Source organism: Bos mutus, chromosome 1, assembly GCF_027580195.1.
Source record: "Bos mutus isolate GX-2022 chromosome 1, NWIPB_WYAK_1.1, whole genome shotgun sequence".
Classification (NCBI taxonomy): Eukaryota; Metazoa; Chordata; class Mammalia; order Artiodactyla; family Bovidae; genus Bos; species Bos mutus.
Genome location: NC_091617.1, coordinates 133,589,552 through 133,733,730, shown reverse-complemented (window position 1 = coordinate 133,733,730; position 144,179 = coordinate 133,589,552). Strand labels below are relative to the sequence as shown.

Sequence of the window (144,179 nt, the reverse complement as noted above, 5' to 3'; positions counted from 1 at the left end):
TATTTGACACCAAATTTTAAAAGATACAGCACTGATGGCTGGAGGAGGTTCAGGAAAGCGGTACTATCATATGGGGTGGAAATGTGAGTTTGGGGGACTATAATCTATGGACATCTATTAAAATAAAAATACAGTTCCTCTTTGACCAGCAGTCTCACTCCTGAGGGTCTACCCCTTAGTTATTAAACCATGACTGTGTTAAAATACTTATACAAAGATGTTTATAGCGGTATTGTTTATAGCAGTGTTGTTTACAAAAACCATGAATGTGTCAAAATACGTATACGAGGATGTTTATAGCAGTGTTGTTTACGAATCAGTGTGAACGTTCATCAGTGGGCGAGTGATTGGAAGAACTGAGACACATCTGGCTACAGAATATACATGGTACATACAGTTTCTGAAACAATGAATTAGATGGCAGTGGACTTGAAGAAATTTCCAAGAGGTGTTTTTGAATAAGAAAAGCAAAATACAGGCCAGCGTATACAACCGTATTACTTTTATGTGGAGCAAACAGTGACAAAGTCCTTCTATGAATGAAAATTTTTTTAAAAAAGAGAAAAAACTATCATGTTAAATAAAAAAATGAATAAGTAAAAACGGAAAGAAAGAAGACCCCTTTTGTCCCCGCTAATAGTCAGAGGTGTTTATCTGCATCTAGTCTATTTCTGCTGAGAATCTGGATAGATTACAAAGCCGTGTGAGTAAGTAAGAGTTCATTTGCAGGGCATCTGCTTGAACTGATTATCATTAATTCAACATTTGCAACTGGCTTAGATTTTTCCTTGGTCCATTCTAATATTTGGAAAGGTTAATCCTAACAGTTTTGCTTAAAGCACACTCCTGACCCGAACCCCTGCTTTCCACCCTACAATTTAAAAAAAAAAAAAAAAACCTGAAAGGAAGCTATTAATATATTTTCACTATAAGTAGAAAACTGCTGCTAAGTCACTTCAGTTGTGTCCGACTCGGTGCGACCCCATAGACAGCAGCCCACCAGGCTCCCCAGTCCCTGGGATTCTCCAGGCAAGAACACTGGAGTGGGTTGCCATTTCCTTCTCCAATGAATGAAAGTGAAAAGTGAAAGTGAAGTCACTCAGTTGTGTCCGACTCTTCGTGACCCCATGGACTGCAGCCTTCCAGGTTCCTCTGTCCATGGGATTTTCCAGGCAAGAGTACTGGAGTGGGGTGCCATTGCCTTCTCCAAAGTAGAAAACTAGATACAGTTAAATAGAAGGTAGAAGAAAAAGTAAAAATAATAAAATCAAAATAAAGTTATTAAACATCAGCTTCTATTGCCACAAGGCTCAGGCTCAGTCTATAATAAAGGACAATGAAGTCATTACAGAGGTGTAAAGGCTCAGCAGCACTAAACTAAGACTTTCTATGCTCCAGTACTAAAGATTGAAAAGATAATTGCAAAGGATTCTTTCCGTGCTTGCTTTAACGTCGTTTGATACTATGCTCTTGTGCCACCTAAAATCCCTGGTGTCATAGCTCCAGCACGTGGGCAAATGCTGATTTAGTCTAATCTTCACTTCCTCAATTGGAAAATCAACCCCAGGAAAGATGGGTGCCTCATACAAGGTCAACACCTGAAAAGATGTGTGCCTCGTACAAGGTCAAACACCTGGGCAGAGGCATGTCCTTCTATCTCACCAGGCTGGCTCTTCTTGAAGAAGCAGATCCCTCTAGAAATTTCAAAGAAGCAGCAAAATTAAGAGATGACATTCAATTCTATTCCTTGCTGGTTATGGAAAATAACTCCTTACTCCCTTCCTTTCAGTTACTTAGAAAAATAATCTTGTTGCCACAAAAATTAAAATAGATGTTCAAAGGGTAGCATGGAATATGTAAGGGTTCTTGGAGGAGAAAAATGTTCGTCAAGAAACTATTTAAAATGCTTTGTCTTGTTTCTCAGGGCGGGGAAGGAATTTAAGAATAGAACTCACGGAAGCAAGGGTTCCAAATGGAATAGAGCAGTCGGTAATTACAATGTGATGGGTAATTACGTCTTTCCAGGAAGTGCCTAAATTACAGGGCAAGTGTCAGGTCCCTGCTGCTTCCTCCTGAGAAGAATAATTCAGGCCAGAAAAATAAAGTTCTGGCCGGTAGGCATTTGAAACCTGGGCACACCTAGACCATGGCAAGGCAGCTTTGTGTCAGGGGCTCACTGCTGCCCCCTCCTTCCTTTAGCCCCTTGTCTGGGGGGTTGAGGGGACCCTGTCTCTGATGTCCACTCCCTTCCCTGACCAATCCCAATAGTGAGGGTGGCGCCCTGCACCCCCTTCCTCTCAGCCTTCTCTTTAGCACTAAGAGATGAAAATGGTGGAAAGTCAACACTGGTGAGGTCATGGAGAAGGGGCAGCCGTAAAATAGCAGCAGATCCTGGTTCCCCTCTCCTCTGCACAAAGGCACCTTTCATTTCCTTGGAAAAATCCACCATGGGCCCTGGTGAAGAAATGGTCTTCCCCAGGACTTCTGTTTACTCAGCTCTTGCCTGGGAGGCCAGGCCTGGCTGACACAAATGCCATCTTTTTTAAGCCATACTGACCTCAAACTGGCAGAGTGGAGAAATAAGTGTTTGTATGAGGGGATCCCACAGGGAAGGTCCATGGAATTTTCCTGCAGCCATTTTGACTACAACTGTAGCAGCTGTTAAACACACAGTTGCTTTGACACACAGGGCTGTTTTGACTCAGCCTAAAAGCCAACCATTAAACTTTAGGCTTTAAAAAAAAGGCCAAGTCCACAGACACCCCATCCAGCTCCTAAGCCTCACCCCTTGGGTGGGTGAATCAGGAATGGAGTGAGGATTATAAGTCTGTTGGACACATTGATTGATGATTTTAAGAAAGCGTTCTACACTTAGACATAACCTATCAAAGTGTAAAGAAAGGAGTATAAGAATGGTCCCTCAAAGCATCTCACTTCTCATCCAGCTCCACTCTTGCCCTTCCCCTTTCTCACATTGCCCCCTGTGTTGATTTTTGTCCCTGCCCCCATTTAAACTCCTCAGAAGCAGGCACCACTTCTTCTGAACAGCAAATGGTAACAGCTGCTTGGTACATGCTTATTTGACTAATGGAATAAAATATGCTGACATTCAGTTGGGTCTTTACCCACATCTCCAGAAGAAAAGATAATAAGTGAAGTAAGGTCTCTAGACCAGTGGTTTCTTCAAACTCTTTGACCATAGTCTATGATCAAAAAATCTAAAGCATTCTCTACTACAATCCAGTGTAGTACAACCTCTCTCTCTCCCTCACACACACACACTCACACTTAATATTAAAAGTTTGATATGATAAAACTTAATCTCACTTTGCTATTTTCTATTCTGTGCCATTTTGTTCTCCTTGGTTTCATTTTCAAAAATGCTTGACCGCTCTTCGTTCAGTTGATTCACCTGATAGGTGGTGACCCACAATATGAAAACACCAGTCTTGACCCTAGCTGGACCTGGCTGGACCCACTCCTGGTGGGTCCTGCTCAGCAGGGTACCAGCCTCGTGTGTCATTGCTCAGGGCTCACTCACCTCCCTGGAGGTGCAGAAGAAGGAGTTGCACCGTGTGCTTCTGAGCATATGTTGGCTTCGCATCCTCACTGGCCCCTCTACCTGTGTAGGTAACTGGTGCTCAGTGGACTTTGTGGGATAGGTGGGTAGGCTGAATGTTCTATGCCAATGTAAAGTTCGGGCCTGCTATGCCAGTCAGGGTACAGCTGGGAAATGGGAAACTGCATTGGGTATTTCAACAGATGGGAATTAACATAGGAAATTGCTAATATAGCTATTGAAGGGGCTGACAAAAAGGTGCCATGAGGTAACTCAGAGATAAAGTCAAGCAGTTAAGTGGTTCCTAAGCTGACTCCTTTTCTTGGGCTCCAAAATCACTGTGGACAGTGACTACGGCCATGAAATTATATCAATCCTTGGAGAAAAGCTATGACAAGCCTATTGCTATTGCTAAGTCACTTCAATCGTGTCCGACTCTGTGTGACCCCATAGACGGCAGCCCACCAGGCTTCCCTGTCCCTGGGATTCTCCAGGCAAGAACACAGGAGTGGGTTGTCATTTCCTTCTCCAATGCATAAAAGTGAAAAGTGAAAGTGAAGTTGCTCAGTTGTGTCGGACCCTCAGCGACCCCATGGACTGCAGCCTTCCAGGCTCCTCAATCCGTGGGATTTTCTATGCAAGAGTACTGGAGTGGGGTGCCGTTGCCTTCTCCGATGACAAGCCTAGACAGTGCATTAAAAAGCAGAGACATCATTTTGCCAACAAAGTTCCACATCATCAAACCTATGGTTTTTCCAGTAGTTATGTATGGATGTGAGAGTTGGACCATAAAGAAGGCTGAGTGCCATAGAATTGATGCTTTTGAATTGTGGTGCTGGAGAAGACTCTTAAGAGTCTTGGACTGCAAGGGGATCAAACAAGTCAACCCTAAATAAAATCAACCCTGAATATTCCTCAGAAGAACTGATGCTGGAGCTGAAGTTCTAATACTTTGGCCACCTGATGCAAAGAACCACCTCATTGGAAAAGACCCTGATTCTGGAAAAGATAGAGGGCAGGAGGAGAAGGGTGTGACAGGGGATGAGGTGGTTGAATGGCATCATCAACTCAATGGACATGAGTTTGAGCAGATTCTGAGAGATAGTGAAAGACAGGGAAGTTTGTGTGCTACAGCTCATGGGGTGGCAAAGAGTTGAACAAGACTGAATGACTGAACAAGAAAGTTGGCTGAGTGGTTCTTAAGCTGGCTGGTTTGCTGCATGTCCATTGATTTTCCTGGCAAGGAGACAATGAGATTTAGACAAGTGGATTTAGACAGTTTACTTCTCACAGCACAGCAGGTCTCATGAGCTTCATAATTTCATCCATTTCCCTTGTCTTGTAGTCCACATTCTGTCCATTGCTATAATAAAGAGAGAGTGACCAAAAAAAGGAAAGGAAGGGGAGAGCTTCCTGCAGGGAGAAGGGCAGGGAGAGGACAGGAAGCCATGCTCAGCCACCCAAGGCCCCTTTTCGGTGGCCCCTTCCTTCCTGCTAGGATCCCTACCTGCCCTCTCTTCAGTGCTCATCCTCACTCCCTCCATGGTCCTACTTCTCAGTCCTTGATTTTTTAAGCTACTTTATTGAGGTATGATTGACATGTAAAAAGCTGTACGTATTTCAAGTATACACCTCGATGAGTTTGGGAATATGTGTACACCCGTGAAACCATCACCACCATCAGGGAATAATTATATCTATCACCTTCCAAGCATTCGTCCTGCCCCCTTTATCATGATTTTTATGTGTATGGTAAGTAGACTTAACATAAGATCTATTTCCTTACAAAATTCTAAATATACAATGTATATTGTTAGCTATGGTGTTATGCTATCTAGTAGATTTCCAGAATTTATTTATTTTGCATACCTGAAACTTTATACCCTTTGACCATAACCTTCCCATTGCCCCATCCCCTCAACCTCTGACAACCACCATTTTACTCTCTGTTTCTATGAATTTTACTATTTTAGATCCTACCTGTAAATGAGCTCATACAGTGTTTGTCTTTCTATATCCAGCTTATTTCACTTAACATGATGACCTCAGAGTACATTGTATTAGTCAGGGTTCTTCAGAGAAACAGAACCAACAGGATACACACACACACACACACACACACATATTGGAGAAGGCAATGGCACCCCACTCCAGTACTCTTGCCTGGAAAATCCCATGGACGGAGGAGCCTGGTAGGCTGCAGTCCATGGGGTCGCTAGGAGTCAGACACGACTGAGCGACTTCACTTTCACTTTTCACTTTCATGCATTGGAGGAAATGGCAACCCACTCCAGTGCTCTTGCCTGGAGAATCCCATGGACAGAGGAGCCTGGTGGGCTGCTGTCTATGGGGTCGGACACAGAGTCGGACACGACTGAAGCGACTTAGCAGCAGTAGCATACACACATATACGTGAGATATATAGATACATATAACAGGAGATGTACATACATATAAGATACATTTCATAGATACGTATAAGAGGACGTTTCAATGGGAATTGGTGCATGTAGTTATGCAGGCCAAGAAGTCCCACAATCTACCATCTTCAAGGTAGAGAACTAAGAAGGCCTGTGGTGTAATTCAGTCCAAGTCTGTCTGAAGGGCTGAGAACCCAGAGGCCACAAAGACCCAAGAACCAGGACTCTGATGAGCAAGGGCAGGAGAAGCTGAATGATGTCTCAGCTCAAGAAGAGACAGCATGTGAGCCCTCCCTTCACCTTTTTTGTTCCAGTTGGGCCTTTAGGAGATTAAAATATGACTGCCAACATTGCTGAGGGCATATCTCTTTACTCAGTCTACTCAGTCAAATGCTGATCTCTCTTGGAAATACCCTCATGGACATATCCAGAAATAATGTCTTACCAGTTATCTGGGCATTCCTTTAGCCTAACCAAGTTGACACGTAAAGTTAACCATTATATCTTCTATATCCTTGTTGCAAATAGGAGAGTTCTTTCTTTTTTAAGGCTAAATAAGATTCCGTTGTATGGATATACCACATTTTCTCTATCTGTCCATTTGTTGGTGAATACCTAGGTTGTTTCCATATCTTGGCTATTGGGAATCTCAGCCCGACCACCATGATGCTCCTCATGACCTGGACTTTGGACTAGAAAACTCCTGCCATTACATGTGAAAAATAGAGGAAGAGGGAATTTGGTACCCAAGACCTCTGGATAAGGTCCAAGTGTTACAAAGAAGACATTGTTTAGCACGTCAGAGCTAGAAGGGATCTTAATCACCACCTAATTAAAGCCTTCATTTCACGGAGAAGGAGGCTGGACTCAGCTGCTCAGGGACACCCTTAGATCTTCAGGTTTCCCTGGCATACCCTTGCCCACCGTTGCAGAGCTTTCCTTCCCAATCTGGGCTGGCCAGCCCTCTGGCACCGGGCCCTGTCTAGGGCAGTTGTGCCACTGATGTCATCTGCTCTTGCTTCCCACAGTCCTTGTACCGTGCTCTCTCTCCTTGCGGGGAAGGATGGTGGCAAGCCCTGGGTTCAAATCTCTGACAGTTCCTTGCTGAGTGACCTTGAGCATCATTTCACTTCTCTGAGACCAAACTTCCTTGCTCTGAAAATGAGGATCTATTTTTTTTAATGGTGTGGTACAGACTAGATGAAATAATGTTTATGCCTAAGACAGCTATGGCACCATGGAAAGAAGTTAGAAGACTTGGGTTCAATTTCCTGATTTGCTAGTTGTCTGAACTTGGGCAAAGTTGTAGCTTCCCTGACCTCAGCATATTGATCTCTAAAATGGGAATAATAATCCCTCTCAAAAACAATTGTTATGATGATGATTTTATTCATCCACTCATTGAGCAAATATTTATTAAACTATGAACTACTATGTGCCAAATTCCATTCTAGATGCTAGGAAAGAAGCCGTGATTAAGACCTACAGAACTTGTCATGGAATTTGTATTCTATTGGGAGACACAAATAATAAGCAAGTGAATAGATGCACACATAATCTAATATTCTGAAGTGAAAAGTACTATGAAAAATGAGTGTGAGAGAGAGATTGTAGGAAGGCAGTTGGTAAATTGTTGTTTTTTAGTCACTGAGTCATGTCCAACTTTTTGTGACCCCATGACTGTAGCCCATCAGGTCCCTCTGACCATGGGATTTCCCAGGAAAAAACACTGGAGTGGGTTGCCATTTCCTTCTCCAGGGGATCTTCCCAACCCAGAGATTGAACCCAGGTCTCCTGCATTAGCAGGCATATTCTTTACCACTGAGCCACCAGAGAAGCCCTACTTGGTAAATTACAGAACACCAAATAATTGCCTGGCATTTAGTAAGTGCTCAATAAATGCTAAATTCCCTCTTGTCTTCATTTCTGATTTCTACCTTCCGTAGTCATTTCCACACCCACTGTTTTTCTCAGGATGCCCACAATCCCACTTTGAGCATCCTCACCATTTCTATCAACCATCCACCCAGCCACATTATGTTTCTTCTCACACTCCACCCCTTGCAGCCCCTGGACCAGGTACTGGGCACTCAGTGACTGCAGGGCATCAGTGACGTAGGAAGTCTGGTGCACAGCCGCAGAAAGGCAAGGAATCAGAGGCACAGGATGTAGCCCGGAGCATCCTCCTCTGTGCTGCACAGCTGCTTATGCCCTGGGGACTTGCCCTTTTAGGACTGGGAGATCTTTATGAACAAATTTTCAGTTTAGTAATGAAGAGATTCTCTGAAAATACCACAGTGATTATCAAGGATCAAGACTGTCTCTTTTAAATTTATTTGTAATAGTGAAGTTTAACATCATTAATTAATTGATCTTATTCACTAAAGAGTATAAAAAGCAATTCCAAAATATAGAGCAAAAACAAGGGAAAAAACTTAAAATAATTTTTTATGTGAAAAAAGGCAAGGCAAGGAAATTCAAGAAGTCCATCATGTTTTTTTTTTTTTTTTTGTAAATACATACTCTGTCCCCTTTCACTCTCTGCCTTTGTTATGATTAGCTCCAGGTGTGAAGTGCTTGTCTATTCTGCGGAGAGTTCAAGGTCAGGAAGGTTCTTGATTAATTCTGTTCGGGGTTTCAGAGGGACAGTTCACCTTTTTTGGGAGAGAAGAGTTTAAAATAATCTTCCTTCAGTGGCAAAGCCTCCCTTTTGCCCTTATCTTCCTCCTAGAGCCCCCATCTGAAGCCCCTTCTCTGAGGCAGGCACCTACATTTCATCTCTGAGCAAGGCTAGGTGTCAGCACTGGAGGCCATGTAGGAGTGAGGACCCAGAGATCCTCTCTCAGGGAGACATATTCTTAGATCCAGCTCAGGCTTTCACCACTAATATGACTGGTATGACCAGGCCTCAGTTTCCCCACATATAAAATGAGGGAGCAGGCATATATCAGCCTCCCCCAACTGTTATCCACTAACAGCAGGCTCATGAGATGCTCTGGGGACAGCAGCACATTGGACCACAAGCTCTTGAGCCACTCCCGCCTGCGGGAGCCCCTGGGGAGGCCTGCAGCTGAAGGTCAGCTCTCATTGCAACCAGCCCAGCCACCCACACACTTGGCTGGGACCAGAGCCCTTTCCTGCCAGGTGCCTGTGGGCTGCTCTCTGGGAAGAGCCGGCAGTGGGTTTCTAGAGGCCTTTCCCAGTCAGAGCACAGGGCTGTGAGGCTCTGGGTCCCCTCCCTGACCTGTGGCCTGTGGTCATGTCCTGCCTCCCGGAGCTGCTTCGGCTGCAGCGGGCCTGATTCTCTGCAGGCTGGTGGTTATGGGCAGGACCCACTGGGTGCACAGCCGCAGCCGTGAGCAAGCGGGGCTTCATTGCTGCAGCCCCAGACAGGCTGCCTCATCCTGCCCCTCCTCACACCCTCCCTCAGCTTTTCCCAGATTCCCTGGGGCAAGTGAGACTCATGGTGATGCTCAGGATAAACCGTGGAAGGGCAGGTCAGCTTTGCCGGGTGGAGCCCACATCAGGGTCACCAGCAGGCTTCGAGAAATGGAAGGGAGGCATGGCCGGCAGAGCAGCTGAGTTAGTTTGGTTCCCTTCCCATTCTTCTTGGCTCCAGAAAGAGGTGACAAATGAACCATCCTTGGTGAAGGAGAGGAAAGGCAGTGCACAAAGACCCTGGGATTGAGGCCGAGGTGGCCAAGGTCAGGCAGGGGGAGCTGGTGACCTCAGTGCTGTGCGGGGTCGACCAGGAGTCCAGCTGGCACAGCCGCAGGAGCTGGTTGGGAGGTCTGGCTGGAGTGTAAGCCTGAGTCATCCTGGGATGGCGGAATCCAGGGGAGTCACCCCTGTGAGTGATGATCACCTTGAGGAAGGATGTCATGGATGTATGTGTCTGGAAGGTGAGTCAGGGACCCACAGAACAGAGGTCTCAGCAGTCCTGGGAATGGCTTCCTCTGTTGCCTTGTTCTGATGTGTTTTCTCTCCTGAGTGACTTCAAAGGAATGAAAGCTTCACAAATGATGTTTCTACAGCAAAATGAGCGGGTGTGCATCAGCGCTCGGAGATTGTGCAATTAGAGGTTGATAACGCTCCTCTCCCTCCCTCCCTCCCTCCTGGCTTCCATCGTATCTGTATGCATCTTTCAGATATTTACTAAACAACTACCACATGCAGGCATGTGACTGGGAACAGAGAGATGATCAAGACACGAATGCTCCCTGCTCTCACATCCCCTGTGCCTAGCGCAGGAGAAGGACACGAAACAATCCTAGATAATCACCAACAACCTGGACCTAGTCTGGGGGGCTCTGAATGCCTCTAACAGGGGCCTTGGCAGAACTGGAGGGCCGGGGAGGACAGCACACTGAAGAGGAGACAGAAAGGGAGGAACGTTCCTGGGAAGTGTGCTCCAAGCAGAGGGGCAGAGGAAGTGGAGACTTTGAGAAACAGTGTGGTCAGTGGACCTGAGAAAGGGGAGTGACGGCAGGGGCAGGAGTCAGGCCAGGCAGGGCCTGGGGCTGCGCTGAGGATGCTGGGATTTATCCTAAGAGCAATTCTCAGGCAGGGGAGGGCAGAGGATGGCTCTGTAGGGTGGCTGTGAGATCCTGCTGGTGGACTCTTCTGACCCCACCATCAGTCACACCCGTGGAAGGGTGCGAGCTCATGATCAGGGAGAGGCTCAGGACTGGGTGTTCTGCTCCAGGAGGCTGGCTTCCAGGTGTCATCCTGCCCAGACCCACGGTGGGTGACTGTGGGCAGATGCTTCAGTCCCCCTTACTGTAAAGTGGCTTGAGTATGACTTGGATCAGTGTGTTGAATTTCCATGGATAAATGATTGTAGGAGGCAGGGGGAAGCCTTCTGCTGTTTCAGTGGAGAGTCTAGGCCCAAACAGAGGATACTGACAGCCCTGCTCCAGCCAGCAAACTCTGGGGTCATAGAACATAGCTGTCTCTTCCTTGTGAGGTGGTACCTTACTCCAGGAATTGGAGAAATCCCAAGGAAGAACCAAGTAGTTCCCAGATACTTTGATATAGGAAGGACTCCAAGCTTTGGAGTCAGAAAGGACTTGGACTTGCTTTCTGGATCTGCCTCTAGCCGTGTGGCCTTGAGCAGATCACTTAATGTCTCTGAGCCACACGTCCTCATCTGTGACATGGGGACAGTTGCAACAAGTTGCAACGCTTACCAGTTGTTTCAAGGCTTATAGATGGTGTTTGTAAGTAGTGGAGGTGGGGAATATTCTGAGAGAGGGGGCTTCTCACCTGCACTCCTAGAAAGGAGATGCTTCCTCTGTCATCAGAGCCCTGCAACAGTCCTTCATCCATCAGCCATCACTGCCAGGAAGTCCCGCCCTGTCTCTCTCTGCATGGTAGCTGGAGCTCATCTCCCTTGATGTATCCTAAGTCGAGCCTGGCAGAATCTGGGCTCCATCCCCAGAGAGAGGCACCTAGACTGCCGGCCACCTACAGGACCATTCTCCTCCTTGCCCCCTCAGAGTTCATGGAGACAGAAAGTGCTGGTCCCACTGAATCCAGTGCAGGAGAGCTGCCTGGATTGAACCCTGTCAATGCAGGCACAGAAACTAACCCCTCATCCCTATCTTTGGGCCACACGCCAACACCTACGCCTGCAGCTCTAAGCCTTCCCAGGACCAGCACAGGAGAGACCCACCCTGAGATGAGCAGGGGGCCAGGATGAGGATATGGGGTTTCTGGGGCTGCAAACACACACAGACATATGCACCAACATGGACACACATAATTGTGGAACACATACAAAGATGTGTCAGGGGACCCAGAACCTAGAGACCTCCCAGATGATTCAGTCCATGAACTGAACACATAATTGTGTAACACACACAAAGATGTGTTAGGGGACCCAGAACCTAGAGACCCCCCAAATAATTCAGTCCATGAAAATGTTACCTAACTTTTCCAGATTTCAGATCTCCTGTCTGTGAACAGGGATGGTAGTAAGAGGGTAATGTGGTTAAGGTCACACATAAGGTATATAGAACCTGGCAGGGCTCAGAGTGGATGCTCAAATGTTCCTTAGCTGTGATTCATTACAGCTAGAAACCCTCCTAGGACACAGACAGATATGGGAACACCAGGACACCAGATCCGTGGGATCAGATCACAGTTCAGTTCAGTCGCTCAGTCATGTCCGACTCTTTGCGACCCCATGAATTGCAGCACGCCAGGCCTCCCTGTCCATCACCAGCTCCCAGAGTTCACTCAGACTCACGTCCATCGAGTCAGTGATGCCATCCAGCCATCTCATCCTCTGTCGTCCCCTTCTCCTCCTGCCCTCAATCTTTCCCAGCATCAGGGTCTTTTCCAATGAGTCAACTCTTCTCATGAGGTGGCCAAAGTATTGGAGTTTCAGCTTCAGCATCAGTCCTTCCAATGAACACCCAGGACTGATCTCCTTTAGGATGGACTGGTTGGATCTCCTTGCAGTCCAAGGGACTCTCAAGAGTCTTCTCCAACACCACAGTTCAAAAGCATCAATTCTTCGGTGCTCAGCTTTCTTCACAGACAAAATCTCACATCCATACATGACTACTGGAAAAACCATAGCCTTGACTAGACAGACCTTTGTTGACAAAGTAATGTCTCTGCTTTTTAATATGCTATCTAGGTTGGTCATAACTTTCCTTCCAAGGAGTAAGCGTCTTTTAATTTCATGGCTGCAATCACCATCTGCAGTGATTTTGGAGCCCCCCAAAATAAAGTCAGCCACTGTTTCCCCATCTATTTCCCATGAAGTGATGGGACCAGTTGCCATGATCTTAGTTTTCTGAATGTTGAGCTTTAAGCCAACTTTTTCACTCTCCTTCTTCACTTTCATCAAGAGGCTTTTTAGTTCCTCTTCACTTTCTGCCATAAGGGTGGTGTCATCTGTATATCTGAAGATATTGATATTTCTCCCAGCAATCTTGATTCCAGCTTGTGTTTCTTCCAGCCGATCACAGGTATACACATTTCCCAGGTCTGGCCACAGACACAGGTGCAGGGGCCCATCCGAGAGAAGCCCACTGGTGGCCAGTGTGGTGGGGCCCATCTGGTTTGGCCTTGGCCCAGTGAGGCCCGCTCTGTCTCAGTCAGACTGCAGTAAGAAAATAGAATGAGAAAAGAATTTGCCTGGCAACTTCTAATGAGCAGAATTTTGAGACAGAGTGTGGAGGGAGACCAGGGAGAGAATGGTGTGAGGAGGGTCCGAGGGCTGGGCCTGAGACATCAAAACTTCTTTCAAGAGGTCAGTTAGTCAGTTAGGTTGCTTTTAGCTCACAGCTGGGCCTGCTGTGTAGCCCCCACCCCACCCTCTGCCCCTTCAGCGGAAGGTGTATTGCCAGCAGCGTCTGACATGACAGGTGTTTCGAGATGATCCAAGAGAGTGGGTTGTGTCCCCATCTGAGTTACTGCAGGGTAGGTCACTCTTCAAGACTGAGATGAGGAAATTAGAACCTGATGACCAGTACAAAGGGAAGGGGCCTGAGGCCACTTGAAGATGGGGATTGGAGTCGTTTCTATGGCTGGAGGGCTATTCAGGTGACCAACTTTTGAATCATAAACACAGCAGAAATGTAAGCACATAGGTCCAACTCTTGCAAAAACAATATCCCCAGCTGCTAAGGGTGGAGGCGGGGTGTGGGGATTGTGAGGGTTTAGTAAGAGGAAGCTCTGTGAAAGGTGAGTGTGGAACAGAGGGGACACTGCATTGAGGGCAGTCGACCTGAAAGAGGGTTAGACATGAAGGGCTCCTCTAGGAACCTTCTCTCAGTTCACTAAAAGATTTACCATGATCCCACACTACTTACATTTAAAAGGAGTCTGTGAGTGAATAATTAGTCCCTATCATTTTTTTCTTTCAAGGATGAAGTCCTCCCCTCTCCCCCTCCCCTGTAATCTGTGATTAACACGCACTGACTCTGGATGTCAGGGGGGATTAAAGGAGCGGTTAGGCACTTTTGAACAAAAGGTGGCCATCTGGCTGCTGCAGGTTCAAGGGCTGGGGTGGAAGGTGGCAGATGGTTTGGTTTTCTGAAGACAAATTAGGGAATATGGAAGATGACAGATGGGCAGGTGTTGTGAAAGAGTTTTGCCCAGGTGAAACAAAGATTTTTTTTTTCTATTTAAATTTGGGCTAAGCACAAGGATTTCATCACTCTTTATCAACTGCCTTTCAAACTTTGCCCACAAATGCAGGAGGAATCTCTCTATGGCAAATTAATTTTGGAAAGAAACAATAAAAAGAAGAGAAAGGAGAAATTAGGCAGGCCTAGCATCCCTTATCTGCAATTTCAAAATGTACAACAGTTCTGAAAACTGTAAGTTTTTTAAAAACTCATTTGGCAGCACGACCTGACCTAAATTGATCTGCAGCTCTTCATTGTCTTTATCCCATGTAGTACGAACGTTTGGTGCTGAAATACTGATGCATTTGACTACTGAGTCCTGCCGAGCTTCCACTGGGGTTTTACGTAATACAAGTAAAGTATACTATATTAACTTTCTAAAATTCCCAAAGTTCTGGATTCTGAAACACATTTGGACCCAGGGGTTTGTGGATGGGTCCCAGCCACTTCCAGGGACAGCTGAGAATGAGTACTGGGTGGTCTGCCTAGTGGTGGGTCTCAGCCTGGGATGCCCAGGTGAAAGACAGTGGAGGAAAGGCTTCAAGAAAAGGCTGCAACTCTTTGTATGGGTGCACTTGTGAGGGGGTGGGGGACACTTGGGGAGGGGATAGGGACACTTGAGGAGGGGTTGGGGGACACTTATGAGGGGGTAGGGGAGAGGGAAGGGTGGGGGACACTAGGGGAGGGGCTATGGGACACTTGGGGAGAGGGTGAGGACATGGGGAAGAGGTGGGGGACACTAGGGGAGGGGTGGGGGACACTTGGGGAGGGGTGGGGGACACTTGGGAGGGGGTGGAGGGATACCTGGGAAGGGGGAGCAGGGATATACTTGGGGTGGGAAATGGGCATACATTTGGGTTGGGGAAACTGGGGGTTGGTGCATGCCCAGGCTGGTTCTGCTGATTCAAGGATGTGACATTAAGAAAGGAGAGAAGCCCTTAGGAAAGCTGTCTTCCTGTCTGAAGTGATAGTACACTTTGAAATAGTACTAGCAAAGTATTTTGATGGCAGTTTTCTTTTTAACAGACTCTTTAACAAATGTCCACCTGCCAAGCCATTCCCACTCCTTTTACAACACCTTTCGGCAGACTAGGGTGTGGTTTTGCTATTCCCTGACTTGCCTTTTTGTCTCCATCAGGTGGGTCCCAGTCCTGTGTTCCTGCAGTGTCCCTTCCAGGGCAGTGAGGAGGAAGGTAGAGGTGGGAGGGAGCAAGCGGAGCCAAGGGATCATAAATAGATTCCACCTTTCCCATTCTTCTCACTGAGGCATCCCGAGCCACCCCAACAAGAGCAGAAGCTGCAGCCACGGCTACGGAAGTATTGTGTTACCCAGGACCCAGAATCAGGTAAGAGCAGGTGGCTGCAGAGTCAGAGGGGTCCTGATGGCTGGAAGCTCCAGAGCAACTGATGAGAAAGGCTAAACAAGTAAACACCTGGAGAGCTCTCATAATAAAGGAGAAAGCTTGGAGTGTAACTCAAAAAGGAATATCCTGTGTGGTGTTTCTGCAGAGAACCCTGAGTGACTTGCATCTTTAAGAGCAGTTCTGCCATTGATACAAAGGTAAATTCTTAATGGTTTCTTGTTGACATGATCAGCAATGGAAGACCTGAATGAGGCTCCAGACCAGTGATTCTTCGGGGGTCACTGTAAACATGCAGCATAAACAGTCCTGTTACAAAGGATGCAGGGCAGCCTCTGGGAGGTCCCCTGCGCAGGGCACAGGAAGAGATGCTCTTGGGCAGGGCTTATCGCCAGGAGAGGCTAAGGCTCTGGGTGGGAACCTGGAGTCCTCTTCACAGACTGAAGAACTTCCTAAAGGAGGAAGAATCAGGGAACCAGGACCAATGGAAGGAGTCTCCATAGTCACCTTCTGTCTGCCTCTGTCGAAGGAAGAGTCCTTTGATGGGGTGGGCTCTGTGGAGAAGAGATGGGCTCCTCATCATCGGAGGTGGTGAAGCAGAGGTTGGCAACTCCTGGACAGATGGGCTGCAGAGGGGATTCACGTGTCAGATCGGGGATTAAAATATACAAGTTATTGAAAGAGGATTTCTGAATCCATAGGTGTTATCTCTGGAGCCACTGATCGGCCCCTCCTCAAATCTCAGATTGTGAGTTTCTGAAGCTAGTGGGTAGGCATTGTGTCCCTCAAGCTGCTGAGGAGGAGAGGTTGAGGACCTCTGGGCTGCTGATCTCCCCTGAGGGACTTGGAACAACAAGTACCTGGATAACTAAAGACAAATACTGAGTAAGAGCTTCCTAGGAGGCAATGGCACCCCACTCCAGTACTCTTGCCTGGAAAATCTCATGGATGGAGGAGCCTGGTAGGGTGCAGTCCATGGGGTCGCTAAGAGTCAGACACGACTGAACGACTTCACTTTGACTTTTCACTTTCATGCATTGGAGGAGGAAATGGCAACCCACTCCATTGCTCTTGCCTGGAGAATCCCAGGGATGGGGGACCTGGTGGGCTGCCGTCTATGGGGTCGCACAGAGTCGGACACGACTGAAGTGACTTAGTAGTAGTAGGAGGAGGAGGAGTATTTCAGTCCAGGAAGGGAAGCTCATCTCACATTTGACAACAAGCAGACTTTCTAGGGAGTGGCTTCTTCCCCATGTAAGCAGGGACCCCCAAACCCCACTGCACCCATTGGCCTGGCAAGGGGCTGCTTCTGGTTTGTGGGTGATTGAATAAAAAAGATGGGTATCTGCTAATACTTAAAAGCAGGGGAAATGTGGAGCTATCTAATTTATGTCTAGTACCCACTGCCTGTCCCCACTCTAAGCACCATCCAGTGGAACTCTTCGAAATAATGGAAATGTTTTCTGATCCAGTATGACAGCCACCACCACAGGTGGCCACTGAGCACTTGGAATGTGGCTAGTGTGAATGAGGAACTGAAATTTTAGTTTCCTTAATCTTCACAGATGTAATTTAAATGCTGCCAAGTCATTCAGATGGTAAAGAATATGCCTGCAATGCAGCAGACCCAGGTTCAATCCCTGGGTCAAGAAGATTCCCTGGAGAAGGAAACGGCTACCTACTCCAGTAGGCGGGCAACAGTCCATGGGGTTGCAAAGAGTTGGACATGACTGAGCAATTAATACTTTCACTTTCATTGTCTATTATACCAGACAGCACACTGCTAGACTATCTTATCTGCGGGTTCTTTGTCCATAGATTCAACCAACCTCAGATCAAAAATATTCAGAAAAAAAATTCCAGAAAGTTCCCAAAAGCAGAACTTGAAATTGCAACTATTCATATACATTTACACTGTGTTAGGCATTAAGATAATTTAAAGTATATGGGAGGATGTGCATAGGTTACATGCAATTAGCATGCCATTTTATATAAGAGACTTGAGTATCCTTGGATTTTAGTATCCCAGGAGGTCCTTGAACCAGGATGGATATCAAGGGACAATTATATTTATTCTCTGAGAGCAGAATTTCTGTTTTAAAAAAATCTTCCTATCTCCAACTCCTTGGATAATACCAGTAAGTAAGTATTCAATAAACAGATAGTAAATTAAAATTAGGACCTTCTGGGAATTTTCTGGAGAGGGCATGGTTAAAATCTGAAAGCCCAAGAACTGCATTTAGTAGATTAATGTAGAAAGAAAATCAATGGAGATTGTTGGCTGGTTTGTCTGCAGTTTTGTTCTCATCACTGGCTTTGGAAATTGTTGCCATTTAAACCCTAGTTCAGTATGCTTTGACATATGTACACAAATGTATCAGTTCAGTTCAGTCACTCAGTCACATCTGACTCTTTTCGACTCCATGGACTGCAGCACGCCAGGCCTCCCTGTCCATCATCAACTCCCGGAGTTTACTCAAACTCATGTCCATTGAGTCAGTGATGCCATCCAACCATCTTTTCCTTTGTTGTCTCCTTCTCCTCCTGCCTTCATTCTTTCCCAGCATCAGGGTCTTTTCAAATGAGTCAGTTCTTCGTATCGGGTGGCCAAAGTATTGGAGTTTCAGCTTCAGCATCAGTCCTTCCAATGAATATTCAGGACTGAGTTCCTTTAGGATGAACTGGCTGGATCTCCTTGCAGTCCAAGGGACTCTCAAGAGTCTTCTCTGACACCACAGTTCTAAAGCATCAATTCTTTGGTGCTCAGCTTTCTTTATAGTCCAACTCTCACATCCATACATGTATGACTACTGAAAAAACCATAGCTTTGACTAGACGAACCTTTGTTGGCAAAGTAATGTCTCTGCTTTTTAATATGCTGTCCAGGTTGGTCACAACTTTTCTTCCAAGGAGCAAACGTCTTTTAATTTCATGGCTGCAATCACCATCTGCAGTGATTTTGGAGCCCCTCAAAATAAAGTCTGTCTCTGTTTCCATTGTTTCCCCATCTATTTGCCATGAAGTGATAGGACTGGATGCCATGATCTTAGTTTTCTGAATGTTGAACTTTAAGCCAACTTTTTCACTCTCCTCTTTCACTTTCATCAAGAGGCTCTTTAGTTCTTGTTTGCTTTCTGCTATAAGGGTTGTGTCATCTGCATTTCTGAGGTTATTGATATTTCTCCCAGCAATCTTGATTCCATCTTGTGCTTCATCCAGCCCAGCATTTCTCATGGTGTACTCTGCATATAAGTTAAATAAGCAGGGTGACAATATATAGCCTTGACGTACTCCTTTCCTGATTTGGAACCAGTCTGTTGTTCCATGTCCAGTTCTAACTGTTGGTTCTTGACCTGCATACAGATTTCTCAAGAGGCAGGTCAGATGGTCTGGTATTCCCATCTCTTGAAGAATTTTCCAGCTTGTTGTGATCCACACAGTCAAAGGCTTTGTAGTCAATAAAGCAGAAATAGATGCTTTTCTGAAACTCTCTTGCTTTTTTGATGATCCAGCAGATGTTAGCAATATGATCTCTGGTTCCTCTGCCTTTTCTAAATCCAGCCTGAATATCTGGAAGTTCATGGTTCATGTACTGTTGAAGCCTGTCTTGGAGGATTTTGAGCATTACTTTGCTAGTGTGTGAGATGAGTGCAATTGTGTGGTAGTTTTAGCATTCTTTGACATTGCCTTTCTTTGGGATTGGAATGAAAACTGACCTTTTCCAGTCCTGTGGCCACTACTGAGTTTTCCAAATTTGCTGGCATATTGAGTGTAGCACTTTCAAAGCATCATCTTTCAGGATTTGAAATAGCTCAACTGGAATTCCAGTTGTGTCAGGATTCTTTTACTCAAAGCTCTTGAGGTTTATCCTTTTTGTGATTAGCAGTAGTTTGTTCCTTTTTTATTGTTGGCTCTTGTGTCCTATTTTATGGATATGCCATAATGAGCCTATCCTTTCACTTGTAGGGTGTTTACAGTTTGCATATTATGAATAAAGCCTTTATGTGGACGTAGGTTTTAATTTCTCTTGAGCAAATACCTGGGCATGGGACTGCTGTTGTAGGATGAGTGAGCCCCTTCATGGATCGTCAGCCTCGTCATGACGAAGGGGCTTTAGTAACTCAGGAAAGCTATAAGCCATTCTGTGCAGGGCCACCCAAGACAGTTGGGTCATAGTGGAGAGTTCTGACAAAATGTGGTCCACTGGAGGAGGGAATGGCAAACCTGATTCTGGGAAAGACTGAAGGCAAAAGGAGAAGAGGGCAGCAGAGGATAAGAGGGTTTATAGCATCACCAACTCAGTGGATGTGAACTTGAGCAAACTCCAGGAGATAGAGGAGGTCAGGGAAGCCCAGCATGCTGCAGTCCACAGGGTTGCAAAGAGTCAGACACAACTTGGGAACTCAACAACTACAACAACAAGGATAAGTGTATGACTAACTTTTCAAAAAGTGCCAAATTATTCTCCAAAGTGTTCGTACCATTTGGTAAGCTCACCAGAGATATGTGAGAGTTCTGGTTGCTCCACATTTTTGCTGGTACTTTGCCCATCTTTTTAATTTTAGCCATTCTAAGGGTAAGTTATACCTCTTATTATGGTTTTACTTTGTATCTACTTGGCAATTAATGATGTTAAGCATCATTTCACCTGCCTTTGGTAATTTGTACATCTCCTTTTGTGGTTTCTGTCCAAATCTTTTGTCCTTATTTGTTTTCTTATTATTGAGTTCTTTATATATTTTAGATCTACACTTTTTGTCAAATGTGTGTATTTATCAGATATATTTTCTGCCATGTTGTATATTACCTTGTTGTATTCTTAATAGTGTCTTTTAAGGGTAGAAGTATTTTTAACTTTGATGGACTCCAATTTAATAATCTTATCTTTTATGGTTTGTGCTTTTTGGTATCCTAAGATTTGCCTACCCTAAGATTACACAAATTTGCTCTAAGTTTTCTCTTAGAAATTTTATAGTTTATTCTTTATCTTTATGTCAATGATGCTTTTTTTTTTTTAGTAAATTTTTGTGTATGCTATGAAATAAGAGTAAAGGCTCTTATACTTTTTCTTCTTTTTTTAAAAATATTCTATATTCAGTTGTTCCAGCACCATTTTCCCAAAAACTTCTCTCTCATCATTAAATTACCTTTGCACTTGGTTCAAAAAAACAATGGCCACACATGGATCCATTTCTGGATTCCCTGTTTGGTGCCACTGATTGATATGTATCCTTAATATATGTTAATACCATATTGTCTTGATAATTATAGTATTTAGCAAGTCTTGAAATCAGGTAGGTAAATACTCCAAATTTGTTGTTCATAAAAATATTTTTAACTAGTTTGGATCCTTTGTACTTCCTTATAAATTTTAGATTCAACCCATGAACATCACATTGAATCTGTAGGTCAGCTTGGGAAGATTTTATTTCTTAATCATATTAAGTCTTCCAATTCATGTACTCTCCATTCATTTAGTTCTTCTTTAACTTGCTTTAGTGATGTTTTATAGTTTTGAATACATGTCTGCACATTTTTTGTTAAATTTATTCTTAAACACATCATGCTTTTTCATGGTATTTTATAAATGGAATTATAACATTTCTTTTCTAATTTGTATTGATACTATATAGAAATACTTTTGATTGATTTTTGTATATTGACTTCGTATTCTGAGATCTAGAACTTATTAATTCTAGTAACATTTTTGTAGACTCATTAGATTTTTCTATGTATGCATGCATGCTTAGTCACTCAGTTGTGTCTGTCTCTTTTCAACCCTATAGACTGTAGCCAGGCTTCTCTGTCCATGGGATTTTCCATCAGTGATGCTATCTAGGACTGCAGTTTTCCTTATGGAAAGATATTTATTTACAAACTAACATTTTTTTAGTAAGCATATAATTATTTAGACTCTTTACTTCTTTTTCTGTTTGGTAAATTGTATTTTTCAAATAATTTGTCTCTTTAAGTTGTCAGATTTATTGGCATAGGGTTGTTCTTAATATTTCCTTTCATCCTTTAATATCTATAGCATCTGTAATGATGTGTCCTCTTTCATTCCTGATATTAGCAATTTTTGTCTTCTCTCTTCTTGGTCAATCTAGCTTGTCAATTTTATTGATGTATATATTTTTTTAAACTAAAGGTTAAAAATTGATGTTCTTATTGTTTGTCCATTTTCTTTGATTTTCACTCTTTTGACTTTGGGTTTAATTTGATCTTCATTTTTTAGCTTCTCAAAGTGGAAGCTTAGATAATTGATTTTAGACTTTTTCAAATATAAAGCTATGAATTTTTCTCCAACTACTGCTCCAGCTACACTGTGCTAATTTTGGTATGTTGTATATTCATTTTCATTCACTCTAAAATATTTTCATGGTTTCTTCTTTGACCCATAGTGTATTAAAAAGTTTATTTTTTAATTTCCAAATATTTGGGGAATTTTTCTCCTAGATATATTTGTTACTGATTTCTAATTTAATTCTGAGTGGGCAGAGAATACAGACTTCAATATATTTATATTTACTGAGACTTGTTTTGTGGCCCAGAATATGGTCTATCCGAGTGAACACTTCATGTGCACTTGAAAAGAATATGTGTTCTGTTGTTTTTGGTGTGAGTGTTCTACAAATGTTATTACATCAAATTGGTTAATTACCGTTCAAATCTTCTAAATACTAGCTGATTTTCTGTCTACTTGTTCTATAAATTAATAGAGAAATGTTGAAATATCCAACTGTAATTAAAGATAAAGTCTAGTTCTCTTTTCAGTTTTGTTAGTTTTTGCTTCAAGCTGCTTGAAGTTTTATTTTTGGGTACATAAATATTTAGGATTGTTATGTCTTCTTGGGAAACTGACCGTTTTATCATTGTGAAGTGTCCATTTTTATCTTTGATAATATTCTTTGAACTAAAGCCTACTTCATTTAGTATTAATATAGTATTGTTAGCTTTCTTATAGTTAGTATTTGCATTTTATATCTTTTTCTCTAAACTATCTTTTTGCCTTTGACTTTTATATATCTTTATGATTAAGGTAGGATTCTTACAGACAACATATAATTGGGACTTTAAAAAAAAACAGTTGGTATTTCACTTTATCTCCATTTTTAATTTTTAGCTATATGTCTTTGTTTTATTTTTAATAATTACAACAGGATTTACAATGTATTGCTCTGTCTTTAACTTATCACAGTTTACATTTAAATAATATTAATCACTTTGGGTATAAAATAGAACTTTACAACAATATATATATTTTAGACCTTAATCCTTTGTACTGTTGTTATCATATATTTCACTTCTGTTACAATATATTATTCTTCCTTTGAACAGCTAACTATCTTTTAAATAAAATTTTTAATGTGGAAGAAGTATTTTATATTTACCCACTTATTTGCTATTTTGGGAACTTTCATTCATTTGTGTAGGTACAAGTTTCCATCAGAGTCATTTTCCTTCCATCTAAAAAGGTTCTATTTATATTTATAAAAAAATTCTATTTCTATTTATAAAAATATTATTTTGCAAGGCAGGTCTGTGGACAATGAAGTCCCCTAATTTTTGTTTGAAAATATCTTTATTTCACTTAAAGGTTTTTTTAAATTTATTTTGGCTATACTGTGTCTTCGTTGCTGCACACGGGCTTCCTTTAGTTGCAGAGAGCCGAGCCACCCCTCAGTCGCAGTGCAGTCTTCCGCTGCAGCATCATCTTCTGTTGCAAAGCACAGGTTCTGGAGTACAGGCTCCGTAGCTGAAGCGCACAGGCTTAGTGGCTCTGTCGCATGTGGGATCTTTCCCAACCAAGGATCAAATCCATGCCCCCTGTATTGGCAGGCGGATTCTCAACCACTGAATCACCAGGGAAGTCCTCCACTTTTAGTTTTGAAGTATATTTTCACATCTTATAGAATTCTGATTGATTTGTTTTTTAATTTCAGCAGTTAAAAAATGCCATTTCATTGTCTTCTGGTTCGCATTTTTCCTGAAGATAAATTTATGGGAATTCTCTCTCTCTTTTTTTTAATGTTGTACGTGATTTTTTTCCCCTGTCTGCCTTTAAGATTTACTCCTTATCTTTCGTTTTAGCAATATGCCTTTGGGTTGTTTTATTTGTGTATGCCCTTCTTGGAGATTACTTGAGCTAATTAGACCTATGATTTGAAAAAATGTATCAAATTTGGAAATGTTTCAGGTATTATTTCTATATATGAAGAAATACGTTCAACCACTTGACATGTTTTCATGGCTCACAGGCTCTGCTGATTTTTTTTTCAGTTTTTTTTTGTGTTAATGTGTTAGTTTTAGAATTTCTGTTCCATCTTAGAATTCACTTGCATTTTCTTCTGCAGTATTTTATCTGATAATCATTCCATCCACTAAACTTTCATTTCAGATATTATATTTTTATCCCTAGAATTTCTATTTGTTTTTTTTTTAAATCTTGTATCTTTTTCATGATGCCTATTTATTTTAACATTTATAATATCCATTTTAATATAACTATTTGCTTATTCCAAAATTTCTTTTCTAGAAATGCTTCTATTATTGATTTTTTTCTAGTTATGGGTCACATTTTCCTGCATCTTGTATGTCTAGTACATTTTTAGGGGATGCTAGGTAGGCTGCAGCCCATGGGATCGTGAAGAGTCGGACATGACTGAGTGACTTCACTTTCACTTTTCACTTTCATGCATTGGAGAAGGAAATGGCAACCCACTACAGTGTTCTTGGCTGGAGAATCCCAGAGACGGCGGAGCCTGGTGGGCTGCCGTCTATGGGGTCGCACAGAGTCGGACACGACTGAAATGACCTAGCAGCAGCAGCAGCAGGCACTGTTTTGGGCTTCCCTGGTGACTCAGCTGGCAAAGAAACCATCTGCAATGTGGGAGACTTGGGTTCAATCCCTGGGTTGGGAAGATTCCCCTGGAGAAAGGAGTGGCTACCCACTCCAGTATTGTTATAGGGCTTCCCAGGTGGCACTAGTGGTAAAGAACCTGCCTGTCAATGCAAGAGATACAAGAGATGCAGGTTTGAGTCCTGGGTTGGCAAGATTCCCTGGAGGAGGACATAGCAACCCACTCCAGTATTCTTGCCTGCAGGATCCCATGGACAGCGCAGCCTGGTGGGCTAAAATCCATAGCATCGCCAAGTCGGACATTACTGAAGCAACTTAGCACAACACAGCACATAGACATTGTCATAGTTGCTTCTTTGAGAGGATTTTTTTTGTTTGTTTTTCTCTTTAAAGAATATTGAATTTTGTTTCAGTATCCACGTGGGGAACTCAATTTTTTGAAGGTTTGCTTTTAAATTTGTTGAGGCAGGTCTAAAGTAGTCTTTACTTTAGGTCTGTTTACTAAGATAAAACCCTTCTAGGGTATCTACTAAAGTGCGCTGGGTGTCGGGTGAAATCAATTCCCTGGCTGGATCAGTACTATCTCATATCTCTGTGTAAGCTCTGGGACTGTTCACCACTGATTCCCGGTACTTCTTTGCATAGCCTCTTGGTGTTTCACCCGAAGTATTCATAGCTTGGTTTTCAGCAATAGACTCAAGGAGCCATTCTGTAAATCCAGGAGCTCCTTCTTCACATAGTTCTTTCCTCTCTCAGCCCCATAAATTCCAGTCATTTCTGCCTCTCTGAACTCTGATCTCTGTTTGCTTGACTTGGCAAAACTGTAAAGCTATTCTGTACCACCATCTGGAAAAGCGGCTCCTGGCAGAAAGCCAGGGCAATCATAAGGCTCATGAGTTTCCTAGCCCTCCTTGACCATTGTCCTGCACTGCCCATTGTCTGGTATTTGGAAACAGCAGTTTCATATATTTTGTCCAATTTTACAGTTTTTTTAATAGTGGGAGGACAAGCCTGGTACTCTGTCATGCCTAGAAAAGAAAGATGGAGGTTTTTAAAAGACCACATCCACAGCAGTGGTGACTCTAAACATTTTTTTTTTTTTTTTTTTATAGAGTTACATACCAAGGGACTTTGGGAACTGGAAAGGACTTTGGAGAATCTGAGATACGGAGATTTGACAATCAGAGCAGAGGTCAGGATGCCAGGAGAAGGATCTCAGCAGAAAACCTGACAGTTTAGGCTAGAACAATTATAATTCCTGGTGTGCAGCCTAAGGACATGATAGGAAAAATATTTGAGTATTTTTTATCTGAATATTATTTACTTCTTCTTGAAGCAGGGAACCCAATATGAGATGGACTGAAGCCTTTTCTTCTAAGAACTGGATCTCAACATTGGGTACATATTAGAATCATCAGGGGAGCATTTATAAATCCTGCTGCTCAGAAGCACTGAAAAAAACAATTCAGTCTCTAGGTGGGTCCAGTTATCTGCGTTTTTAAAAGTGTCTTAGTTAATTCCAGTGTGTTGCCAAGGTTGAGGCAACTGCCCTAAGATGCTCCACAGCCAGCATTAGGGCTGTAGATCTTTCTCCTCAAAGAGCTGTGTCAAATGCTGTCTCTGTATTACTGTATCAGATGTGCATTTCACCTACTTAACACCCCCTTCCTTTACTTTCCTGAACATCTTGTCCCTTCCCCTTCTCCTGCTCTCACACTTCTCTGGTCCAGGCCCAAATGAGTTCAGAGCTGGGCAGCTCCATTGGCGATTGTCCAAGGTCTTCTGCCCACATTCCCTGGCCACAATTCTCCTTTTGGAGTGATGAAAGAGCCCTGGAAGTCCCTTCCTATTTACTGAAGAAGTGTGGGCTCGTTTCCTGGGAACAAAGTCCACATACTTCTGTGATGAAAACAGCCCTAGGTCAGAGCTCCTGCTATTGTTGACTCCACAGTGACCTGGCTCATTCACTTCTCCTCCATGCCCCTGTTTCTCACCTGTAAAATTAGGGGATCATGCTGCCTGTCTTCCATCTCTGACAGTTTGGACACGTGCAGGCGGCCTCTGTTCCATTAGGAAGGCTCCAGAACTTCTCATGAGATGTGTGGTGTCCGGTGGGTGTGGTTCTGATCTCCCCTCCTGAACATGCCCAGCTCTGAGAAACAGGTTGAAATGGAAATCTTTGGCAGTTGAGAAGCTGTCAGGTGGATTATTGGATGTGTGACAAAGTATGCAGTAAAACTGGATCAGAGCATGGTCTTTTCTGTTCTTTTTTTTAACTGAGAAAAATGATTACTTTGAAAGGGTCATATTGGAGACAGACTAAATATTTATTTTTAAAAGAACCACACAGTACTGTCACATGGTTCAGGGAGAGAGAGACCTGCTCTCTCGTGGCTGAGCATGTGCAATGGAGATGCCTCGGGATTAGGTGGGCAAGGGTGGAGGGCCATATGGCACATGCCACAAGAGGTCCTCAGAGGATGTCTGGGAGCTGGGAGAAGCCAGCCAGCCATATAAGGGACTGGCGCTCTCTGAGGAGATGCATGGAGCATCAGGGGAGGAGGGATTTCTGTTCCTGGGAGAGTTGGGTCTCCAGGCTGGCCCCGCAGTAAGGCTCTGGCGGGGCTTAGCCCAGCCACCAGCAGAGACACACCTTCACACGGACATTAGGCAGAAGCAGCAGCAGTGCTGGGGCTGAGGACGAGTGGGGAGACTGGAAGCAAGTCTCCAGAGCGCCTCCCGGCATCAGAATTCAGACAGCCTGGATTCCCTGACCGGGAGGTGAGGGCTGACGTAGAACAAGAAGTTGTCTTTCCTGTACAAGCTAGGGTGTGAGGGATGCTCCTCATAACACTTAGGCTAAATACCCAGAGATCCTCTCAGAACAGGGCAAACAGCTGATTAGGAGACCAGAGAGTGTAGGACCCAGGGCCTTTAGGCGAGTTTACAGACCTGCGGCTGTGGTTGTCATCACAAATGATCTGTCAAGGGAAAGTTTTCATGAACTGTGGCCCAATTCATGTGGACCTTTTTGTTGACTTCTGCTCGATGACCAGGGTACCACTGTCCAGGTCTGTTTCTCACATTTGCAGGGCCCAGGCCAAGAGTGTGAATGGAGGTTTATGTACTGAAACATCACAGATTCCACTGATGGCCAAATTTAATAGCAATGGGAATGATGTAATAAAATTGCAAAACGTTCCTTAGCTGCCATACATACACAACTGCTGTGAATGTGGCACTAATTAATGGAGAACATCTAGAAGCAAACACTGGAACAGGAAGAGAGCAGGAAATGAAGTGCTCGGTACAACTGAGAAATTATATTCTGTTATACAAGGATCTATTGTGTTCATACTCTCAGGGGAAGGATCAGTTCAGTTCAGTTCAGTCACTCACTCATGTCCGACTCTTTTTTGACCCCAAGGGCTGCAGCTCCATCACCAACCCCTGGAGCTTGCTCAAACTCATGTCCATGGAGTCAGTGATGCCATCCAACCATCTCATCCTCTGTTGTCCCCTTCTTCTCCCACCTTCATTCTTTCCCAGCATCAGGGTCTTTTCCAATGAGGTAGTTCTTCAATCAGGTGGCCAAAGTATTAGCACTTCAGCTTCAGCATCAATTCTTCCAATGAACATTCAGGACTGATTTCCTTTAGGATTGACTGGTTGGATTTCCTTGTAGTCCGAGGGACTCTCAAGAGTCTTCTCCAACAGCACAGTTCAAAAGCATCAATTCTTCTATGCTCAGCTTTCCTTATGGTCCAGCTCTCACATCCATGCATGACCACTGGAAAAACCGTAGCTTTGACGAGCCAGACCTTTGTCGGCAAAATGATGTCTCTGCATTTTAATATGCGGTCTAGATTGGTCACAACTTTTCTTCCAAGGAGCAAGCATCTTTTAATTTCATGGCTGCAGTCAGCATCTGCAATGATTTTGGAGCCTAAGAAAATAAAGTGTGTCACTGTTTCCATTGTTTCCCCATCTATTTGCCATGAAGAGATGGACTGGATGTCATGATCTTAGTTTTTTGAATGTTGAGTTTTAAGCCAGTTTTTTCACTCTCCTCTTTCACTTTCATCAAGAGGCTTTTTAGTTCTTCTTTGCTTTCTGCCATAAGGGTGGTGTCATCTGCATATTTGAGGTTATTGATATTTTGATATATCTTGATTCCATCTTGTTCTTCATCTAGCCCGGCATTTTACATGATGTACTCTGCAGGGGTACATCTGCAGGGTGACATAATAATAATAAGCAGGGTGACAATATACAGCCTTGACGTACTCCTTTCCCAATTTGGAACCAGTCTGTTGTTCCATGTCCGGTTCTAACTGTTGCTTTCTGACCTGCATACAGATTTCTCAGGAGGCAGGTAATGTGGTCAGGTATTCCTATCTCTTTAAGAACTTTTCACAGTTTGTTGTGATCCACACAGTCAAAGGCTTTAGTGTAGTCAATGAGGCAGAAGTAGATGTTTTTCAGGAATTCTCTTGCTTTTTCTGTGATCCAATGGATGTTGGCAGTTTGATCTCTGGCTCCTCTGCCTTTTCTAAATCCAATTTGAACATCTGGAAGTTCTCGGTTCATGTACTGTTGAAGCCTGGCTAGGAGAATTTTCAGCATTACTTTGCTAGCGTGTGAGATGAGTGCAATTGTGCAGTAGTTTAAACATTCTTTGGCATTGCCTTTCTTTGGGATTGGAATGAAAAATGATCTTTTCCAGGGGAGGATCAGGCAGGTTAACTTGTCTTTCTTGATCTGAGCACCCCATCTCCACTTAAGTGCACTGTATCTCTCTGAGGCTGCACGTTCACAACGATCAGTCACTTTGTTTTGAGGATTGAGGACAAAAGGGTTTCTCGGGATCTCGGTGGTGCTCATTGTGAGGGTGGATGTTTAGGTTTTGTGTTTGTAATATGTGGGGTGCTCAAACGCACGGGGCCCCTCTTACTGGATCAACACTGTTTTATTTCAGCCAGTTTTTTCACTCTCTTCTTTCACTTTCATCAAGAGGCTCTTTAGTTCTTCTTTGCTTTCTGCCATAAGGGTGGTGTCATCTGCATATTTGAGGTTATTGATATTTTGATATATCTTGATTCCATCTTGTTCTTCATCTAGCCCGGCATTTTACATGATGTACTCTGCAGGGGTACATCTGCAGGGTGACATAATAATAATAAGCAGGGTGACAATATACAGCCTTGACGTACTCCTTTCCCAATTTGGAACCAGTCCATTGTTCCATGTCCGGTTGGGTGTAGATGGATGTTTACAGAGGTGGATGTTTAGATTTGCCCTGAGGAGAATATAGGGAACCAAGGAAGAGGTGCTAAACTTGGGACTGGGCTGCCTGCCTGTGAGGGTCGTGTCCTGCATCCCCATTACTGGTTAGTCCATCTTAGTCCACTCCTGGTGATCAGCCACTTCCTGTTGCCCTGGCTATCACTGGCTGGCTTTCCCATTCTTGTGACCATCCGCAACTATCATTCAGCCATTTCAGCCAGCACTGTTGGAGCCTTGGCAATACTTCTGGTGTCTCCTTTAATCCCAGGAACTGTGCCCTCTGTGCCCACCACCCCCATCTTACTGCTATTGTCTGCCCTGGAGGACAAAGGCTCTGCTATGGAAAGACTTCCTTGGTATCCATGACGGCAGTGGAGACCGGAACTGTGGTGAGGCAGCTACAGGAGTGAGCCACGCTGCTCTCCCTTCAAGAGAGAACCTGTCCAGAGGAGCTCACAGGCTCCACTACCATGCCTCCAGGATCCGTTGCCGTGTTAGAGCCGAGGCCACACTCTCCTGGGCAGCGACAGGAGATGACCACATACAGCAGGGGTGTCAGGTCCTGACAGGACCCCTCTCACAGGCAATCCTTGCTCCAGGGCTCCCAGCTGGGCTGACCAAGATTTTCCCGGGGCTGTACTTTTGTGTACTGTAGTGACAGGGAAGCCTGGCGTGCTGCAGTCCATGGGGTCGCAAAGAGTTGGACACGACTGAGCAACTGAACTGAACTGTACTGCTCTGAGGTTCTTCCTACTTAATTCTATTTCCTTCCCTCTCTCCTTTCATGGGATTAGAACGGTGTTGTGATCTGAAGGCTCTCCCTGCCTCCCATTGCTTCTTCCTCTCCGCCTTCTTCTCAGTCATCTCTTAAGGAAATCCCTCACTCTCCTAATTCCATCTTGGTTTCTGCCACCTGGAGGACCTGATGCAACTTGTGAGGAAGTCTGTGTGAGAAATACCACATGTGACTGTGTAGAGAGGGGAATATGGTTGGCAGAGAGGGGAATATGGTTGAGGGCAGGGCAGGTCAACAACGCCCTGCCCAGAGCCACTTGCCCCTGAGAGCATAGCTTGAGCAGCAAGTGAAGTGGGGAAAGCTACGGGCTCTTGGTTTCTGTGCCTCCCGACATCTCCCCTTTCCTAGGGTCCAGGGCTGCTGCTCACCGTCTGCTGCTGACTGTTATTTGCTCCTATTCCTCCCCCAACTCTTGCGGGTTTTTTTTTTTTTTAACAGTTGGAATGTGACAGGGAAGAAACTGGTTGCAAATCATCTTTTCATCTGGCAAACTTACTTCCATATGAAGTCCTATCTGTATTAATTACTGGTGCAAATATCTCTTAAATGTCCATCTTCCCCTCTACTGTGTCAGCACTATTAGCAAAGGGGCCCTGTCTGTCCTGTTCAGAGCTGATTTCTTAGAACCAAAAGTGGTCTCTGAAATGTACCAGTGACTCAATAATGACTGATGGATATAAATGGGTGAATGCAGGATGGACAATATTGCACTTCCAGCAGCTACAAAAGTGAATCAAGGAATAAAAGGCTTCCCAATGGTTTAGTATTCTAGCCAAAAATAATGCACCCCATGGCCACCTTTCTAATGGGCATGGTCCCTGTGGTATGTCTAGTTTCCCTCTCACACCATCATGGAGCAATCCTTCCCTCCGGAACATCTGCACCTGCCCTAGAGATGCCATTCCTGTATTTCAGATATTGTTTTTTAAAAAAATTCCTTGTGGGAAGCCTGTTCCCCCACCTCCTGTGCCCAGACTTTCCTGAGAGGCTAAAGTCAGCTCTGTGTTGGCCAAAGTGTTTAGGGTGCCCAGAAATTACTCCTAACTCAGGAAAGCCTGTGAGACTACATTCCAAAGAGTACTCCTCCCACCTTCTTTGATTTTAATAATTACAAGTCTCTTCCTCCCAAGGTCCTGGAAGAAGTTCCCTGTGGGGTGAAATCCTAGGAAGGTGATCCAAGCGGCTTTGTTGATGTGTACCCATGCTTACAGGCCATCCGCTGTCAACCATCTCGGGCGCTGGGCAACATTACCTGTCTCTACTGAGAGGAAAAACAATGGCCACACTTGAGAGTTGAACTCAAGACTCTGGGCTTTCACAGCAGAGGAGAGAGGGCTCTGTTCATGTTTCTCTTCACGGAGAACCAGAGGAGACCTGATGGGTGGAAAAGACAGCACCTGTCCCTTGGGCTGGGTGTTGCTGAGCCATAGCTCCTTTAACAAATAAGGCCAGCTTGCTCCGGCAGACTATGTTAGATGTGCTCTTGTGGAGTATCTTAGATATGCTCACATCCGAGTGTGCTCTGGATAAAGTCTTCTGTTACCTTCCTCCCTGCTCACCTCAGGACATGAAGCCAATTAAAGGGCAAGTTGCTGTACCAGGGATGAGTCCTTTCAACAAATGAGTCTCTTTTATCTGAATCTCAGTCACTTCTCTGTCTTCCAGAAAACATTATATCGTATAGAAGGAAATTTCTCTAAGATCAGGGTGGGAAAGAGTAGGTTCATTTAATCATTTACTCATTCAACAAATGTTCATGACATGGGTACCATGGGCCGGGAATTGTTCTAAGAGCTGCGGATGTTGCAGTGACCAAGCAGGGTTCCTGCTCCCAGACCTTATGCTTTCATGGAGAGGTAAGACTGAAACAGGCAGAAAATAAGTGGGCAAGACAATTTCCAATAGTAATGAGTTCTTGGGAGACAATGAAATGGATGAAGTGAAGAAGAGAATGGTGCTGTTTGGGCACATGTTGAGGACAGACTTGCTAATTCAAGTTGGTAGTCAGGAAAGAACTCATTAAGGAGGTGCTATTTGAGCTAACATATACACATTCCCCAAAAGCCAGCCATTCAAAGACCTAGAGTAGGGCTGGGCACATGGGAAGAGCATGGATGAAGGCTCTAAGATGGGATTGAGCCTGATGTAACCTGAGGAATCAATATAAAGACCAAGTGACTCAGTGCAATGGACTTGGGGAAAAGGAAGAGGTCAGAGATGTGGATTATGGGGAAAATAGCCAACCTGCCATGCTAAGGAAAACATGAACTGTTCCATGCTCATCTCAGTCTCCAGGTGCCAGTGGTATAGGGAGCTGACTTTGGTTACTACCACAGTCACGTATATATGCAGGGGTATGTAGAATCCTTTGCTCCTACCAAGCTTCTGGCTGGTCTCTTCCATATTTCACTCTCATTTTGATCAAGTCAACAGAAGTGGCTTTGCAAACAAGCATTATAAATTTAAACAATTTGTGTTCTGTGAGAAGGAAGTGGTTAGTACTCTATGCTTTCTGGTGATGCCTCTGACTTCCACCTTAACTCTCTTACTATGAAGCATCAGGTCACAGACCAAAGCTAATTCAAAGAACTTACACCAAAGCTTCTCAGTGATCATGCCTAGACATTGCAGAGTTTTGAGCACCTTCCCTAGAGATTATATCTTCTACTTTGTGTTGACTGCTAGGGTCAGAAGAGTCATTTAAAATTCACTTTTCCCACCCAGTGAAGGGATCTCAGTGCCAACATCTTTGTCAGGAGGCTATCTATCCTTGACTGGATTGTTCCTCTGATAAGGAGGTCACCTTCATCTGAAGGAGCTGGTTGTACAACTTTAAATATTAAGAAACTGAGTGGACACAGTAACATCCCTTGATATGGTATCTGAAGAGTTATTGTGTGGTCTTGGAATCTTATCTTCTCTGGATTATATCACCAGTCCTTCAGCTACTCTCCTTGGTGAAATTTCCAGATCCATCTAAGTACTCAGATACACTTATATCAGTTAGGACACAAGTTTGTTACCCTTTTGGTAACAAATGACTGAAACTCCAAATCAAAAAGATTTAAACTCCAAAGATAAATTATTGGCTCAAGTAACTGAAAAGTCTAGGAAATGCTTCAGGACTGTCAACATCCAGGGCCTGGTTTCTCCCTGTCTAACTGACAGACAGCCTTCCTTTGTGTTTGGTTCATTCTAGCACCCAATGTGATGGCCCTCAGAGCTCCAGACTCCAGAGTTTACCAGTGATACTCTGACTGGCTGGTCCTGATCACATTCTAGTGGGTAGAGAAAGGGTAGGAATCCATGGCACCAGGAATAGATACATTGACCATGAAGGAGAGGTGGTTCCCACAGAAAGGAAGTAAGGTACAGATACCTGGAGAAAAGAGTGAATAGATGATTTGGACCACTGATTTAAAAGTAACCAATATGTTCACTTTATCTGTTTGGGATACAATTGAGGTCGTCTCTCTTTGCAATATTCCAATTAAAGATCTCAAGGTCCCAATCTGAACTCACCTTCCCTTTCTTCCTGGGGTCTACCCTGCCAGATAAACCAAGAAGCATGCAAGTTGTTAACTTGTATTTACTTGTTTTATCCTGCCTCATGGTGTAGAAGAACTCATACTTATCCCAGAAGCCAAGAAGCAAGCATGACAGTGGATGTCTCTAGTGTCCCTGGAGACTCTGCTGCCACTGGGGTCCTCCTGAGAGAAGGATGTCACACCACTGGTCACAGGTGAAAATCAGTGGTCAGCTGGGACTGAGTCTTCTCGTCAGGGGAAGCTTCAGCAGAGGGTCTGAAGGTTAGGATGGAGGCTGACTTCCCACTTCTCCCCTTCCCAAATCCTCATGCTGAGGCTCATACTTTGGGGTCCTCAACAAAGAATGGCCCAAGCTTTAAGCATGCACATAAACAATTCTTGAGAGTTTTTGAGGATGGAGAAGGATTACTACTCCTGCACTTTGTTTAATGGTTCACTCACTGATGTTTCAAGTTTAATCAAATGATAAGCATTCCATTAATTTTAAATGTTCCATATTTCTCTACATATTCACACAATACTTACACAGTTGTAAATCAAAACTCATTGTCTTACAAATTAAATTTTCCCAGTCATTTCCCCACTGATGGGAAAATAATTGTCTAAGTATTTATCATACTCTAAATCATATTCTAAAATTATAAATCCATTATATTAGACTTTCTAAATGCTTCAAATACCTTAAGAAATAAACAAACTTCAAATATCACAGTCATTATAAAACTGATTATTAGATTTCTATTAAAACCATTTACTAAAATGCTAGTACCTGAATTTATTTATTTTGCTAGTGTTTACCCTAATTCTTTATTCTAATATCTCACTGAAACTTTCTTCCTAGGATTTGCAATGATTGCAAAGGTTTACTTTTTTTTTTTCATAAAAACCATCTGTGTTTCTAGTTTTCTCAGTGTAGACTGCTTGTAACAAAAGATGCTTCTAGCAAATTCAGCTTCAAACTTGGTAAAGTCTCATTTACTTCACAGTGTTAATATAGGTTATGTCTGGGTAGTGTCAGTGAGAAGAAAAAGAGGAGAAACTTTAAATTTTACTGTATATATTTATGTATTGTTGGAGTTTTTAATCAAGCATTTACTACCTTTGTAGTAATAAATATGATTTTACCCATTGGAGTTTATTTGACAGAGAACTGGCTAAAAGGAATGGACTATTGAGCTTTTATTCAATTAATAAATACAATTTTAAGTGCTCTGAATAGTAAAAACTAAAGCACCCATGGTAAACAATGTTAATTTTTTGTGTGTGGTTCCTTCTAGTCTTTTATTTCTCTGTAGTATCTATTCCATTTTGCTCAATTAGAACTATAATCTATATTTAATTTTCTCATCCTACTTTTAATTTTAGCTTACCATCATGTCACAAGCACTTTCTCACTTTAAATATTCTTGGGAAACAAAGGGCTTGTAACAGCTGCACGATTCCCTATCATGAAGACACACCATTATTCTCTGAGTCATCTTCCTTTTGTTGGCAAAGAATTGATTCAAATCTGGGAAGTACAGGAAAGATCACCCCATTGAATTTCTTGTTTTCCAGATAGGAAAACTGCATTCCCTGAAGCTAGTAACTTGTCCAAGGATGGCCAGCTGGTCCAGGGCTCGGCTGGGACACGGCACTCCCAGGCCCAGGCCTCTGCTCTTGCTCTCACCACACGCTGCCTTCCTGGGCCTCTGCAAGGCACTTTCTGCAACCTAACTGCCGGGGACTGCCTACATTCTTTCTAAATGACATTTTGTCATTTGGGGCCCATTATTCCTGCCTGTCAAGCTCATTTTTTATCTTCTGTCATATAAACCATTAGCTAATGAGGGACACTGTGAGCCAACATCGAAATTGTGGTTTTTCCCTCTATTGAGATGTGCTTCCCGAATCATCTCTGTGCCAACGAAAAGGAAATATTGTCATAACTTTTATCAGATAATTCCGACAGTCACCAGCAATTAGAGGGTAGGGTGCTAGTTACCATTTTTCTTGGGGGTCCTGTGGGTTATGACCTTCTGTGATCAACATGCAAGCGCTGGGCTTTGCCCAAGGGCCAATGCTCACAAGATGAAGAAGAGTAATAACTGGGTGAAGAGCAGAGGAAGAAGAGAGGAGGAGGGAACTATCATCCGTGACCAACTCTGTGCCCATGCCCAGCTCCGGGCACCAGAGTGTGAACGACAGAGCATTACACGAGGGTATCCTGGAGGATAGGATTGGTGGTTTGTGGGGAAAGCAGGTGGACCAGAGGTGGCTCCTTGTACTCAAACAGTCTCATCTTGAGGCTGTATTTGTTCAGTTCTGTGGAGGAACTCAGCATAACAGAGGAGACTGTTCTAGGGGGGTTTGGGCTTATTCTGCTTGTTCCTTCACATTTTATAAAATGCACTTTATCCAAACTTTACAAATGAGTCTTTGACATCAGTGTCTGTCATCACTATAGTCACTTTTTGAGTCATCTAATATAGCTTTATTCTGAATTCCATGTTCTTTCCCACCTAAGTAAGAGATACAGTCCCTTTAAAAATCTGTCTTTGGAAATGTTGTGGCTTGGATTTATCCTGCATTAACATTTTTTGTGTGTATTGCTTTTCAGAAAATGCTTAATTCATATGAATGTAATTGGCAGGCACCACAGAATGTGATGGTTTCTATTTATGACTGATGTTAATCCATTGACCATATGGTAGTTTAAATTTCTGGTACAAATTCCTTTTCCATGATGTTGTAGCTCATTCCTGGACTGCTATAATTATGTAATTTATCAATGTGAAAAATGGACTTTGAAATGTAATAGTCCAGAGCTAATACGGAGAGCAGCAAAGGAATTTAGTATGCTTTGAGAAGAGCTGTTTCCATAGAAACTAATTCCTCTGAGCAAGGTCCCTGGTTCCCTTGGCTGCCCTGTGATTTGTGCATCCAGGTGATACAATCTGGATTCCAGGCTCAGCTCTGACATGAATCACCAAGTGATGGGCAAGTCCCTTAACTTCTTTGGGATTTAATGTGCTTATCTCTGACTTGAAGAAGTCAGACAAGTGCAGTGTTTACTAGACTTTGGAGTATTAGCGACTGGTAATATATATTTCTAAAGCTTTTATTTTGGAAGAATTCTAGATATTTCTAGATAGAGAAGTTGTAAAGCTAATAGAAAGAGATTCCACATACCTTTTACTCAGCTTCCCCTAATGTTAACGCATACCACAGCACATTTGTGAAAACTAAGAAATTAACATAGACGCAATATAATGGACTAAGCTACAGACTTTACTTGGATTTTCCTAGTTTCTTTCACTAATATCCTTTCTCTGGTCCAGGATCCAATCCAGGATCCCACTTTGTATTTAGTTTTCACACTTCCTTAGTCTCCTGCAATCTGAGACCATTGCTCAGTCTTTGTTTATTATGTCTCGTCAGTTTTATTGAGTACTGGCCAGCTATATGTAAGACACCTCAATGTTTTCAGGAAGCAAAACAAAATTGGAGGACCAGTGTAGGGCTGGAAAAGCTACATAAATGAGGTCTCTGAGTTGCAAGTGACAGAAAACCAACCCTGAACCATCCTGTCAAACAAGGAATTTATTGACTCAAGAAGCTAAAAGGCCAAGGGCATACGTGGCTTCAGAATGGCATTTGTATCCATTTCTGCCTCTTGGCTTGATTCTTCTCTGAACAGTCAGATAGATCATTCTCAGATGTGCACTTACCACATAGTTATAAGACAGCTGCCAGCAGTGCATACGGCTGTATCCATCCAGTGCGTGTGTGTGATACTCACCTCTGTTCCACCTTCCCAGCTATGCTCTTATTGGCTCTGATTCTGCCATCTGCCTATCCTTGAACCAGGTGGGAAATATAGATGGTTTTCTGCTTCTGGAGTGAGGATATATTGCCCAGAGTTGTGACCACCATCTTGTGACCATGACAGGTGAGGAAGACACAAGAACCTTAAAAATGGACAGGAACTTGAGTTCTGGATGATGTCATTTGGCTGCAGAATTAACCAACCCTGGATCTGGCCTGGTTATATGAAATAATAAACCCCTTGCTTTAGCTTCTGTTAGTTGAGTCTCATATTACTTGCAACCAAAAGCATCCTAATTGACACATACATAGTGCTTGTTTCCTTGTTGGATATAGGATATTACCTTGTTTGATACAGGTTTGTTTCAGGGCTTACATTTGACAGCACAATACAAACTGGAGTTCAAAATATTCTGATTCATGGTTTTTTTTTAATCAAAGTTATTGTTGAAAAATCCAGTTTCACATCGATGTTTTGGCGAAAACAGAAGTGATGCTCCTCAACTTCACACAACGTAGAAAGAACATCTAAGTAATAGCTCCAATGTTCCTGGTTACTTCTTCCCGTGAAGGCCAGGAGCACATATTGATAATAGGCCAAGGGGAGGGGACAGGAAAGGGTCTGCTGGGTGTCCTCAGTCAGAGCACATCTACTACTTAGGCTTCTGCTCATCCAATGGGTACAGTCTGGAGTTGGTCAGAAAGAGCCAACTTGCCTGGAGAACATGTTCTCGTGACAAATAACTGAGCACCCTGGGCTCAGATGATCTCGTCTAAGGCCCCTTCAAATCTAGTGCTGCATGCTATAATGGTGTGGAGGCCACCATGCCAACAGCAGTGGGGTCCTTTCAGTGTAAATATAACTGAGATAATGAAAAGTTGGGTGATCAAGATTTTTTAATAAGATTTTTATGAAAGGATCAAAGGCTTTTTATAAAAGAATAAAACAAGTGATTGTTTAAATCCTATTTAAACTCCCTTCTTAGAGTCACTGAGATTAAAACACAACAACAACAGTGCAATTATCACTGAGAAAATAAACACTAGTTCATGGTTTCCCAATAAGGAGTCATCTTTTCAAGGGCTAAAGGGATGACAATTTGGAAACGCATTGGCTTCTCCCATCTTTATGTCCTATACACTCACTTCCTTAATGATGTATATAAATAGGTTTTGCTTGCCCCTCTAGCTTTTCAAAATTAAAACAGTTTCTACCCCTTCCCTCCCTCCCACACACACTTTCTCATGAGCAGACACATACTTACATGAATACACTCAGACCTCTTGTGGATCCACATATTTTGGGCATGTACATGAAGCAATTTATGGGGGTTTAATCCATGAATCATAAACAGAAGTTTCTCATTAAGAATGGGCAGTGGCTTCTTTAAACTTGCATAGTGCTTACAGTATTATGTACTCTCAACACTTTGTGGGAGGCTCAGAGATTCACAACAGACACTGCATTTTAATATTAAAAACTCAGATATGGTGTGAAACCCAAGAGGCAATAATCTGATACCATAGCCCCACTTTATTCAGAGCCTGGCATAGAGTGTGTTGTTAAAAATATTTGCTGAGGGACTTCCCTGATGGTCCATTGGTTGGGACTTCGCCCTCCCCTTAAAGGGGTGTGGGTTCCATCCTTGGTGGGGGAACTAGGATCCCGCATGTCCTACGGCCAAAAACACAAACCATAAACAACAGAAGCAATGTTGTAGCAAATTCAATGATGACTTTGAAAATGGTCGACATCAAAAAAAAAAACTTCAAAAAAAGACTTGCTGAGAAAATGAATGACACGTTCCCCATTTTTAACAACAAAATAAAGGAAATGGGGGTTTCAGGATTAAAAAGTATAGGGCAGAGCTTTCGGGAAAAACCAGTGACTTCAGGATAAATAGCAGCTATTCCTGAATTACGAACTAAAACAATTTTTAAGTTTCTGTATAAATTTCAACATGGCCGCAGACACTCTCAGGCAGATTTGTTATTTTTCTGTGAATGAAATTTCACCTTTAGTGTAACTGGCTCTGTTCTGGAGCCTTTTTTTCGGGGAAAGCTGATGCTCTCCACAGCCCACACAGACCTGCTATGGCCTGGGCACTCACACTGCTAAGCGGCCAACACTTTCCCTCTTGGGCTCAAATTAGTTTCACTGAAACCCTATCTTTATGTGGGTCAGGGCTTCCTTTTTCCTTAAAAACTTTTCCCCCCACTTCGAAAACAAACAAAAGAAAACATCCTCTTATTTCCAAAAATTCCTTGCAATTCTTTATTTCCTGTTGGCTTCTTCGGGAGCATTTTTTTACTAATGAAGTTTCAAGATGATTTCTTGAAACTGTTATAAAGTTATGTAACTCTAGTGATTTAAAGCTATCTTCTTTCCTAAAGAATTTAGCAAAGAATTGAGTCTCTTTTTTTCAGAACAGACACACCTTCTTAACTATCGATGGTCATAACAGTGAAACTAGGAAGGATTGTACCCATATTGATCTCAGTTGTAAAGAATGTAAAGCTAAGCATTTTTTCCATCTTCTCTGTAACCATCGTCTGCTTTGTAATGGCTCTATGACCTCCTATTTTAACCCTGCTGATTCATCTGCTTCATCAAAACCCATTTTGGACTCCAAGGTCAACTATGGGCTTCTTTCCAGAGGTTCTGGGGACATGCTGTCCAGAAGAGAACCTTGGACCTGGACCTAGGACGTGGGGCCCAGCCTGATTCTACATTGGTTTCCCCATGTGCAAAGCACCAAACCCCCAGTGATTGCCTAAAATTAATGGTTCCTTCAGTCCTAGGCCTGCTTCTGTCCAGGTACTCTGCCAGGCATTCTATTTCTAAAGGTTTCAAGAGAAGAAAATTCTAGGGTCCATAGGTTGTTTTTTGTTTTGTTTTTGAAGTATAGTTGATTTACAATGTTTCAGGTGCACAGCAAAATCATTCAGGTAAATATATATATGTATATATTTATATATACATCTTTTCCAGATTCTTTTCCATTGTAGGTAATTACAGGGACTATAGTCCCTGTGCTATACAGTAGGACCTTGTTGTTTATCTATTTCATGAGTTCTTTTTCTGCCTATTAACTCTAAAAATTTCTTCCTTCTATTACATAGATCTTTTCCCATTCAATCAAGACCCACATCTTTAGCCACAAGGATAGCTGGCATATGTATGCTGATCCAAGCAATATAGCCTCTCTCCTTCTTGAATGTTGACTACCATAATTATTCATTCATTTCAGAATAAAGATTACGGGTGGGATAGTCTGGTGCCAAGAGGATGGGCCTGGGTTGGGCAGACCACCCTCGACTTTTGGCTTTCTGAATTTCCTTCGCCCACGTGTAAAGTGGGGACCTGGCCACCCTGGTCATTGTGGGTTATTGTGAGGCTGAATTGAGACGACATGTTCTTGCCTGGAGAATCCCAGGGACGGGGGACCCGGTGGGCTGCCGTCTATGGGGTCGTACAGAGTCGGACAAGACTGAAGCGACTTAGGAGCAGCAGCAGCAGCAGCAGCAGCAGAGGGGGGCGTCCTCGGGATCTGTGATTTTCCTGCTGCTGGGCAAGGACAGGGATCCGACTGTGCACCGACACCGCTCAGGAGCGGCTTTAGACCTGGTGGAATGCTTGGTGGAATGCGGCGGGCTATAAATAAAGAAAATAAGGTGAAAATGGAGACTTCGACGGGAGTCTGGCTCCCTGTGATTCCGCTGCGGTGCCGGCAGGGAGCGTTTATTCGGAGCACTGTGGCTGGAGTGCTTCCCTCCCTGCCCCCTCCCCATCCTCGGATTAAAAACAAACAGAAAAACTTTCCCGAATTTTCCCATTCCACTGTGGCCTGGCTGCGAATGCTGAAATTCCAGCCCGTGTTTGTTGTCACCCGCGGGCCCGTTTCCACGGTTACCCAGATTCCAGATTCCTGCGCTGGCCCCGGGCCCGCCACAATGCATCCCTCAAAGTCTCCTTGGCAGAGGAGAGACATTCCTCCTCTCTGCCGCACGCCAGGGCCAAGAGAGGCGCTCTCCTCCTCCCCTCAGCTCTGCCTCACCCCCATCGTGTGTGATGTGCGTGTTCTAGGTGATTCTGTTCAGAGTCAGTTTTGGGGGGTAAGCACCATGTAATAGTTTCCTCCACTTCTCTTTTCCTCATTTAAACTAGGAATTACTTTCTTAGACCAAACATTACACCCTTGGCAAGCACTCCAGATGGTTCTCATTAAAATTCCAATTCCTTTTTTTATTTTTGCAATTCCTTTACCCCCATTCTCCTCACCCTTCTATCCCAAAAATAAACACCAGGTGGAGAACAGATGAAGGGTCCTGTGACAAGGAAGGAGTCCTCAGGTCCTCTTCCTACCAGTGGCCACCTCTGCCCTTCCTGGGGTTGACTGGCATAAATAGGCACTGGGGTGGGATATATTTTAAGTTAAATAGAGGCTCTCTAGGGCTTCCCTGGGAGAAGGCAATGGCACCCCACTCCAGGACTCTTGCCTGGAAAATCTCATGGATGGAGGAGCCTGGTAGGCTGCAGTCCATGGGGTTGCTGAGAGTCAGACATGACTGAGCAACTCCACTTTCACTTTTCACTTTCATGCATTGGAAAAGGAAATGGCAGCCCACTCCAGTGTTCTTGCCTGGAGAATCCCAGGGACGGGGGAGCCTGGTAGGCTGCCGTCCATGGGGTCACACAGAGTCGGACATTACTGAAGTGACTTAGCAGCAGCGGCAGGGCTTCTCTGGTAGCTCAGCTGGTAAAGAATCTGCCTGCAATGCAAGAGACCCCAGTTTCATTCCTGGGTGGGGAAGATCCCCTGGAGAAGGGATAGGCTACCCACTCCAGTATTCTTAGGCTTTCCTGTTGGCTCAGACAGTAAAGAATCTGCCTACAATGCAGGAGACCTGGGTTTGATTCCTGGGTTGAGAGGATCCCTTGGAGGAGGACATGGCAACCCACACCAGTATTCTTGCCTGGAGAATCCCCATGGACAGAGGAACCTGGCAGGCTACAGTCCACAGGGTCGCAGAGAGTCGGACACGACTGAAGCGGCTAAACAGAACACCGCACGTGGACTCTGCTCTCTAGGAATGGGGACAGAGACTCAGCTAGGTCTCTGCTCCCCAGAAGGGAGTGACCTGGATTCTGCCTGCAGGGAGACTGGGGAAGGGGCTTCTGACCTCTCCATTAGCGCACACTGAGGTCTCTGCAGGCTACTCAGGACACAGGAGTGAGATGCACTGGCTCTAAGAAGCCAGAGGGAAGGATGGCCAATGCTTTTTGGCCCTAATTGCATCTGGGCGAGCCACAGGCTTTGCTTCCACATCTGGAAAAATTTGCTTGCACAGGAAAAGTGTGTGTGTGTTTTGGATGTGTTTTGGATGTGTTTTTATTTCCGACTTTATGAGACAAATTTTAAAATACAGAAAAATTGAAAAAATAATACAATGAAAACCCATATCCCTCCACCTAGGTTCAACAAATTTTGACATATTTGCTTTCTCTCTCCTTGTCCTTCTAGATAGATGAAGGGATGATAGATAGATCCATCTCTGCATCTAATGTCTAGGCATTTGGAAGTTGGGATCTTGCCCCTGTAGTATTTTATAAACTTTCAGTTCATGTATTATAATAATGTAATATATATGAGTGCATTCTTATTGTAAAATATTCATATGTTCAAATAATACAGAAGATTAGAGAGTGAAAGCAAAACCCTGCACTGGTCCCTCCTCAGCCTTCAGGGTAGTTTGATTTGTGTTCTTCTTGACCTTTGTCTAAAGGAAATCAATCCTGAATATTCATTGGAAGAACTGATGCTGAAGCTAAAGCTCCAATACTTTGGCCACCTGATGCGAAGAACTGACTCATTGGAAAAGACCCTGATGCTGGGAAAGATTGAAGGCAGGAGGAGGAGGGGATGACAAAGGATAAGATGGTTGGATGGCATCACCGACTCAATGGACATGGGTTTGAACTGAGCAAGATCCGGGAGTTGGTGATGGACAGGGAAGCCTGGGTGCTGTAGTCCATGGGGTTGCAAAGAGTCGGACACGACTAAGTGACTGAACTGAACTGACCTTTGTCTGATTTTTTGCAGACATGAGCATATTCAAATAGAAACTTACACTTCTGTTATATGTATTTTTAAACATAGATGAGATTATACTACACATGCTCTTTTGCAATTTGTTCTTCATTTGAAAATATGTCTAAGACTTTCTATATCAGTACTTGGAACTCTGTCTCATTCTTTAACTACTGTGGAGAAGGTCCAAAGTATAGTTGTACATTAATTTTCTTAACTATTTCCTCTTGATAGATGTTTCAGCTATTGTTATTTTTCCATTTCTCACAATGCTGCAATTAATATCCTTGGAAGATGTTTCCTTCAGGATAGGTGGTAGTATTTCTCTTTGGCAGATGCTTAGAGGTGGAATGCTGGGTTGAATGTGATGCATATTTTACATTTGGATAAATACTGCTTTTCAAAAGGCTGCTCCAACAGCCACCAAGAGAGTGCCCATTTCTTCTCACCCTTACCAATGATGAATTTTACCCATGTTTTTAAGTGTTCATGGGCTTCCCTTGTGGCTCAGCTGGTAAAAAATCTGCCTGCCATGTGGGAGACCAGAGTTCGATCCCTGGGTTGGGAAGATCCCCTGGAGAAAGGAAAGGCCACCCACTCCAGTATTCTGGCCTGGAGAATTCCATGGATTGTATATAGTCCATGGGGGCAAAAAGAGATGGACACAACTGAGTGACTTTCACTTTCACTTTAAGTGTTCACATTCTGATGAATGAGAAATTATTTCATTTTTGGTGTAATTTGCGTTTCTTTGATTATTTGTAAGGTTGATCATTGTATCAAAGTTCAACTACAGATATCAGAAACCACTCTACCAGTTTATGTAGAAAGATAGTGGGATAGGGTAACGACTTGAATTAAAATAGGGAATTGGGTGCTTATAGTTTTGTCAGATTAGCTGGAAAAGCAGGTTCTAGTTTGGTCTTAGAGGACTGATTCCCGGAACTCCAGCTCAAAACAGATCTAGCAAAGGAGTCTTTCCTTCTGCCATGACCAGGAAACTTGGGGGTTGGGAAAGCTGTGTACAAACTGCTGACTCAGCAATCTGGAAACCAGGAAACCTCAGCCACGCCTGGTTTCCAGGACCACACTGCCTCAGCTGCCTAATAAATGCCCTGCACCCTGTCCACAACACCCATGAAGCTGGAGATTGCATCTAGACACAGATCTCTACTATATTGATGAACGAAAAAAAAAAAAATCAAACTAGTCACGAAAAATAAGAAACTCTGTGTATCCTTAACTCTGTTAAGGGAAGGGAAAAAAAAAAAAAAAATCCTTAACTCTGTGTACCTGTAGAGTCAGTAGATCTTCTGGAGGGTGCATCTGCCCAGGGAAAGCCAGGTCACATGCAGAAGCTTAGCTCTAAAGAAACTGGAAAATTGTCGGCATTAACTTTTCAAGCTCCAGCATGTGGCAAGGCAAGCTACAGAGTGGTAAGCACAGAGCTGAGTGACTCAATCTGAAGAGTTTGCCATAATCGTATTTTCATGTTTTGTACCTTTTTTTTTCTTTTTTTCTGTGAATAGCCTGACTAGACCTATTGCCTATTTTTCTATTTGTGTTATTTTTTTCTTATTAATTTATAGAAGCCTTATGGGTTATCTGGATAATGATCTTTGTTATATATATTAAAACCAAGTTCCATTCTTCAGTGTTATACCTTTTGCATGTAGAAATCTTAAGCTCACCTATTTTTGTACTTTCTGGGTCCTGGGGTTTGTAGATTTAAAAAGGCCTCTCCTATTTTAAGTTTCCTAAAGTATTCAACTACATTTTCTCCCAACATCTTTAAAATATTTTATGCTGAATTCTTTAAACCATCTTGAATATGTGGTGTGAGGTAGGGATCTAACCTAGGCTTTGTTTTCCTTGTTGAATGAATTTACTTTATTATACTTCAAAGTTGCAGAAGTTTAAAAAATATAGGAAGACTGCTTAGCATAGGCTGATGCAGATCCAAGGTAACGCTGAAAAAAAAATTAACTTATCATTTCATATTCTGGTTCTCTTTAAGGTAGAGATTTGGCATTTCTTAAAGTGGAGGTATGACAAGATCATTTCTCTAATCAAAGACCTTGATTGTGCCCCCTTTTCTTCAAGACCTAGTCCAAGACCTGTGGACTAGCCATCTGCCTGCTCAACACCCACCATGGTACTTTCCAATCTTATTTCCTTCTCCTTTGCCTGGAAGAAAGGTCACAACATTTGATTTGGCTTACGAAAGCAGAAAATGTGTATGTATCTGTCAGCACTTTCTTTATGACACTGTAAAAATCTATTTATGATGCTTCTCTCACTAACTGGTATTTCTCAGTGTGGTCACCATTAATATTTTAGAACAATTCTTTACTGTAGTATATTTAACAACTCTGGCCAACATACCACTAAATGTAGTAGTAACTTTTGACATCTCCCTTCCCCACCATCACAGTTACTAACAACCAAAATAGCTTATGCTTCCAAACACACTAGCTCTGTCTCTTAATTGGAAGGAAGTGAGAGAGGGAAGGAAAAGCTGGGATTGAATCAGAAATGACAGGATATCATCACTAAGGGACCTTCCCATCTTCCTAACTCCCCTTCTAATCTCTAGATGTCCAAATCTAGCCTGTGTTTCAAAGGCTATCTTTCCTACAAAGCTTTTCTAAATTCTCTCAACTCCAGATCTATTTCTCTTCTGATTTCCTTCTTTCATGGCACTATCTTCATCTATTCATCCATCCACTCATCCATCCATTTATCCACCCATCCATCCACCTCTGTGTCCATCTATCCAGTAAGTATTTACAGTACCCCAGGCACACTGACCACTTTATTCTTAGATTATGACCCTTTGCCTGTGTCTTATCTGATCTAACATGTTGTAATCTCAGGTAAAATCCTACATCTGATCTACTTTTGCATCCCTCAGAGTGCTTCACACCAAGCTGGTGTTCTGCTGAATGTCAGTAGAGTGAGTTATCAAAAGCTGACACAAGTTTTAATGTACTTTCCAAATCTTTATTTAAAGGCAGTAGGAACACTTTTTAAAAAGCAATGCCATCCTGACTTTCACAATATCTATATTCTTATTTTCAAAAGTTACCCATAACCTCAGCACTATTCTTTTCTAGAAGGAGCTAGAGTTAAGAGGTACCAATTTCTTTCTTGGCTGGTCTAACTTTGTCCCTAGAGGCAACAATTACCAAGAATTTGTTGTCTTTCCTTCCAGATCTATTAAAGCATATTTACCTATGTACATAATTTGTATATAGATTTGCCTACATGTACATTTTCTATGTTTAAATTAGCACATACGTTAAGAGCTATATGAAATATGAATTTTAGAATAAATTTCAACTTATGAAGCAAATAAATTATGTTTAAAACAAGTGTATACAGTTCTTTATAACTACAAAACAGTTTTGAATTTATTGTACACATTTTATTCACTAAGTCGGTGATGTAGGCTCAGAGAGGTTGACAGGCAGGTTCCTGGTCACACAGCTGCCAAGTGGTGGTCTAGGATTTGAACCCAGATGTTTTGCCTTCTAATTCATTGCTGTTTCTACTATATAAAATAGTCCCCAAGGATTATTTAGAAATGATTATTTATGTAAGAAAATTAATTATCCTTTGTTTGACTTCAGATGATCAGTGTAGAAAGTTTTTGGAAGTGCTTATTTGATTATAGTGAAAACAAATAAGAGCTAATATTTATCAAGTGCTTCCCATGTGCCAGAAACAGTTCTAAGTGCTTCACTTGCATTGTCTCATTCAATCTTCCAGTAAGCCATCATGTAAGCAGTATTGTCAACTCAATTATCAATGTGGAAACTCAGGCTCAGAAAGGTAAATAACTTGTTTGGGGATGGGCACCTGATGTGCTGGAAGTGGAAGTGGAAGTGAAGTAGCTCAGTTGTGTCCGACTCTTTGCGACCCCATGGACTGTAGCCTACCAGGCTCCTCCCTCCATGGGATTCTCCAGGCAAGAATACTGGAGTGGGTTGCCATTTCCTTGTGCTACACTGGCTTTTTTTTTTTCTGCGCTGGGTTTTAAACCTAGGTCTTTCTGCCTCCAAAGTCTGTACTTTTAGCCGCTATATTTTGCGGCAGCCTATATATGTTTTGCATGTGTGCATGCTAAATCACTTCAGTGGTGTCCGACTTTGCGACCCTGTGGAATGTAGCCTGCCAGGCTCCTTTGTCTACGGGATTCTCCAGACGAAAATAGTGGAGTGGGTTGTATATACTTTACTTATATGTAATTTCACATAAGTAAATTTTATGTGAAATAAAACAAGATGTAAAGGTGATGTGAGTTCTATTAAAGGAATTTACAACATGAGAGAAGAAAGATAAGTCTAAGGTATAAAGATATTTAGGTAAATAAGTGAAAGGGAGATAAGCAAGAAACAGAAATAGGAACATACACAGAGAAAGACTGATTCCTTGATTGATTTTAGAGAAAGTAATTGGGTGAAAGAGGCAGGAAGCAGTCAATAGGAGGAGGGGGACCAGAGGCACAACCCTTCCACTCCTGTCTTGAGTCCAGTCTACCTGGAATCCTCCAGCTTGGCCTGGGGCTCATTTCTCTTATACTCCTGGAGCCACTACTGCCTGTTCTCCAGGGCTAAGAACTTGGACTTGTGAGCACTGAATCTCCTAGAGGGCAGCCCTGGGTGAGCAGGAGCTGTGAGTGGAGCAGAAAGAGTATCTTTCAACACCCACAGACCCGTGAGAGTTGAGAGCCTGGGCTGGGAGGAGAGCAGCTGGAAAAGCAAAGCCAGGAAGATGGGCACGTGTACAATATGTATCTTTCTCTTTCTGACTTATATGGAATCTAGAAAGATGGTACTGATGAAATTATTTGCAGGGCAGCAATGGAGACACTGGAGAAGGCAATGGCACCCCACTCCAGTACTCTTGCCTGGAAAATTCCATGGGCAGAGAAGCCTGGTGGGCTGCTGTCCATGGGGTCGAGAAGAGTCGGATACGACTGAGCGACTTCACTTCACTTTTCACTTTCATGCATTGGAGAAGGAAATGGCAACCCACTCCAGTGTTCTTGCCTGGAGAATCCCAGGGACGGGGGAGCCTGGTGGGCTGCCGTCCATTGGGTTACACAGAGTCGGACACGACTGAAGCAACTTAGCAGCAATGGAGACACAGACATAGAGAACAGAATTATGGACGTTGGTAGCAGAGAGGTAGGAGAGGGTGGAATGCAAGGAAAGGGAGTAACAGGGAAACTTACATTACCATATGTAAAACAGATAGCCAAAGGGAATTTGCTGTGTGACTCAGGGAACTGAAGTCTGACAATCTGAAGGGGAGGGATGGGGTGGGAGATGGGAGGGAGTTTTAAAAGGGAGGGGATATATGTATGAGATGGCTGGATGGCATCACTGACTCGATGGATGTGAGTCTGAGTGAACTCCGGGAGTTGGTGATGGACAGGGAGGCCTGGCGTGCTGCGATTCATAGGGTCTCGAAGAGTCGGACACGACTGAGCGACTGATCTGACCTGATCTGATGATGGTTGTTGATTCTTGTTGCTGTTTGGCAGAAACCAACAAAATTCTGTAAAGCAATTATCTTCAATTAAAAAAATAAAAGATGGGCCAGGAGAGAAGGGCCTCACAGGCAGGTCCATTCCCATCTGTCTGGGCTGCGCTGAGGGAGGCTGGGGTGGGGGGTCTTATTGGATGACAGATACAAGGGTGTTCCCACTGGCAATCTCCCTCTTTCTCAAGAAGTTCGGACAGTTAGACTGCCTGCCAGTTAAAGTGGACACCAATCTGTGAGCATGGCAAGGGGGCCGGAGGGAGGGCTTGAGACTGAGCTGACAGATGAGGAGGCGGCACAGGGAGAGGCGCCTGGAGAGTGGCGGCAAGACCATGGCATGGGCGGAGGAAAACCCCCTTGTCCTTGGGTGGTGGCCACGATAAAGGGGAGCTGAGTCACAGGCTAGGCGTGGAATCATGGGGATGGGTTTACACATCAACCTCCCTCACTTCCTTTCCAGTCATTTGGCTGTTTTCAAATTCTCCACCCTTTGCCAGATCCTTGCCTCCCCCATCAAGTCTGGTTTGTGTGCCTTATGTGTCTTTGGGTGTGGGTGTATTCATGTACAGTTGGCTCTAGGAAAGAATAATATTAGCTAAAAACAGAGGAAACGGTGACTATTTTGACCTATAAAAATAGTTTTTTCCTATGGCCCAGTACAGAAGGTAAACTAAAGAAAAACCTAGGTAGAACCCATCCTGAAGGAATGCATGGACTGAAGTTCCCAGCTCTGCAGCTGTGCCTCTCCTCCTAGTCAGAGGCCCTTTTCTGAGCCAGCTGCACTGCTGAACTCAGGGCCACAGGGTACACATCCATGTAGCAGTTGGCTGAGCTCCAGATGAAATTTGGGCAAAAACATACCTAGGACTGGGTGAACACCTCTCTTGAGGTTTGCTTAGCCATCCACAAAACCGCCTTGTTGCACTTCCAGCGTTTCTCCACATGCCCCTCACCCCAGGGGCTGCTTTCAGGCAACAAGAATGACATAGGACCTCAGGAAACACTTTGAGTATCTGCATTGTACCATTTTGTGAGGAACTGGAATAACTTTCAGGACTCCATAGGAAGCCTGAAGCTTGGCCTCAGGTTTTCTCTTGCCTTTCCTGCCTGCTTGTCTATCACCCCTAAGGCCAAGGCTCGTGGTGTCTTAAATTGTCACTCCCAAGGTGAGGGCACCGTCCATCATGGAACCCCATAGACGGGTGCCAAGAACCAGCTACATAATTTGGGGAACCTAGAACAAAATGAAAACATGAGACACTTGTTCAAAAATGATTAAAGTTTTCAAGACAGCCATAGTGGGGGCCTTCTGCATGTGGGGCCTGTGCGTCTGCATAGGCGGTGTGCCCATAAAGCCAGTCCTGGTTGGTACAGATGCAGAGGTCAAGGCCAGGAAGGCCACAGATGGGTGTCTTCTCAAGTGACCATGCAGTTGCCCTCGCCTGCCAGTCCCTAACTGCCCACCCCCCGCCACTTTCCAGAGGAGCCCACAGATGGGGTGAAGCGTGGCAAGGGACTGGGGGATGAATTTAACTGTGGGGGAAGCAGGGTTAAATCAAGAAAGGAAACTTTGGGAAATAGTCTTTCTAGAGCCTAATGGTTCTTTCATGATGGTGAATAACATCTCCAAATAACACAAAGAGCTGGAGAACAGTATAGTAAGGAGTCTCCAGGCCTGACTGTATGAGCTTGAGTTTCAGGTGGGCAAAACCCTGATTCTGGCTCTCTTTCACTGTAACCCAAGTTCTGAACTGCCCACAATTTCCATGTACCTTCTCGGATCCTTACAAAACAGGAGTGAGGAGCCCACTAGGTGAGCTGCCCAGGCCGCCTGTGGCTGGCAGAAATTCCAGGGATTCACAGAAACCCATACCCAGCACACTGGAACCCAGATATGCAGAATCACTCCCAAGCAAAACACCACATTTATTCAGGACCTTGAGTTTAGAGTTTAAAGGTCCAGCAATTCAGACTTTCTTAAAGAAACTGAGTGCCCCCTGCTGGGTACCAGGTAGCATTACATGAAGCTGTCAAAGCACCAAAATCTAACACATCTGAGGGGTCTGAACCAGTGAAGTTGCTCAGTCGTGTCTGACTCTTTGGGACCCCATGGACTGTAGCTCGTCAGGTTCCTCCATCCATGGAATTTTCCAGGCAAGAGTACTGGAGTGGGTTGCCATCTCCTTCTCCAAGGGATTTGACCTTGTATACAAAACGGTGATAACAATATAAGTCATAATGGTAAAATTAAGAGTTACATGAATTATATATGGGTTTGGTAATATGTTGTATTTATAGATGTTTCATGACTCCTGTGCTTAGTCGCTCACTTGTGTCCAACCCTTTGCAACCTCATAAACTGTAGCCTGCCAGGCTCCTCTGTCCATGGGGATTCTCCAGACAAGAATACTGGAGTGGGTCGTCATGCTCTCCTCCAGGGGATCCACCCAGCCCAGGGATTGAACCCAGGTCTCCCACACTGCAGGTGGATTCTTAACCAGCTGAGCCACCAGGGAAGCCCATGAATACTGAAGTAGGTAGCCTATCCCTTCTCCAGGGGATCGTCCCAACCCAGGGGTCAACCCGGGGTCTCCTGCTTCATGACTCCTAGGATCTTAATAAAAATTATTTTTTCAGTTCTTTCTCTCAATTATAAAAGAAGGCAAACATTTGGAAGTTCTAAATGATTGGATTGGATTTTCTTCCCAGTTCAGAACAGAGCGGTCAAAAGTTTTTCAGGGGACATAACATGGTCCAGGGAGAGGATGTGGGTTTTAGGATCAGTAAACTTAGGTTGGAACCCCTTTACTATTTAAGTGACTTTATCTTGGAAGAAGCTGTTCAATGTTAAGCCTCCATCTCTTGGTTATGTGTCTAGAACATGAATAAGTGCTCAGTTAACAGTATTATTTTTACTATATTATTAAGAATTGGACTTCAAAGGATGGGTAACTCCTGGACTAGAGCCTCCATTTCTAGAGGACAGAGGCTGCATCCGGAGCCCTGGGTCTGGCTCAGAGAATTGCCTCTTGAGCACAGGTTAGTGCTCACACTGGACACCCAGGTCTCTTTTGAACCACACAGCCACCACCTAGGGTGCTGGCTGCCTGACACACACCTCTCACTCGGCATGTGAGGACAAGCCCCTCTACGGCCACCCTCCATCTTGCTGCTTCAAGCCATCACCATTCCTCATTTGAGCCAAGGCAAAACCTCTTGTCTTTCTGCTTCTGTTCTTACCAACTTAAACCCAGAGTGGTCTATGTTAAAAAAAAACCAAAAAACCTGATCAGGCCCTCCCCCACCTCCTCCTGCCTCCCTGCCCACCTTGCTTGTGATGCCAGTTTCACCTCTGCGCTTTACGCAATTTGCTCCCGGCCATCAACCCTCACCCTTCAATTCTTCCCGTCTACTCCTACCCATCCGTCAGGTGTTGGCTCACAAACTCAAGGAGGGTACAAGAAATACCACGTTTTCTAATTTTTTCAGAGCAAATTAAGTATTTTTGGCTCCATTCTGTGCTGCAGCAGAAATTAGATCTCTGGTCACTGAGGCATCCTTTCCTCTTTGAGGGTCTCACAAGCATTTAGGATGCTCAAAAATGGGCAAGGACCTCCAGTCCATCTGCATGCCTGCTGCTATCCTCACTGCCAACTCTGAGGGGCCTTGAAGGAGGTGGTTCCAGTGCTTAGGGGTCTTTGCTCAGGCTGGGAGACTCAGGTTGACTTCAGATTTCCTTTGGAGGACCCCCAAACCTCAAGCCTCTGAAGATCACCATCTCACCGGGTACCACCAGCCACTGCGGCACAGACTTCCACTGCTCCTAAGAGCCTCCTCCTCTCCATTCCTTCCCTGCTCCTCAAACAAGGATTAGGGTTGGTTTTGAGCATGTGCTCTCTGCTGTGAACAGGAAGCACTAAGGACCTGGCCACTTCACTGGAGAATGGGAAAAATTCAGAAACAAAATATGTGCTATAAAAGCTACTTACCAAAAGGGTTTCACTGTGATCATCTAATCTAAATCAGGTCCGCAGTCATACTACTTTCTATCCCCTGCAATTGTCACTGTGGGGGCCCAGATCCCCTCTGCCTGGTCTGTCTGGGCACCCACTCCCTCGCTGTTGACTGCCAAGAGTACACTGTTCCTTGGAGAGTCCTGTCCCCTAGCAATGCCTGGTTATGCCCTCCTTGGTTAGTCCCTCAGTCGTGTTGGACTCTTTGCGACCCCACGGACTGCAGCCTGACAGGCTCCTCTGTCCATGAAATTCTCCAGGCAAGGATACTGGAGTGAGTTGCCATTCCCTTTTCCAGGGGATCTTCCCTACCCAGGGATCGAACCTGGGTCTCCTGCATCGCAGGCAGATTCTTTACCATCTGAGCCGCCAGGGAGGCCCAAGAGGGCAGAGCCGATGACTGACCACCAGATACTGGGCACAAAGGCCCAGGACCCTGCCTCAAGGTGGGGAGACTCTCATGACATCACGCTCTGTAGCTCCAAGGAATGAGGCAGAGGCCAGACTCCAGCTGAAGCCCTTCTTTGCTCAGGTTCTTCTCTGACCCTACCCTGCTTCCCTCACAGGCTTCTCCAGGGAGCTTAATCTCAATAAACTCCTTGCAGAAGAAACTGCTTCTGATTTTGCTTCTAGGAACCTAAGGGACATCCTTTTTCTTCCTAGTATGTGTCACAATTTAAAACCATAGATTCGTATGCCTACTGGTTTAATACTGTTCCCCCATTAAATGAAGGCAGAAGCCATACTTTTTGTTCACTGACATCACCAGTACTTGGTGAGGTGCCCCCCACAGAGAGCAGCACACATGCGCTGAACTGGAAAGCACAGCAGCCAAGGCACAGGAACCACGGAAGAGCTACATGGACACAGCCCTTCAGCCCCTCTGCAGACACCTTCCTCCATGGGTATTTCAGCTCCTATGGTTAGGGAGGCACCCTACAAGGGCAGCCCAGCATCTCTTGTGCCCATCATCCAGCCAGGCCTAGGTGGGCAGATTCTAAAGCTGCGGCTGACAATTTGGCCCAGAATTGGTCACCTAACTCCTTACAGTGAGCTACTGTTCTGCCACCCTATCATGGGTCACAAATGTGTTGTGGGAGCAGTTCTCAGAAGAGGGTCACAGCCAAGCAGATAAACCAGCAACGGTCTAGCTTACAAGTCTCATACTGTGAGACTGGTCTACCAATACTCCGGGGAAAGGTGGGGCCCTCAAGCAAGGCTGGATTTCCAGATGTCAGTATCTTGGGTATTATATACCACAAGTAAAGGTGTAGGAAAGCTCTCAGTTAACTAAAATGTGGAAGAACTGTGGAATTTTAGGTAATTTTTTGAAAAACTTTGTTTTCTCTTGGTATGTTTTTTCTGAACACCGTAATTTTCTTTTTTACTGAGCTGTCTTTGGTTATTGAGGGACTGGTGAATTGAGGCCTTTATTCTGAGATGAATGACTTCTAGGCAAGTCACTGATACCCAGGGACCCCATCAGCCTGGGTGTGTCTGGATGACAGATGAGTTGTTATAACCATGTTTCTGATCGAAACCCTAAAGTCAGCTCATTTGTTTTGTGGTACACTTCTTATTTCTAAAAGGTAATGTAAATAAAATGACCCGTTAAAAATGATGAGAAGAGAGATTTCAATTATTCAGTGTTTCCAGTTTTATGAGGAGGGGTACAGATGTTAAAACCAGGGCCTCTCCCCGCAGAGTTTACAATCTGGGTAGAGAACAAGAGTGATACCACATAACAGAGGCAAATAATTCTGGGAAATTAATGTCCATCAATGTGTTATTCAAAATACAAGTTCTTACTCAAATGTGTAACCAAATACTGACTCCACGGTGCTTCAGTTATACCTTAAAGGGCTTTGAGCAAATAAAGAATCCTGTTACTGGGTAAAATTAGTGGTCCATCTCACCTTTCCTGAGGCACCAGAGAAAGCTGTAGTGAGAAGAGAAGTTAATTGTCAAGATAGCTTTTAATTTGTAAATTTATCCGAAGTTTTGAAAATTTCATGGGCAATTTTAGGAATCCCAGTAGTCGGTGACCAGGCTATGTATCCACAACATCTACAGACCACACAAACCCACTCAGATGATTCTCAGAATGGGAGTTCATTCTCAGGTCTGACTTCGTCTTTCTTCACCTTTCCCTCTCATATCCCCAATCACATGTGTCACAGGACACATGTAAGTAGTTGGGAGGTGATAAACTCTGACAGTAAAGCAAAATCAGAATTAAAGGCAAACGTTTAATGAATCATGTTCAAACACAAGCTAGTCAGTGAAGAACTTTAGGTTCAAAGGGCCAGATGTTCTACATTCCTAAGAAACCGCAATCAGCTTCTCAACCTGATTGAGTATTTTCACACTGTATCTTGCTGCCACAAAATTAGTTGTACATTTTTGAGTGTTGATCTATCACTAAAAGATTTAAGTTAGGAGACAGGAAGAAAATGTTTTGTATCTGTATTTTTTAAAAAAAATCTGTTGATGAACAAGGAGCCAAGTGTCAGTTTCCTATGGGGGGAACGTTCTCGTGGAGGTATTGTAAGGCCAAGTCGGTCCACTTCATCTCTTGTTCTTTAACAGATTCTGTGGTGCCTCCGTTGTCCTGTTCAGGCTCAGGAAGCTCATTCTGAAAAGGTACAAAGGACATTCAGAACGATGGCTTCCTTTGCATTAACAAACCCCTTAAAACTCAAGAACACTTAGAAGGAAAACCTGTGAGTTCCTGAAACAGGTAGTAGAGATATCCTACAGAAAGAGCGAGAATCAAAAAAAAGTGAGGAAAAAAAATCACAAGTTTTGATCAAACGTGCCCCATCCGCCTCCAGCCAGAACAACAGCATCATGACTCTGGGGCGTGTATGGGAGGCACTGTGGCAGAAGGCTAAAGACACAGGATTCCTGGAGCCACTGGGATCCTAGCCCATGACTCCACCATCTCCTGGGGTACTCAGGCGAGGTATTCAGACCTTCGGAGGCTCTGATTCCGTTTCAGCAATGAGAGAAAAAAGTAGTCATCGCCTGTCAGGACTGCCGTGAGGGCTAAGTGAGGTAACGCAGGTCAGCACCGCATGGGGTGTCCAGGGCATGAACTACTTGCCATCCTCACCAGTGGCTAGGAACAATGAAATCAGCCAGCACTTAATCATTTGGAGGGGGTGGAGGGGGGAGGCTGCTTTATAGAATGCCACATCTGCTGGCATATTCCTTACGCACGAGAAAGGTATTCAAAACAATCCAATTCAAAACAATTCAAAGGTATCCAAAGTGCCTCTGTTACATAATGGAGGTAAGTGGGGAGCACGGAAACATAAGACAATAGAAGAGACTTCCCTTTAGTGGTGGAGCAGGGCAGCAGACAGCAACACACCTTACCCACAATTGTCTGAAAATGGTAAGCTATGGGCCACACTTAGTGTAGAATCTGGGGTAGTGTCCTTATGTATTTCCAGGTTTACTGACATTTAATTTACATATAACATTGTGTAAGTTTAAGGTGTATAACATGATGATACATGTATATACTGTGACATGATTATTGCAGTAAGGCTAGGTAACATGTTCATCACCTCGCATAGTTCACCAGTTTTTTGTGGTGTGGTGAGAATTTTTTGATAGTTTCCTTGTATTTAAATTTGTTACTATCAGAACTCTGCTTAGTACTAGAATTCTCTGATACCAATATATTTCTTTTCATTTATCTTAATTTAGACTTTATTTTTAAGGGCAGCAAACTGTTACTCAATATCCAGACTTAGGATTTTCCACTGGACTCCAACTTGCAGTATATGAATATAATAACTTTTTCCTTCAAAATGACGTTCAATATGAATAAAATGATTTAATTGTAAGATGTACAAGTATATCTGAATCATATACATTTTGCTCTACAAAGGTAAAACTCAGATTCAAACATACTTGTACAAATTGAAAGGAACTATCATTTACTGTAAAGCAATAATGCACTCAAAGAGAAAATTTGGCTTCAATAACTACTTATAGCTGACAAAGCATAAACAAGTCCTTGGTTAATCAGTTATTTAACTTCATCTCATTCTAAAATAAGCATGTCTTTAATTTGGTCACTATTGTCTCTTGCAACAAAGGCCAACATATAAAATTGCCTATATGCCTGGAAAACAAACACAAAGTCTCAAAAAATGGCCACAATTCTTTGCAGCTACTCCTATGAAAAGTCAGAGTTTATTTCCCCAACCCTTGGTTGGGGTTGGTCATGTGACTTCTGGGTCTAGGCTCCAGGAAGCCTTGCAGTTTCCTCTCACCCTGCTCTTAGAATCTGAAAATGACTATGTGAAGTCTGGGCTAATTTGCTGGATAATGAGACTGTGCCCTAGTTAGCTCATCATTCCAGCAGACAGCCTGCTAACTGTGAGACATGTCAAAGCCTTCAGAATTACTTAGCCACCAGCAAGTCTGCTGGCCCACTGTAAAACACCACGAAGTCCAGCAGGGATCAACCATGCTAGCAAAGACAAGAAGACTCAGCTGAGTGACAAAATCATGACATAAATAGCTATTGTTTTAAGCCACCATATTTTGGGGATATTTGTTAGGCAGCAGCAAAAGCTAACTGACACAAACATTGCCTTAGGATCACAAGCCCTGGGGAAAAGACATGGATTAGCAACGGGGCCAGGCTACAGCTTGGAAGTCAGCATAGAAATTTCCCTCTCCCTCAACCCCACCCACACAAGTGGTCCCCAGATCCTGCTGTCAGCACGTCCAGAATTCAGCGATTCCTCTGTACTTTCTTGCCTTTGTTTAGGCCCTCCTCCTTTGTCTAGGCACTGCATTAGCTTCCTAACTGGCCTCTCTGCTCTGTCACTGGCTCCTTTCTCCTTGGCAGACATTCTCTAATACTGCTGCTGAACTGATCTTCTAGTATTTTTGAACATAGCAGATCTCTACTTTGAGGATCCTCACTCCTCAGGATGACGGGTAAGCTTGGTATCAAATGCTCCTCTCAAAATAAGGTCCAAGACCAACTTTTCTTCTTACTTACAACAGTTATATTCTCCATCCACACTGAATACCTTACCATCTCCCAAAGCCATTCAAAACTTTTGCACATCTATTCCCACTGCTTGTCCACCCTCACTAACCCTCTGTTCCTCCCCTATGACCAGCTTAAATGTGATTTTCCTCCTGAAGCCCTTTCTAATGCCCACCAGGCAAGCAGTCACTTTTTAGACTACACAGCTGTTCATGACCTCCACTCAGAACACTTACTATTACAATTATTTTTTGATATATGCTGCCTTTCTAGACTCAGAGGGGCAGGAAACGTCCTTATGTTTACCTAGTACTAAGGCACATAATAGGCTTCAAAGAACTGCTTGCGGAATGAAAGAACCAACAGAAGTCCACAGGACAGGATCTGGAGCCTCACAGACCTCAGTGTGAAGTCCAGCTTATTAGCTACCAACCTTTGGGCAAGATTCCCTCTTTGATCCTATTTTCTTCCTGTACAGTGGGGACATCATCAGCACCCCCGAAGGTTCTTTTAAGGATATAGATAAAATATGTTAGGTTTCAACCTCAGTCCATGGCACAAAACAGGTATTCAATGAAAGTGGAGCTATAATTCTTATTATGCTCTTTTGATTATTTTTCTAAACTTGAACTAAGCTGTCATTTATTACCTGTTATGTGTATTATTCCTTGAACACATTACCTCTTATTCTTAAATGAAAACATATACAGCTGCTGCAGACCACCTGCTCGCAAGCTCTATTTAATCAACAACTCTTGGCAGGCTCTAAAGAAAAACAGTCCTGGTTCTTCTTGTTAGGCTTCTATGACATAAACAGAATTTTTAGTAAGCATTTATTCGAGTAAAACATTTAGATCTTATGACATGAGGCTTAACAAACTCCCTGCAGAAGAATTTTCCAGAGATTAGGAAAGAAAAAAGCCTGATGATCTAAATGTAAAAGAAGAAAAGCCAGGTCTCTTCTGAATATTTTCCAGGGAACCTAGAATAGATATGTGCTCCAAAACTTTTGAGTTTCTAAAAATGACAGGCCACAGGTAGAGAAATTAAGTGCATATACCACTGCTTCTTGTTCCTCCTTATGGTATGCATTAAGTTCTTTACTACCTTTGGTGTGGTGGACATAACATGGCTCAGAGGACCTCAGTTCTAGTTCTTATATGACCTCTAATTGAGCTGGTCACCTCAGCAATCTGAACCACATTTCTCTTCAAATACAAAGTTGAGCTAAGTACTCTCCAGAGGTTTCTAGAGTCAGAGGACTCCATAGTTTTGATTTCTTTGACTTCAGTTTATTTGTCCATTGATAACCTACAGCTACTAGGGTCTACCAGATCAGACCTTTAACCCATCACCCTCAGCACACATTACAGCCTACCAGTGGTATTGCAACATCCTCATAAGGCAGCTTGTCTTCTCGCCAAGCATCGTCAATCAAATCCAAGATCCTTCCATCTCTTTGTACCTCACTGTCCATTCTCTTGCAGCTTTGATCTTGTCGGATGGGACCTGTAAACCAAACAGGTTATTTCTTAAACATGAAGAATGAAAAGATGATGTAATCCAGCACTAGGGTTCTCTAGGCTTTCTAGTGTGGATGTTTTGGCATTGGCTCATCCCGGGAAAGACTCATCTCACCTGGATTAGATTACAGTTTCTTTATAACATCACAGTACCTCCCAGCTGATCTTCCTAGTCACACATAGACTCCATCTTTTGGTAAAGTTTTCTCGGATCACTCAGCGTCAGCATGCATTCTGCCCTTGAATGGTTTCCTTGTTTTTATGATTCACTAGGCAAGTTAAGTTGGCTTTATGACTGATTGTTCAAGCATTATTGTTTCCAATTGCTGTGCGTACATTTCTTATTAATGATTCAGCATGTTTTCCCCCAATTTGGCCTCAAATTGTTTTTCACCTATTCTTCTTTAGAATACATCTAACTTGTCACACTTTCCAGCTTTTGCACCTAAAAAGGTCTCTTTGCCCCATCATGAACACCTATTTTTCCTTCCAAACTCAAAGTTGGGTGTCAGCTCACCAGGGCTAACGTCTCATTTCCAGAGTTAGGCGCTAAGGTGCCTTCACTCTTCAGGGGCTGGAAGCGTGGAAAGTACAAGGCGGGCACTGACCAGGCCACAGCCACCGTCCCAGGCACATGCCAGTCCCCATAATGAACTGTTACCACTTTCCTGAACAAAATCTTTCTTACACACGTGACTGTCCCAAAGCTTGGATGCTCTGTCTTCTTCCTTTTTTCCTCAGCTAACCCCCAGTCACTCTAAACAACTTAGCTCCCAGGTTGCCTCCTGCAGGAAGCTTTCTCTAAGCCCCAAGAAGAACGCGGTACCCGCCCCTCCGCAGGTTCCCTATTTCCCTGGGCGCCGTGAATGGGCCCCATCAGGAGCTTGTTACATTGCCCGTTACAGGGTCTTCCCAGACAAGCGGTGCGTGCGTTTCTCCAGGACAGGGGCAGTTTAATTCACCTCTGTTTTAGAGCTCCGTAAGCTTGTAGTTAAAAGAGCAAACCTGGAATGCCTTTTCCCCGCTAAATATGACCCTCTGGGGCCACCACCGTCCGTACAGGCGTGGGATCCCGCCCCACAGCCTCGGCTTCCGGCCCGAGGCGGGCTATACCAAATGCGGAAGCGGGGGACGTCCAGGACCGCCGTGTAAGCCCTTTCTACCCTCCCGACGTGCGGTAAGGGAGGTAGTTATGAGGATGAGGTGAGGACAACGACCTCGGCCGATAGGATCGGCCGAAACCCGAACGTGCTCCTCTCCTACACTACCTAAGCTAGGGCGCGGGAAACCTTTGCCAGCCCTGGCCCAGCGCGGCCAGAACCACGCCCCCAGCGGTCATGTGACAGACGCGCCCTGCTCGCCGATCCCCGGATGTCGGTGAGCCCATTTGGCGAGGCGGAGGGGGAGTCAAGGAGGACGTTGCTTCAATCAAAAGTGAGGGAGCAGTAGGCGGAACGAACGTTCCCAAGACCGTGACTGGACGTCAGGTTGGCGGTGACGCGCGTGCGCGCCCCCGTCCGGAGGTAACGGCGGGAAGACTCGGGGGCGCGCTCGTGGCAGGCCTGTAACCGCATGTGTGAAAATCCAACAGGCGACGGGTGCCCGTGTCCGGAACCGGAGGCAACCCTGGCTGCAGTGGGGCCGCAGACTGAGCGGCCGAATGGCCGGGGGCCGACTTCCTCAGCCACCCGCTGGCCTCCAGGCTTGCCTCCGCCGGCCCGGTTCCGCCCCGGCGCCCCGCCCCTCCTCGCCGCAAACGCTTCGCAGACCCGCGAAGCAAGATATGGCCTCTCACGGCGCGCAGTTCGGGCCAGCCAGGTGGTCAGCCCTTCCCCTGAGGCCGGCCGGCGGGAGGGCGGCGGGGTGGGCGAGCTGTTCCCCTTCTCCCAGCGGAGTCGGCAGCGAGTCAGTCTGCCACTTCTAGGGAGGTACCCCCGGCCCAGCCCTCCCGCCTGGGTTGCCTCATCTGGCTATCTTCCTAGTCTTGTTGCGACTTAGGTTACTGAGGACAGGTGATAGCGGTTCATTTATGGGTGGGAATTTTAGCAAGTTTTTAAAAATAATTGACTTAAAAACCTTAATGTTCCAGAGGTACTAGGTAATGTGGCAGAAATCATGAAGGACAGAATTTGGGGAACCCTGAACTTATTGCTCCATAGAAATCATGGATGCGAAATAAATAGAAAAAAAGGGATGGGTCCATAGAACACTATAATCATGAACATATTTGAAAGCAGTAAACTTTAGGCTCATAATGTAGTTTTTACAACATCAGAGAGTAAAAGTGAGCTTGCTGTCAGCGACTCGTGTTCATTTACAGCGACTAAAGCACACGTATTGCGCAGAGTAGTTTTCCTTAAGCATTACAAACGGTTCCTTAAACCAGTGTTAACATTTTTTTTCTTCCTTTAATAAAACAGTACTGTAGGATTTGTGCCCTGTAGTTATACAGTTCCCCACATGCTTGCATTTAACTATTTTCTAGATACGAAGAGGAAACCGTAAGGATCATTACACCTTACCTTCAAATATTTCTATACTGATCATAGCTGTAGCTTAATGATATAATAAAGGGTATATATTTTCTTATTTGAAATGCAGTATCATTAGGTTTTTATCTTGAGCTTCTTGCCTCTTGACTATATCATCAGTGATCAGTATAGTAAAAACGACTGAAATTAAAATGGGCTAAATGTTTAGAAACATTCAGTTACACTACTCTTTAAAATGGATGTAGATTCAGGTTTTAACAATTATTGCAGTTGTTGTATGTATTAACTGTATTGATGCCACTTGTCTCCCGTTAAAAGGTAGAACGACTTTGCTTGGCCTTTCCCGTTGTCAGTTAAGGTAGTAGTGGTATTAGATGGTAACAGCATCAGAAGTCAACTTTATTAGAGCTTCCTACTTTTAAACGTATGTCAGCTTGTTTGAAATTCAGCTAAAACCGACACTGACCTGGGTTTCAGGAAATGAATTTTTGGTTTCTGTGTTACTTTAAATTTTTTTCTCTAAGAACTCAGATTGTGTTTTCAGCTTTACAAAACCACAGTTTTGTCATCACATCTATGAAAATTAGTAAAAATCCTATAGACCCTGATGCTGGGAAAGATTGAGGGCAGAAAGAGAAGGGGTCAATGGAAGAGGATGAGATGGTTGGATGGCATCACTGACTCACTGGATGTAAGTTTGAGCAAACTCCAGGAGATAGTGAAGGATAGGGAAGCCTAGCGTGCTGTAGTCCATGAGGTTGGAAAGAGTTGGACATGACTTAGCGACTGAACAACATTGTCAGTATTCAGTCTGGGTTCAGATTTTCCCACCTGTCCCATATATGTGTTTTTAAAATCAGCTTGTTTGGATTAAAATCCCATAGAGATCCATGTGTTGCATTGAGTTGATATACTTTTTCAATCTTTTTCTGTTTTTTTTTTTTTTTTTTTTAAGATTTTTTTGCTTTGTTTTGATGAAGATCATTTTTAAAGTCTTTTATTGAATTTATTACAACATTGCTTCTGTTTTATGTTTTGTTTTTTGGGGCACTTGGCATGTGGGATTTTAGCTTTCTGACCAGGGATGGAACCAGCAACCTCCTGCACTAGAAGGTCCTGTATTAGAAGGACCTCCAGGGAAGTCCTTCAATCTTTTTTAATGTTACAATTTTGTTGCCTCCCTTTTTTCCCTTAACTTCTAGATTTAGTTGATTGCATCCAGATGCCATCTTTTAACTTGTACACCTATTCCCTTTATTTCCTTTAAAGGGAATAAACTGGTAGTGAGATCTAGACTTGCACAGCCCATATAGTAGGTGTCAACCACCTGTGGCTATTTAAATGAATTAAATAAAACTAAAAATTTCAGTTTTCTAGTTGCACTGGGCACATTTCAAGTGTCTAATCCGTCTATGGGGTCGCACAGAGTTGGACACGACTGAAGTGACTTAGCAGCAGCAGCAGCAGTAGCAGCAGCAGCAGCAATACACATATGCCAAATAGCTACTCTTCAAATGCTGTATATACAAAGTGTCTTCATAGTTGCATAAAATTCTGTTGAACAGCACTGATCTAGAAGCTTGATCAGATTCAACCTTGACTCTTTTGGGGGAGGAGGCAGAAGAAGATTTCATTGTTGGTGCAAAATCCTTCAGTGAGGCACGTTATTTCTGAGTTTCTCTGTTTCTTAATGTTAAGATTGAGCAGCATGGGTTCAGGTATTGTCAGCCCAATCCATTCATCATGAAATTATCCATGAACCATTCACTTAATGGTGAGATCCTTTCATGGATTTAAGTTGCTTATATCCATTATTGCATTAGGGGCTGCAATATAGTGATTTTCTGATTCCATCATTCCTTAGTATTATTAGCTGGAAATTTTTTATGAAGAACTTTTTAACTCACCAGCTGTTTGATTACACCACCAGCTATTTGAAATACAGTTTGTACAAGAAAAGCAAGAAAAATGCTTAATTCTTTCCCTCTATTTTCAGAGCACAGTAATGAGTTGGTGGCCTAGCAACCTTCAAAGGTAACCATGAGGATTTTCTTTTTTTTTTAATCATCATGAACTTGTAGATTTGAATATATTTAAAGTTTCTCAACCTATTGCAGTCTTTTTTTTTTTTTTTTTTTGCATACTCAAGTTGTTGGCAAGTGGCAGCCTGTTTAAGTTGGCTCCTGTCCACTTTGATATGACCAGTGGTAGTCTTTGAGAGTTCCTTTATTTTCTTTTAAAACATGTTCCTGGCTCACTTATACATTTTGGCCACCAAGCAGCCCTGGTTCGTTGAGGTGATTGGAGAGACAAGTCTGGGTGCTAGAGGTGCTCTTGCTACTAGGTTGGTCATTGGTTTTAGGATTTGCAGTAGCCAAAGTTAGGAAATAGGTACATTTTAAAAACAAGAAACATCCAGAATTCACATTGATATTGCCAGTTTAATTTCATAGCTTTTTAAAAACACTTGATTTTATATTTTTTATATCTTTTTCTCTTTTGCTTATTAACAGTTTCTTTTTTCCTATATGTAATTCTTTCAAATTAAGAATACCAAATTTACTGTTAACTGTTTCCTGAATTTAGTTTAGGATTTCTTTGTAGTACTTTTTTGTCCTTAGTACCTACGCCACCTGAAATATATACAGTAAAGTTGTTGTGTTTTCAAAGCGTATGAAGCAATTTGTTACATGGTAAGGCTGCCAACTTGGTATCTAGTTGATAGTTTATTTCGTTTCCAGTAATTTTCAATACTGCTTTTTTTTCCCTTCATTTGGATTTGTTTCATTATAAGTAAAACATTGGCATAGTGTCTATAAAACAAGTACCCGTTAAGGTCCATCCTGACAAGTTTAGCTTCCTGTTTTCTCTACCCTGACTATTTCCCTTTCTTATAGGTATCATATTTTCCAGTTTGGGGCTTGTCCTTATGTAAGAACAAATGCACTATATATTATATATCTATATACAATTTTATATGCTTAATGTATTTTGACAATTATGCATAACATGTAGTTTATATTTCTCTACTGTGAACAGGGTTAAACATCTTTTCATATGTTTATTTGGATTTCTCTTTCTGTGAACTCTTTGTTCTTATCTTCTGCCCATTTTTCTATAGATTTCTTTTTTCCCTTCAGTTTTTAGTAGTTTTAGTCTTTATGCATTTGGATAATTAACCCCTTGTGATAAAACTTTAAGTATTGTTGTCAGTTATCTTTCAGCTTTGCTTACAGCATTTTTACCATCTAAGATTCTATTTTTGTCTACTAAAGATTTCTTAGTCTTTGCCCTTATTCTTTCTGAATTTGGAGTCATAATTTAGACCATGTTTTAAAATTTCACTTTTATTTTGGGAGGTTTCTTTGATCTTTTATCTGATAATTTTGTCCCTTAAGTTTAAGTAGGAACCCTTCTGGGCATTTGTAAATGATACTGATTATTTATTGGAGCAGGTACAGTTTTTCAGTCATAGTATATCTGACACAGCCATAGATCTTTGTAATCACAGTAACACCAAGGTAGGTGAGGGACAAAACATTGTAATCCTCCTTTAAAATGAGACTTGATGAATAGACATATTCTTTTTTTTTTTTCCTTTTATTGCTTTCTTTTTTTTTTTTTTGACATATTCTTTCTCTTAGGATTAATTCATAATTCCAACTAGATTTATTTTCTTTCTGTGTCCCATTTTGTGAATAATTTGATCTCAGGCACATACTTCTGGATATTTTTCCTGATCTATAAAGTGAAAAAGCTAAATTGGAGGCCTTCTGGTCCTTTCTAGCTCTTAAATTCCAATATGTTAATGAATTTCAAAGATTTGTCCATTATTAGATACCTTCTTTGGATTCTTTTTCTCTAAGATTTAAAGTATGTTTTCCCAGCTTTCCAGACTTGATGAAAAAGCCTGTATTTCCTTTAAGCACCTTATTCTAGATTTCACTGATTTAAAACAGTCTTCATTCCAGTGGAGATTTTTAATTATAACTTTTGATTGTTGATGTCTTGGTCTAAATGCTGAAATGACTAAGCTTGTCCTGTGCCAATTATAGAGCTGCAAAGTTTCCATTTAACTACTTTAACATTTTATGTTAATGGCAAGGAATAACAGATTATGACACTAATTATTAGATTGGTGCAAACATAATTGTGGTTTCAGACTAAATTTTAAATCATTATAACTAGGCTCAAGTGCATCTTTAGTAATCAAAATAGTGTGTTAAGTTGCTCAGTCATGTTTGAGTCTTTGCGACCCCATGGACTGCAGCCTGCCACGCTCCTCTGTCCTTGGGATTCTCCAGTCCATTGGAGTGGATTGCCATTCCCTTCTCCAGAGGATCTTCCCCACCCTAGGATCAAACCCATGTCTCTTATGTCTCCTCCATTGGTGGGCGGTTTCTTTACCACTAGCGCCACCTGGGAAGTCCAATCAAAATAGGAACTATTACAGTCAATATATTTTTGCCAACAACAAATAAGTTTGTTTATTCCTGTAGCATAAAAATTCATGCCTTGGGATTCCATGAATTCATGGAAAGCATTTTCTGCCACTGCGCTGGTTGTGGAAGCATTTTCCCTGCAAAAAGTTTTTAGGATGCTTGAAGATGTGGTAGTTGGTTGAGTCAGGTGAATATGGCGGATGAGGCAAAACTTTGTAGCCCAATTAGTTAAACTTTTGAAGTGTTGGTTGTGTGACACGTGGTCAGGTGTTGTCGTGGAGAGGAATTGGGCCCTTTCTGCTGACTAATGCCAGCTGCAGGCATTGCAGTTTTTGGTGCATCTCATCAATTTGCTGAGCATTCTTCTCACACGTAATGGTTTCACTGGGATTCAGAAAGCTGTAGTGGATCAGACAGGCAGCAGACCACCGAACAGTGATCATGACCTGTTTTTGGTGCACATTTGGCTTTGGGAAGTGCTTTGGAGCTTCTTTGCAGTACAACCGCTGAGGTGGTGGTTGCCATTTATCCTATAACATCCACTTTTCATCGCACGTCACAGTCCGATTGAGAAATGATTCATTGTTGTTGTGTACAATAAGGGAAGATGACATTTCAGGATGACAAAATTTTTTTTTTTTTTTTTGCAGTCAGCTCATGTGGCACCCACTTACTGAGGTTTTTCACCTTTCCAATTTGCTTCAAATGCCAAACGACTATAGAATGATTGATGCTGAGTTCTTCAGCAGCTTCTTCTGTAGCTGTAAGAGGATCAGCTTCAGTGATCCTTTCACTTGATTGTTGTCAACTTCCGATGGCTGGCCACTATGCTTCTCATTTTCAGGCCTCTCGTCTCCTTTGGAAAACTTCTTGAACCACCATTGCACTGTACATTCATTAGCAGTTCCTGGGCCAAATGCATTGTTGATATCGTGAGTTGTCTCTGCTACTTTATGACCCATTTTGAACTCAAGAAAATTGTTCAAATTTACTTTTTGTCTAACATCATTTCCCTAGTCTAAAATAAATATAAAATAAATAGCAAGTAATAAGTCATTAGCAAAAAAATATAAAGCTAGAAATGTGCATTAAAATGATATATAACATAACCACATTTATATAAAAATGTATTCCAACATCAAACGGCAAAGTTTGACAATGCAAACCCATAATTACTTTTGCACCAACATAATACTTAAAATTGTATTTATTTTGGACAAAGAATAAACTTTATATAATTATTGCATGGAACAGGCCAAAAAGGAAAGCAGAGTAATGTACTGCATGCAGCTGAATGAGGGTCAGATTGTTAGGAAAGGAGTCTGTGATATAGCTGCGAGAGAAACTCAGAAAAGTACATAGAAATGAGTTCTTGCTTTTTACCTGATCCTCAGGAAGGAGAAGGGATGGTGTTTGTTAGCTGCTCAAGAAGATGGTGAAAGTATTTTTTAAAAAACATCATATATTAGATTATTTTCTGTAGCAAATGTTACTTATCTTCCCTATATCACCCCCACCTTTTGTTTAAAACAGATCTCATTGTCTTAGACCATGATTTTACTTTCTGAAATGGGCTATGTTCACTGTTGTGCTGCTGCCCTCTGGTGTCCGTGGTGGTGGTGTCACAGTTCAGTCTGTATTTCTTCCTGTGTCCAGACTTTTCAGTTTGGTTTCATTTTGTTTATATCAGGAAGATATTATTAAATCAGAAGATATGCTGATGTATTTTAAGACCTGGAATACTGTAAAATATATAAAGATCACATATTGGCTGGAGCTTAGGAGTCACACTGCCTAGGTTGGAGTCCTGGGACTGTGGTTTGTAGTTTACCATAGTCAAGTTAACCTTTCAAGCCTCGGTTTCCTCAAAATGATAGTATGTATCTTTTATGATTGTTATGAAGATTGAATTAGACAGTATAGACAAGGCAGAACAGTTGAGCATTCAGTGACTTTTAGCTTCTCACTGGACATGAATTTGAGTAACTCCTGAAACTAACGGAGGACAGAGGAGCTTGGCATGCTATAGTCCATGGTGTCAGACACAACTTAGCGACTGAACAACAACAAAATAAATATTGCTAATTATTAAATAATGTCATCCAGAAAATATATTGTGTATTATGTTACTAAATCTAAATATCCACATAGAGTTGTCAAGAGCATGGTACTTACAGTATATATGTGTTTGACCATTAGAATCCCTTTAAAAACTGGAAAAAATTTTGGAGACTATATAGGTCATGCCCCTTCATAAAGAAAGAAAGTGAAGTCCAAGGACACAAAGCTAGTTAGTTGCAGAGTAAGACTCTGTCCTGGATCTTCATCTGCCTAGTACTGTCTGAACTGTGTACTGCCTTTCAGTTCCCTGCAGTGGAGCAAAGCAGAATCTTTGTCTTGTTGTAATTGACTGTATCATTGTTTGAAAGACAGTGGAATAGAACATGAAAACCTTTAACTTTTTATTTTGTCTAATTTTGGTATAATAAAAATGATAAACCAACTAGAAAGAAATCCTCTCTGCCATATTTATGCGTGAATAGTTATTTAATACTCCTGATAGTAACTTTAGAAATAAGTGCAGATAATGTGCCGTGGTTGTATTTTCCAGTCTTCTTCTTCTCCTGTGTTTGCAGGATACCCTATGCATGTCTGTATCACTGTATTTATCACTTTAGGGGAACATTTTAGTAAATTTTTTTCTTTCCCATACTGGACTATTAATTCCTTGAAAAGGGCTATTTCAGTTTCAATACTGTATATCTAGTGGTTAGTTCAGTTCCATTCAGTTCAGTTGCTCAGTCGTATCCGACTCTTTGCGACCCCGTGAACCGCAGCACACCAGGCCTCCCTGTCCATCACCAACTCATGGAGTCTACCCAAACCCATGTCCATTGTGTAAGTGATGCCATCCAACCATATCATCCTCTGTCATCCCCTTCTCCTCCTGCCCTCAATCTTTCCCAGCATCAGGGTCTTTTCTGATGAGTCAGCTTTCCGCATCAGGTGGCCAAAGTATTGGAGTTTCAGCTTCAACATCAGTCCCTCCAATGAACACCCAGGACTAATCTTCTTTAGGATGGACTGGATGGATCTCCTTGCAGTCCAAGGGACTCTCAAGAGTCTTCTCCAACACCACATTTCAAAAGCATCAATTCTGCACTCAGCTTTCTTTATAAGTCCAACTCTCACATCCATAACATGACTACTGGAAAAACCATAGCCTTGACTAGATGGACCTTTGTTGGCAAAGTAATGTCTCTGCTTTTTAATATGCTGTCTAGGTTGGTCATAACTTTCCTTCCAAGGAGCAAGCGTCTTTTAATTTCATGGCTGCAATCACCATCCGCAGTGATTTTGGAGCCCAGAAAAATAAAAGTCAGCCGCTGTTTGCACTGTTTTCCCATCTATTTGCCATGAAGTGATGGGACCAGATGCCATACTCTTAGTTTTCTGAATGTTGAGCTTTAAGCCAACTTTTTCACTCTCTTCTTTCACTTTCATCAAGAGCCTCTTTAGTTCTTCACTTTCTGCCATAAGGGTGGTGTCATCTGCATATCTGAGGTTATTGATATTTCTCCCAGCAATCTTGATTCCAGCTTGTGCTTCTTCCAGCCCAGCGTTTCTCATGATGTACTCTGCATATAAGTTAAATAAGCAGGGTGACAATATACAGCCTTGACGTACTCCTTTTCCTATTTGGAACCAGTCTGTTGTTCCATGTCCAGTTCTAACCGTTGCTTCCTGACCTGCATACAGGTTTCTCAAGAGGCAGGTCAAGTCCTCTTAGAGCAATATAATTTGAAGAGGATTCAGAGTTGAGCCTCTGAATGTTGAAGGAAGAAAGCAGTTCTTCAGGAATGAGTAGTGGTTTGACACATGAACATTCTGAAGATTTGTGATAAGTGAGAAACTTACAGCAGTTACTGTTCTTTGGCATATCCAGATTTAAGGGCGGTCTTTCTCGTCTCATCTGCCTTTCTTTATGGTGTGTCTTTCTCTTTCTGTGATAGTCTGTTCTGTCTCCCTTCCCTTCTTTCTTTGCTAGATTCTTTTCAGTTCTCCACCTACAGACCAGTTTGTACGGGGGGCTAGGTAAAAAAGGGAGGGGAATTGAGATAAGCCAGCCGAGAGCATTCAGCGCAGATCAGGTTGAAATGCCACACTAAGCCCTGGAGCTGCGGGTGTAAATAAAACTGATTTTCTGCCCTTGAGGGTGGAATAGTAAGGGAAAAGGGTGGGAAAAAAGACATTTCCAGTGTGATGTAACTCCAGTGAAATGACCTGTTAAGGACTAAGAACAATGAAGTGCAGAGGAAGGAGGTCAGTAGTCGCCTCTTAGGGGATGGAAGCTGTTCTAGGAGCTTCATGGGCCTGTCATCTAGAGTTGAATAGGAGCTCCCATGATGGACCAGTAAGTTCAAGCACAGAACATTTACCTTTTAACACTGTCTCTTTAAAGAAGCTCACTTTTCCTCTGACCTCTGGATTTGTTAGTGTCTGTGTCCCTCTGCTGCTAGCACCCACTTCCACCCAGACCTGCTCTTACGTGAGAAAGTAGGGGTGCCACAATAAGGCATTTGATTTTAGTCCTGCGGGGAAGTGTCAGTGGCAGCGCAGATCATTGGAAGTTATTTTGAAGTGTGTTTGTTTCTGCTATTTCTTGAAGGGATATTCCTTGACTCTTCTACAGTTATCCTAAGGAGTGCTACATTTTCTCATTGTTAATTTGTATGCTTTCATTCACATTCTTAAGTTTGTAAGTTGGAATGTTGCAACATAAAAAATGAGTTTTCTCCTGACTGATTTTTTTGCTTTCCCAGTTGCCAAAACAAAGGAGATTTGGCGATGGAGGCTTTGTTGGAAGGAATACAAAATCGGGGGCATGATGGGTAAGTTTGCTTTTGACCCTAAGTTTCTCACTGAGTTTAAAAAGCATGTCTGAGTTACGCCTCTGACCATTTTGTGCTTTGGGCACAGAAGCAGAAATGTGAACAAAATCTAGGCTGATCGTGTCATGTTTGTGGACAGCATGTCTCCTTGGGGTGTTTCCCTCATCTCAGCAGTGTGAAGCTGGATATTTTCTGTCAACCCACTTTACATTTTCGACTTTTAAAAAACAAAAGGATTTTGTGACACTAAGAGCAAATGATTTTTTTTTTTTTTTAAATATTTAAGCCTTAGTAGTTATTTCTCTGTGGCCATTCCTAGAAACCTCTTTGAATCCAATACATTTGTGTCCACTTGTGTTTTTACCTTTGTAATATCTGACATCTCCTGAAATATTGAAGGACATCAGTAAGTTTACAGGAAGATAGATTGTAGTAAGTTGCTTATAATAAGTTGGAAAGAAGTAGTTGAAATAAATTTGGCTCAAGGAAGAATTTCTTAAGACAGTTCTTAAAGTTGTATTGTCATTTTTCTACTTGTTTCCAAAGATTTTTATTTGCTTGGCTAGCTGAGAATATGACGTATGCTTGCCTGGATTCTTCGGAAAGCTTCCCTGAAATGTTAAAGATGAGATAGTTGTTGGTTGTGGAAGTCTCACTCCCAAACCAGACTTCCATCAGTCTGTGTTTGGCCACATGATGTAGGCTTTAGGTTGGCTGCTGGAGGAAGACTGTTCTGTGGAATAGCTGATCACCTTATGTGCCTTAAAGGGAAAAGCTCAGAGATCCTGTTTTTTACTTCTGATTATTTGTTGACATTGTTCCACCTTAGGTAGGTTTACATTTGCTCTGTTTTTACCTGTGAAAGATGAAAAGCCACTTGGAGATATGTTCTGTGTTCTTAAGGGTCTGTTCTTATTTATAGGGGATTTTTGACATCCTGTGAAGCAGAACTGCAGGAGCTCATGAAACAGATTGACATAATGGTAGCTCATAAAAAATCTGAATGGGAAGGACAGACACACGCTCTAGAAACTTGCTTGGACATCCGTGAACGGGAACTTAAGGCTCTCAGGAGTCAGTTGGATTTGAAACACAAAGAGGTAATGCAGACGATTTGCTGCTCTTATTGATATTTTCACTTTGCCTTTTATTAGGTTGGTGCAAACGTAACTGTGGTTTCAGACCGTGAATTTTAAATCATTATTCAGTTCAGTTCAGTCACTCAGTCGTGTTTGACTCTTCGCGACCCCATGAACCGTGGCACGCCAGGCCTCCCTGTCCATCACCAACTCCTGGAGTTCACCCAAACCCATGTCCGTCGAGTCAGTGATGCCATCCAACCGTCTCATCCTCTGTCGTCCCCTTCTCCTCCTGCCCTCAATCTTTCCCAGCATCGGGGTCTTTTCAAATGAGTCAGCTCTTCGCATCGGTGGCCAAAGTATTGGAGTTTCAGCTTCAACATCAGTCCCTCCAATGAACACCCAGGACTGATCTCCTTTAGGATGGACTGGTTGGATCTCCTTGTAGTTCAAGGGACTTTCAAGAGTCTTCTCCAACACCACAGTTCAAAAGTATCAATTCTTCTGCATTCAGCTTTCTTTATAGTCCAACTCTCACATCCATAACATGACCACTGGAAAAACCATAACCTTAGCTAGATGGACCTTTGTTGGCAAAGTAATGTCTCTGCTTTTTATTATAATTATGCTCAAACACATCTTTATTAATCAAAATGGGAACCATTATATTCAGCACATTTTTGCCAATAAGAAAGAAGTTTGTTCCTGTAGCATAAAGATCCCTGCCTTGGGATTCCATGGACTCTTGGAAAGCATTTCTGCCTCCTGCTAGTTGTGAAAGTGTGTTCACTGAAAAAAGTTGTTAAGGTGCTTGAAAAAGTGGTAGTTGGCGAGAGGTTGGCTAAATACCGCAGATGAAACAAGACTTCGTAGCCCAAGTCATTCAACTTTTGAAGTGTTGGTTGTGTGATGTGCGGTGGGGCATTGTCGTGGAGAAAAATTGGGACCTTTCTGTTGACCAATGTTGGCTGCAGATGTGGCAGTTTTTGGTGCATCTCCTCAATTTGCAGAGCATACTTGTAGATGGAATGGTTTTGCCAGGATTCAGAAAGCTGTAGTGGATCAGATGGGCCGCAGACGAACATACAGTGACCACAACCCTTTTTTTTGGTGTGTTTGGCCTTGGAAAGTGCTTTGGGGCTTCTTTGTGGTCCAGTCACTCAGCTGGTTGTCTCTGGTTGTCATGTGAAATCCACTTTTTGTTCCATGTCACAATCAGGTCAAGAAATAGTTCATTGTTGTTGGGATTTTTTTGATTTGTGGTCAGCTCATGAGGTACCTACTTATCAAACTTTTTCACCTTTCCAATTTGCTTCAAATGTCAGATGACTGTAGAATGGTCAACACTGGGTTCTTTGGCAGCTTCTCATCTAGTTCTAAGAGGATCAGCTTCGACAATCCTCTCGGTTGTTGTTAGCTTCTTACTGCTGGTCACTGTGCTCCTCATCTTTAAAGTTCTTATCTTCTTTGCAAAACTTCTTGAACCGCCACTTCATTGTAAGTACATTAGCAATTACTGGACCAAATGTGTTGTTGATGTTGCAAATTGTCTCCACGGCTTTATAACCCATTTGGAACTCAAATAAGAAAATTGTTCAAATTTGCTTTTTGTCTAGCATTATTTCCATAGACTAAAGATAAAATAAATAGCAAGTAATAAGTCATTAGCAAAGAAATATAAAGTGAAAAATGTGCATTAAAATGATGTATAACAATCACACTTAAGAATGCATTCCAATATCAAATGGCAGAGTTCAACAATGCAAAACTGCAATTACTTTTGCGCCAGCCTAGTATGTTTCTTATATATTTGTTGAAGAAAGCATTTAAGTTTTTTTAAACTCAGTTTATTAAAACAAAACACCGATCACTCATTTTTTCCACCCTCTGATCCAAGTTTTGCCTCTTGTAGCCACCAATGTGTTTTCTTTATCTATGAGCTCATTTTTTGTTTGTTTTTGTAGATTCTACATGTAAGAGAGATCAGACAGTATTTGAGTATCTGTCTTTCTTTGTCTGAATTACTTCATTTAGTGTAATGCCCTCAAGGTCCACCCATGCTGTGGCAAGTGGCAACTTTTTTGTTTTTTATGGCTGAATAATATTCTTTATATATACACATATCCCATGATTTCTTTATCTATTCATTCATCAGTAAATACTGAGGTTGTTTCCACATCTTTGTATTATAAATAATTCTACAGTGAACACGAGGATGCATGTATCTTTTTGAATTAGTGTTTTTTAATTTTCTTCAGATAAATACTCAGAAGTGAAATTACTAGATTGTATGGAAGAGTTGACTCATTGGAAAAGACTCTGATGCTGGGAGGGATTGGGGGCAGGTGGAGAAGGGGACGACAGAGGATGAGATGGCTGGATGGCATCACTGACTCGATGGACGTGAGTCTGAGTGAACTCTGGGAGTTGGTGATGGACAGGGAGGCCTGGCGTGCTTCGATTCATGGGGTTGCAAAGAGTTGGACACGACTGAGCGACTGATCTGATGGTAGTTCTATTTTTAATTTTTTGAGGAATCTCTGTATTATTTTCCATAATGGTTGCGTGAGCGTAAGTGTTTGCAAACAGTGCACAAGGTTTCCCTTTTTGTCTGCGTCCTTGCCAATACTTGTTATTTGTTGTCTTTTTGATACTAGCCATTCTGCAAGGTTTGAGTTGCTCTCTCATTGTGGTTTTGATTTTCATTTCCCTGATGATTAGTGATGTTGACCATCTTTTCATGTCCCTGTTAGTTATCTGTATGTCTCCTTTGGAAAAATGTCTATTTGGATCTTTTGCCCATTTTTTCATTGGATGTTTTTTTTTTGTTTTTGAATTTTTTCATTGGATGTGTTTTTTTGCTTTTGAATTGTGTAAGTTCATTGTGTGTTTTGGGTGTCAACCCTCTGTCAGTTACTAATGTGCAAATATTTTCTCCCATTCAGTAGGTTGCCTTTTTCATGTTGTTGATGGTTTCCTTTGCTGTGCAGAAGCTTTTTAGTTTGATGCAGTCACACTTGTGTATTTTCCCTTTTGCTGCTTTTACTTTTTTTACTTTTGCTTTTGGTACAGATTCAAAATATTATCACTAAGACCTATATCAAGGAGCTTACTGCCTATGTTTTCTTCTAGGAGTTTTATGGTTTCAGGTCTTAATGTTCAAGTCTTTAATCCATCTTGAGTTAACTTTGTGAATGGTGTAAGATAGTGGTTTAGCTTCATTCTCTTGCATGTGACTGTCCAGTTTACCTAACATTATTTATTGAAACTGTCTTTCCCCATTGTATATTCTTGGTTTGTTTGTCATAAATTAATTGACCATATATATGTGGGTTTATTTCTGGGCTCTCTTTTCTGTTCTATGGATCTAAGTCTCTGATTTTATGCCCATAAAACTTTACTGTTTGCATGTAATAATAGCCTTATAATATACTTGGAAGTTAGGGACCATGGTGCCTCCAGCTTTGTTCTTTCTCAAGATTGCTTTGACTGTTCAGTTCCATACAAATGTTAGGATTTTTTTGTTTGTTTTATTTATGTGAGAAATGCCATTAGAATTTTGATATCTACTGCACTGAAGTTGTAGATTGCTTTGGATAGTAGTGCCATTTTAACAATAGTGATTCTTTCAGTCTTTCATCTTTCCATTTATTTGTGTCTTTTTCAATTTCTTTTGCTAACATTTTGTAGTTTTCAGTATACACGTATTTCACCTTGTTGGTTAAATTTACTCCTAGGTGGTTTACTATTTTTATGCAGTTGTAAATGGGATTATTGTCTTCAATTTCTCTTTCTGATAGCTTGTTATTAAACACAATAGATTTTTAAATTGATTTTGTATCCTGTAGTATTACTGAAATCATTTATTAGTTCTGTTGGTTTGTGATGGAGTCTGCGGTTTCCTAGCTACGTTCATGTCATCTGCAAACAGTGACAGTATTGCTTCTTCCTTTCCAATTTGAATGCCTCTTCTTTCTTTTTCTTGCCTAACTAGTCTGGCTGCAGCTTCCAATACTCGGTTGAAGAAAAGTGGTGAAGTGAGCATCCTTGTATTATACCTGATCTTAGAGGAAAAGCTTCAGGATTTTCAACATTGAGTATGTTAGCTGCATGTTTGTCATGTGTGCCATTATGTTAAGGTATGTTTCCTCCGTACTAGCTTTGTTGAGAGATTTGAGATTTTTATCGTAAATGAGCGTATTTGAGTTTTGTCAAATATTTTTTATGCATCTATTGAGATGATCATAGCATTTTTGTCTTCATTTTGTTATATAGTGTATCACATTGACTGATTTACAGTTGTTGGACCATTCCTGCATCTCTGAAATAAATCTCACTTGATAATGGTATGTGATCCTTTTAATGTATTGCTGAATATTTTGTTGAGAATTTTTGTATCTATGTTCCTCAGGGATATTAGTCTGTAAAAAAAAATTTTTTTTTTTGTAGTACTTTTGTCTGGTTTTGGTGCAGGGTAATACCACCCTCATAAATTGTGTTTCATCCCCCTCTTATATTTTTTGGAAGAATTTGAAGAAGATTGATATTGATTCTTCTTTGAATGTTTCATAGAATTCACCAGTGAAGCCATTTGGTCCTGGACTTTCATTTGTTGAGAGTTTTTGATTACTGATTCAATCTGATTGCTAGTGATTGGTCTATTCAGACTTTCTGTTTCATCGTCATTTAGTCTTTGAGCATATACGTTTGTAGGAGTTTATCCATTTCTTCTGGTTTGTCTAATTTGTATGCATATTATTGTTCATAGTAGTCTGTATGATCCTTTGCATTTCTGTGGTATCACTTGTAATATCTCCTCTTTCATTTTTGACTTATTTGAGTCATTTCTCTTATTTTTCTTAGTCTAGCTAAGGTTTTGTCAATTTTATTTGCCTTCTAAAAACTAGCTCTTAAAGTTTCACTGATCTTTGTTGTCTTTTTAGTCTCTATTTCATTTATTTCTATTCTAAAGGACGACAGAGGATGAGGTGGTTGAATGGCATTACCACCTCAATGGACATAAGTTTGAGTAAACTCCTGGAGTTGGTGATGGACAGGGAGGCCTGGCGTGCTGCAGTCCATGGGGTCGCAAAGAGTCGGACACAACTGAATGACTGAACTGAACTGAATCTTTATTTCCTCTCTTGTACTAACTTTGGGCTTTGTATTGTCTTTTTCCAATTCATTAAGGTGAAGTTAGATTGTGTGTGAGATTTTTCTTGCTTCTTGAAGTAGGTATTTATCACTGTAAACTTCCCTCAGAGAACTGTTTTTACTGTATTTTATAAATTTTAGCATGTTAATGTTTACGTGTTTGTTTTTCTTAAGGTATTTTTGATTTCTCTTTTGATTTCTTCTTTGGCCAGTTGGTTATTCAGTAACATGTTGTTTAATCTCCACATAGTTGTATATTTTCCGTTTTTCGTCATGTAATTTCTCATTTCATGCCATTGTGATTGGAAAAGATGCTTGATGCGATTTAAATATTCTTAAATTTATTAGGACTTGGTCTCTGGCCTAACATATGATTTATCTATCTATTAAAGATGTTCAATATATACTTGAGAAGAATGTGTATTCTGTTGTTTTTGGATGGAATGTTCTGTAAATATCTGTTAAGTCCATATAGTATAATATGTTGTTTAAGGCTGGTATCTCCTTACTGACTTTCTGTCTGGGTAATCTTTTCATTGATGTAAGTGGGGTATGAAAGTCCCCTATTATTATTGTATTGCTGCCTATGTCTCCATTTAGGTCTGTTAATAAATGTGAGACATATTTAGGTGCTCCTATTTTGGGTACATAAATATTTATAAATGTTTAATGCCCTTCTTTGTATCTTATTAAAAAGTATGTTTTAAAGGTTTGTTTTTTGTTTGTTTTTAATATAAATATAGCTAATCCATCTTTATCTTTTGGTTTTCATTTGCATGGAATCTTTTTCCACCCCTTTACTTTCAGTGTGTCCTTATATCTAAAGTGTATCTCTTGTAGGCAGCATATATAGGAGTGTGTTGCTTTTTATTTCTTTAGCCTTTCTGTGGCTTTTGGTTGGATAATTTAGTCCATTTACAGATAAGGTAATTATTGATAAGTACGTGCTTATTGCCATTGTGTTAATTGTCTCCTAGCAGCTTTTGTAGTTTTTCTCTGTTCCTTTCTTTTGCTCTCTTCCTTTGTGGTTTGATGACTTTCTTTGGTGGTATTCTTATATCCGTTTCTCTTTCTCTTTTGTTTATTTATGGTAGGTTTTTGCTTTGTGGTTACCATGAGACTTACATTTAACAACTTATATCTATAACAGTCTATTTTAAGTTGATAACATCTGAAGTTTGATCCCATTCTGAAACTCAACATTTATTCTCATGTTGTATGTCTTAATGTCACATTTTATATATTTATATCTTGTGCATTTTTTAGCTAATTATCGTAATCATAGTTTTTTAATTTAACCTTTATATTAGCTTTATTAGTAATTAACCCACTACCTTCACTATTCACTTTTCCAATGATAATTATCCTTTCATTTGTGTTCTTGTTACTAATTATAATTAATATCCTTTCTGTCAGCTTAAAGGAGTCCCTTTAAAATTTCTTATAAGGCCAATTTAGTGGTGGTGATCTCCTTTTGCTTGTCTGAAAACCTTTATCTCTCCTTTGATTCTGAATGAAAACTTTGCTGGGCAGAGTATTCTTGAGTGGACGTTTTCTTCTTCCGGTACTTGGAATGAATCACGCTTTCTGGCTTACAATGTTTGTGCTGAAAGATCAGCTGATAGCTTTATGAGAGTTCCCTTGTACAGAGCTAGCTTTTAAGATTATTTCCTTGTCTTTAACTTTTGACATTTTAGTTACAATGTGTCTTGGTGTGGGTCTCTTGGATAGCTTCTTCTTAAATACAATTTGATTTATTTATCATTTTTGGCTGTGCTGGGTCTTTGTTGCTGCGTGAGCTTTTCTCTAGTTGTGGCGAGCAGGGGCTGCTCTCTAGTTGTGGTGTGCGGGCTTCTCGTCACAGTGGGTTCTCTTGTTGCCGAGCGCAGGCTCTAGGGCATGCAGGCTTCAGTAGTGCAGCACCAGGGCTCAGCAGTTGCGGCTCCTGGGCTCTAGAGCACAGGCTAAATAGAACAGTTGTGGCCCACGGGCTTAGTTGCTCTGAGGCATGTGGGATCTTCCCAGATCAGGGATTGAACCCATGTTTCCTGCATTGGCAGGCAGATTCTTTACCACTGAGCCACCAGGGAAACCCTGGTAGCATCTTGTTTGCAATTCTCAGGACTTCCTGGATTTGGATGCTTGTTTTCTTGCCCAAGTTAGGGAAGTTTTCAGCCATAATTTTTTCAAATAAGATTTCTACTCCTTTCTCTCTTCCTCTTTTAGGAGCCCTATAAAGTGAAAGTCTGTTTGGTGTTGTCCCATAAGCTCCTGAAGCCATCTTCACAGTATTCATTCTTTTTTTCATTTTGCTGCTCTAACTGGGCGTATTCCATTGCCTTGTCTGTGAGTTGACTGCATCTAGTTTGCCGTTGCAGAGAAGGCAGTGGCACCCCACTCCAGTACTCTTGCCTGGAAAATCCCATGGATGGAGGAGCCTGCTGGGCTGCCATCTGTGGGGTCGCATAGAGTTGGACACGACTGAAGTGACTTAGTAGCAGCAGCAGCATTAAGGTTTCTTCTGAGGTTTACTTTATGTTCATTTGGAACATATTCCTCTGTTCCTTGACTCTCCATTTGTTTCTGCACAGTAAATGAAATAACCACCTCTTCTAGTGTTGAAGGAGTGGCCTTGTGTAAGAGATGAACCTTGTAATTCAACCCTGCCTCAGCTTCTGGGTGTTTCTCAAACGTCTGTACTTGTCTAGGCAGCCTGTTGTATTTTTAGTAGCACCTAGTAGTTGAGGATGTGCCAAGATCTGTCATTGTCCCAAAGTGGAGAATCTCAGCACCTAGATTCAGACTGACTGGAAGCTGGGGCAGCAGCGTTTATAGTATGCAAGTATATACAGTTCTGAAGGGCTGCAGGAGTAAGCCACATTGGTCCTCAGAGCCAGGTGATTTGGAGGTCACCACGTGGGCTCCATGTGAGCTGTTTTCTGGGTAATACTTCTGGGCTGGAGCAAGGCAGAGGGAGAATGCCAAGCAGGTATCCACAGCCTACGTTCTTTGAGAGCAACTCCATAGGCCACTAAATGTGAGCCAAACCTGAAGCCTACTCCTTAGGACAAAGGTTCAAGACAAGTAAAGGGGACTCTTTCACAGAAAGCCTGGGGAGTGTGCCTCATTCTACTTTCTGTACAGTGCCGTAAGGGTGGTAGCCTGCTAAGAACTATCCCTCTGATTGCCATAGTCCTGTGGGATCCAGGAATGCAAGTCCTTCCAGTCACCTAGAGCTAGATAATCAAAGGGAGACCCCTGGGCACAAGCCATGTGTACAGCTGTGCCATCTGTGCACTGGAGGCAGCAGAGTGTGAAAGCAAAGGTAGTGCCCTCCAAGGTCTCTGGAAAGGACTGCAGTCAATGCCAAGATGCATGCCTAATCAGAAGCTTGTCCCTTAGCAGTCATGATGATCCGTTAGTAATCTCCTTTCACAGAAAGAATGCAACTCAGGGTCTGTTGCCTTTTGCTGTGCCTTTGTGATAGTAGCTGTTTAAGAACTCTTTCTCCTTGGGTTGCAGTCCTGTAGGACCCACGAGTATAAGCCCCACTGACCACCTTTGCTTAGTCGCTCAGTCATGTCTGACTCTTTGTGACCCCATGGACTGTAGCCCACCAGTGGGGATTCTCTGGGGATACTGGAATGGGTAGCCATGCCCTCCTCCAGGGGATCTTACCAACCCAGGGATTGAACTTAGGTCTTTCCCGCGTTGCAGGCAGATTCTTTACCGTCTGAACTACCAGGGAAGCCCAAGAATACTGGAGAGGGTAACCTATCCCTTCTCCAGGGGATCTTCCCAACCCAGGAATTGAACCAGGGTCTCCCGCATTGCAGGTGGATTCTTGCAAATCCACCAGGGAAGCCCCCACTTACCGCTAGAGCCAGTTAATGTAGAGGTGTTCTCTAGCAGTAGTCACAAAAATCCAGGCACCTGACTAGGGCATGAGCTCCTTTCTGGGTGACACTGATTATAACAGTTCCTTAGGACCCAGAACACGAAGCTCCCTTGGTCTCTAGAGCCAGGTAATCTAGAATCATATCCTGGGCAGGAGCTGTAAAGATCAGGACATCAGAGAAAGTTTCTCTTCCAGGAGATAGTGGTGCTCTGGAGCATGAAAAAGGTGATACCTTTCAGTCTTTGTTTCCAGAGTGTTCCAACAGGATCCTAGCTGTGTGTGTTGAATAAGACCCCTGTCCCTTTAGCTGAGGTTTTAATGGTGGGCCTTACTCACTTTAAGTCTAGCCCCAATTGGCTACCTCTGAGCTGGACTCTGGAATGGGTGAGTCCAAGCACATGAGCCCTCTAAGAGGTGTTTCTCAGGTTGCTATCATTTTGTGGATCTTGGGACACAAGACCCATTGGTTTTCAAAAATTAGATGTTTGGGGGCTCACCTCTCAAGTGCATGTCTTAAAAGTTGGGGTGCCCAAGGTGAGGTTTGAACCCTTTGCTCCTCAAGGAGAAGCTCTGAGTTTTGAGTTCCCTTCTGGTTATCCTTGCTACACTAGGGGTGAGATTTATGGTGAGATTGTGTCTCCATCTCCTCTACAGGTTTTTGTATGGTTTTCTTTTCTTTTGTCCAACATGTAGTTGTCCCTCAACCAAGCTTTCAGTTTTTTTCCAAGAAGAAATTGTTCCATGTTTAGCTGTAGATCCAGTGAATCTGAGGAGGGAGGTGAGTTTAGAATCTTCCTACATCGCTATCTTGAATTGTTAATGCTCTCTTTTTATAATGCATAGAAAGTATTTGTATGTCAAATTCTGTTTTTTTTTTTTTTTTCAGAAGAAAAATTCATTGGTGAAAGTGCATAAGAATGTTAATGTTTTTAATATTTCAAGGATCATGTTACCTTGGTCACATGTAGTACATATGTAACTTCTTTAAGAAAATGTAAAGGGAGTCACACGATCATTCTATTACATGCCCATGTTGATAATCACTGAGTTTAATGAATGTTGTTTTTGGCCACATTGTATGATTAGTGTAAAAAGTTAAGCTCAGATTCAACAATTTGCTTCTTTTGGTTAGGTTTAAAATAAAACTCAGAAAACTTAAAAAAAATGTATATTTATACTTGTTGAAAAGGGGAAAAGAGAGAAAAGAAGAAAATAAATATTATTTATGATCTTACCACCCAGTGTTATTGATGATTTTTGGGAAAAGTTTAATAACATTTGCTAATTGATTTCTCTTAATTTAGCTGATACAATAAAAAGAACATTGAATATTGGAAGAGAAGCAGAAGGCATATATAAGTGCAAAAACATCCCCTAAATTTCTGGCATAAATACTAATCTCAGAAGGATTGGAAGGACTGTAGGTAAACACTGGTCCCAAGTCCCACTTGGATGGGCTTTCCTACCAGTAGGATCACCACTCATTAGTGCTGTTGTTCTGCTTCTTAAGGATACTTCTGTGAGTGATACATTGAGATTTTGATTCTGTTGATGGTAGTGCACTTATCAAGAATATCTTAGAAATGTTTCATGTCACAAGGAAAGTGTTAGGCTTCATGAAGTGTTTTTCTCCTTGTCAAGAGAATCTGTCAATGGTTGACCTTTTGCAATTTGGGTCATAGCAGTACAGTTGACTCTTGTACAATGTGGGGGTTAGATGCAGTGACTCCAGTGCACTCAGAGATCCACATAGAACTTTATAGTCAGCCTTCTTTATCTGGTGGCTCAAATGATAATGAATCTGGCTGCAGTGCAGTAGATCTGGGTCCGATCCCTGGGTTGGGAAGATCCCCTGGAGAAGGGAAAGGCTACCCACTCCAGTATTATGGCCTAGAGAATTCCAGCCCATGGGGTTGCAAAGAGTCCCACACAATTGAGCTACTTTCACTTTCACTTTCTTTCTCTTTATCTGAGAGTCCACATTCATGAATTCATGTCGCTCTGTAGTATTTATTGAAAAAAAATCTATATATAAGTGGACCCATGAAGTTCAACCATGTTGTTTAAGGGTCAACTGTACATAGTTACATTGGCTATGTTAGATTGTGTTCTGAGATGCCACTTGCTAAACTGGAATTTATTTTAAAATTTGGGTAGACTTTTGAGAATGTACTTTAAAGTTATATCTCATGAAAAGATACTGAAGTTACTGAAAAAGTGCAAGGAATGATAATCATATATATATTTTTTTTTATTTGTAATTTAGGTAGAGTCAGTGCTCCTTGGTAAGTTACTTTAGTTACCACTTCTTTATTTCTCCTGGGGCAAAACACAAGTAGTTCCATTTAGTAAGTTAAGATGATAGTGGTTTCCTAGTTAAACACTGTACCGTTGACCCTTGAGCAACCTGGGAGTCAGGGGGCACCAATCCCCCATGCAGTTGCAGAGATCTGTGTACAATTTTACAGTTGACTCTTTTATCTGGGGGCTTTCCTGGTGCCTCAGACAGTAAAGAATCTGCCTGCAGTGCAGGAGACCCGAGTTCAGTCCCTGGGTCAGGACGATTTTCTGGAGAAGGGAATGGCAACCCACTCCAGTATTCTTACATGGAAAATCCCATGGACACAGGAACCTGTCAGGCTACAGTCCATGGGGTCACAAGGAGTCAGGCATGATTGAGTGACTAACATTGTCGCTTGTATCTGTAGTTCTGAATCTGTGGATTCAACCAGCTTTGGATAGTGCACTATGTAACACGTGTTTATTGAAAAAAATTCCCGTATAGGTGGATCTGTGCAGCTCAGACCTATGTTGTTAAGGGTCCTATCTATATATGTAGATATCTAGGTTGTTTATTTTGTTAGAAACTCCCATGTATGTTTCTGTGAATTAAAGAAATTCCCTTGTGTGTAATCGTGAGACTATTTTGTCACTCCAGGGCTGTTTAAATTTACTCCTGTAGCTTAGTTTTGATGTCACAGGCACTACCGCACTACAGGCAGACTTCATTTTATTGTGCTTCACTTTATTGCACTTTGGAGATACTGTATTTTTTACAGATTGAAGGTTTGTGGCCACCTTGAGTTGAACTCAAGTGTGTAGGCATCTTTTTTCTAACAGCATTTGCTCATTTCATGTCTCTGTGTCTACTTTTGGTAATTCTTAAATATTGCTTTTTTTAAACAGATTACTTATTTACTTTCGGCTGTGCTAGGTCTTTGTTGCTGCGGAGGCTTTCCTCTAGTTACAGGGAGCAAGGGCTACTCTAGTTGCAGGGCATGGGCTTCTCTTTGTTGTGACTTCTCTTGTTGTAGAGCATGGGCTCTAGAGCACGTGGGCTTCAGGAGTTGTGGCACATGGGCTCAGTAGCTGTGGCTCCTGGTCTCTGGTGGTGGTGGTTGTTCAGTTGCTCAGTCATATCTGAGTCTTTGCAACATTGTGGTCTGCAGCACGCCAGGCTTCCCTGTCCTTCACTATTTCCCTGAGTTTGTTCAAACTCATATCCATTGAGTCAGTGATGCCATCCAGCCATTTCATCCTCTGTCGCCTCCTTCTCCTCCTGTCTTCAGTCTTTCCCAGCATCAGAGTCTTTTCCAGTGAGTCAGTTGCATCAGGTAGCCAAAGTGTTGGAGCTTCAGCTTCAGCATCAGTCCTTCCAGTGAATATTTATGGTTGATTTCCTGTAGGACTGACTGGTTGGATCTCCTTGCTCTCCAAGGGACCCTCAAGACAAGACACCCTGGTGTCTTGTCCAGCACCACAGTACAAAAGCATCAATTCTTTAGTTGGACCATCTTTATGGTCCAACTCTCACAACTATACATGACTACTGGAAAAGCCATAGCTTTGTTAGCAAAGTGATGTCTCTGCTTTTTATTTGTTGTCTGGGTTTGTCATAGCTTTTCTTCCAAGGAGCAAGCATCTTTTAACTTCATGGCTGCAGTTACCATCTGCAGTAATTTTTGAGCCCAAGAGAATGAAATCTGTCACTGTTTCCACTTTTTCTTCATCTATTTATGAAGTGATGGGACAAGATGCCATGATCTTAGTTTTTTTAATGTTGAGTTTTAAGCCAGGTTTTTCACTATTTTCTTTCACTTTCATTAAGAGGCTCTTTAATTCTTCTTTGCTTTCTGCCATAAGGGTGGTGTAATCTGCGTATCTGAGGTTGTTGATATTTGTCCCGGCAATCTTGATTCCAGCTTGTGATTTATTTCTTATGAATCACCCAGCATTTCTCATGATGTACTCTGCATATAAGTTAAATAAAGCAGGGTGACAATATACAGCCTTGACGTACTCCTTTCCCAATTTTGAACCCTCTCTTGTTCCATGTCCAGTTTTAACTGTTACTTCTTGACCTGTACACAGGTTTCTTAGGGGACAGGTCAGGTGGTCTGGTATTCTCATCTCTTTAAGAATTTTCCAGTTTGTTGTGATCCACACAGTCAAAGGCTTCAGCATAGTCAATGAAGCAGAAGTAGATGTTTTTTGAAATTCCCTTGCTTTTTCTATAATCCAGCATATGTTGGCAGTTTTATCTCTGGTTCTGCCTTTTCTAAATCCAGCTTGAACATCTGGAAGTTCTTGGTTCACGTACTGCTGAAGTCTAACTTGAAGAATTTTGAGTGTAATCTTGCTAGCGTGTGAAATAAGTGCAGTTGTACAGTAATTTGAACATTCTTTGGCATTGCCTTTCTTTGGGATTGGAATGAAAACTAATGTTTTCCAGTCCTGTGGCCACTGCTGAGTTTTCTAAATTTGCTGACATATTGAGTGCAGCACTTAAGAGTATCATCTTTTAGGATTTGAAATAGCTTTGCTGTAATTCCATCACCTCCACTAACTCTGTAGTGATTCTTCCTAAGGCCCACTTGACTTCACACTCCGGGATGTCTGGCTCTCAGTGAGTGACCACACCATTGTGGTTATCTGGGTCATTAAGACCTTTTTTGGTACAGTTCTTATGTATAGTCTTAATAGTTGTGGCCCATGGGCTTACTTGTACCGTGCACAGGATCTGGTATCTTCCCAGATCAGGGATTAAACCTGTGTTTCCTACATTGGCAGGAGGATTCTTTACCACTGAGGCCCCAGGGAGACTCGATTCTTGGAATATTTTAAATCCTCTACCAGCACAAAGATTATGACTTATTGAAGGTTCTGATGATGGTTAGCATTTTTTTTAGCAATACAATGTTTTTAAATTAAGATAGATATATGCATCGCTTTTTAGACATAATGTTCTTGCACATTTAGTTGACTATAGGATAGTGCAAACATAACATTTATTTGTGCTGGGAAACCGAAAATATTTGTATGACTCATTTTATCACAAAATTTGCTTTATTGTGGTGATCTGGTAGGAATCTGCAGTATTTCTGAGGTATTCCCATACTTAACACTTGAAAAGAAATTGATGGGATTGAGCAGATGAGCTCCTTTATAAGGATTTGAAGATTACAAGTTTGGGCATCAAGACGTAAAAGATATTTAGAAATGTAGCTGTCAGTGATTTGCTGCTTCATTGATTGGGTTGCTGGAAGTTGATTAAGTTTGTAGAGGTAAAGTGCATTTGCTAAATACTAATGATAAGAATCTGTTCCATAGAGTTGATCTGTGAAATTGTAATTTCACTGTTATTGGTAGTAATATATTTATTAATCTACTTGAACAGCATATGATAGAAGAACTAGAATATAGGCCTTTAAGTTTTTGTCATTTTTGTTTGTAAGTTTCAGGCCTAGTAGCAGTTAGTCCCATGGTATAAATCAATGCTACTCAAATGACAGGTTCACGGTGAGGTAACACTTGCATCAGAATGTAAATCAGTGTATTGCATCCTTCACATCACAGAAAGTTTTGCTGTATAAAAATGTCAGTTGCACCAAGCAGTGTTTTTTGTAACATAATTGATTTACATTCTGCTTCAAGGTTCTTGGCTCCTGTTGGATTGCTGTTGTGACCAGGTCCAGCCCATCTGTAGCTCATACTTGGAGGAGTACTAGTATAAACAACTCATTTCATAAGTGAATGCTTTATATGTTTTCTGATTACACTGTTTGGATTGGATTGGTTTTAATGGACCTTGCTGCTGCTGTTACCTTCTAATGCCCTACAGAGCAGGTAGACCTAATGAAACAAGTAAGGGATTTGGAGTCCTGGCTGTGCATTTTTTCACCTGAATGGTGGTGGACAAAATAACATCTCTGAATCTGTTTCATCCTGTGCAAAATGAGGATATAATTCCTATGTTCCCATGTTGTGAAGATTGAGTTACAGTTTAAGAAACCACTTTAAAAATTCTAAATTGTAGTTAAAATGATATCATCTATACTGACAGTTTTCAAAATTTGACCTCTTTTTCTCTGCCTAATGCCTATTGCTGAGAGTGAGGGAGTTGTTTGTACTAGTAAGAAATATACTTTCTTTAAGAAATTTAAATATTGTTGCTTGACTATTATGAACCAGACCCTGGTAAATAAATAAAATTTAACAATTGTTTCTTCACATTTTATACTAATGCTTGACTCTTATAATAAATGAAAAGAAAAATAGTTCTATAAGTCTCATAAGAAAAAACAATGATCATCTGCCCTATTCCTCTGAACCTAGGATTCTTGCTTCTCTAAGACCGTTCTTTCAGTATCTTTAACTCCTTTTTTTTTTTTCTTTTGGCATTCTCCTCTTATTTCTAAATAACATTTTATGGCATATTCTAAAGTTTTAGTCTTAGCTATTTATCTAATAGGGCTTCCCAGGTGGCTCAGTGGTAAAGAATCCACCTGCTAATGCAGGAGATATGGGTTTAATACCTGAGTGGGGAAGATCCCCTGAATTAGGAAATGGCAACCCACTTGCCTGGAGAATCCCATGCACAGAGGAGCTTGATGGGCTACAGTCCATAGAGTCGCAGAGAGTCAGACACGACTGAAAGACTTAGCACAACACTAAATTTGTGGGTAAATCTAAATGAATGTTGACTGTATATAACAAGAGCTTTCAGCCTCCTGGTGTCTTTCTGTCTAAAGTTAGTATTCTGTGCTTTGCTTTATAGAATTTATTCTTGAACTCGCATAGATTTTTGTTCAATATTTTTAGATTCCAAGGTTCTTGTAACTTGTTAATTTTTTGTGAGGTTTTTTTTTTTTTTCCTGGTAAAAAGGGTTAGGAAGAATAAGTGAGATAGAGCAAATTTTCATCTAAACCCAGAAATTTTAGAACAATTGCTTATTTTTATTTTTTTGGAAGTGTTATAAATTATTAAATGATTAGGTATTTGACTTCCTGAGAAGTTGTATAGTTGAGAACGTGTCTTTACAGATAAGTACAAAGGTTATTTTCTATTTTTATGTTTCAGGGTAATTGTTTCAATGCTAATAATGAAACATACTACCACCTCTCTGCTTTTAGATTGGAATGTTGCGTCAGCAGGTAGAAAAACATGAAAAAGTCAAGCAAGAGATGGCCATGGAGTATAAGCAAGAGTTAAAGAAACTACATGAAGAAGTAAGATTTTAATTCTATTATATATTGTATAATTCTGTCTCTTCAGCCTTGAGAATTTTGTTAATGAGCTGGTTTCTACTTTATAAAGTGGATGTATATATTCCATGGAAGATATTGGGGTAGAAATCTTTCTCTATTCTTAAACCCAGAATTTTGCCTTTTATATATTTGATATTACCTACAACAGTGATTCTAAAATATGTTTCTTGGTTGAGTATCTGAAAGAAATAGAGCTATTTTTGTATAATACCATGAAATGCTGATACCAAAAGCTTACGTTAAGTGTTTTATTTTTGAGTTGAGTCAGTAGATTTTAAATAATGGAAGATTGAAAGGTTTCAGAAGCATTTTGGGATAGATTAGAAAGGTAAGAAAATTCTACCAGTTAACTGAGTTGTTTTCTTCAGATTGGCAAAAAATACTTTTTATTCAATTCCGAAGCATTCCTTTCCTGCATAGTGAATATCAGTGTTCCACTGGGAATGCTTCAAGAACCACAGGCCTGGAGAAAAGAAAAAGAGTGTTTATTTGCTGCTTTTATTGTGAGGATGGGTTGTGGGGTCCCTAATTGCAGGGCTATTGTATATTATAATAAAAAATTAGACCTTTGTTTTATTTATTAAACTTTTTCTTTATTTTTTATTTGACTTTTTTTTTTCTGGTGTTTACTTTATGTAGTTTTGAGTTTTGTATTTTATCTAACGTGCTCTCTATTTTCTGGGATGGTAGTTAGCTCTACTTGTGCTTTCATAATGCCAGTTTGTTTTATCAGCACTGTTTACACATTCTTAAATTTTAAGTCTAGAAATAACTGTGTTTACAGTTAAGCAGACTGAAGAGAAGCTATGAAAAGCTACAGAAAAAACATGTAAGAGACTTCAGAGGAAATGCCAAAAATCACAGGGAAGATCGGTCTGAAATTGAGAGGTTAACTGGAAAAATAGAGGTATGTTCATAGTCCTGATTGGCTTGTAGTGATTGTCAGCCTTCATGTAGGAAAACTCTGTTTCTAATAGTGCTATTTCATGAAGCCAATTTTCTCTCACCTGCAGGACTACCACTGAGCTATTTCAAAGGTGGGAGGCTGTCCTGTCATCATCTGGTTCCCTGTGGTTACTAGCTGTCAGTAGTTCTCAAGAGGGTGGTGCCATCCTTTGAGGGCATTGGAAATATTTGAGGCATTATTTTGGTTGTCAGATGACTGGGAGTGAAACTGGAGAGTGGGGCACAGGAACCAGGGACACCAAACATGACTGGGCCTATCCCACACAGGAGAGACCTATTGTACCCCGAACGCCAGCACTGAGGAACACTGATAGCAGCTCCTGGCTGTCCTCTGTGGGTGTTGTCTTTGTTTTATTTATCACCTAACAGAGGGGCTTAGTAAGTGTTGAAGGTATGTGGCTTTTTTATACACAGTACTTTGCATATCAGATTATTTATTCTTAGTTCCCATTTAGATATAATAAATCACTAGCCTCCCTCTTTGCTGACTAAGTTTTTGTTAAGTTTGAGTAACTCCATGATTATTGTATATCTTGATTCCCCAGAGGAGTTAAGGAAGTTGAGACAACACCACCAACAACAGCATGGGGCTGTTACTTTTTCCCCGTTGAATCCACCACTCCTCTCCTCTGTCTATGCTCTTGGTTCTCAAATGTACCTAAGTGTTAACCAGGGTCCTCTTTAGTCTCCCAGAGATTCTGATCCAGTAGCGTAGCATGTGAGCTAGGACTCTGCATTTTATCTAGCTTCCCCAGCTGATGTTAATTTGAGAAACATTGTTTAGCATCTTTGTATGATTATTTACAATGTTTCTACTCAGAGTGACCTGTCACCCACTAATACTGTTATATTATTACTACCTAGAATTTTAATTTCTATTTTTAATATTTTTTTACATCTCAATATTTTTCTATGTTTAAAGAGCTTAGAATCAGATTTTGCTTTCTCTCCAGCCTTCTTCACTGGTACCTGGGTTTTTGTACAAAACCCCTCATGTTCTTATTCCCCGTTACCACTTCCAGACCATTCTGTTTTCTTTGTACCTCAGAGTCTCCATCTTTGATTTTCATGTCATCAGCATATACCACCATCCCTGGTGGCTCAGTGGTAAAGAATCTGCCAGTCAACATAGGAGACTCAGGTTCCATCCCTGGGTTGGGAAGATCCTTTGGAGAAGGAAATGGCAATCCATTCCAGTATTCTTGCCTGGGAAGTCCCATGGACAGACGATACTGGCGGGCTGCAGTCCATGGGGTCTCAAGAGTCAGACACAACATAGTGACTGAACGACAACAACAGCAATGTACATACCGGCAAATTAGTCATCTTCTGATCCCTGACTGCTCCCCTGGTTGACTGTCATTCTCTCCAACATTGCTCTTACCATAATTCTTGAGGATTTCGGTATCCACAAGGATGATCCTTATAATACTGTGGTCTTTGGTTCATTGGTGTTCTTTCCTCCAGAGATATTTTGACCTCCTGTCTGTCTCTTTTCCCTTTTCCCATTGCGGTTCCTTAAGTGTTGTCACTAGCAATACTTGCAACCCTCCAAGAATCACATTTTTAAGCATCTCGTTCTTTCTGACTACCATCCCCGTCTTTTCAGCTTGCTCCCTCTTATTCCTAATGCTTGATAATCACCTGATTCCCCATTCCTTAAAGTGCTTGGATCCGGCCACTTGTCCCTGCTCCATACCTACCTCATGTCCGCACTCACCACTCCTTATCCAGCTTCTATCCCATGGTTACACTCCTTATATTCCCCTTCCATTCCTGTGCCCTCTCTTTTTTTGTTGTTGTTCAGTAGCTCAGTTGTGTCCAACTCTATGTGACCCTATGCACTGCAGGGCTTCCCTGTCCTTCACCATCTCGCTGAGTTTGCTCAACCTCATGTCCACTGAGTCAGTGATACCATCCAACCATCTCATCCTCTGTCGTCCCCTTCTCCTCCTGCCCCCAATCCCTCCCAGCATCAGAGTCTTTTCCACTGAGTCAACTCTTCACATGAGGTGGCCAAAGTACTGGAGTTTGAGCTTTAGCATCATTCCTTCCAGAGAAATCCCAGGGCTGATCTCCTTCAGAATGGACTGGTTGGATCTCCTTGCAGTCCAAGGGACTCTCAAGAGTCTTCTCCAACACCACAGTTCAAAAGCACCAATTCTTTGGCGCTCAGCCTTCTTCACAGTCCAACTCTCACAGCCATACATGACCACAGGAAAAACCATAGCCTCGACTAGACGAACCTTTTTTGGCAAAGTAATGTCTCTGCTTTTGAATATGCTATCTAGGTTGGTCATAACTTTCCTTCCAAGGAGTAAGCGTCTTTTAATTTCATGGCTGCAGTCACCATCTGCAGTGGTTTTGGAGCCCAAAAAAATAAAGTCTGACACTGTTTCCACTGTTTCCCCATCTATTTGCCATGAAGTGATGGGACCAGATGCCATGATCTTAGTTTTCTGAATGTTGAGTTTTAAGCCAACTTTTTCCTTTCCTCTTTCACCTTCATCAAGAGGCTTTTTAGCTCCTCTTTACTTTCTGCCATAAGGGTGGTGTCATCTGCATATCTGAGGTTATTGATATTTATCCCGGCAATCTTGATTCCAGCTTGTGCTTCTTCCAGCCCAGCGTTTCTCATGATGTACTCTGCATATAAGTTAAATAAGCAGGGTGACAATCTATAGCCTTGACGTACTCCTTTTCCTATTGGGAACCAGTCTGTTGTTCCATGTCCAGTTCTAACTGTTGCTTCCTGACCTGCATACAGGTTTCTCAAGAGTCAGGTCAGGTGGTCTGGTATTCCCATCTCTTTCAGAATTTTCCACAGTTGATTGTGATCCACACAGTCAAAGGCTTTGGCATAGTCAATAAAGCAGAAATAGATGTTTTCCTGGAACTCTCTTGCTTTTTCCATGATCCAGTGGATGTTGGCAATTTGATCTCTGGTTCCTCTGCCTTTTCTAAAACCAGCTTGAACATCTGGAAGTTCATGGTTCACGTATTGCTGAAGCCTGGCTTGGAGAATTTTGAGCATTACTTGACTAGTGTGTGAGATGAGTGCAATTGTGTGGTAGTTTGAGCATTCTTTGGCATTGCCTTTCTTTGGGATTGGAATGAAAACTGATCTTTTCCAGTCCTGTGGCCACTGCTGAGTTTTCCAAATTTGCTGGCATATTAAGTGCAGCACTTGCACAGCATCATCTTTCAGGATTTGAAATAGCTCAACTGGAATTCCATCACCTCCACTAGCTTTGTTTGTAATGATGCTTTCTAAGGCCCACTATTTTGTCTCTAGTTCCTTTCCTTCCATTTTTCTTACACTCACTCAGTAAGCCTTTCTCTCCTCTGCAGAAGCTATTGGCATGGAGGTCACCAGTGAATTTGCATTACTGAAGCCTGTGTTCACCCTCATCTTCCATATCCTGTCTGCAGCATTGGACTCAGCTGGGTTTGGCTTTCTGGATTTGGCTTGGAGAACAATTGTACTTTCCTGGGTTTTCTCCTACCTTGTTTGCCACTCCTTCTCAATTATTTTTTCTCCCCAACCTTTTATCATTGGAACACCCTACAGCTGTGTTGTTGTACCTCTTCTTTTTTCTGTCGAGGCCACTCCCTTGGTGATACCATTCAGTCTCATAGTTTTAAGCACTGTGTTGCTGCTGCTGCTGCTAAGTCGCCTCAGTCGTGTCCAACTCTGTGCAGCCCCATAGACGGCAGCCTACCAGGCTCCCCTGTCCCTGCGATTCTCCAGGGAAGAACACTGGAGTGGGTTGCCATTTCCTTCTCCAATGCATGAGAGTGAAAAGTGAAAGTGAAGTCACCCAGTCGTGTCCAATTCAGTGACCCCATGGACTGCATCCTACCAGACTCCTCCATCTATGGGATTTTCCAGGCAGGAGTACTGGAGTGGGGTGCCATTGCCTCCTCTGTAAGCACTGTGTATATGTTGATAATTCCTATATTCCTATATCTAGTCTTGACTTTTGGCTACAGAACAATTTCCAACTTCCCATTTCACATCTCCATACGGTATCTAAAGCTGTCTCAAACTTGACATGTCTGAAATAAAGGCCCTGACTTTTTTCTATCTCATCTTCCAGCACCATTTCTGTTTTAGTTAATGTAATTCCATTCCTCAGATTGCTGAAGCCTAAAAGCCTTGGAGTCACCCATGATTTCTCTTTTCTCAGCACAACATCCAGAATGATTCTGTTTGGTTTAAGTTAAATCATGTTCTCTCCTGTACATAAAGTTAAAGTAGTTTCTCCTAAAAGATGAAGTTATCATAATGACCTACAGAGTCTCACTGCCTGTTAACTCTGACCTTTCCCTTTCTTTTTTTTCCCTTTTACTCACTCCCCCCCAGCCACACCAAGCTTCTTGCTCATCCTTGAACATGACAAGATGCTTCCACATCAAGGCCTTGTACTTCTCAGAATAGTATAACTTTATCTCCATCTCCCTCGTGTTTACTTTCATGTTACTCAATCTAACTACTCCTTTTGCAAACTGCAACCACCAACTCTGAGTACTGCATGCTCGATTTTCTCCAGAATGGGTACAGTTGGCTCTCTGTATCTATGGTTTTGCATCCGTGGATTTAACCAACTATGGATCTAAAATATTCTGGGAAAAGCAAAGTCCAGAAAGTTCCAAAAAGCAGACCTTGAATTTGTTATGCACAAGCATTTACATTGTATTTATAGTTACTTACACAGTGTTTACATTGTGTTAGGCATTATAAGTAACTTAGAAATGATTTCAAGTCTGTGGGAGGATGCACATTAGTTACATGTGAATAACATACCATTTCTTATAAGGGACGTGATCATCTGTGGATTTAGTAACCACAGAGGTCTGGAACCAGTCCTCCACAGATACTGACAGATGACCGTATTGCTATCTAATTACTGTACAATAATGTGTTGCCTGTCTCCCTCCAAGTGAGTGGGGCTAGAATTTTTGTTTTTTTTTGTTAAATATTGTATCCCTAGCACTAGAACAGTACCTGGAATATATGTGATAGAAACAATGAGTAAGTGAACAGTAATTACCTTAAGCTTCAAGTTGCACAATCAAGAAAATGAGCCCAATATTCATGAAAACGAGGCAAATCAAAGGCAAAGGAAACTCTGGGATTGAGACTCTTGGAGGACAGTGATAGAAAGACTGAGTTTCCTTTCCCTTTGATTTGCCTCGTTTTCATGAATATTGGCCTCATTTTCTTGATTGTGCAACTTGAAGTTATTATTGATCCATCATTAATTTTGAACTCTTTGGCTTTGGGTTATAGATATCTGTTAAAATTTAATACAGATATTTTTTATTATTCATGTCTTTATAGTTCTGTTGAAATAATAAAAATTTGGATATCAAAGGATACTGTGTTAACTGAATCTGTCTGGTTCCTGAATTTTAGACTCTGATGAGAATTGGACTCCCCAGGGATTTATCTGACCATTTGTTTGAATCTGTTCAATTCCCGGGTTTGAATATCAAGAATTTGGGTAGTGAGTGATAAGTATAATCATATTTTGAAATTTTCATTATCTTAACATCAGTTTTCTGAAAAATCACTAAAAAATTATAACAACCCTTAGGTGGCAGCAGATCTTTGAAAATCATCTTGAATCCAGTGTTTAGTATCTGTGTTTCGTACTCTTCACCATTAGTGTGTTAAATTTAGAAAGACAGATATCCAGAGGCACAGTATGTAAGGAATTTAGTATTACTCTACAGTTCTATCAGTTAAGTGAGTAATGGGGCTCCTGCTGTGGAAAAAGGTGCATGTGTACCCAGGGACCTGGGGAAAAATTAAAGTAAAAGTGAATCTGGAAGGTGGTGACAGCGAGGGGAAGCACTTAGAAGTTAAGTACCTTAATTGCCTCTTCAGGAATTTCGTCAGAAATCACTGGACTGGGAGAAGCAGCGCTTGATTTATCAGCAACAGGTGTCTTCTCTGGAGGCACAAAGAAAGGCTCTAGCTGAACAATCAGAGATAATTCAGGTAAGTTTAAGACATTTTTTGGAATAATGAGAGGCAGAGAGGTTTCTATTAAATTTGAACCAGCTTGAAAAATGCAGCATTGTGTGCTCACCGTGCTCACCCTGTCCTCACACCCACTGCTCTTTGCTTGCTGCTTTCCTTCACTGGTTCCTTCCTCCCTCACTCGGGCTCTTTCTTGTTCTCTCAGTCTGTCACTGACTTGCTTTCTCCTGCTCACTCCACACTTTGATTTTACTCTCCCTTCCTTTCTCTTTCTACCTCTGCTCTCTGTCTCCTTTTCCATTTCTTTCTGGCTCTGACTTACTTATTCAGGCTGTTTCTGGCTCTTGCCTTGGCCCCACTTCTGTCTGTGTCTTGTTCCATCTCTGATAGTTGGGGGTGCCTTAGCTGAGGTCCTCAGCCAGGGAGCTTCGGCCAGTCAGCCTGTTTGAACACAAATACTGAAAGATTCACGCTAACAAAAAGCAGTATCTTTGTGGGAACAGAAACACTTTTTACAACATTACTAGAAACGTTTTAAATGAAGAACTGATGGCTTAAGCAAAACAAAAAATTAGCTACCTAATTTAGGAGTTTTCTTCATGGAACATATTCAGTTTGTTTGCTTTTTCAATTAAAAACCAAGATCAAAAGGGAAGTGAACATAGAATGTAATGAATATTTATGACCTTGGGGTTAGAGAGAGTCAGATAGGACTTAGTGACTGAACAACAACAACTGCAATGTGCTAGACACTGTCTCAACGCTTCTTCTGAATGTAGTTATCCAGAATATGTAATTATATGTTGTCTGTTTAATATCATGATAATTTGTCAAGGTTGGTAGAAATCTCAGTTTTATAGAAGAGGGAATTACCAGAGAAATTAAGAAGAGCTAGAGGGACGAATTAAAAAAGGTAAAAAACAATCTGCATTATTTGCTGCTCCAAATCTTAGTAATATATTGGCTTTTAATCATCTACCCTCAAATATCAGTGGGCTAGTAAACTACCATGAATGGCTCTGCTGTTAGTGACTCCACTCAGAATGGTACAAGAGGCCCACAGCAATCTAAAGGATCAAAATTATTTACTAGGCTGCAGCAAGCTATGCAGCCAGAGTGGGCCAATAAAATCCTGAAAGTGTAGACCAGAGGTTTTTTTATTTTTACCTGAATGCTAAAGCACTGTACAAACATAAATAGCTATAAGATATTATAGGCTTCAGGTTGGCAAAAAAGAAAATTGAGTCCTAGTTTTTAAGTTCTCACTTATTCTTCTGTGTAGTATGCTTATTGTTGATCGTAGATCCTTTTTTTTAATTTGCTATTGTGATTACTCAACATAATTAAAGCTTCATTGTTAGAAAAAATGAGATTTTTATTTACCATAATTCAGCTAGAGCTAGAGTAAGAAGGCTTTAAAAAGCCAACATTTGTTTTCCGTATTTGAACTCTTCTGATAGTTTTGTTTAAACTAAAACTGCTCTGATTAAGGAAAAACTGTTACTTTTATGTCTTTCTCCCTTAGCAGTACTCGCTGGTCCTCATTTAAAAAAAAAGTTCTTAAAAGAAATTTCTATATACCCATTACCCAGCATTAATAGTTATCATTTTGCCAATCTTAAATATTAGTGGTAAAAAATATTAAAACATATAGTTTTAACCATTTTAAAGAGTACAGTAGAGTATTAACTGTATGTCCATTTTTGTGTAACAAATCTCTAAAACTTTTCAACTTACAGGAGTAAGGCTCTATATTCATTGAACAGCAACTCATTTTGCCAATTTTATTTCATTCTTCTCTACTTTTTTTTGCCTGAAATATTGCAAAGCAAATTATAGATATTATCTTATTTCCCAGCAGGTTAGGACTTAAAAAAATTAAACATACCACTGCTATGTTAACAGACTAAAACACTTCTTAAATAATTTAATATCTAATCTTTTCAAATTTCCCAAGTTGTGTGAAATAATGTTTTGAACTCCACTTAAGGTTGAAACATTGTATTTTGTTGATAAGTGAATCATCATTGAACAATAAGAGTAGAAAACTTTGTAGATTGGATAAATGGATATCAATAGCCAAATGCATGCTAAGTGGCTTTAGTCATGTCTGACTCATTGCGACTCTATGGACTGTAGCCCACCAGGCTGCTCTGCTCATGGGATTCTCCAGGCAAGAATACTGGAGTGGATTGCCATGCGCTTCTCCAGGGGATCTTCCTGACCTAGGGATTAAACCCGTGTTTCTAATGTCTCCTGTGTTGGCAGGCAGGTTCTTTACCACTAGCGCCACCTGGGAAGCCCTTAACAGCCACTGCTGCTGCTAAGTCGCTTCAGTCGTGTCCGACTCTGTGCGATTCCATAGATGGTAGCTCACCAGGCTCCCCCATCCCTGGGATTCTCCAGGCAAGAACACCGGAGTGGGTTGCAATTTCCTTCTCCAGTGCATGAAAGTGAAAAGTGAAAGGGAAGTCTCTCAGTCGTGTACGACTCTTCGCGACCCCATGGGCTACAGCCCACCAGGCTCCTCCGTCCATGGGATTTTCCAGGCAAGAGTACTGGAGTGGGGTGCCATGCCTTCTCTGTTAACAGCCACACTTATACCCCAAATTTTAAAAAAAATGATAAATTTTTTCTTTTATATTTTTTAACATCTAAAAATGGAGTTCAGGGAATTCCCTGGCAGTCCAATGGCTAGTACTCAGTATTTTCACTGCTGTGGGCCTGGGTTCAACCCTGGTTCGATAACTAAGATCCCACAAGCTGCATGGTGAAAAAAAGAAAAGTGGAGTTCCGACTAACTTTTCACCCTTTGAGTCATATATTTGCTTGAGTTTTTTTGTTTTGGTCAGCTATTAAAATGACATAAAACATGTTCATTTTAGAAAACTGAGAAAATGAGAATTAAATAAAATAACTCATAATTTCATCCTTTAGATATTTACCATAATTAGCATTTGCATGTAAATTTCTTCTGACTTTTTCTGTGCTTGCGTGCAGTGTACATTGCATTCATGTACATTTGATAGGAAAAACTATATATGTGTGTATGGGAATGGAGGAATAGTTGTGAACTTAAAAAATTACTGAAAATAGCAAAAAGTTGATAATTGTTGAAGCTAGGTGATGAATGTTTAAGGGTTCATCATCTTATTTTTTCCATATTTATATACATTTGAAATTTTCCATGAAACATTATGTAAAAGTGCAAATTATTTGCTTACAATGTGACAGGCAGTATGCTAAGCATTTTACAATATTTTATTTAATTTTCACCAGTTAAAAATTTTCCTCTTTAAATAAGACATGTCAGCAAATATGAGTCATAATGATTGTATAGAAGCTTAGTTTACCATTAAATGCCTTAATTCATATAACCAATATTTTATTGTAGAATTTTTAGGTTTTTATTTTTTTCACTCTTAAGTAGAGCTTGGGTGAACATCCTTATTTAAATATTTAGGTGTTTATGTCCATTTATTTTCTTAGGAAATGGCCCTAGAAATAAGATTACTGCATCAAAGTAGTCATACATTCTTAAAGATTCTAATGCATATTGTCAAAGTACTCTTCAAAGATGTACTGATGCACACTTTCACCAGCGGTGTTTGAGAATGTATGTTTCCTCACACTTTCTCATTATTGAGCACTATTATTTATTTAAATATTTCTTTTAATTTCCCCTACTTTTAGGCTTGTCTTTGCCAATCTGATAGGTGGAAAAAAATGGTATCTGATTATTTAATTTGCATCTTTAATTATGAATGAGGCTGAGCATTTTTTATCTACTTATGACTTTCCATTCTTCTGTAAATTATTTCTGTCCCTTGCTTATTTTTAAAGAATATTTATATTATACTATGAAAGAGCTCTTAATATATACATTGAATAGATTAACTCTTTGCTGTTTTGTTGCAATTGTGTGTGTTTTCCCAGTTTACCTTAATTTTGCCTAGTAATTTTTATGAAAATACAGTTGTTTTACAGACAATTTTTAGAATGGCTTAAGTCTGTTAATTTTTCTTTAAGGTTTTTATCTTTGCTGTCATACCATAAAGACTTACATAAGCCAAGATTTCTTCTAATGCTTTATAACTTCTTGTTAATAAATTTGATATGAAAATTCTTTTGGTACAAGGAATTTGATAGAGATCTATATTTTTTTCCAAATGGTTATCCACATAATTTGTTGTCTGTTACATTTTGAAAACTTTGCAGAATGATTCTGAAATTCATGTGGAAGGATAAATGAATGGTATCAGGCAACATTTTTTATGAGGGTGATGTTTGTTCTGTCAAATATTAAAATATATTAAATTTTAAAGTACAGTTGTTAAACAGTTGTAAGTACTTTATTAGATGCAAAGACAGAGTGATGGTTGTATAAGCATAGGAAAACATCAGAATAATCACTAAAACATAAGGTCATTTCTGTTTAGAGGGCAAATAATCACTTGCTACTTTCCCTCCTGTCCAAATAATACAGTGAGCGAAAAGGAAACATTCAGGGAAGTCTTAGAGAACATTAAGACCATTTGAAAAAAATTAAAATTTTAAGCCAGCTCAGAATATAGAATATTTAGCTTATACATTGTATGTGAGAAAAGTAAAGCCTGCATTGTATATGTTTTCCTTTTGAAGTATTTAGATGGGCTGTGTGATATTGTTCAGATTTGAATATATATATTTTTAAAATTTTATTTTATTTTTAAACTTTACATAATTGTATTAGTTTTGCCAAATATCAAAATGAATCCACCACAGGTATACATGTGTTCCCCATCCTGAACCCTCCTCCCTCCTCCCTCCCCATACCATCCCTCTGGGTCGTCCCAGTGCACTAGCCTCAAGCATCCAGTATCGTGCATCGAACCTGGACTGGCATCTTGTTTCATACATGATATTTTACATGTTTCAATGCCATTCTCCCAAATCTTCTCACCCTCTCCCTCTCCCACAGAGTCCGTAAGACTGTTCTATACATCAATGTCTCTTTTGCTGTCTCGTACACAGGATTATTGTTATCATCTTTCTAAATTCCATATATATGCGTTAGTATACTGTATTGGTGTTTTTCCTTCTGGCTTACTTCACTCTGTATAATAGGCTCCAGTTTCATCCACCTCATTAGAACTGATTCAAATGTATTCTTTTTAATGGCTGAGTAATACTCCATTGTGTATATGTACCATAGCTTTCTTATCCATTCATCTGCTGATGGACATCTAGGTTGCTTCCATGTCCTGGCTATTATAAACAGTGCTGCGATGAACATTGGGGTACACGTGTCTCTTTCCCTTCTGGTTTCCTCAGTGTGTATGCCCAGCAGTGGGATTGCTGGATCATAAGGCAGTTCTATTTCCAGTTTTTTAAGGAATCTCTACACTGTTCTCCATAGTGGCTGTACTAGTTTGCATTCCCACCAACAGTGTAAGAGGGTTCCCTTTTCTCCACACCCTCTCCAGCATTTATTATTTGTAGACTTTTGGATTGCAGCCATTCTGACTGGTGTGAAATGGTACCTCATAGTGGTTTTGATTTGCATTTCTCTGATAATGAGTGATGTTGAGCATCTTTTCATGTGTTTGTTAGCCATCTGTATGTCTTCTTTGGAGAAATGTCTATTTAGTTCTTTGGCCCATTTTTTGATTGGGTCATTTATTTTTCTGGAGTTGAGCTGTAGGAGTTGCTTGTATATTTTTGAGATTAGTTGTTTGTCAGTTGCTTCATTTGCTATTATTTTCTCCCATTCTGAAGGCTGAATATTCACCTTGCTAATAGTTTCCTTTGATGTGCAGAAGCTTTTAAGGTTACTTAGGTCCCATTTGTTTATTTTTGCTTTTATTTCCAATATTCTGGGAGGTGGGTCATAGAGGATCCTGCTGTGATGTATGTCAGAGAGTGTTTTGCCTATGTTCTCCTCTAGGAGTTTTATAGTTTCTGGTCTTACGTTTAGATCTTTAACCCATTTTGAGTTTATTTTTGTGTGTGGTGTTAGAAAGTGTTCTAGTTTCATTCTTTTACAAGTGGTTGACCAGATTTCCCAGCACCACTTGTTAAAGAGATTGTCTTTAATCCATTGTATATTCTTGTCTCCTTTGTCAAAGATAAGGTGTCCATATGTGCGTGGATTTATCTCTGGGCTTTCTATTTTGTTCCATTGATCTATATTTCTGTCTTTGTGCCAGTACCATACTGCTTTGTAGTAGAGGCAGAAGTCAGGTAGGTTGATTCCTCCAGTTCCATTCTTCTTTCTCAGGATCGCTTTGGCTATTCGAGGTTTTTTGTATTTCCATACAGAAAAGAAATAAAAGGAATCCAAATTGGAAAAGAAGAAGTAAAGCTCTCACTATTTGCAGATGACATGATCCTCTACATAGAAAACCCTAAAGACTCCACCAGAAAATTACTAGAACTAATCAATGACTATAGTAAAGTTGCAGGATATAAAATCAACACACAGAAATCCCTTGCATTCCTATACACTAATAATGAGAAAACAGAAAGAGAAATTAAGGAAACAATTCCATTCACCATTGCAACGGAAAGAATAAAATACTTAGGAATATATCTACCTAAAGAAACTAAAGACCTATATATAGAAAACTATAAAACACTGGTGAAAGAAATCAAAGAGGACACTAATAGATGGAGAAATATACCATGTTCATGGATTGGAAGAATCAATATAGTGAAAATGAGTATACTACCCAAAGCAATTTATAGATTCAATGCAATCCCTATCAAGCTACCAACAGTATTCTTCACAGAGCTAGAACAAATAATTTCACAATTTGTATGAATATATATTATATTTTTAAAGGCACCATTTTCCTTATGAAAAAAAGATGATCCTAACACAAATGTTAATCTACTGTCTTGGTAGAATTATCATATACTTAATTGAATTGGCTCAGGTTTACTGTTTAAAAGTTTATGATGACAGAGACACAGTAGTGATAAGGTCTTACTGGGAGCTATACCACTGATGGGCTGTCTTTCAAGATGTTTCTTTAGTGTAAATGCTGCAGAGCTGTTGTCTGCACTGACATATTTGGAGTTTACTCTAATGGAGAGTGTGGTAAAAATTGGTGCATACAGTGGCATAACTTCATTTTGGGGTTCTTTGGAAAATTAAAAAAAGAACACTTGTTGCTTTGTATCATATTCTTCTCAGTAATCTCACTATATGGAAAAGTTATTTTCTTGAAGCCCAGGATTATATACCACAAAGCCAAAGGATGATTTGAATTTAGTCCCCAGTCCCCAGCCTTGTCCCTATTCTCACACATTAGCTGCCCACCCTTGGCTTTTATTTTTATCTCCATGACATAAATTACTTTCTTAATTATTTCTTTACTTTTAACCACCTCTGTTGTGATTTGTATTGTTGAAATAATTCCACCCACTCTACTAGAATGGTAAAGAATCTGCCTACAATGCAGGGGACCCATATTTGATCTCTGGGTCGAGAAGATTCCCCTGGAGACGGGAATGGCTACCCATTCCAGTGTTCTTGCCTGGAGAATTCCATGACTAAAAGAGCCTGGTGGGTTGCAAAGAATCAGACATGACTGAGCAAATAATGCACACACATGCTCCACCAGAATAGTTAAAATGCTGTTATTAATAAGAGAAAGCTCTGGTTTTCAAAAAAAATTAGTGACAGTGGCTAGTGGGGGGAAAAAAGGCTTAAAAATAATTGGCTTTAAGATACCTCTAATACTAGATATTTAAGAGAAGTAATCATTTTGTAAATGTTTATATTTATCTTTCTGACTTTTCATATTGGAAGAGGTAGTCCTGAGATATTCTAGTGTAGCTCTGTCCAATAGAAATATAATATGAACCACCTATGTGTAAAATTTTCTGGAAGTCACATTAATAAAGGAACTCCTATAAATGGAAAAGAAAAGCCAATTTCTAGAAACAAGAAAATTATGAAAGAAAAAAAAACTTACTGGTAAAGGCAAACATATAGTAAAGGTAGTAGATCATCCACCTATAAAACTAGTATAAAAGTTAAAAATAAAAGTAGTAAAATTATATCTAAAATAATTAAGATGGAGAGATCAAGATGGCAGAAATAGAAGGATATGGAGCTCACCTACTCCCATAAATACATCACAAATACATTTACGTGTGAAACAGTTCTCATAGAATACCTACTGAATGGTGACAGAGGATCTCATACAACCACAGTTGCAAGAATGATCACCATGTACTTGAGTAGCGTGGAAAAAATGAGGGGGAAGTATCTGAAGTGCCCCTGGGAGGGAGCTGTGAAAGGGGAAAGATTCCCTCATCCCGGGAACTCCCATTCATCAGCTAGGAGATCAGGCAGGACAGAAAGGGAGCTTCAAAGGCTCAGAGGGAGGGGAGAAGATACTTTGCGGCAGGCAGAACAGAGACCAAAAACACAGATGATCTGGGCCACCTCACTGCACTCCCCAGCCTGTGATACGTATCTGATGGTGCATGCAGGGGCTGGGTGCTAAAACTCAGGCTTCAGAGGTCAAACCATAGGACTGGAGTTGGCTGCATGGAGACACCCTGAAGGAGTTGGGAGTGTGGGCCAGAACTGGGAGTGTATGCAGGACAGAGCTGAGGTCCACATAGAAGCTGCATGGTTAACAAGCATGCAGAGGAGGAGGTGGGGCCTCACTATAGGAGCCTCATTTTTGGCATGCTTGCAGTGGGTATGGCTCTGCCTCCATGAGCTTTGGGAGCATGCAAACACAGAAGGGTTGTCCAACACAGAAGCAGAGCTGAAATCTGAGCAGATCCCCAGGGGCCACATGACTTTGGAAGCAGGGCTGAAATCTGAACTTTATCTGGTGGCTTTGCAACTTCAGCAGATTTACACCTGGAGTGCCTTTGTAAGCTCAGTGGTGGTGGGACATCTGAGCAGATTACTGGTACTCCTATGGTTGAGGTGGGTCTGGAGGTAGTAGCTGTGGGCATTGTGGGCAGGGACATGTGGAGCCAGGGCCAGGATGATACTGTATCTCCCATAGTGGGTACAGGTGTGCAACTAATCATGACTATGGTGGGTCCCAGTGCCTGACATAAGTAGATCTGTGCCAGTGGATCTCTGTTGATGACTTTGTGAGCACAGCACCTGAGGGACACCCAGTTCCTACATTTTCACAGCTGAAAGCAGTGCCAGCAGCAATGTAACAGCAGTGTACTTTGTGAGCATGCACATTGGGCAAAAGCTGACACCGAAGAGTGTACTTTCTGGTGGATAGCTCCTGCAGAAGAGTAATCAGTGACTCCTCTCCCAGTGGAAGCGCACCAGTTACACCTACCCCACATTGTAGCTCATAAACAGATCTAGGGGCATCTGCTCCAACAACTGGGGAGCAGATCCTGCTCCTGACAGAGCTTTGACAGCCACAGAGCAAAGAGGAGGCCCTGCTCAACATGCAGTGCAGGCTCTGGTTACAATGCCATTCACGCCCTGTATCAAGGGGATAACAGCCAGCAAACTGAGGAAAGACATGGGAGGCTTCTATACTAAAAGCCCTTGCACCAAAAATATTAGACACATGCAGGCCACACACAGATGCTCCTACACAAAAACAGCCACAAGTAGGTAACTGTTTCTCCTAAATTTAGAGTTAGAAATGTAAGTATAAAGAAGCAGAGGAACCACTCCTAATTAAAAGAACAAGAGAAGTCTCCTGAAAGAATAAACAATGAAACAGATCTCTCCAGTCTACCACATCTTGAGTTCAAAAAGGAGGTAATAAAAATACTAAACAGCACAAAACTCCTAGAGGAGAACATAGGCAAAACATGGTGTGACAGAAATTGTAGCAATGTTTTCTTAGGTCAGCCTCCCAAAGTAATAAAATTTTTAAAAAATCAAATGGGACTTAATCAAACTTAGATGCTTTTAAGGAAACTATAAACAAAATGAATTGTGTAGCTGCTATGGAAAGTAGTATGGAGGTTTCTTTAAAAACTAAAAAGAGAGTTACCATATGACTCAGCTTTATCCTATTCCTGGGCATATATCAACAGATAGCTGTAATTCTAAAAGATACATGCCCCCCACCCAAACACACTGATTATAAACAGCACTGATTATAATAGCCAAGACATGGAAGCAACGTAAATGTCCGTTGGCAGATGAATGAATAAAGAAGATGTGACATATATATATATATATATATATATATATATATATATATATATATAAAGGAAACTATAAGCAAGGTGAAAAGACAACCTTCAGCATGGGAGAAAATAATAGCAAATGAAACAACTGACAAAGGATTAATTTCCAAAATATACAAGCAGCTTATACAACTCAATAACAGAAAAACAACAAAAGTGGGAAAAAGACCTAAACAGACATTTCTCCAGATAAGACATACAGATGGCTAACAAACACATTAAAAGATGCTCAGTATCGCTCGTTATTAGAGAAATGCAAATCAAAACTACAATGAGATATCACCTCACACTGGTCAGAATGGCCATCATCAAAAAGTCTACAAATAATAAATGCTGGAGAGGGTGTGGAGAAAAGGGAACCCTCTTGCTCTGTTGGTGTGAATGTAAATTGATACAGCCACTATGGAAGACAGTATGGAGATTCCTTAAAAAACTAGAAATAAAACCACCATATGACCCAGCAATCCCACTCCTAGGCACATACCCTGAAGAAACCAAAATTGAAAAAGACAGTGTACCCCAATGTTCATTGCAGCATTATTTACAATAGCTAGAATGTGGAAGCAAACTAGATGTCCATCAACAGATGAATGAATAAAAGTTGTGGTACATATATACAATGGAATATTACTCAGCCATAAAAGGAACACATTTGAATCAGTTCTAATGAGGTGGATGACCCTAGAGCCTATTATACAGAACGAAATAACTCAGAAAGAGAAAGATAAATATCCTATACTAATGCATATATACGGAATCTAGAAAGATGGTACCAAAGATTTTATTTGCAGGGCAACAGCAGAGAAACAGACAACAGATTTTTGGACACGGGGAGAGGGGAAGAGAGGAGGAGGGGGAGGAGAGGGTGAGATGTATGGAGAGAGTAACATGGAAACTTATATTATCATATGTAAAATAGAGAGCCAATGGGAATTTGCTGTATGTCTCAGGGAACCCATACAGGAGTTCTGTATCAACCTAGAGGGTTGAGATGGGGAGGGAGATGGGAAGGAGATTAAAGAGGGAGGGGACATACGTATATCTGTGGTTGAGTCTTGTTGATGTTTGGCAGAAACCAACAAAATTCTATAAAGCAATTATCCTTCAGTTAAAAATATAAATTTAAAAATTAAAAAAAGATGTGGCATACACACACACACACACACACACACACACACAACACACACCAGAATGCCTAAGAGAGACAGAGACAGTGTGCCTGAAGATGAAGAGACAGAGATAATGCCTGAAGAACTATGGATGAAGGTTCATAGCATTGTACAGGACCAAAACCAACCCAGGTACAGGTAGTGACCAAAACCATCCCAAAGAAAAAGAAATGCAGTAAGGCAAAATGGTTCTCTGAGGAGGCCGTTCTGATAGCTGAGAAAAGAAGAGACGCAAAAGGCAAAGGAGAAAGGAAAAGGTAAACCCAACTGAATACAGAGTTCGAAGAATAGCAAGGAGAGAAAAGAAAGCCTTCTTAAGTGAACAATGCAAATAAATAGAGGAAAATAATAGAATGGTAAAGACTAGTGGTCTCTTTAAGAAATTTAGAGACACCAAGGGAACATTTCCTGCAAAGGTGGACACAACAAAGGGCAGAAATGGTATGGACCTAACAGAAACAGAAGAGATTAAGAAGAGGTGGCAAGAATACACAAGAACTGTACAAAAAGGTCTTAATGACCTGGATAACTATGATGGTGTATCACTCTCTAGAGCCAGACATCCTGGAGTGTGAAGTCAAGTGGGCCTTAGGAAGCATCACTATGAACAAAACTAGTGGAGGTGATGGAATTCTTCTAGCTCAGCTCTTCACAGTCCTTAAAGATGATGCTGTTAAAGTGCTGCACTCAATATGCCAGCAAATTTGGAAAACTCAGCAGTGGCCACAGGACTGAAAGAGGTCGATTTTCATTCCAATCCAAAAGAAGGACAAGGCCAAAGAATGTTCAGACTACATACACTTGTGCTCATTTCACATGTTAGCAAGATAATGCTCAAAATCCTTCAAGATAGGCTTCAATAGTACACGAGCCGAGAACTTCCAGATGTACAAGCTGGGTTTAGAAAAGGCAATGGAACTAGAGATCCAATTGCCAACATCCGTTGGATTGCAGAGAAAGCAAGGGAATTCCCCCAAACATCTGCTTCTGCTTCATTGACTACACTGAAGTCTTTGGTGGCATGGATAACAACAAACTGTGGAAGATTCTTAAAGAGATGAGCATACTAGACCACCTTACTTGCCTCCTGAGAAACCAGTATGCAGGTCAAGAAGCAACAGAACCTGACATGAAACAATGGGCTGGTTCAAAATTAGGGGAGAAAGTACGTCAAGGCTGTATATTGTCACCTTATTTAACTTACATGCAGAATACATCATGTGAAGTGCCAGGCTGGATGAATCACAAGCTGGAATCAAGATTGCCAGGAGAAACATAAGCAACCTCAGATATGCAGATGACACCATCTAATGGCAGAAAGTGAAGAGGAACTAAAAATCCTTATGATGAAGGTGAAAGAGGAGAGTGAAAAATCTGACTTAAAACTCAGCATTCAAAAAATTAAGATCATGGCATCCAGTCCCATCACTTCAGGGCAAATAGAAGGGGAAAAAGTGAAAGCAGTGACATTTTGTTTTCTTGGGCCCCAAAAATCACTGAAGATGGTGACTGCAGCCATGAAATTAAAAGATGCTCCTTGGAAGAAAAGCTATGACAAACCTAGACAGCGTATAAAGAAGCACACACATCATTTTGCTGACAGAGGTTCAATATTTTGGCCACCTGATGCAAAGAGCTAACTCATTGTAAAAGATGCTGATGCTGGAGAAAATTGAGGGCAACAGGAGAAGGGGGTGACAGAGGGTGAGATGGTTGGATGGCATCACTGACTCAACGGACATGGGTTTGAAGAAACTCGGGGATATAGTAATGGACAGAGAAGCTTGGCATGCTGCAGTTCATAGGGTTGCAAAGAGCAGGACATGACTTAGCGACTGAACAACAACAATATATGAGAAACCCATAGCTAGAATAATATTCCACTGTGAAAGGCTGAAAGCTTTTCTACTAAGATTAGGAAACACCCAAGGATGCCCATCCTCACCAGTTTTATTCACCATAGTATTAGGAATCCTAACCATTGCAATCAGGCAAGAAAAAGATAAAAGGCACCCAGACTGCAGAGGAAGAAGTAAAACTGTTTGCAGGTGATATGTTACTACATACAGAAAACCCTAAAGCCTCCACAATAATAAAAACAGAAATGGCTGCTAATGAATTCAGTAAAGTTGATGTCTAAAAAAATCAATATACAGAAATTTGTTGCTTTTTTGTACACTAATCATGTACTATCAGAGAAATTAAGATTTCAGGCCCATTTACAACTGCATCAAAAAGTTTAAAAGTTTAAAATACCAAAAAAATGTGAAACACCTGTACTTTGAAAACTAAGACTTTGAGAGAAATTGCAGATGGAGATGACACAAATAAATTGAAAGATATACCATGCTCATGGATTAGAAGAATTAATACTGTTAAAATGTCCATACTGCCTAAAGCAGTTTATACATTCAGTGAAGTCCCTATCAAAATTCCAATGATATTTTGCACAGAACTGGAACAGATAAGTCTAAAGTTTGTATAGAATCACACACACACAAAACCAAACCCCAAAGAGCTAAAGCGATCTTAAGAAAGAAGAAGAAAGTTGTAATTATCATATTCCCTGATTTCAAACTATTGTACAAATCTATAGTAATCAAAAGTATAAGGTGCTGGCATAAAAACAGACACAGATCAATGGACCAAATAGCCCAGAAATAAATTTACATTTATATTGTCATTAATTTATATGGTCATTAACTTATAACCATATAAATTGGGAAAGGAGTACATCAGGGCTGTATCTTGTCACCCTGTTTATTTAACTTAGATGCAAAGTACATCATGCGAAATGATGGGCTTGATGAAGCACAAGCTAGAATCAAGATTGCCAGGAGGAATATTAATAACCTCAGATATGCAGATGACCCCACCCTTATGTCAGAAAGTGAAGAGGAACTAAAGAGCCTCTTAATGAAAGTGAAAGAGGAGAGTGAAAAAGTTGCCTTAAAACTCAACATTCAGAAATCTAAGATCATGGCATCTGGTCCCATCACTTCATGGGAAATAGATGGGGAAACAATGGAAACACTGACAGACTTCATTTTCTTGGGCTCTAAAATCACTGCAGATGGTAACTGCAGCAATGAAATTAAAAGATGCTTGCTCCTTGGAAGAAAAGCTATGACCAACCTAGACAGCATATTAAAAAGCAGAGACATTACTTTGCTGACAAAGGTCAGTTTAGTCAGAGCTATGGTTTTTCCAGTAGTTATGTATGGATGATAAAGCTGAGCACCGAAGAATTGATGCTTTTGAACTGTGGTGTTGGAGAAGACTCTTTGAGAGTCCCTTGAGCTGCAAGGAGATCCAACCAGTCCATCCTAAAGGAAATCAGTCCTGAATATTCATTGGAAGGACTGATGCTGAAGCTGAAGCTCCAATACTTTGGCCACCTGACGCAAAGAACTGACTCATTAAAAGACCCTGATGCTAGGAGAGATTGACGGCAGGAAGAGAAGGGGACGATAGAGGATAAGATGGTTGGATGCATCACTAACTCAATGGACATGAGTTTGAGCAAGCTCCGAGAGTTGGTGATAGACAGGGAAGCCTGGTGTACTGCAGTCCATGGGGTTGCAAAGAGTTGGACATGAGTGAGTGGCTGAACTGAACTGAACTAATTTATGACAAGGAAGCCAAGAATATACAATGGGGGAGAAGACAGTCTCTTCAAAAAATGGTGCTGGGAAAAAAGAATGAAACGACAGGTTTTTATACCTTGTATAAAAATAAACTGAAAATAGATGACACGTAAATGTGAAAGCTGAAAGCATAAAACTCCTAGAAGAAAACATAGATAATATGTTCTTTGGCGTTGTTCTTAGCAATATATACACATATATATATATATATATATGTGTATATATATATTTGGATCTGTATCTTCAGGCAAGGAAAACAAAAGCAAAAATAAACAAGTGGAACTCTATCAAACTAAAAAGCCTTGCACAGGAACTGATGGCAGAGGCACTATCAAAATGAAAAGGTATACTGCTGAATCAGTTACGTTCAGTTGCTCAGTCGTGTCCAACTCTGCGACCCCATGGACTGCAGCACACCAGGCTTCCCTGTCCATCACCAGCTTCTGGAGCTTGCTCAGACTCATGTCCATTGAGTTGGTGATGCCATCCAACCATCTCATCTTCTGTCGTCCATTTCTCCTCCTGCCTTCAATCTTTCCCAGTGTCAGAAGAAGAGTCAGTTCTTTGCATCAGGTGGCCGAAGTATTGGAGTTTCAGCTTCACCATCAGTCCTTCCAGTGAATATTCATGATTGATTTCCTTTATTATTGACTGGTTTGATTTCCTTGCAGTCCAAGGGACTCTCGAGTCTTCTCCAACACCACAGTTCAAAAACATAATTTCTTTGGCACTCAGCTTTCTTTATGGTCCAGCTCTCACATCCATACATGACTACTGGAAAAACCATAGCTTTGACTAGACGAACCTTTGTCAGCAAAATAATGTGTCCGCTTTTTAATATGCTGTCTACGTTTGTCATAGCTTTTCTTCCAAGGAGTAAGCGTCTTTTAATTTCATGGCTGCAGTCATCATCTGCAATGATTTTGTTGTCCAAGAAAATTGAATTGGAGGACATATTTGCAAATGATTTATCTTGTAAGGAGTTTAATATCTAAACTATACAAAGAACTTAAAGAGGTCAAGGTCAAAAAACAACCTGATTTTTAAAAATTGGCAGAGGACTTGAATAGACATTTTTCCAAAGGAGACATTCAGACTTGAGAAAAGATATTCAGCATCACTAATTATCAGGAGAATGCAATTCAAAACCACAGTGAGATACCATCTCACCCCTGTCAGAATGGCTATTACCCAAAGGTAACAAGTAAGTGTTGAAGATGATGAAGAGAGGGGAGCCCTCCTGCACTGTTGTGTGTATGTACTCGGTCATGTCCAGCTCCTGCAACCCCATGGACTGTAGCCCACCAGGCTCCTCTGTCCGTGGAATTTTCCAGGCAACAATACTGGAGTGGGTTGCCATTTCCTACTCTGGGAGATTTTCCTGACACAGGAATTGAACCCAAGTCTCTTGCGTCTCCTGCATTGGCAGACGGATTCTTTATCTTTGTACCATCTGGGAAGCCCCCATGCAATGTTGGTGGGAATATAAATTGGAAGCACAGCATAGAGATTCCTTAAAAATTAAAAAAAGAACTATCATATGATCTAACAATTACAATTCTGTCCATTTTTCCAAAAAAAAAAGACTAATTCAAAAGGATATGTGTACCCCTATGTTCTTTGCATCATTATTCACAGTAACAAAGATACGAGGCAACCCAAGTGCCCATTGATAGATGAATGGATAAAGAAAATGTGGTATATGAATCATAAAAAAAGAATGAAATTTTACCATTTGCAGCAATCTGGATGTCCCTAGAGGATATTATGCTAAGTGAAATAAGACAGAGAAAAACAAATTCCATATGACTTCACTTACATGTGGAATCTAAGGGATGAAACAACAGAAACAGACTCATAGATCCAGAGAACAAACTGGCAGTTGTCATGGAGGAGAGGATGAGGGGAGTTGGGCAAAATAGGTGAAGGAAATTAATTTAAATTTCCAGTTATAAAATAATTAAGTCATGGGATGTGATGTGCGGCATAGGAAATATAGTTTATAATATTGTAATAGCTTTGTACAGTGACAGATGGCTATTAGACTTATCATGGTGATCAGTAATAATGTATATGTGTCAAATCACTATGTTTTACACCTGAAACTAACATACTGTATGTCATCTGTACTTCAGTGTAAAAAAAAGGGGGGAAAAGGCTGTATTTTTGATGCTATAGAACTAAGATATTGGTTAGTTTTTATGTATCAAATCTAGACTCGCTGGTTAAACTATAGCTTAGTTAAACTATTAATTTCAACACCAGTTTACTTTAAGATCACGGATTTGAACTGAATGTTAAATAGCTATTACAGTGTTAGACAATGCTAATGTTTTGCAATCACGTATTGTCTTTCATCCTGAGCATCCAGTTGAGCAGTGGTTTTCTAGCTGTGTTCTGCCAAGCCCCAGGGCTACTGTGCAATTTAAAATAGGGTTGGGAGGTTCAGTAAGCCGGGCTCTTTCTCTTACCACCATCATCCAGTATCTTCAGTGTTTTATTCTGTGCAGAATTCTGTGTAAGGTTTCCCCTTGTTGAGGTGGGTAGTTTATGTGGTATTTTAAAAGTTTGGAGGCAGTTGCATCCTGGCATCTAAACCTGCTTGATGTTCTTTTTTCACACTATTGTGGGAATCTGGTAAAAAGTTTTTGATTCTTTATGCTGGAATCTTGGTCTGTAATTTATATAAACACTGTTTTTCTGCCTCTTTGCCTTTCTCCTCCCACCCTCTCTCTGGCTTATGGGCATCATTGAGCATCTACTTTATGTGACCATAGTAGGATTTTGGCCCTGTACTGTATACAATAAAAATCTTTACACAGCAGATAGATTTCCCAGAGACTTAAATTTCTAAAATAAAATTGTGTGCTTTACCTTTTAAAAATACTTAGAATATGGGAAGTTTTACTTACACAAATACTTTATGTCTGTCTTCAGTGTGAAGATGAAGTACCTTTCAGGATGCTGGAATTAAACTTGTGAAAAACTAGAAAGTTGGGAGCTAAAAACCAGTGTAAAAAAAAAAAAAAAAAAACAGTATAGCTGGGATACAAAGCCTAAAAAATCATCCAAATGTACAGGAATTGTGTACTACAGGTCCATGAGACAGTTGCTAAAGTGGCTTGTCTTCTCATTCTCTTGACATTGTCTTTTACAGAGCAAAAGTTTTAAATTTTAATGAATTTCAGCTTATCAGTTATTTCTTTCAGGGATCATGTCTTTGGTGTTGTATTTACAAAGATACCACTATACCCAAAGTTAGCTACGTTTTCTCCTATATTATCTTTCAAGAGTTTTGTAAGTTTTGCATTTTACATTTAGGTCTATGATCCATTTTAATTAATTTTTGTGGAGAGCATAAAGCCTTTGTCAGACATGTCATTTTTTTTTCTTGCATATGGATGTCCAGTTATTCCAGCACCGTTTGTTGAAAAGACTATCTTTGCTCCATCTTATTACCTTTGCTCTTTTATCGAAGATCAGTTGACTATATTTATAAGGGTCAATTTCTGGGCTCTGTATTCTGTTCCCTTAATCTATTTGTCTGTTCTCTTGCTGATACTACACTGTTGATGACTATAGCTTTATAGTAAATCTTGAAGTTAGGTAACATCAGTCAGCCAACTTTGTTCTTCTCTTTTGATATTGTATTAGCTATTCTGACTCTTTGCCTCACCCTGTAAACTTTAGAATCAGTTTTGTTGATATTCACAAAATGCTGATAACTTGCTGATATTTTGATTGGGATTGTATTGAATTCATATATAATATTGGGAAGAACTGACACTTTGACTGTATTGATTCTTCCTTTCCATGAACATGGAATATCTGTCGTTTATTCTTTGACATCGTTCATCAGAGATCTGTAGTTCTTCTCTTATAGATCTTGTACATATTTTATTAGATTTGTACTTAAGTAATTTCTTTAGGTGTTAATATAAATAGTGATGTGTTTTTTTGTTTTTTAATTTTTATTTTATTCATTTGGCTGCAATGGATCTTAGTTGCAGCATCATATCCACTTCTGTAGTTGTGGTGCATGGGCTTAGTTGCTCCAAGGCATGTGGGATCTTGGCTGCCTGATCAGGGATTGAACCCGTGTCCTCTGCATTACAGGGCAGATTCTTAACCACTGGACTACCGGGAAAGTCCTATGTTTTGTTTTTAATTTAAATTCCACATGTTTACTTTTGGCATATAGGAAAATGGTTGACTTTTATATATTAACCTTATATCTTGCAACCTTCCTATAGTTGCTTATTAACTCAAGGGAATTTTTTTTTTTTTTGGTTGATTCTTTCAGATTTTCTACATAGATGATCACATCATCTGTGGATAAAGGTAGTTTTATGACTTCTTTCCTGATCTGTATACCTTTTATTTCCTTTTCTTACTGCATTAACTAGGACATCCACTATGATGTTGAAAAGGAGTGATGTAAGGATAGATTGTTGCCTTATATCTGATCTTTGTGGGAAAGTGTCAAGTTTCCCAACATTAAGTATAATGTTAGCTGTATGGTTTCTGTAGAAAGTCTTTGTCAAGTTGAGAAAGTTCCTCTCTATTCCTAGTTTTTATCATGGAGTTTTTTTTTTTTTTTCTTTCTATCATGAATATATTATATATACACATATATATGTATGTATATGTATTTTTAAAATTGGAGAACAATTGCTTTACAATGTTGTGGTGGTCTCTGTAGTACATCAGTGTGAATCAGTCATAATTATATATATATCAACTCTCTCTTGAGCCTCCCTACCTGCCACATTCCACCCCTCTGGGTTGTCTTAGAATGCCAGACTGGGCTCCCTGTATTATACAGCAACTTTCCACTGACTGTCTGTTTTACACGTGATGGTCTATGTATGTCAGTGGTATTTGCTCAGTTCATCTCACTCTCACCTTCCCCTGCTGTGTCAAGTCTGTTCTCTACTAGGTTCATCACTACCACTTTTCTAGATTCCATATATATGTGTTAATATATCAGTACTTGTTTTTTTCTTTCTGACTTACTTCACTCTATATAAGAGGCTCTAGGTTCATCTACCTCACTACAACTGACTCAGATTTATTCCTTTTTATGACTGAGTATATTCCATTGTACCACAACTTCTTTATCCATTCATTTGTTGATGGACATCTAGGTTCCTTCCATGTCCTAGCTATTGTAAATAGTGCTGTGATGAACATTGGGGTACATGTGTCATTTTGAATTGTGGCTTTCTCAGGGTATATGCCCAGTTGTAGGATTGCTGGGTCATATGGTAGTTTGGGGGCTTCCCTAGTGGGTAAGTGATAAAGAATATGCCTGCAATTCAGGAGACCACTTTCTACACAAGGGATGTGGGTTCAATCCCTGGATTGGGAATATCGCCTGTAGAAGAAAATGGCAACCCACTCTAATATTCTTGTCTGGAAAATCCCATGGACAAAGGAGCTTGGAGGGCTACAGTCCACGGGGTCACAAGAGCCAGACATGACTTAGTGACTAAACCACCACCACATGGTGGTTTTATCCCTAGTTTGTTGTGAATCTCCATACTGTAGTGGCAGTACTAGTTCACGTTCCCACCAGCAGTGCAGCAGGGTTCTAGTTTCTCTACATGCTCTCTAGCATTTATTGTTTGTAGTTCTTTTTCTGATGACCATTCTGATTGGTATGAGGTGATACCTCATTGTAGTTTTGATTTGTATTTCTCTAATAATGAGTGATGTGAACATCTTTTCATGTGTTTATTGGCCATCTGTATGTCTTCTTTTGAGAAATGTCTGCTTAAATTTTTGTTCAGTTTTTGACTGGAGTGGTGAATGAATTATATATTACTTAATGATCTATTGCTGTATGTTTTTATGGAGGTAAAATTCAGTTTCATTTTCATTCTTCCTTGTTCATTGATTATTCTTTTACTTTTACCAATTGGTAATTTGTGTATTTTTAGGCTCAGCTTGCCAATCGGAAACAAAAATTAGAGTCTGTGGAACTGTCCAGCCAGTCGGAAATTCAGCACCTGAGCAGTAAGCTGGAGCGGGCCAATGATACTATCTGTGCCAATGAGTTGGAAATAGAGCGCCTCACCATGAGAGTCAATGACTTGGTTGGAACCAATATGACTATTATGCAAGAGCAGCGGCAGAAAGAAGAAAAATTGAAGGAATCTGAAAAACTGCTAGAGGTATATTTTTAAATTTTTATATACTATAACTGAGGAAATGTGTGTGTGTCTGTTTTAAGAGAAACTAACCTAGAACCAGGTTCCAAAATCTGCAGTTTCTTACCTACCCTATAGCCAGTGGATCAGATATTGACATTGGGCCTATTAATACTGTATCTGTTATATAATTTACAGTTTGACTCCTGGCTTCCTTTTCTCATGAAATAGAAAAACTGTAATAACATCTGACTTTTTTTCTGAGTATTTTTACAGGTTCTGCAAGAAGAAAAGAGAGGATTGAAGGCAGCTCTTCAGACTCAAGAAAATTTTATCCATGATGCAAGAATACAAAAGGAGAAGCTGCAAGCAAAATTAAAGGCAGTTGATACTCAACACACAGTAGAGACCATAAGGTATAATCTTAAATGTTATTAGTCTTAGCCACAGGGTGGTTTGGCATTTGCATGGTTTTTAATATTACATATTCATAATTTTGTGCTTGATCATATTATAGGTTTTCTTAGTTTTAATTTCAGAGTTAAATTTTTAGGGTATTAGATAATAATGTGTGGTTATTTTTTTCTACCTTCAGTGTGGGTCCCCTAAACAAGAAACTCTGACGTTTAGAAAGTTAGAAGCCCTTTTGTCAATCTGCATGGGCTTCCCAGGTGGTGCAGTGGTAAAGAATCCACCGACCAGTGCAAGAGACGTGGGTTCAGTCCCCTGGGTTGGGAGATCCTCGGGAGGAGGAAATGACAACCCATGCCATTATTCTTGCCAGGATGATCCAATGGACAGAGGAGCCTCACAGGCTACAGTCCATGGGGCTACAAAGAGTCAGACATGACTTAGCGACTATTCTTTCTCTGTCTCCTGTTAATTTGTACCCTTGCTAAAACTCCAAACGTGAAAGGAATTATAGTCTTTTGTCTCCTGGGAGGCCTACCTTCTTTGGTAAAATAGATCATGATTAGTAGCTGGTAAGGACATGTACTTATCTTCTGTGAGAACTCCAAAATTACAACTTGCTGCTGAACAACCATCAACAGAAGTATGTTGGCTCCCACCAAAAAGATACCCCACGTCCAAGGGCAAAGGAGGAGCCCTGGCAAGATGGTAGGAGGGGCACAATCACGTTTAGAATCAACCCCATACTGGCCAGAGATGCTCAGAGGGCTCAAACAAACCTTGTGCCACTGGGACCCAGGGATCCCACAGAGACTGAGCCAGAACTGTGTTTGAGTATCTCCTGCAGAGGTATGGGTCAGCAGTGGCTTGCCGCAGAGGCAGGGGCTCTGGGTGCAGTAGACCTGGGTATGGCATAAGCCCTCCTGGAGGAGGTCACCATTAACCCCACCATAGGGCAGCCAGAACTTAGAGAAACAGACTCTTGGAGGGCACAAACAAAACCTTGTGTGCACCAGGACCCAGGAGAAAGGAGCAGTGACCCCACAAGAGACTGAGCCAGACTTGCCTGTGAGTGTCCAGGAGTCTCTGGCAGAGGCGTGGGTCGGTGGTGGCCTGCTGCAGGGTCAGAGGCACTGATTGCGGCAGTGTGTGCATGGAACCTTTTGAAGGAGGTCTCTATTATCTTCATTACCTCCACCATAGTTTGCCCTCAGGTCAAACTCCTCCAACAGGGAGGAAACACGACCCCCACTCCCTATCAACAGAAAATTGGATTAAAGATTTACTGAACATGACCCCATCCATCAGACCAAGACCCAGTTTCCCCCTTAGTCAGTCTCTCTCATCAGGGAGCTTCCTTATCCTTATCCATCAGAGGGCAGACAGACTGAAAACCACAATCACAGAAAACTAACCAAACTGATCACATGGACCACAGCCTTGACTGTGAGCCATGCCATGTAGGGCCACCCAAGATGGATGGGTCATGATGGAGAGTTCTAACAGAACGTGTTCCACTGGAGAAGGGAATGGCAAACCGCTTCAGTATTCTTGCCTTGAGAACCCCTTAAAAAGGCAAAAAGATAGGACACTGAAAGATGAACTCCCTTTTTTCGTAAACCAGGAAACAGACTAAAGAATTCTGAAGAGTTTCATTACTAAAAAGAATTGGGAAAATATGAACTGCCTCTGTGTTGTTTTTGTTTGCAAAGATACAGGCCTTTAACAATCCTTCTATATCTTCCCGTAGATCACTGGAGGAACCTCTGGCAGAAAGGAGGTATGCCTCTCAAGGGCAGGGGGACTTGCAGAACGTGCTCTGCCAACTGGATTTTACCCACACTAGTGAAGAGCTTCTGCAGGCAGAGGTGACGCGTCTGGAAGGCAGGTAGATAATTACATGCATTTCAGCAATGTTCAAATTGTTAGAAACTATTTCAATCATTGTATTGATAAAGTAAGCTAATATAACAAATGAAAACATGTTTTTTCCTCCAGCTTTCACAAATTGGCCTAACTTCTGATTTCACTGAGATTAAAGGAGAACTTTGATCTCAAGTAAAGTAGAACTTCCTAATCTTTTTACCACCAGACCTACCAGTCAGCCTGCACCTGTCTGTGCCCTTAATCTGTGAAGAGTGGATGAATCAATGGATGACATGTCTGTGCTTCTAAGATTCCACTTCTGTATAGTTTCTACAGTTTTTTCTTTTCTTTTTTACATTGTCAATTCTTAATCTCTGCTAAATCATTTCCCCTGGTATAAAATTTGTTTTAATATTCCTCATCTTGGGAAAAAGATGAAAACCCTCCTTTAATTCTACATCCCTGTCAAGTTACTTCCATACTTCTCTGCTCTTCTTCAAAACCCAATTCTTCAAGAGGTGTCTGTATTGACTCTCTGTATGTTTTCACATTTCTCCCATGCAGAAGGCCTTCGGTTAGACTGGCTTTCCCCTCTACCAGCCACCTCACTGGGGAGGTCTCACTGGACATGTGGTGCTCCTTCCTTCTGTTCTGAAATGCTGTTGATATGTCCTTGTGTGTTGATTGAATTCTTACTTATGCTGTACTATGCCCAGCTCACTTGTATTACAATACAGTGAACTTTTTTTTTTTTGGTCATACTGCAGAACTTTTTGATTAGGAGCAGTTTGATATTTTATTTTAAACGTAAATCACAGTCATTTGTACTCTAATATTTTCTGCATGTAGAAGATAAAAATATATAAACTGTTAGCCTGCAGGGAAACAAACAACCAAAAAATTTCCATTTTGCCTTTTTAAGTAACAAATTTTTGTCCCTTCTCTAACTAATATATCTTTTATTACTGTTTTTGGAAACCACTAAATATTTTCTTTGCATAGTAAATATACATGCATCCACAGAGTTTTTGCTTTATTTCTCACCTTGAAATACTTAAGATAGTCTTAATTCTCATTACTGAAGTATATTTGCACACTGTAGATTGAATAAAATAAAGTTTAGTATTCTTATTGACGGGCTTCCCTGGTGGCTCAGACAGTAAAGAATCCGCCTGCAATGCAGCAGAGCTGGGTTCAGTCCCTGGGTTGGGAAGATCCCCTGGAGGAGGGCTTGGCAACCCACTCAAATATTCTCGCCTGGAGAATCCTCATAGACAGAGGAGCCTGGTGGGCTACAGTCCATGGGTTGCAAAGAGTTGGACACAACCAAGCACAGCACAGCACATTCTTCTTGACATGGCTTCCCTGGTGGCTCAGCAGGTAAAGAATCCATTTGTACCAGTGAAGGAGACACAGGTTAAATCCTTGAGTTGGGAAGATCCCCTGGAGAAGGTATGGCAACCCACTCCAGAATTCTTGCCTGGGAAATCCCATGGACAGAGGAGCCTGGTGGGGATCCATGGGATCGCAAAAGAGGTGGACACGACTTAGCAGCTAAACAACAATGACAAATTGTTATTGATATTAGAGCTGATATTTATAACTTTTATCATAGATTTCCCATTGATTAACTTTTTAGTGGTCTTTTACATGTTTTGCTATGCTTTCAGCAGACTCTGAAGACTTGTGTCTTGCTTCCGACACACTGCCAACCTGGAACACCTTATTCTCTTTAGGCCTCGATTTTTCCATCTTTAGATAGGACAAGTTTATTTCTGATTTTTCTTCTCTCTCTATCTCAGTGTTCTATTTGACATATTGTAGTCATGTCGCTAAGAGTTGGACATGACTGAGCTGCTTCACTTTCCCTTTTCACTTTCATGCATTGGAGAAGGAAATGGCAACCCACTCCAGTGTTCTTGCCTGGAGAATCCCAGGGACAGCAGAGCCTGGTGGGCTGCCGTCTATGGGGTCGCACAGAGTCGGACACGACTGAAGTGACTTAGCAGCAGCAGTCATGTACTAAGTACCACATAATAAGCATTCTAGGATTTTTAGAAATAAGGTTGGAATAAATGGATACAAATACCCCTGTTCAGTAATAAAACTGAATGACTTTAAAGATTATTTTTCTATAGCAAAAGACAGGTAGAAAAAGGAACCCTTTTAGACAGCTTATTTGTATTGTTCAGTTTGAACAGAATACTCCCTGAAACAGGAACTGGAGGAATGTACATGATTGTTTTGTGTTGTTGTATTGCCAAGGTGATATTTTGAACAATAGCTTATCTGGTAAATTGGCTGTGTGTGGGAACAGTCTAACAGTTATTAAGCCTTTATTGAACAGTCTGGAGCCAAATGATGAAGGGCCCGAGAGTATGGTGGACAAGGTTAAAGGGAGGTGAGAAGTTAAAGATATTATTTTAATTATAGAATTTGTAGTTTGAGAGACAGAATATGTACATTAAAAGACCTAAGAGCAATTTAAAGTGAAAGTTCTAGAAAGTGTCTACATTCAAACTCTAACAATTGAAAGTAGACTGTTTTTAAGATGATTTAGGGGAATGAGGGTTGGGGTGGCTCTATCCAGGTAAATGCTGATTCGATTCTTGAAAGGTGTTGACTGTCCATTGTCAGGTGGTAGGGGGAGGTGCTGTGTGGCCAAGGAGGTGGTATGTGAAAAGAAAAGAAGTCAGACTTAGCACATGGCGCAAGGCAGACTGTAAAGCCTAGCAATTTAGAAGCAAAGCGACTTGATAGTGGATATAAGCTGTGAGATAAGAGAAGTATGGTGTCCCTGATGAGGGATAAATAAAGGTGACAGACTGGGAACTCATGATTATTTTGGCAGCTGTGTATAGGATGGGGTTGTAATTAAGCGTGGTGAAGACTGACGTTATGATGGCAGCTCGTGTACGACTAGAGAGAAAAAATTGCCTATGTTGCTATAACATTTAGAATTTTGTAACCAGTAGTATTTTAAGCAGATAGAAGGTATATAGGTGAACACAGAAGTCAAAAGTATCTCCCCAGAAGTGTGGATTGGATTTTGCTGACTCCACTGATATGGAAATTGGAAATGAGTTTTATTTTGGGGTACAAAGTGATGTTTATTTCTTGGACATTAAGAGAGTAGTTAGATAACTGAACTTGTGGGATTCAGGGTTTTGTTTTGTTTTAAATATGTGACCTTATTTTTGTCATAAAGCTTAGAATCTGTGAGTGCAACATGTAAACAGCTGAGCCAAGAGCTAATGGAAAAATATGGAGAGCTGAAGAAGATGGAAGTGCACAACAATGAGTACAGGGCTGAGATCAAGAAGGTGAGAGGTGCAAACCCCTCCGTGTTTGTAGACTGAGCAGTGGGTTGGGAGGTTATAGTAGTTAATTTTAATGAGAGGAAAATGTCATCCAGAGGCCATGTGATGCTCATGAGTAGAGTGCCTGTAAGGTGCTTAGGAGAATGTCTGTGTCATTCTCAGGGATGCCGTTTAAGTGTTTTCAAGATAATTGAAGGCTGCCCCCTTTGAACTTTACAACTTTATTTTAAATATGTCTTGATGAAAAATTTTCTAAAAGATAACACACCTTCTTGCTTGCATGAACACATGAACATATTAATTGAGCTGGCATTTAGTATTTTCTTACTGGCTGAAGGTGGTGATGGATGTGTGTTCTCTTCTGTACTATGGGTAGTTATATCCTCATTGGCATTTGAAGTTTGTGGAATTTGTCTCTGTGTTAGTGGCCCTAGCTGTCCTGTTTGTTGAGTCATTTCTATTACTTCTTTGAGATTACTTCTAGCTCCTTTCTTTTTCTCTTTCTGTTATCTTCTGTGGACCAGGAAACCATATAAGCAAATTTTGAGATTTGCAACCAGAAAGAGTGAAGGTAACGAATGCTGTCCTCTAGACTATGTGTGCTTCAGCTCGTTGATGCTGGTTCTCAGCATTTGAGTCAGCTGTCTCTCACTGTTTGGAGATCTAATAAATAATTGTGGGCATAACCACCTGACCTTCAGTACAGATATGCAGCTTGGTAAATTGCTAATCTTTTGCAGATTTAATTAGGGAAAAATTTATGACTTGAGGCAAGGTAAAAATTACTCTATTATTAATATTATATTTTTCTATCTAACATGTCTTTTCTCAATTTGTAATGCTTTGTATTTTTTTGCAGTTGAAAGAACAGATTTTACAGGCTGAACAGAGTTACAGTTCTGTACTAGAAGGAATGAAGATGGAGATCTCCCAGCTAACTCGAGAGTTACATCAGCGAGATATCACTATTGCTTCCACCAAAAGTTCTTCCTCTGACATGGAAAAGCGACTCAAAGCAGAGATACAAAAGGCAGAAGAAAAAGCAGTCGAGCATAAGGTGAAACTTGAACAAAAATTTTCTTTATTTGAAGTTTGTTTTTGAAGGTTCAATTTATTAAAGGTATAATTTGCATAGTGTTTAGTTCAGTACATTTTTATTAACCCCCTTCTTTAGGCTGGTTAACAAGTAGTCTAGTGAAGATTGGCAGGAGTTAAGAGTAGTTCAGACAAGTGAAAGGGCTGTTTCTGTGGTGAGTGGTGACGGTTACCTGTTCGCTGTGGCAGGTGGGACAAGTGGTAAGGGGTGAGATGGGAAAGCAGGGCTTAGCTCCTGAAAGGCCCGCCTGCCCTGTGCGGGGGTTTTCATGTTATCTTGGGGTCTGTAGAGAATGGGTTAAACAGGAGCAAAACGTATCTGTGGTTGTATGGAGAATAAGAAAGGAGGCAGAGAGACCACTCAGATGCTGTCACAGCAGTGAGATGGTGGCCTGAGCACTGCGCAGGGGAGACCCAGGGAAATGGATCATTCTGGAGATACTTGCCTGGTAAGACTGACTAGACTTTGTATTTGACTGGACAGGGAGAGTGAGTTAGACAGAGTTAGGGAAGGATGTCACTAGGATTTCAGCTTGGGCAACTGATTAGAGAGTGATGCTCTTTAATGAAATACAGAAAAGATAAGGAGCAGGTTTGGGGAGGATAATGAATTTGTATGAATATTACACAAAATGGGGAAGCTGGCAGATGGGCACTGGTTTGAGATAAAAACTGGACTTTCATATGGAAATATCTAAGTTCCACAGAAGGCCTGGAGTGCAAGATTAAAATCAAGGTAAGACATTTAGCCGTGGAAGTTTTTACATGAAGTTGGCATTTGAAACCCCAAGAGACTTAGATATTGTAAGGAGAAGGCACAGAGTGTGAAGAGGAGAGACTTGAACCCAACTTAGGAAACTACTCATTTAGAGTAAAAAGGTGCCAGAATGATGCTAAAAAGGAAAGAGACAATAAGGAAGAAAACCAGATAGTTTTCAGAAAAGAAGCAGGAAGCCAAAGAAGGCAGGAATCTTCAAGTAGGAATAAGCTACTTGAAAGGAGTGCAGATTACAAGATGCTGGAGGCAGAGGCCAGGAAGAGGAGTGCCAGGGAGTCACCAGTGCCGGGATTGATCTGTTTAGAATAATACTCTTAATTGCATGCATACAAATTCATGTTGAAACACCTCTTCAAAAAATGTTTTAGAAAGTATTTGTGTATATGAATGAAGAATGTAACTTCACCTAATGAAAATTATATATAGAAAAAATTTTTAAGATGGATTTGATTTATTCATTACATTTATTTCTTTTTTTCTACTTTTCCCTTCTCAGGAGATGTTGGGTCAGCTGGAATCACTCAAGTTAGAAAATCGTCATCTTTCTGAAATGGTGATGAAATTGGAATTGGGTTTACATGAGGTACATATATAGAAACTTGCTTTTCTGCTATACAAGCCTTAAAAGAAATTACTTTGTAAATACTGATATTGTAGAGAAAGCTAAGATCAAACTATGAAATAATCCTTCTGCAAAAACTTTCTCAAAAAGAAGACAGTGATAGGAGTGAGCAAAATATGACTCTTCAGCAACTGGAAGATTTAAAAAAATACTATATGTGATAAAAATGCATGTAAAATAGAATATATATAAAGGGTTTAGCATAGTGTCTGGCATTTAGTAGGTATACAATAAATATTTAATGCTGTTATTATTACTGTAATTACTATTTTCACAGTCTTTTCATTATAAAGTATGTCATCTTTTAAGTATTTTTGTTTTAAATATATTTCTACAAGGTAAAAGTGTTAAGTGAAACTGTTAGTCACTTGGTTGTATCTGACTCTGCAACCCCATGGACTATAGCCCTCCAGGCTCCTCTGTCCATGGGATTCTCCAGGCAAAAATACTGGAATGGGTAGCCATTCCCTTCTCCAGGGGATCTTCCCAACTCAGAGATCAAACCCATATCTCCTGCATTGCAGGCAGATTCTTTACCGTCTGAGCCACTAGAGAAAATACACTTCATTTAATCAAATATTCTAGAATCTTTTATACTCAAAGTATTTAGTAGATGATGTAATAGATACAAGGATGAGTAAGATTCTTGTCTTTACAAGACTGAGGGTAATTCAGTAGGGAGGATAAGAAATGTAAGCAAGCTTCTATGAAACCAGAGAACAGGATTAGCTAACAGAGTTACCAACTGTGTGGGTCCTCTTTTAACTGTTTTGTTATAAAATTGTTATTTTTGCAAAATAACCCGTCTGTTTCTTACCCCTCTTTTCTTGATATAGGTCAAATGCCCAGAGATTTTAGAAATTCTTTTTTTCTGTTTTTCTGGAGAGTCTATGCCTCCAAAAACTCGTGGTTGTACAATGCCCCTGTTGGCTCCTAAGTAGTTTTAGTTTCACTCTCAAGGATTGTGGAGGCTGGGGTGGAAGAACACGCAAAACACTACACGAATACTTTATTTCAGCTAAAAGAAAATACAGGGAACCATTTTTATAATCTTTTGAGAGGGTGAGACTCTCTTAGCATCTTGAAACCACAAATAATTTTACAACGTAAAGAATTCTACAACATAAAAATATAAAATTTCTGGATTACAAAAGGCCCCATTTAAAAGACTGATTGACTAGAGGAAAACAATCGGTTAACAGACAAAAGGTTAATATAAAATATTAATATATAAGGCCTTATAAATATAATACAGTCATTGGATCTAGTAGGAAAATAGGTTCAGTTCAGTACAGTTCAGTCACTCAGTGGTGTCTGACTCTTTGAGACCCCATGAACTGCAGCAGGCCAGGATTCCCTGTCTATTACCAATTCCCAGAGCTTGTTCAAGCTAATGTGCATTGAGTCGGTGATACCATCCAACCATTTCATCCTCTGTCATTCCCTTCTCTTCCTGCCTTCAATTTTTCCCAGCATCAGGGTCTTTTCAAATGAGTCAGTTCTTCGCATCAGGTGGCCAAAGTATTACAGTTTCAGCTTCAGCATCAATCCTGCCAATGAGTATTCAGAACTGATTTCCTTTAGGGTTGACTGGTTGGACCTCCTTGCAGTCGAAGGGACTCTCAAGAGTCTTCTCCAACACCACAGTTCAAAAGCATCAATTCTTTGGCACTCAGCTTTCTTTATAGTCCAACTCTCACATCCATATACAACTATTGGTAAAACCATAGCTTTGACTACATGGACCTTTGTCAGCAAAGTAATGTCTCTGCTTTTTATTATGCTGTTTAGGCTGGTCATAGCTTTTCTTCTAGGGAGCAAGTGTATTTTAATTTCATGGCTGCAGTCACTATCTGCAGTGATTTTGGAGCCCAAGAAAATAAAGTGTGTCACTGTTTCCACTGTTTCCCCATCTATTTGCCATGAAGTGATGGGACCGGATGCCATGATCTTAGTTTTTTGAATGTTGAATTTTAAGCCTGCATATCTGAGGTTATTGATATTTCTCCCAGCCATCTTGATTCCAGCTTGTGCTTCTCCAGCCCAGCATTTCTCATGATGTACTCTGCATATAAGTTAAATAAGCAGGGTGACAATATATAGCCTTGACATACTCCTTTCCCAATTTAGAACCAGTTTGTTGTTCCATGTTTGGTTCTAACTGTTGCTTCTTGACCTGCATACAGGTTTCTCAGGGGGCAGGTAAGGTGACCTGGTGTTCCCATCTCTTGAAGAGTTTTTCACAGTTTGTTGTGATCTACAGAGTCCATAAATAGATAATCATAGAAGTAATGCAGAAATTCAACCAAGAAGAAAAGCAGTTACATCCCTTAATAAACAAAAGAAATAAATATTCTTTTGTTTATTGACTTGACAATGATTTTTTAAAAACTGATACAACCAGTGTTGGCAGGGATATAGAGCAACAGGCCCTTTAGTGCTCTGTTAATGAGAAAGTAAATTGACACAGCCATTCTGGAGGGCAGTTTAGCAATGTCCATTAAACCAAATGTAAATACATGCAGTCCATAAAGTCCTGAGTCATGTGCGTTTCTGATTTTGGTTGTCATTGCTGAATTGTTCTCCTTTTGTCATCAGTTTGCATTCCCAAAGAACCCATCCTGGAGAAGCAAATGCATGAAAACGATCATTTCAGTGTTGTTTGCAGTATCCAAAATTTTGAAAAAATGTAAATGTTAGTCTGTAGAGGGATGGTTTCATGATTTTCTTTACTAGGAAATGTTATGCTGTCATTTAATGTGGCAAATGAACATATGCTCCCTCGTCAAATCCCTCTAAAACTAAAGTGAAAGGACTTTGTTTTTTAAAGCAAACCTACGAGGATGGAAAAAGTAGGAGTGGAGACAACAGCTAAGTATTTTGTAAGGGGGAAGGTGGATGGAAGGAAGGAAAGAAGAAAGGAAGGAAGGAAAACAACTTTATATACCTTGATAAGCAATACTAAGCTAGTGGTGGAGAAAACGAAGAACCTGATTTGCACCACAAAGTCTTCAAAAGGCTCAGGATTTCAGTTCAATTCAGTTGTGGCTGATTCTATGTGACCCCATGCACTGCAGCATGCCAGTCTTTCCTGTCCATCACCAATTCCCAGGCTTGCTCAAAGTCATGTCCATCTGGTCTGTGATGCCATCCAGCCATCTCATCCTCTGTCGTCGCCTTCTCCTCCTGCCTTCAGTCTTTCCCAGCATCTTTCCCAGGGTCTTTTCCAGTGAGTCAGTTCTTCACATCAGGTGGTCAAAGTATTGGAGCTTCAACTTCAGCAACAGTCCTTCCAGTGAGTATTCAGGACTGATTTCCTTTAGGGTTGACTGGTTGAATCTCCTTGCAGTCCAGGGGACTCTCAAGAGTCTCCAACACCACAGTTCAAAAGCATCATTTCTTCAGTGCTCAGCTTTCTTTATGGTCCAACTCTCACGTCTGTGCATGACTTCTGGAAAAACCATAGCTTTGACTAGATGAACCTTTGTTGGCAAAATAATGTCTCTGCTTTTTGATATGCTGTCTTGGTTGGTCATAACTTCTCTTCCAAAGAGCAAGCGTCTTTTAATTTCATGGCTGCAGTCAACATCTGCAGTGATTTTGGAGCCCAAGAAAATAAAATCTGTCACTGCTCAGGCTTTGGAAATAGCTGATTGAGACTTTTATCTTATGTAGTGTGATTACCTGTTCATATTTAAGAGTTGGGAACTCTCAGAAGTGCTTAACCCAGACTATGGCCAGAGATTGTGTTCAGCTTGCTGCTGCTGCTGCTTAGTTGCTTCAGTCGTGTCCAGCTCTGTGCGACCCCATAGACGGCAGCCCACCAGGCTCCTCTGTCCCTGGGATTCTCCAGGCAAGAATACTGGAGTGGGTTGCCATTTCCTTCTCCAGTGCATGAAAGTGAAAAGTGAAAGTGAAGTCGCTCATTTGTGTCTGACTCTTTGTGACCCCATGGACCGCAGCCCACCTGGCTGCTCCGTCCATGGGATCCTCCAGGCAAGAATACTGGAGTGGGGTGCCATTGCCTTAATTTCTTCTGAAACCTCCAACAGTGGTAGGGATGTTCTTTCTTCACACAGCCAGGTGTGTGCTTGCTATGCACTTTTTATATTACCTTTCACATTCATTTGCTTGTAATTATTGTTAATAAAATAGTAAATTTGAGAAAAATTTAAATGATGCCTTCCTGGAAAAAGCAAACATTATCTTCTTCTAAAAGATATCTTTAATGACATCAGATATCAAACTCTGGCTGTTGAGGATCATGTCAGCAGTTAAGTTACAGTATAAACATGATGTATATATTAAGAACAATTATTAGAAAGTTCCATTTTGCATTTACCATCCTAGGAAGGTGATATTACTTTTACAAATGAATAATTTTGGCTAAATAACTCTTAATAAAAGTATCTAATGAGCTTTGTAATGAGAGCAATAGCTCTGATAAATTATTTACCACAGTGAAAATAAAAGTTGCCAGTAGTTCATAGTTTAACCCCTATGTCCTGCAGATTTTTCTTTTTGAGATTTTATCTGTCAACAACTTCCTGAAAGATTTTATAACTTATTGTCACTACTAGTACAGATAGTTAAATGGTTGTATTTTAAGCTTTATTTTTTTGTTAGGTAAATTGTGTTTGTAAAACTACTTGACCAGCTTATTTTCAAAAAACTCTTTATGGAAAAGGGCAAGCTAAACATTGTATTAAATTCCAAAGAAGATAACCATAATTTTTCAGAATGCTAATGAAAATATTTTGTCATTAGGAAAAAATGGTCCAGACTTCTGTTTTTTTAGGTACTATATTACTAGGAAACACCTAGAATTGAAGAGCAGTAGAATTTATAATCACAGAATTCAGACCATATCAGAGTAGTAATTCGTACATCATCCTTGTTGAATACTGACTTATCATGTCAAAATCAATCTCACATACCGGAATAGGTACAACATTATGTAAAAGTTTCCAAGACCAGAGAGTTATTTATTTAAAAGTTGTCCATGCCAGTCAGAATTCCTTTTCAGAACCTTATGTTCAGATTTCTTTCTTTGAAATAGGTCTCTTTTGTCTTCCACAGGTATTGTGGGGCTAGTCAACCTTCTGTCTCTGTCTTTTCCTTTTTTTTTAAGTTAAACTCTAGTTGTATAGTTACAATATTATATCAAAGTGTAGAGCATAGTTATTCCATATTTTTATAGATTATACTGTTTAAAGTTATTATAAAATGATGGCTGTGTCCTCTGCTGTGTAATAAGTCCTTGTAGCTCATTTATTTGATACATAGTAGTTGTGCCTCTCACGCCCCTCCCCTGTCTGGCCACGCCCCCTCCGCTCCCCATTGGTCACCATTCTCTGTGTCTGTGAGTCTGTTTCTGTTTTGTAGTATCCATTTGTTTTATATTCTGGTTTCCACATGTAAGTGATGACATAGTCTTTGTATTTCTCTGTCTGATTTATTTCACTAAGCTCAACTTTCTCTTTTCTTAAACAATTCATGGTTACTGTTTTCTTTCTTTTTGTCTGTATTTGATTCTCATTTGTAGCTTTTTTCCATCCTAGTTCCAGCCTTCCTCCAGCCTTCACACATCAGGGAAGCCCATTGTGCTCCTACCCCATTAACTGTAAGAAATACGCTTTTTTTTTTTTTTGCAAAATCAGATCTATACTTTTTCCTAAGTAAAACCATAGATTAACTAGTCACAGCTAAAAGTAATTTTCCACCAGCAGTATCACAGATCACAAGTATTCTTTTACAAATTAAGTGCCTCTGTTCTTTTTTATTAGGCAAAAGAGATTTCACTAGCAGACCTCCAGGAAAATTATATTGAGGCATTAAATAAATTAGTATCTGAAAATCAACAACTACAGAAAGATTTGATGGATACCAAAGGTCAGCTGGAGATTTCTACTCAGATATGCAAAAAAAACCGGGACAGGATCTTTAAACCAACATACAGCAGAGTACTTGAGTTCAAGAATACAGAGTTCAAGTAAATTTTCTTCATAGTTTATTTAAAATATGTATCTTTATTATGTAATGCTCATTTCTTTGAGAATAATTTCCAATTTATAGAAATTAAATCTTAATCAAAGGACCCTATATTTAATTCTGAAGTACAGTGTGTACAAGTAAAATTGTTAGGTTAAAAAATGCAGGGGGTTATATATCACTTTCATGTCTAGATGTAGGTGAGAATAACAGCCTAATTCCCCTGAGTTTTGTTACACTGCTTCCCACCTTTCTAGCTTCACTTGTCCCATAAGAAGTGGAAGTTAGCTTTTTATAAAAAGCTTCTTTTGTATTTTTGGTGAACTAATAATAGATTGTTGCCTAAAACATCAGCATTCAATGAAAAACCACCCGGTTTCAGCTCTTACATGTTTTACTACCAGGAACCTTTGCTGACACCCTCTCTGCCACTCCCACCTCACCCCCAGGTAAAGATAAGGGACTTCTGTCTGCACAGTGCTCCCCTCTGTCCTACCACCAACCCCACTAGGGCACTCAGATAGCTTACTTGTCTTCCTTGCTGGTGTGTAAGTCTGTGGGGGCAGGAACGTGGTCATGGGGATTGGTATTTGGGGCCAGGGTGATGAAAAGAATGCCTGGTCTGAACAGGCTTCTGATTTTGTAAATTATAGCCTTCTCCTTAGTCTGGTTCTGTATTTTTATTGAACTTCCAACAATAAGTCTGTTTCTTTAAAGGAGGAAAATTGCTACAGTGTTTATCTGCTTTATTTTCTAATCTGCTATCCAGGCCAGCCCATGGCCAGCACAGGCATGATGGGATGAAGGCTGAGCCCTACAAAGCAGGTCTTCATTCTCCACAAGGACAAGCGTCGGATAGCATAGAGCCTGTGTCCCTGTCCCGAGGCTTCAGCCCCCCGAGCCATCAGATCAGCTCCTGCTGCTCCACTGTCTCTCTGCCATCTAACTTTCTGTGCAAAACTAACTCTCTGCCTTCAGTGCTAGATACAAATGAAACCAACTTTTCTGACACTGTCTCTGAGAGTATAAATGACCCAGAAGACTTTACATCTTCGGTATGGACACTTTCTGATCTTACTAGTTTATTAAGTGTGTTTAGTTTGATTTTATTTTTTTATTTTAAGGCATAAGGTTTTTTTTTTTTTTTCTTGTCTCCTACTGGTTCTTTCTCTTAAGTACCCTTTGTTATTCTCATGTATTTCTGTCCTAAGATTTTGCTTGTGAAGACTTCAGCCACGAGTACTTTTCAAAATGTGTCTTATTAAATATAAGTTATAGGGATTCATTTATTTTTAGCCAAAATTGAAAATTCCCTTCCTGCCTTTTTCAGAGAGGGTCACCTTTGTATTGGAAATGATTGGTTCAAGGAATATCTCTGCCTGCCAAGATAGTCCTGGGGCGTAGATAGTGGTGAAGGAGAAAAGGAATGGCTGGAAAGGGAAAGAGTGGGTCGAGGCAGAGGAAGTAATGGCAGCTGATGTGTCTGTTATAGACCATAGACCAGGTGCCGCCCCGCAGGGCCCTGGTGGCAGACGCTGCCCTTCGACAGGGCTGGCCCCTTGTTCCTGCAGCAGATGTGAGAACTCCTCTCCACCCTTGTTTTTGCCTTCTGTGCTGAAGCACTCACCTCTGGCCATTCATTCTCATCACCCTGATGGTCCTGTATCTGTGAAAGTTCAGTATTTTTGACTTTTTAAAGTGCCAACAAGTCCATATGAGTCCTCTTTTAGTTGTTGAAATAAACGTACTATATATGTAATTCTGAAATCCAAAAAAGACCTGATGACTAACATTCTTTCTAAGTTTGGCACTAAGACCTGACCTGGCCTGAACTGATATGATGTGATAAAATGTTGATTGATCCCACCTAACATTTTATGTCAGAAATACCAATGTGTTTGATGATGGGATGTTACCTCAGACTCATCATAGGTCATGTATTCTATATTTGTGAATTCATCTACTTGCTAAACTATTTGTTACCTGTAAGTAGAACTCACTAGCACTTCCACAGTTATCCATGAACATGGCAGAGCTGGACAAAATGTGAGTCACTGGACTTGCACGTTTCCAGCTAAGGTCTGCCAAGGTGGTACGTTACCCTCTTGTCTCAGCTCTTGTGCTGAGAGGCCCAGAAGATAGAGCCACTCATGGGCAGTACAGTGCACGAAGCTCAGATGCTGGGCTTGATGAGGGTTTGAACCCCAGCTTTGGCCCCCCTTAATGGGGTGGCCTCAGGCAAGTCACCAAACACTGTGAGCCTTGTTTTTTGTGAAATAAAGCAAACAGAATCTACCTGGTGAGTTATTTTTAGGAGTTAGGATTATAATCTATGTGAAGTTTGTGTGTATGTGTTTGTTTCCCATAAAAGCAGTGTTTCAATATTCATTAATTCAGTGTTTGAGATGACGTTATAGAAAATAACTACTGCAGATAAGGGTCAACTAAATAGGGTACATCTAAATTCTGAAACCAGTGAATTCAGACAAGGGGCTGTAGACTCTTTTGGAGGAAGGAAAATACTGATTTTTACCTGGTATCTAATTTATTACAGGTAGATTTTCTATGCTTTAAAAAGTAACATTCAGATTTTTATAAATAAGTTTGAAATAGGCATTAAGTATATTTCTTCTAGCATATAGAAGGCTCTGAAAGTCTTCAAATGAGTAACTAATATATTTATATGACACTTCACACTTACATAACTGTCAGAAAGGAAGAGATCTGTGTTAATTTTTGTGGAACTTTTTTTTTAAACTATTATTATCATTAGGATAAAAACAGTATCTTGTCAGAGGAAAACACTCCCCTTTTGATATTGGTAGTTAGAAAATATCATGAATACTGTGTCTTAGAAATATACTGTTCAACTTACATATGTCAAAATGTGTTTCTCTTCTAGTGTCCCTTGCCTCTGTCTCCTCTTGGTTCAATAGCCACAAGATTTTTGGAAGAGGAAGAGCTGAGGTCTCATCACATCCTAGAGCGCCTAGATGCTCACATCGAAGAACTAAAGCGAGAAAGTGAGAAGACGGTGAAACAATTCACAGTCCTAAAGTAGCCTCCTAAAAATCACAAACTTGGAAATAAAAATAAACACTGAAGAGTTACTGTCATCATGAAGTAGCAGCTCTTTGAAAGCCTGAACATGTGACTATATAGAAACCATAAAAATGAGATGTACTAAAGCTGCCGTGACGAATCTGAAAAGCTGATACTTAGCTCTAAGGTGTTTTCTCTGCACTGTCTTGTTTAAAGGACTTTTTCCAGCAATAACATGTAAATAAACCACTTTGCTAGACTTTTTTCTCATATTAATATTTATTATCATAAAGTAATACTTTCTCTTGCTGACTTAAGTGTAATAGCTGTAGACTAATTAAAGATTTTATGATGCATGTTGGAAATAAAATAACTGTAGGAAATTTCTTTGGGAGCAGTGTGTGTAGTGGAAGCATGGATCTCAGAGGCAGAGTGATCCAGATTTTGCTGGGTTTTATACTGGTTTTGCTCCTCATTAGTCAGTTGGGCTGGTAATGTGCAAGGCTAGGTGGAATTATGTGAAGGGGCTGGAGAATTTTGACAGGAAGCCCTCTCCTATTCAAAAGACAGATGTGGGAAAGAGGTGAGAGCTGGGCCTGGGGCTGGGTTAGTGTGGGAGCCTGGGGACACTCAGTAGAAATCTCGGCATCTGCATTTCTGAGGAGAGGTTTGTCGGGAGACAAAGATGTCAAGGTGCAGAAGCATTTGAAGCTGTGGAGATCTGGAGGAGGCGGGCAAGGAGAGAGAAGAGCAGAACTTGGGGCCGAAGGACACCAGCACACGAGCATCGTGTGGTTAGATCCAGCAGAGGAGCTGGAATGTGCAACCAGAGACCAGAAGGCGAGGTGGAGGGCTCTTGTCAGAAGATGGGGCTCCTGTGACCAGCCCTCTCTGTGGATCTTTCCCATCAGCAAGCAAACATCCTGTTATTTCTCCTTTCTTTAAAGCAAAACAAAACCTCAGTTGCACATCCTCCCTCCTGCTCCGCACACCTGCTCCCCTTCACACTCATGTCTCTGGCGAGAATTGTCTGCAGTGACTGTGGCCACTGCCATCTCTTTTTTTTTAATTTATTTTTAATTGGAGGATAATGGCTTCAAAATGTTGTGTTGGTTTCTGTCATACAACAAGTGAATCAGCCATAAGTACACGTGTGTCCCCTCCCTCTTGAACCTCTCTCCCATTCCCCATCTCGTCCCACGCCTCCAGGCTGTCACAGAGTACAGAGTTGAGCTCCCTGTGTTACACAGCAACTCCCCATTAGCCACCTATATACGTGGTCATGTGTATGTTTCAGTGCTGCTCTCTCAGTTCATCCCACCCTCTCCTCCCCCAAACTGTCTGCAAGTCCATTCTCTTCATCTGTGTCTCTGTTCCTGTCCTGCAAAAGAATTCATCAGTACCATTTTTCTAGTTCCATATATATGTGTTAATATACTATATTTGTTTTTCTGACTGACTTCACTCTGTAGAGCAGGCTATAGATTCATCTACCTCACTGCAACTAACTCAAATGCGCCCTTTTATGGCTGTGTAATATTCCATTGTTTATGTGTACCACAACTTCTTTATCCATTCATCTGTCATTAGACATCTAGGTTGGCTCCTTATCCTACTAAACTACTGTAAATAGTGCTGCAGTGAACACTAGGGTACGTGTATCTCCTTCAGTTATGGTTTCCTCAGGGTATATGCCCAGGTAGTGGGATTGCTGGGTCATATGGTAGCTTGGGCTTCCCAGGTGGCACTAGTTGTAAAGAACCTGCCTGCCAGTGTAGGAGATATAAGAGATGTGGGTTTGATCCCTGGTAAGGAAGATCCCTGGAGGAGACCATGGCAGCCCACTCCGGTACTCTTGCCTGGAGAATCCCCATGGACAGAGGAGCCTGGCAGGCTGCAGTCCATGGGGTTGCAAAGATTTGGACACGACTGAAGTGACTGCACACGTGCATGCATGGTAGTTTTATTCCTAGTTTTTAAAGGAATCTCCGTACTGTTCTCCACAGTGGCTGTATCAGTGCGCATTCCCACCAACAGTGCAAGAGTGTTCCTTTTCTCCACACCCTCTCCAGCGCTTATTTGTAGACTCTTTTGATGATGTTTATTCTGACCAGTGTGAGGTGATAACTTCATTGTGGTTTTGATTTGCATTTCTCTAGTAATGAGCGATGTTGGTCATCTTTTCATGTATTTGTTGGCCGTCAGTATGTCTTCTGTGGAGAAATGTCTGTGTGGGTCTTCTGCCCATTTTTTCATTGGGGTGTTTGTTTTTTCTGTTATTGAGCTGCATGAGCTGCTTGTAGATTTTGGAGATTAATCCTCTGTCGGTTGTTTTCATTTGCAATTATTTTCTCCCATTCTGAGGGTTGTCTTTTCATCTTGTTTATAGTTTCCTTTGCTGTGCAAAAGCTTTTAAGTTTAATTAGGACCCACTTGTTTATTTTTGTTTTTATTTCTATTACTCTAAGTCAAAAAGGATATTGCTGTGATTTATGTGAAAGAGTGTTCTGCCCATGTTTTCCTCTAAGAGTTTTATAGTTGCTGGCCTTACATTTAGGTCTTTAATCCATTTTGATTTTATTTTGTGTATGGTATTAGGAAGTGTTCTGTTATTGTTCAGTCACTTTAAGTTGTGTCTGACTTTTTGTGACCCCATAGACTACAGCATGCCAGGCTTCCCTGTTTTTAACTATCTCCCAGAATTTGCTCAGATTCGTGTCCCTTGAGTCAGTGAGGCCATCTAACCATCTTATCCTCTGTTTCTCCCTTCTCTTTCTGTCCTCAGTCTTTCCCATCATCGGCATCTTTTCCAGTGAGTTGGCTGTTTGCATCAGGTGGCCAAAGTATTGGAGCTTCAGCATCAGTGCTTCCAATGAATATTCAGGGTTGATTTCCTTTAGGGTTGACTGGTTTGATCTCTTTGTTGTCCAAGGGACTCTCAAGAGTTCTCCAGCACAACAATTCAAAAGCATCAATTCTTCAGTGCTCAGCCTTCTTTATGGTCCAGTTCTCACATCCATATAGCTTTGACTATGTGGACGTTTGTCAGCAAAGTGATGTTTCTGCTTTTTAATACACTGTCTAGGTTTGTCATAGCTTTTCTTTCCAAGGAGCAAGCATCTCTTAATATCATGATTGCAGTCCTAATCTACAGTGGTTTTGGAACCCAAGAAAATAAAGTTTGTCACTGTTTCCACCATTTCCCCATCTATTCACCATGAAGTGATGGGACTGGATGCCATGAACTTTGTTTTTTGAATGTTGAGTTTTAAGCCAGCTTTTTCAGTCCTCTTTGACTCTCATCAGGAAGCTCTTTAGTTCCTCTTTACCTTCTGCCAGTAGAGTGGTTTCATCTGTATATCTGAGGTTGTTGATATTTTTCCTGGAAATTTTGATTCCAGCTTGTGCTTTATCCAGCCCGGCATTTCACATGATGTGCTCTGCATATCAGTTAAATAAGCAGGGTGACAATATACAGCCTTGATGGACTCCTTTCCCAATTTGGAACTAGTCCGTTGTTCCATGTCTGATTGTAACTGTTGCTTCTTGACCTGCATATAGGTTTCTCAGGAGGCAGATAAGGTGATCTGTTAGTCCCGTCTCTTGAAGAATTTTCCACAGTTTGTTGTGATCCAGACATCTAAGGCTTTAGCATAGTCAATGAAGCAAAAGTAGATGTTTTTCTGGAATTCCGTTGCTTTTTCTATGATCCAACAGATGTTGGCAATTTGATCTCTGATTCCTCTGCCTTTTCTAAATCCAGCTTGTACATCTGGAAGTTATCGATTCATGTACTGTTGAAGGCTCACTTGAAGAATTTTGAACACAACTTTACTAGCATGTTAAATGAGCTCCTCTAATTTCATTCTTTTGCATGTAGCTGTCCAGTTTTCCCAGCACCACTTATTGAAGAGGCTATCTTTTCTCCATTGTATTTTCTTGCTTCCTTTGTCAAAGATAATAGATGCGTCCCATTATTTTCTTAACTTAATCCTCTCTAACCCCACCTCCCTCCCCACCATGAAACTGCTCTCCTGGCCTGGAGGTCACCAGTGACTTTGTCATTTCTGAGCATCATTTCACACGCTTGGTCTCCCCCCTCACCGTCTCTTGGTTTCTCTGACCTGACACTCCTACTTATTCCATCTGATTCTACTCTTCTGAATTTTCCTCTACTAAAGGCCTCTGCTAGGACTTTGGTGTGAGTTTTCTTACTCAACATGCTCTTTCCCTAGACTACTGCATTCAACTTTTAAGCTTTTAATTCTGTCTGTAGGCCAGTGACCCCTTTGACCTCTCCCCAGAGCTCCTGCCTTAGACTATCTTCACTTGAATGTCTGATAAGAACCTTAGGCTGAAGATTTCCGAGAGCTCTTGAATGGCCCTGTTGCTTAGATTCCATGTCAGGGTGGCATCGTGTGCCAGTTGCTGGGAGTTATTCCTTAATTTCTTCCTTACCCACAGCTCTGTATCCAAGCCTTTGGGAGGTCCTGTCAATTCCGCCTGCTGTCTCAGACCCAGCCATTTCTCTCCTCGTGCCTGCCACCCAGTCTCACCTAGATTCCAGCAGTACCTCCTAATTGTTATTATTCCTACTCCTGACTCAATAATTCATTCTCCATAATGCCGCCTAAGTTATCCTTTAGAAATGTAAATTAAACAGTGTCCCTGCTACCTCCCTTCCAATCCTGCAAAGGCTCCGTGTTCCACTAAGTTTAAATGTGAGTTGCTTGTCATCTCCCATAAGACCCGCAATACTCCATGCCCACCTCCATCACCCACTCCATCACTGTCCTTCCTGTGCTCCAGCCTCCCTGGCCTCCTTTCTGTTTTTTGAGAGCTGCCAGCCTTAACCTGTGCAGGTCGTTGCACTTGCTGTTTACCTGGACTCCCGTTCTTTCACGCATGTTAGGTGCTTTCTCCAAATCCTCCCTGACTGCCTTCTCCAAAATCCACTTCTCCCAGGTTCTCTTGCTCCCTGCCCAGAGTTATTGCCTTCACAGTACTCAGCACTCTGCAGCCCTCCCATCACTTGATTTGCGTTTTTATTGTCACTTCTGCCTTTAGAATCAAGCTCCTTGAGGGGAAGGACTTTGCTGTCTGGGGGCCCTCATCTCTCCACACAAGCCCCGCACTTGGAGCTACTCAAGTAGTTCAGAAACCAGGGAATAAATGTCTCTCCTCAGATGCCACTGTTTTTCCTTCGTACATGCTGCCAACACTTTGGTCAGCCCCTCTTCCCACATACCTCCTGGCCTGTGCCCCAGTACCTTGCTTGGCAAAGCTTTCCCACACACATCCCAGGGAAGGGGCCTCCTTGTTTCTCACGGCGCTCTGTGCATGCATCTCTCAAAGCTCAAACTGCCCTGTGCTTCCTCCTCAATTTCTGTGTCTCTCCCACTGAACTGAAAACTCAAAAGCAGGGGCCGTCCTCAGTCCGCAGGTTGCCTAACATAGTACGTACTAAGCAAGTACTAGGTGGATGAAGATCACCACCATTCTAGGTTTCATTGTAAAATGGATCATACTTCATGGGGTTTAGTGGATTTACTGAAAAGGTGCTTCTGAAAGGGCTTTGTAGACTCTGAAAATACTGTACCAATATGGACTATTATGAGGGGATTCTGAGTCTTAAGACTGCCCCAAGCTTATGGAATGTTCATACTACCTGTTGACTAGGAGAAACAATGGCAGACTGTAGTTGCTGGAAATAAGGAGACATGAGGTGCTATGCATTTTCTTACATTCATACAGTACTGTGTTGTTTTAAGTTGAAATCGTTAACTGATTGAATTTGTCAGAACATTTAATTGTAATTTAATCTCTTAACTTTATTCTTCAAAAAGATGCCAAATATTAAAATGTGTCAAAATTAAATTTGAGTTAGTTTCTTCATATACATTTTACAAAACCTCCCAGGGAGTGGGGTGCCCGAATTAGCTGAAAAGATAAGGGTGTTGTCGTCTGGTTGTGGGTTTTCAGATGACATTTTCTTGGGTGAGTTATTCTTCTTGGCCTGGATCCTCGTGAAGTTGTGTCTGGATTTCTATGCAGATTTTAGCTGAAGAAGACAAAGATGAATTCCCACTATGGGTTGGACATGACCTTTCCATGGAGCCTCTTGATTTCAACAAGTCTAGGAGGCAGTGGGTGTCGTTGTTCCCATGTGACAGGAAGGATTTAAGTGGCTTGGCTTTCTAACAGCGCCTGGGGGTAGAGAGTGTGGTCTCTGCAGGCACACAACCCTGTTCCGAATCCTTGCTCTGCCACTTACTAGCCCCGTGACCTTGAGCAGATTAATAACCTCTCAAGGCCTTAGTTTTCTCATCTGTAAAGTGGGGGAGATAAAAATCGTATCTACTTCATAGTGTTTGTGAAGCACTTAGAACAGTGCCTGATCCAGTAAAATTATGGGAGTATCTTGTGGAATAGAAACAATACCATGCTCTGTATTTTGATTATGTCAGTTTAGCTGCAAAAAATTCTGTCTTCCTTTTCATACACAGACGTGTGACACCAGGCAAACTATAGGTGATGGCGGTCTGTTTGCAAAATGCCCTTGAGACCAAAACCTAAAAGTTACAGGTAAGAAAGATAACTACAGAGTCAGCTCTGTCGTTGAGAACATACAGCGAGTAAACAGTTGTCATGCACAGCACTTCATGAAGTGCACAACATAAGGTGCAGAATGGCAAGGTTAGAAAAAGAAACGTGTTGACTTGTTCTAGAAGCAGATTGAAATAGTGTGCAAAAATGCAAAAATGCATCTAAAAGGAACAAATGGTGGGATTGGGCCAAAGGACAAGTGAGGGCCGTGAACGCTGGTCACAGAGGAGCAGCTAGTCCAGCCTGGTTGTTAGAGGCAGGCAGCAGCACTACCTCTGAGCTTCTTAAAGGCCAAAGCAGAGGAGAAAACATTATTATTTATTACTTAAGTACATAATTAAATTATTCTTTGTTAATTATTACAAAATCGAAACACACCATGGGTTCAAGAGAAGTACTCTGTGTGTGCCTGAGCAGTGGGAGTGGGCCACAGCAGGTCTGTAACTGAATAATAAGAGGATCAGTACGGCTTCCTTACAGGGGGCTTCAGTGCAGGCTGCTGGCATAACGCTGAAGTGCAACTGAGGAACCAGGTTTCAGAAGTCACCAACATGACAGCGTGAAGCTCTTGTAGCCTGGCTTAATGAAAAGGGAAAATTTAGAGGCATGATGGACTGCAATCATCTATAAAAGCAATCTCCTATAAAAAGCTGTTTCTCCACTGTGCAGTTTTAATCATTTGAACAACAGTTCACTCTTTCTTTCTGTGGGAACCTAGAATTTGGGAAACTAACATTGCCCATTAAGGCCAAGTTCAAATGATTTGACAACCCAATCAGAAGTAGGTTTATACGCTTCTTATGAAAAGAAACTAGTTAAGGCAAAGCTTGAATAGTGGAAGGTCCAGGAACTCCCTGATATTAAATGCAGGGAGAGGATCCATAATTCCTACCAGACTTTCAGAGATATCTGTGAGCCAAAAAGAGATTAAGAACCACAATTTTAGGGGCTGGAATTCTCCCAGAATGGCGTTCTGTTTCCTGGGGAGAGACACAAAATTGGAGACGTCTAACCAATTCCTATTGGGGCTGAGTTTTAAAGTTCAGCTGAATAGTCATGAAAAATTCAAGCTTTTCAATAATAAAAAGACAACCCAATTTAAAAGTGGGCAAAGGATCTGAAGGACACTCCTCTAAAGACAATATACAAATGGCTAATAAGCACATGAAAGATGCTCTATGTCATTAGTTGTCGGGGAAATGCAACTCAAAACTCTTTACACCCACTTGTAATAAATAAAAAGATAAAAAATAAGTGTTGATGAGGATATGGAGAAATTGGAACACTCATACATTGCTGATGGGAATGTGAAATGGTTCAGTTACTTTGGAAAACAATTTGGCAGTTCCTTAAAAAGTTAGATTTACCATATTACCCAGCAATATCAAGCCTAAGTATACACCCAGGCTCAGTGAAGACATGTCCACACGAAGAGTTGTACGTGAATGTTCATGGGGTTATTCATAAGAGCGCCCAAAAAGGAAAAAAAAACTAAAGGTCCTCTAACTGATAGATGGATAAACAAAACATGGCATATCTATACAATGGAGTATTATTTGGGAATAAAAAGGAATGAAGTATGAGTCTACAATATGGATGAAACCTGAAAGCATTAAGCGAAAGAAGCCAGTCACAAAAGACCACATATGTGTGGCTTCATTCATTTATATGAAAAATCTATGATAGGCAATCTATAGAGACAGTAGTTGGTGGTTGCTGAGGGCTGGGGGGTGTGGAGGGGCCGGGGGTGAAGATGAAAGGGTACAAATTTCTTGGGAGTTAAGAAAATGTTCCAAAATTGATTGTGATGGCTGCACAACTCTGAATATAGCACAACTGAAAACCATTGAATTGCACACTTTAAATGGGTAACTTAAATGGCACGTGAATTATATTTCAGTAAAGCTCTTACGGAAAAAACCCTCTGATGCACAGCAACACCTAAAAAAAGTCAAGTTTATATTCAGAAAACATCACAGCACATATAACACATGCTATTCTAAAATTTCATATTCTCCACTTTCACACTCGGGAGTAACAGTGATGCCCCTCTTTAGGGGGTGGACATCCAGCTCTGCCTGAACAGTCGCTTGTGGGGGTTGGGGCCGCAAGGTGGAGCCTCACTGAGGCTCCATGGGTACGGGCTTCGCCAGGAGCCGGGGCACCCAGGGCTCCTCTCCTGGCAGCAGAGCGCAGGCTCATGCTGTCCACCATGGGGCTGGTTTCCAGAATAGCTGAGGGCCCTGACAACATCTGTGGTTCCTGACCACTGACGGGAAGTGTGGGAGTACGGGACTGTGCCCCAAGCCTGCTTGGCCAGTCCCTGGTGCCTCTACAAGTGTGGTAGCCAGAGGAAGAAAAGCCAGCCACACAGCATACAGCCGCTCATATCTTCAGCTGTGGGAAGCAGATCAGGCAAACGCTGTCCAACAGGACTTTGCTCTTAGGGACTGGCTGCGCTCTGGGAGGTAGCCAGTGTGGATGAGCTGGCCTCCAGCCCCCAGAGCTGTCCTGGTTGAGGAAGCCATGAGGGCCGCTCGCTGGACCGTCTCTTGGATCTGTCTTGACCCTGATGTATAATATAAACAACTCACCAGTCTGAATCTTTCTGCAGTCTAGGGCCTGCATTTCAGATCCTCAGCCTCTAAGTAAAAGCCATAAACAAGGCAGCAAGTGTTTTCTACCAGTTAATGCCTTCAGCCATGGTTGAGCGCAGCCCTCACGCCCAGCAGGAGAGTGTCCTCAGCTGTGCAGGTCCCTGTGTAACCTGACAACGGTGTCTGGGGCAGGAGCCCCGTGGCTTCCCCAGTGATGGCCCTCTGGGATGACAGGCCCCTCAACCCAGCGTGGAGACGC

General features: G+C 41.2%; 2 protein-coding genes across 14 annotated transcripts; one reads left to right on the top strand and one right to left on the bottom strand.

The window, feature by feature from the left end:
• Positions 1-55,665: 55,665 nt before the first annotated feature.
• ANAPC13 (anaphase promoting complex subunit 13) lies at positions 55,666-61,137 on the bottom strand. 6 transcript variants are annotated; one of them, XM_070376052.1, is made up of 3 exons: positions 60,876-61,137; positions 59,835-59,965; positions 55,666-56,071 (listed from the first exon to the last, which is right to left on the bottom strand). In XM_070376052.1, the coding sequence occupies exons 2-3, from the start codon at positions 59,931-59,933 to the stop codon at positions 55,946-55,948; spliced, it is 225 nt and encodes a 74-aa protein (XP_070232153.1). In that variant the 5' UTR covers positions 59,934-59,965; positions 60,876-61,137; the 3' UTR covers positions 55,666-55,945. The 6 variants fall into 6 exon arrangements, with proteins under 6 accessions (XP_070232153.1, XP_005907905.1, XP_005907906.1 ...); XM_005907843.3 differs by having other exon boundaries at positions 60,942-61,137; XM_005907844.3 differs by having other exon boundaries at positions 60,985-61,137.
• A 6-nt stretch (positions 61,138-61,143) lies between these two features.
• Positions 61,144-140,583, top strand: CEP63 (centrosomal protein 63). 8 transcript variants are annotated; one of them, XM_070376022.1, is made up of 16 exons: positions 61,144-61,502; positions 62,465-62,553; positions 64,468-64,505; positions 71,737-71,805; positions 72,728-72,905; positions 89,350-89,445; positions 90,269-90,391; positions 96,344-96,457; positions 117,383-117,616; positions 117,869-118,008; positions 119,754-119,891; positions 123,078-123,192; positions 124,049-124,246; positions 125,559-125,645; positions 131,471-131,676; positions 134,578-140,583. In XM_070376022.1, the coding sequence occupies exons 3-16, from the start codon at positions 64,477-64,479 to the stop codon at positions 134,609-134,611; spliced, it is 1,761 nt and encodes a 586-aa protein (XP_070232123.1). In that variant the 5' UTR covers positions 61,144-61,502; positions 62,465-62,553; positions 64,468-64,476; the 3' UTR covers positions 134,612-140,583. The 8 variants fall into 8 exon arrangements, with proteins under 8 accessions (XP_070232123.1, XP_070232117.1, XP_070232132.1 ...); XM_005907845.2 differs by lacking the exons at positions 61,144-61,502; positions 62,465-62,553 and adding exons at positions 61,509-61,797; positions 132,445-132,730; XM_070376016.1 differs by lacking the exon at positions 62,465-62,553.
• Positions 140,584-144,179: the final 3,596 nt, after the last annotated feature.

Bases quoted from the DNA above. Each gene is read 5' to 3' on its own strand.
- CEP63 (XM_005907845.2), top strand. From the start codon at position 61,552: ATGTGTGAAAATCCAACAGGCGACGGGTGCCCGTGTCCGGAACCGGAG. The intron at 61,798-64,467 runs GTGGTCAGCCCT...CTCTATTTTCAG, and splicing joins GCGCAGTTCGGGCCAGCCAG to AGCACAGTAATGAGTTGGTG. The intron at 72,906-89,349 runs GTAATGCAGACG...CTCTGCTTTTAG, and splicing joins TGGATTTGAAACACAAAGAG to ATTGGAATGTTGCGTCAGCA.
- ANAPC13 (XM_070376052.1), bottom strand. From the start codon at position 59,933: ATGGACAGTGAGGTACAAAGAGATGGAAGGATCTTGGATTTGATTGAC. The intron at 56,072-59,834 runs GTAGGCTGTAAT...GTACCTTTTCAG, and splicing joins AGGATGTTGCAATACCACTG to AATGAGCTTCCTGAGCCTGA.